The following is a 112,534-nucleotide window of genomic DNA, read 5'->3' as shown; positions in this document are numbered from 1 at the left end:
CATTCGTAACTTTATTAACACATTTTAATGTTTGTAAAAAAATTATATCTTCAAAACACTAGTATTTTCTTTGTGTGATATAAAACGAAAAATCATAAATTATAATTTTAACCACGAATTTGTGCAATATTTTTGTCTATTGTATTCATACAAAATAATTTACCTACAGTCGTAGAATATATTACAAGAGAAAATCAATATTATTAGTCTGCGTTACATCTTACATATGACCTTGCAAGATGTCTAATATAGTACACTTAAGGCTGATAAAGTGTCTTTATTTCTACCAAAAAAACTTTATTTAATTAAATAAAGAAGGTGAGTAGTTTTGTAAACTAGGCAATTGTAAAATATATATTTATAAAAGAAACTTTTAATTATACCTTTTCAATAATACGAAAGTATTTTAAGTGTTTTTTGTAAGTGTGCACTAATTAAAAAAAAGAAAAATATTCAAAATTTGTAATCATACTATTGTTTTATTCACCCAATAAATTATTATCACATTATTTATTTTTATTAGCTTCGATTATAAAGCTATTACAACTTAACAATATTACGATAATTACGTTAAAAAATTAAATTATAAATTTGGTAATTACACGTTATTACATAATTAAAAAGTTGATTTCTTTAGTAGGTAAATAATATAGGTATCTAACATTTGTATGTATATGCGGTTATTTTTGGGACGGCGATATTAATGGATTTGACTGGTGGGATAATTCTAAAATTAAATTTTAAGTAATGAGCTTTTGTTAAATAGTCGACAGCTTCAATAGGACCTCACGCCAAAAAGCACTATTATTATTTTGTTTAAAAACCTAGTATTGTTTATCGTGTTAAATTTGAGTTGATTTGGTTGCCTCATTATATTAACCTATTTAGCCCGATTAATGACTTTTAATATAGAGTTTTTTTATAAGCATCTAACATTTTAAAAGTATTAAAATGTGTTATTGGTATAACTTTTTATAATTTTTTTAAATTTAAATATTTTAAAAATTTACTGAAATAAAAATGAGATTTAATTTTCCCCAAAAATAAAATGATATTCTATATTCTATCTAATAAAAATACTTAAAAATGGTAAAAATTAATCGTTAAAATTTAAGTTATTACTAATATATGAAGTTAAAATTTAAAAAAAATCTGCTCAATTGATACTCTCTCTGTTTTGAATTAAATTTACTTTTTATTTTTTACTCCATTAAAACATTGTCATTATGATGCGTGGAGCAATAAAAGTGATCATTAGGGTTGTGATGTTTAACTTTAAAAACATATTTAAAAAATGTCCAAAAAATCAAAGTATGGCTTTAAAATTATAAAAAACGACATTCTAAAATGTGATAAGAATTGTATCATTAATTATTCATTCGAGATAACCATACATTTTTATAGACTCTTAATAGAAACTATACACGTTTTTATTGCGCGAGCGCGTGAATTGTGATGTCAACAATAATACCTATCTAGTAAGAGCTATTGCTACTACAGTACTACGGAGTTATATTTATAAAAACATCTCTATCTAACACGATTATGATAATAGTTTTGTATAGTATATTGTACAGTATTACTGTGTGTGAGCCTTTACTTGGCAAATCTAATAATAAAAAATATTCTTTGAAATGTAAAAATTCAATACAATTTACCTAAAACGTTTAAATATAGGTATAAAACATTTATTAGGACCTATAATAATTATAAAAACTTTTCGTTAATATAAAAATAAATGTATTTAAAATTAAAACTACAAAAATATACTAAATAAAATATAATAACTTATTCTAGATCATACCAAATGGATTTATAGTTCATTCTGCAATGTGTCAATGTGTGTGACTAAAAAAAAATATATATATATTATATCACTCATAAGCCCACAGTGAATATAATGTAGATTAAAATATAATTCTCAGAATGTGAAATTTTATATCGATGAAAATGATTTGGTATAACCCGATTGAGCACAGTCGAACGAATGCAACGTTGTAAATTTTTGTGAATATTGGTAGAATACTTTTTTTTAGAACAACAAAGACATTTGATAGTTTTCATAGACCTTACAATTCACAATAGTCAACATTAGACAATTACCACTCACGTACACATTTGATAATTCGATTTTTACAAAAAACTCGCAGGCTGAAACAATAACAATAATTCAGTCTAAAAAAGGTAACAGTTATAAAAATATGAGTTTTTTTGTTAGCCAAAAAATTAATCTAACCATGATAGCTTACGTAGTTACGTCGAATACTTAATGAATAAATATTCTAACGATTTACTTAAATATTTATTAAAAATGGGAAATACGTATTTAAGGGTAACACTTTAAAACGTGTAGTTTATTTATAATATATACAATATACATTATACATAATATATTTTTTGTATGACATTAACGAATAATTATATATAATTTTCAAGGACAAAAATGACAATATTACATAAAATAATATATGACAATTGAGAAACACGTATTTAGTACCTAAGTAAAATAATATATTGACACACATTTATTTTATAAATTATAAAAACGGCAATGTTGTACTTATTTTTGTACTAAATCGTATTGAATTTTGATATTTTTTGGATTCCTATTGTTTGATTGTATCAGTCGCCCAATCGGGTAGTTAAAAAGGTTAACTGTGTTCAATCATGTTGACACCAAATGATTATATACATCTATCTATGTAAATTATATACGTTATTAATTTAAACTGAGCGGGTAGGTAGTTTCAAACAAAAATGTTCTTAAGATTTAGGGTAAATGATGAATGATTATAAAGAATAATTAATTCTACAAAGATTGATCGCCGAACGGAACTTAGACATTCATTATTATTATATACAGTATTAATAAATTTTTCATTAATAAAAAAAATGCTATTACGTCGTATCCCTCGTCGGAAATAACTATGGCACAGTTCCTATAATATTTACAACATGAATACACGTTTTAATTTCTCGTCACTACTTTTATAATATTTATTTACGTACAATACTATATATACTATTATGATAAATAAACGGAAGAACGTGGGTTAATAATAATTAAAATTCAAAACACTGTCCATCAGATAAAAAACGTTTATTAATATCTATTGTGATTTAATGTGATATCGTTTATCGGCAATTAATAATATAAGTTTACTTATACATTTATTATTAACGTACTGTCGACGTAAAATGCCAAGTACCTAATAATAATAATTTAAAGTCGTAATAATATAATAACATACGCATTATGCACATCTTTCGTGATTAGACTACAACAATTTATGGCTTAATGATATATTGGTAATATAATATTATGACACATACAACGCAATAATATTATTTATTGTACACGATGAATTTGTTTTAACATTGAATCGATTTAAATTTTATGAAATAAACGCGTAACTTTAGTTTTCAATTATTTTCGTAGACTTGATGAGTAAAACATGTGATGCAATGATTCATCTCTCAATAACTACGTATTTGATTTATTTTAAAGTAATTATAATGATGACTGTTAATTTAAAAATGAATTCTTTTTTACACTTAAAAAAAATATATTATATGTATATTATTCTTGAAAATTTAAAATTAATCCTTTTGCCAGTCTTTATTATATATGTATTGTATGGGAACCTATATTTCTAAGTCCTACTGACTGTGGACTAAAATAAATTGTGTTGTTCCGCTCGGTGGCGGAAGACTATAAATTTCGCAATAGGGTGGTAATGGTTGAAGAGCTGATGATGGTGGTTGTTGTGGAGAGGGATGGCTAGGATTCGGTGAAGGAGAATATGTGGGAGGTATGAAATCGCAGTACCCCACGCGCGCGCGACAGGTGGCGGCCCGGGCGTTTTCTCGTGGGTGGATGAGTGTGAGGGGTCACCGGGACGCACACTCGGAAATATCGATCGGGCGGAAAACACCTACTCCCCATATCCTCGACGCCTGAAAAAAAAACTGTTCCTCTTCGTCGTCCGCAATGTCCGTGGAAGGCGCGGATACCGTCGCCACCACCGTCTAGGAACGCGCCGCCACCACCGACGCCGCCAGCAGTAGTGTGTGTGTGTGTGTGTGTGTTGTCATCGCGCCGCCGAAACCACTGACAGAACGCGACTGTCTACACACCGAGAAGTAAGCACACTGCGTTATTGCACTGCAAACAAGCACGGTCGAACTTACGTCACGTCATGAAGTTGTTTACTTCGTTCGTGCTGTCGATCGCGGTGGCGGTTGCAGTCACGCATATGGCGTACGGATCACCCGCCCCCGGTAAAGCGGACGCGGCCAAAATCCAAAAAAACATGGCCAAAAATAAAGGTGAGTTTTGACGACCACCAGCTGAACCGTCCCACACCCTCTCACCCAGACCCAAACACGCACGCGACCACTTAAACGATTTTCATATCGCGTGTTTTACTTGTAGTAATATCGTAGGAGCCTTGTTGAGTTTCCGTTTCATAATATTATCTTATACCAACACTTAATACATTTTTTTTTGACATTTCAAAACCACAACAAATGTCAACCATCCAGTCCCCTTTTACAAAATTCCTAAACGTGTCACTGCACGACTTGCATACACAATGTGTATATTGTATGTGTATGTTTGCGATAATAAACGAGCACACGTATTTGTTTTTGTTGTGTATAGCCAAGAAGACGCAGGAAGTACTCCAGTTCGGTAACCAGCAGAACAGACAGGCGGACAACAGAAACTACGCTAGAGCCGAAAAGAGACGTGAGTCGCAACAAACAATAATATTACAATAATATGTATACCTACCCCAACAATCGTGCGTCCTACCGCCGGAAGTATCGATTATTAACGTAGCTATGCAATATATAATATAAATGTGAGTATACATATATATGCATTGTTGCTTCCGTTTTATAGAGGCACCTGATGATCACCACGACCCAGAACCAGTGCCCGAAGTGAACAACGCCCTTGAACACTATCCCCAAGCAGCTAGACACGAAAAGATCGCCGACCTCTTTTACAACCCAGGTAATATACAATTCATTCACTTTTATTAGTAATATGAATATTATTATAATTACCATCATTATCTCTGACGAAGTCGTTGATATTACATTAATATCGCATGCATCATATACATAAAACGTAGTGCGTCTAAAATATAATATCGCGTGTTTTAGTCGTAATAAATAGTACAAGCTAAGACCACTGACAGATGTAAAAACGAATAAAATATTTACTGTAATGACGTACTTTTCAAACGCAGATTAATCAAAATATACTAGTGTTATTTCTAATAATAGTATTTAATATATTTTATTATAGTAAGTTGTTACAATTATTTAAATCATCTATTGGTGTGAGAAAACTATTGATGAAAATAGTAAAAGCAGCAATACTCAAAAATAATTAGATTGTGGCACAGACAAAACTAGTAAAATCATCAAATATGTAGACAAATAAAATGGTCATTTGAAATACATCTATAGACTTAAATTTCAGTATACATATTATAGTTTTCATTCAACAAAGTAAAACTCTTAATTATATTATTATACATTTATATATATACATAAAATAATAATATAAGCATATATTATTATACGTCATAATTTATACAGAGCGTATATTGATTTTTGTATAAGCTATCAATTGGAGATGAATTTTTAATGAGAATTATTAACTATTATTTTTTTTCTTTTTCAAGTCACATATATTCATATTTTTTTACGTAAAAATAATTGAATTTTATTGTAATGTATTTCTTTACTTCTTCAGTATTACTTATCTGCTACTAGAACATTATTTTTTTTTTAATTTTTTTTTGTTAACAGGTGTAGGTATAGCCAAATAAGTTAGGTACTTGGCACACAATATAGTATGTTAAAACTTAAAACCGTGTTTTATTCAATTAAAAGCTATTCAGCTTTTAAATTAATATCTTCACAATAGGAATAATTTAAGGAAACGGAAAATATTTTTTCTTTGGATTTTTTAATTTATCCTAGTAAAATAACAAAAATGTCCAATTATCACATTATTTTATGAAATTGTATGACCTTTCTTACGTAATAAATGAAAAATATGATAATTTATTATTTCGAATTTTATAATAGAAACTCGACATGTATTTTAAGGGCAAAACAATTATGTTCAGTAAAAAATTAAATTAAAAAACTAAATTGTATATTTATATTTTAGATGAATTTTTCATTTAATAATAAAAATAATAAGTGACTATTTAATTAATTTTTTTCAAGTATTTAATCACCACTTTGTAAAAGTGTTATAGTCATTCAAGCGTAAAATTATATGGTAAATTAACTAAAGCCAATAATAATAATATTTTTCAGTTGTTTTTTGAGCATTACGAGCTATTTCATATAATCAAATTATAAAATGTATTTTTAAAAATATTAAAAATATAATCAATACTCAACCTTCTATTAATAATGGAGTCAAACAAAATATTCTTATAAGCATGTATACAATTATAATGCTGTTTAGGTTTGATGATGATTATAAATTTCTTGATTTGATCAGTTAATATTGGTTAATAATTTTTATTCAAATAAAAAATAATTTGATACAATTTTACCACTTATATAGCTGCTGTGAAAATGCCAATTAGACATTTTATAAGATTGTTAGTAAAACGTAATAACAAAATAACGCATATTATATTAAAATGCCATGTAAACTAATGTGACAAAATGTAATATCGATAAAGCACATTATCCATAAAATGTGTTTATCGTAAACTTTAGTAGACCACTCGCTGAGCCAATGATGCTCATAAGTAAAACCGTTTTTATCACAATATAATATGCTATATTTTTTTAACAAACTTTTTGACATTTTTATGACTATAATAAAAATGTTCAGATAATCATGAATATGTTGTTTACATCAGCAAACATAAATGAACAATACTTTTTATAAAACTATCGTTTAATTAAAATATATTGAGTTAAAGAAGTGGCAATTTTATACTTATTTAATATTTAATAGTAAATTATAATGCATTTATTATTTTTTGAATTTTCTAAATGTCTATATTAGAGAGCTCACAACTCTAAAATTTTCGTATGCTAATATTATTAATTGATACTTAGTTGTACTAAACACGAATTTAATTAGTTTGTCTAGATAGTTCAAAAGTCATGTATTTAAAAACTTAGTATGATATAGGTCTCTAATTCATTATTTCGAAACTTTTTTGATTATAAGAAAAATTATTCAAAAAAGCACTAAATATCATTGTAGAAGTTGATAAATCTAGTTGATTAATATATGATTTTTTATCACTTTTCAATTTTTTAGTACTTTTTTTTGTAAAAAATAACACATTGAATAAATTTTAAAAACATTTAAAAAAATTTTGTTTATCATGGTTTTAACTTAGATTTATTCAAAATTGCTGAGTGGAGAATTTGGAGTAAAGAAACAAAGGTTTTTAAATTCTGATCACCGAATATGTTCTGTTATTAAAATATACTGGTTAATTTGGTTACTCTGATGCAGGATAAATGGCGTTGTTAATACATTTTATCAACCCCAAAACCTATTAAAGCGAGTTTTCACAGATCTTTCATTTTTTTATTTGTATATATTTTTCTCATAGCATAACGACTACGTACAGTTTTACTTCAGAGTTTTAATTATAAAACATTTATTTACTATAAAGTAGAACTTACGACTAATATATTAAATATTTATAATACGAAATTTACGTTTAATAATTTATATTTAGTTGTTAAAATATATTAGTTTCCAAATATATCAATACGTATATTATAACTTTAAAAGTTATAGAATAAAATGATATTGTAGTCAGTTGACATGCGCACATAGCATAATCGATTCGAACGATGGGAAATAAAAAGATAAGGTCATCATAATATATTTGTTCAGCTGCAAACAAATAATTAAAAAAGTTTTTTATATTTCAATGAATATAATCTGCTCGAATTCAGTACCTAAATTCTATAAAAGGAACTTTATATTCAAAATGAAGAACAAACATTCGCGAAAACTTTTTTATAAACTATAATCTGTATTTATAATGATATTGTTGCTATTGTTTATCAATTATCATCGTATTTTATATTCTGTATAGGTTTGTTTGATATTTTATTTTATTTAATACATTTATATTTTACTTAAAAACCTTAAAATTTACTTGAAAAATATAATTTTATTTTGAATATATATCATAATTTTAATTGAATATTATTGTATTTAATTTGTTTATAAATAAATTTATATGTACGAAATGTTGTATACATATTTAAATCTTATGATCGCAGCATTAAATTCTTTGATGAATAAATTAGTGTTTAATTTATTATGATTTGATTAATATAATATGGATATTCATATCTTTAATTATACGATTGTTATTTTATTCTATATTTAAACTCTACGAATATATAGTTTACTAAATATTATTAAAATTAACTGCCTGGCGAGTACGAAGCATAAAACAAACGCATTTAAGTAATAATCGTGTATTAAATAGCTAACAAATCGTTTAATAAGAGATGAAAGTATTAAGTATGAAATGTTTTATTGACGTAACTTGAGAGTGGATACCATAATAATTACGCACGCTGTAACCAGTAATAATTCAATTTATATTATAATGCAGCATTGATTAAGCTTATGTTAAAATGTTAATAATATTGCAATTAGGAATAATCCAATGTAAATGTATTTAACGTGCCTTGGAATAAAAATCATTTAAAATCAGTTCAGTAATTTATAAATATTCAATTATCACTGATTTATATTTAAAAAAGATACCATATAGTTTTGACATAATATAATTCTTAACTGTTTAATTGTTTAACATATTATAAAAAAGAAATTTTCGACTAAAATGACTTATTAACATATAATTTTTCAGACATGGAATTTAGACACTTATTATTATTATTTATCATAAGTAAATTAAACATAGTGATGTTATGAAATATAGTAAGTAATTAGCTGTAGGAATACGTTAAAACCACACACTAATTATTTGGCATGTGAATAAGAAAATGATCCTTCAAATACAATAACTTATTGGTGTTTGTCATCAAATAAATGTCTTTTGTTTATTGTCATTATATTCATATTTACACTCACTATTATTATTTATTTAAATGATCTAAAAAGAATATTATATTTATAATATTTTATTTATTACAAGATGATAATAAATAATAAACTAATAAAGTTTTGGAATTATCTTGGGTAATTTTAGCTAGTAGATTCGTCGTATTAAAATTGCATACATAATGCGCCGTGTTACAAAAAAATATTATTGAATGGTATATTATATTTTGTACATTACCTAATCACATTATAATAACATTGAAATATATTTCTTTTAATTTTATAAAATATATAGGTACTTATAACTCATATTGTTCTGCTTGTTTCTAATTTGACAAATTTAAAAATATTATTGTAATTTTTGCTTTAGTCTAAAAATAAGTATCATGTACAATTATTATACCACTTAAAGAATATATTAAACATAATTGTTATATTCTTAAGCTACTTTCTCAATAAACATAACAAATCACAATTAAAATAAATTTTATTACTGCCGTTTTCACTCGAGGACGTATACCCAAACAATCTTGATTCAAGTATAAATTTATAGATATTTATGTTTATCTATAACGTGGCTTTATATATTTACAACTTATTAGACACATCATATTATCATAATCTGAAATTGCGGCTATATTATAATTATTGATTACCATGTCGTATAACTCCCTGATGATATCATATAAATTCAAAATATTTTAGTTGAACTTTAGGTTTAAATTATAATGTTCGTATAAGCTTCGATTAAAGTTTTTGTGTTTGAAAAAATATTTAATTAATAATTAACGAAAACTACGACTTGACTTTCACCAATTGGCAAACATATTATGTGAATGATAAAAGTCACTTATTGGGGTGTAAGTCTCCGAGTGTTTAAAACTGTGATACAATACAATTCAACAATATCGCGGTCATATTGTTACTAGTAAACATTTAATAAGAGTACTCATACAGCGCTTAACATTATATTATAATTTAACCTATACATACTCTTGAATATTACGATATATGATGCAACGAAGATGATTTAACAGTTTTGTGTTATGAATTCCATAACTGTATATAAGGGAAGTGAACATAATAATAATTTTACATTTTATAATTAAAATTCAAACAAAGATAATAAATTATTATTATACAAATTAACATCATATTATAATATGTTTAGTGTTTACTATATTTGTTGTTTGGTTTAAATGTGAATATAGTATACATCCGATTATAATTCACACAAATAAAAGCAAATGTCTATCACTTATTATCGCTCAATAAAAAATGCATAGCAAATAATATATAATATTCATTTAGAACTTAGAAGAAAATAAATATGAGACTAATTATCGCATTAAAAAAATCATATTATAAGCGAAGATAAGTGTAGTTCATATTCAAAATATTTTGTCCAAAACAAGTATAATGTAATGCAAACACACGCATTGTATACCCAATATGTTTATCCTTCACAATATTAAGGTGTAATTCAAATAATTCAACTGATCTAATAATAAGTTACAACTTAAAAAATGATTTCTGAGAAATAACTATAAATATATAAAAAGACTACATTTTTGGTTTGAGTAAAAGTAATGATTTGAATTAAATAAATGCCAATTTGAAAGGATTTATTTCATCTGACATATTTTGTTTGGGTAATTTTTAATTTAAGTTATTCATTATTGTATAGTTTGGATGATATTATTTGAGTAAGTTTTCTACGGTACACAATATATTAAATTTATATATTTTAATAATTGTATTATTTTTATGTTTTCTGGTTATTTCAATTCAAATACATAAATTAATGTTTTACAATTTCAAAATATATTTCATTTTAATGAAGTGTACTTTATAAAGCTTGCTATATTTATGAGACAAATTGTATTGTTTAAGATTCCTATGGACTTCAATCGTTAGACGCTGATGACCGTTATAAAAGGAACGCTTACCATTTCGGCACCCCGGTTAAGAGAAGGTAAGAAGCAGAATATATAGCAATAGCTTAATAACACAGTTGAATTATGCATTGAACGTCGTCATCAAATATTTATGAGGCATTCAATATAATAGGAATGAGAGAGGATTCATGAAAATTGTATTAGACCCAATTGTTATACAACACATTATTTATACCAGAGAGTATAAGGATTTTCCTAAAAAACACGTCCATTTTTTCAATTGAAATTTTTGATTATATTAATGGTTTATAGTAATTTTGATGTAAGTACATATATAATATTTTGGTTAAAAGTGGTTCTAGAGCATACGGTTCGTATTTGGACAGCGGACGTGCCAAACGCGACTTGCCTTTTGATCCTGAAGAATTGCTGGCGTTAATGTCCATCCTGGAAGCAAATAAGGCTCGAGACAAACCCAGGTATGTAATAAATAATTATTGATAACAATTTATTCAAATTTATTATTATGTGTATTTATATCGCATATTTTATGATTAATATTATTATTAATGAAAACGAATATCAATTTACAATATTATTTTAATGATCGTCATTTTAATTTAATGTTATTTAAATTTAAACGTTATTATTTCCATTAGATTTGAAAATAAAATATAATTTCAAGTTTTGCATGTACCTATTTTAATATTATTCTCATTAAACATCATAGTTTTTTTCATTATTAAAATTAATGTATTGTGTTTTTAAAAATTGTACAAAATTGATAAGCTGATGACACAATATATATATATATATATATATATGTATAATAAATCATTATTTTGTTAATGTTCAATGAATCAGAGTTGTACGTTTTAGTTGTGTACATCATAATTGTATAATTGTATTTTATCAATACAATAAAAAGTATGAACTTATATATGTCGGACTTATGAATTGCCGAGGACAGGCCCCAGGTGGTCATATTATTCAACTACAATAGAAAACTGCAACATTATTAAGGGACGTCCTTCTTTGACAAAGTTGCCTAGATATGTTTAAAAAGATTTACATTATAATAAATTATGTAGAAAATATAACATATTATATAGTTAACTGCACACGGTTATTGTGAATTGCATGATACATACACTGCAAGTAGTGCAAGTGTTTCATGGCCATATCCTGCAGAAATTCTCAATTTTTTTTTTCAACAACAATATATATTCCATAACGTTTTATGTTCACAGACCTTGTACAAGGCAACTATAGAACTCTACAGTGATATTATAAGTATAACAATGCCCAATAAAAGAATATAACGTGTTTTAATAATGAATAATAGAAAATTAAAATTAAAATTAATTAAGTTACATTCTCCATTCTTTATAAATTACAAAAATGTTTATTAAAAAAAAAAGAATTTATTTGTCTGGAAGTCTATTAAAATTTCTTAACAACATATATTATTATTTTTAAGCCAAAATCAGGGAAAAAAATAGTGTAAATTGTATTTTTTAATCACTAAATATAATTTTCATAATAAAACATTGGCTTATCAATAATAATCATCGATTTACTAATATATAAATATAATGTATATTTTTAGACATGCCGTACCAAGTTATGTTCAAAATTATGGTCAAAATTATGGACACGAATCAATTCCATACGAAGAAAATGAAATACCAGAAGAAGATGACGAAGATGATATCCAAGGTGAGTGTGTTTAATCACTTAAAATATCACAACATTTTATAATGTTTTTATCCTGTAATGTAATGAATGTATTAAACGTTCGTTCAAAAAGTCATACATATTGTATAATTTACACGTACTTTTACTTTCAATGCGTCATTACGATTTTCTCCTTAAATGGGATACCGAGGTTACACGTTACCAATGTTTTTGCTTGAATTATTAGCAGCAACCATTAATTGTCCTATTTCTTTTTCTATAGATTAATATCTCATCACATAATTCGCCTAGTTCAGTGGTCGGCAACCGGCGGCACGCGCGTCTATTGTATATGGCCCGCTTTAAATTCTACGACAACGAAGTTTAATTAGAATATTAAAAATTTTTATTTTTGTCTGGCCCGTGAACTCTTAATAATTTATGAATATGGCTCGGAAGTCCAAAAAGGTTGCCGACCACTGGCTTAGTTCATTAATATTATTATAGTATGCATAATAATTTATTATTATAATAATAATATGTTATTATTGTCTGTGTCATTTCTTAGGTTTCATACTATCCATTATTATAAATAATTTTCTATACTTATAAGTATAACAATAATATTTCATACAATTTATTGTATTGTTATGTTATAGAAGTCTGGGAGGAGCGCCCTGTTGTACTTGCCCCGTCGCCGAAAGATTTCTACATAAATAACGAGTTTCAGCGCAAGCAGAGATCTCAACACGGATCCAAAGTATGATAAAAACAACAGAATAGAATCATCACATCTGTGTAGAATAATTATTTTCAGGGTCTAAACCACTATCAAGAGGAACCGCAGTACTATAGATTGTCAGATTTCTACCGCTATTACAACTACTAAACACAATAATATATATATTATAACAATAATAATTATAATATACGAGTACGGCGATGCTGTTTCACTCATCTAGTGGCATTTATATACTTTACCATCATCTTTAATTTATAATAAACTTAACGTTAATATAATATTATGTGTTGTACTACTGAATCTACGAAAATTAAGATATTATAATTATTATATTATACTATTTACCTATATTATATTATATTTATTAAAATTAATATATTATATCAATGCATTAATATCAAGATATAATGATGCGGTTGTAAGTTATATAGAAAAATGTTTAATTGTTTTCAATTTTAAATCTTTTAAAATTAAATTATACGATTTTAGAGTGTATTAGTATTAAATGTGCGCGTGTCACTATATATACATATTTGATATTATACAAATAATTATACATAAGACTTGAATTACGAACTGTGTCCACACATTTATACACATAATCCTTGCTTATGTGGTGGATAATTTCATTCAATGGTCCATATAATCGATTCTACTGAAATTATCAATTTCCTAGGAATTGTGTGCAAGGTGCATTACTTGAGATTCAACCACAGGTTGGCTGCAGTAGCGTAATTAGGATTTGATTAAAGAAGAAATGGCAAAATAATATAACGTGTGCATTTTTAAAATTACATGCCACGAAAAAAAATGATAACTTGCTTGTATTATTATCTTTTAAAAATAAAAACTTAAAATAATTTGTCTCCTTATATCTTTATACCTCTTTACAATCCCTTCTCTCTCTATTAACAAAATAATCAGCTTATCACATAATTAATTTGAATATACATTTTTGTTTTTCAATTAAAATTACTCTATAATTAATATTTTTAAGCATTACATTTATTATTTAGTTATATATAATGATACATAATTATAACATAAATTTAATAATATTCTCAATCTATCATTATATATACTTAATAAAAATTGCACTTTTGGTATAGTGTCAGCAACAAATGCTAATTCAAAATTATGTATATGTACAACATAAAAAATAAACGATTGTGCACTCTCCTTCGTGATTGCTCTATCATGTAATATGATGAAATTTCCGTGTAACAGTGCAGGTTATAATATGTAAGGATTAAAGAAATGAAAATAAAAATTAAGGATATGCTGATTTCATTTTATTTATACAATTTTATCCAGATAAAATATTATACATAAAAAAAAAGTATTAAAATATTTACTTTTATTCTATGAAAGTACTATTCCTATAGCAGAAAAAAAAATAATAATACAAATATTCAGTTATGAGTGAAGTAAGGATTAGCAAACGGAGCCAGAAAGGGGTAGAGTCCTCTTGAATATAATATGTTTTCACTACTATTTACAACGTTACTTTAATCTGAATAATAGACATATACTATGCTGTCTAACGAGTGAATGCACCGATTTTGCACATACTCATGCAACATCGTCGTACAATTATGAACTTCTCTCAATGGTTTGGTGTCATGAAAGGATGCAAAGAAGAACCTATTTTCGTTATGTCATTCGCAAAAATGTGATAGTCTAGTTTTAAAAATTGCAAGACACTCCTTCCTTCACAAAAATCAAAAATAGATACACATAGAGACCCAGCAATAGGTCTTATCAGCCCCCTAGATAACAAAAAAACCCAAGTAAAAACCTAACCACTCAAAAACTAAAATATATGGTTTCCTAAAATTGATTTTATAATCCACAGAACCACGGCCGGTAATGGTGATGATTAATGACCGTTGTGTTTAAATATACTCATAGATTCTTCTACTGCCTCCGGCAATAATAACAACAACATTACTGCGCACAATGCGTCTCGATTTTTCAGCGGTAGTTATTTTATGTGGGTATTATATATGTATAGTATAATATTATACATTTAGCGAAACGAGTTAAATTTAGCGTAGAGCATTTATATCAACTTACGACAACTGATGCACCGCTGCCACCGTCATCGTCATATGTATGTATATTGTACAATATATTATTGGGTGATTATTTTATTCCGAATTCGGTAATATATCAGGAAGGATAAAGAATTTTCAATTTAAAAAATGGATACTTATTACAATAGACAAATTTTAAACATTAAATTCTTAAATATTTAGATATATATATATATAAAAATATATATTTTTTCAAATAAATTTTGAGATAATTATATTGCTTGGCTTACGGTAAAATAATCATTTTATGTATAGTATATTATGATTATTATACATACGTCAAGCGACTTGGTTGGTGTAAAAATAAACGTTTTTAATGCACCGTCACTAAAGCGATAAGCGACTAATGATTATAATTTTATAATACTGTATTATTAATACGTACAATATTATGTGCCACTATTCGTATGAGTTATGACGAGGCTCGTCAGCGATTATTATATTTCCGCTGTTGGATCACCAAGTGGCGTCTGTTGCCTACCATCGTATTTTGGAAACGTTTTTTGGACAGCATAGCGGTAATAAAGATGTATGTTATGCCGTGATAAGGTGTGTAGGCGACGCCACTGATTCATTAAAATATATCGTAGTAAACTTTCGAGTTTCGACGGTAATAAAATTAATATTATAATTATTATATCAATATGTTGTCGCCTGCGATCAATCTCTCCGTAATTTTAGTAACGAGATTTTTTAACCCCACGACGATTAAGATCAGGACGATTAGGTGAATCCTGTCAATTATTGATCAATCATTTTTTCAGTCTTGATATTGAGAATTATCCAGGTAATAACTTAATAACTTTAAAAATATATTGTTTAAATCATTTGTACAAAGTACGTCTATAATAGTATAAGCGCATAGGCGTCTAAAAAAAATCTACTACGCCATGATAATAATATGTACTTATGATATTTTTGACCACTATACCTAAATCATGTAACTATCTAATATAATAGTCAAATATTTGAAAATCAACAATATTAACATTATATTTTGTAAGTTGAATTTTTCATGAATAAAATGGTTGTGGGAAGATACCCATTATTAACACTCTTATAAATATAAATGTAGAAGATTATTGTAATAATTTAATTTATATAAAGTTATGTCAAGAAGTATTAAAAATTCCAAATTAAATATGGTTTATTTGTAGCTTGTCGGTAGCAATATTTTATTAATATCTATAACTTATAAAAAACAACTATTGTTCACAAGTACAGAAATATAAGAAAATAAAATCATTAAAATCAATGACCTAGGAGATACCTAATGTATAAAAACTATAAAAATTTGAATTTTCAATGTAAAAATAAATATTATAATACAACGATGCTCATGCTAAACATTTGAACAATATTTTTAGCAATATATAATTATAATTTTTAAGCTAAAATCGTAATCTAATTTTAAATGAAATATTATTCATGGTTAATTATTTTGTCTTAAGAGGACGTCACACTCGCATGTATAGTAAATTTGTGTTTAGCGAATTCAATTTTATGCTGTTAGCTTTAATATTAGAGTAAATTTACCTATTATCAAATTTAAAAGGTAATAATATCATCTTGGGAATCTCGTAGGTTTTTATTGATATTTTAATTTTTAAGCGAGTTACGAGCATTTTAAAGTTTTAATATTTTTCATGACTATAACTCACTTAAAAGTATTAAGATATTAATAAGATCATATTACCTTTAAGTTTGATAATAGGTAAATTGACTAATATTAAAGCTAACAGCATAAAATTGAATCCGTTGAACGCAAATTTGCTATGTCTTACGTTCGTAAGACAGAGACAATACATGCGGGTATGACGTCCTCTTAATAATTGAATATTTCAGACAAAATTCAGATTTTTCTTAAAAAAAAAAAAAACAGTATATAATACGCAAGTTGATGTAATATGAAAACCAATGACTTTGATAGACGATAATACACAACCATATTATTTCTGCTCATCGTTAGACAAACTTAATAATATTTTTTCGACTTTTATCCGTCTAAAAAGCCTAGATGATAGGTTTACTAATATTATATATAGGTAAATGTATATTATTGATGATAAATACACATTTTTACCAAAAATGTGAAACGCTCTGCTTTGTATTTTACGTACAATTTTTTTCATTTTTATTTTTATTTTTTTTCTTCAGATTTCTTCTAATTAATAAACTGTTATATACTCGGTCATATTGCTTAATAAGAGCTAATTAAATTTACATAAAAATATAAGTATATTTTGTAAATAAATCAAATTATTTCGCATATACAATAAATTGTTTTCGTGTTTATAATAACATTCACAAGTATAACATTTTGTATAGTAAGAAATAACAATCTTGTTTTTGTATTAGTCATAAGTCTGACTCATAATAGTCATAACTTTTCTCGTACCTTTAACAGTATAACCTATATATTAATTTAATTTTATATTTTTAGGTTTATTACAGATTATTATTATTATTATTAGAATCATTTGGCATGCTATATAGTTGGAAGTTTCAAATTTTAATTGTAAGAGCTAAGATGAACTGGAATAGTACAATATTTTGGCAAAAATATTGAACTTGCAACAAAATGTCCTCTCTTTATGTTTACTATACATAAAATATAATTTCTTTATTTTGTTTGTTCTTTATACTCCCAAACAGTTTGAAGTTATAAATACTATTCTCAACTATCTTCGCTTTTGATAAAACATAGCATTTCTGTTTAGTAACGGTATATCTACTAAGAATAGGACTATACATATTAATTTCTAAGTCAAATTTAAAAAAAGTATAATATGCACAATTATATAGAAAAACAACTAAAAACACAATATATTTTTAATTGTTTTTTTAGTTCATAGCAAAAATATATTATAATATTCAATGTGCAATGCGTGAATCAGCGCGAGTGTAATGTTATACCTAATTAACGCGATTTTAATTGCCATAGAAAGAGGATGAAAAACAGTACACATCACGGGCGGTAGTTTTTAAATCATTGAATACCAACTATATACGATGGTCGTGCGTTAGAAACACACCATGACGAAGGTCGGGAATATAATTATTAAAGGAACATTTTTTTTTTACTGTTGTGTCGAGAAAAAATGTAAAAAAACAAAAAATATACTTTTGTCATTCGTCGCTGCTACTGTCGACTACGACGACGACAGCCGCATCGTAAATCACAATTAACTACTTGGCATAATAATATAATATGTTATTACATATCATCATTATTATTATTATTATTATTATTATTAAACGTGTGTTCAAGACGTTCAAGTTTTCGAATTGTATTTCCCTCTTCAGTAATTACTGCATAAGTTACGCCGAGGACATAACACCTGGACCATAGTCAGATGATAATATTATTAACACATTTGATACCTATATAATACCTAATAAAAATGATACGTGGAGTACTACTACAGGTGACATGACGTGTTGTAGTATTTTACTTATGCATTATCATATTAATTACTTTCAATTATTTACTATAATAACTCTGATGAACTAATATATTTTCGTTTTTCTGTTTTTTCATAATATTATGCTGCAGTATTAGTAATATAACTATAGTAAGTATATAATAATTAGTTCATTAATCGCTGTATGTGTCCTTAGAACGTTTATTATAAATAAAAAAACTGTATTATACTTTTATCATAGTTCGTTATATTTGTATGTAATTTTTTTCGTAAACACAAGTTTTATTACTAAAATCAACAACATTAAACCGTCTGAAGTAACTGTAAACTATCGAGTTAGTTACTAATCAGCAATATAATATGATTTCAAGGGCAATTTGAATTGAAAATGTATTATTTGCTGAATGATAGTACATTATTTTGTATCTACCAAAAATGTGTTTCATAATTTTCAATTTTTATGTTAAAATATTTTCCCATATTTGCTTCTTATTATATGATATATTTTTAGTAATTTCTAATAAATGTTCAGGCATTTCATTGTTTTAAATGTTCTAATTTTTTTTTCTAAGTTCTAAATACCGGCATAAAATGTGTATATAATGGTCTATTTAAAAATAAATTATGACTATTAATGACAGGTTAGGTATAATATTATTATACAATTTATACATAATATATCTGTATTATGGTGGATAGTACGCGGAATACGTGTTCGCTCGTATGAACAGTAAAAATATTGTATCATTCGTAAAAGTCAGATAATAAATACGCCGTACTCATGTGTAAAAATAAATAATTCTATGAAAAGAATGTCAACACAAAATTAAATTGTTGTTAATTTACTATTATTGACTTTTGGCATTATAGATAATGTTATTTTAGTCGATTCCGCTAATAATGCGTTCATAGTTTTCTATCATTTATATTTCATGTATTCTTGTATAGTTATATGATTTTTCAAGGTTTTAATTTTCAATTTTTTGACGATTTAGGAAAATTTTTAACAATATTGTCCGTCATTTTGAGGTCGCAAATGCATTTTTTTAAGACATTGTTATGTATATAATGTAAACTTTATTTTTATGTTTTAAAATCCGCTCCCTAATGATAACAATAAAAATATGACCCGCGTCTAGTTTATTACTATTTAGTATTTCCTATATCTAACTTTAGTATCACGGTGTAGTAGTTGTGGCTCGCAAACCAGACAAACCGGTGTAGTTACAGTGTGAGTGCAGTGTGCGTGCGTGCGCGCGCGATCGGCCGCGAAAGGTGCACACGGTGTGCGCGCGCGCGCGTCGAGTTCGGCTCGGCGCAAACAGTCGGCCGGTCGTCGTGGGACGGTGGTCGTTGCGTTGTGCAACCGGTTCGTGTCGTCGTCGCTCTTCGTTTTCTATCCATCATTTGTCGTCCGATTGTTATAAATATATACTGTCGCCGTCGACGGACTTAACAGGTACCGTCTCGTCCATCTCGGAAGAAGTCTTTTCGGTTGAAACTTTTGTTCCTGCGATATGGACTACCACTACGACGTAATGAACTGCAGGACGCCCAAGGAACAGTTTGCCGAAGGGGTAAGTGTACCTTTAAAATGTATACACTCCCGACCGCGATGTACAACGGATATAGGATTAGCGGCTTACTGAAGCGATTAATTATTATTATAAATCCACCGTGGCAACTACGCTACCGCGGTACGATAACTCGACTAAAAATTGTATAGTTGATGACTCGATGTCCTCTATCTATTTATGTAGTAGTAAACACAGGTAGGTACTTATTATGATTGTTATTATCGTGACTACAGCGCACTTGTCTTGTCCTAGGTACTATAATTTTATTCTACTTGCTGTACACGCGATATTAATGAGAAGGGCCTTTCGAATTCAGGAATTCCTTACGCGTATATTTTATAGATACTTACGACTTTTATTATTATGTTACTAGCACGAGCAATTTATAAAAGAAAACTCGTTATAATATATGGTATATGGTATATGGTCCTGCGATTTATTTTTGTTACGTTTAAGAACAAATAGTTGCTTTTTTAACGATCTTTCACGTGAGTCGACATTATTATATTGTACAATTTGTTAAGCAGTTCTTCACGTCCGGTATTGAACTCTACTCGAGTGGTGGTCAGTGAACTGAACGACCGGTAACGCACGGAGTTCGTACGTATTATATATACCTACATAACAATAATAGTATATAATCCGCTGGACACGCTGTCCGAATCACCGAACACATCGTCTCTCCTCGTCTTAATATACACCTTATAACAAAACCGACACGCATATGGTGCATCGTTGATACGTTTTGTCGGTTTTGCGGGCTCTTTCCTATGTATATTTACGTAGGAAACCGTAAAATAAAATAGTAGTTTAACGACACCGTTAGGTATACGTATTATTATTGTTATTGTAATAGCGTTGCATCGGCGGTAAATGGTTCGAGTGGTGTAGTTATATTCATCACGACACCCGGTAATGGTTGGTAAGTGAAAAAAAAAGTTTTTGTCCATATAGTCTTAACCGCCGTGGCGTGTTTACCCGCGTGATGTAAACACTTTCAGAGTTTCCGAGGATCCTCGTTCCCCCAATAGGTTATTTATGTATATATATACCTATATGTGGGGGTATAAATATGTACCTATATACGGCTATAACATAACCGTCGACCGAACGTGTTTATTATAATATTAGTATAGTTATACAGCAGCCTGTGCACGTTAAAACGTGGTCTGTCCGTGTTGGGTGTAACGTGACGTTTTACAGCGCGTCTATAAAATAGTGCAGTCTTGGTCAACCGTGATTTCCGCTTTTTCATTTAACTAATATAGAAAAGCAATATAACACGTTGAGTACATATGTATTCATGCGTCGAGGCTCATCTTCAACTATAATGTGTATAGATCTAATATACAATTAATATATAAAAAAAAATAATTTAACATTTAATTATAAAACCCTATAAACAGTTAAAAAATCTAAAAAAATCTTACAAAAATGTTCGTTTCATAAAAAAACCTGATATCTATAGTAATTTAGGCACTGCAGGCAGCTATCAGTCGGGATTCTTTTAGAATTAGACGGGGGCACATGCCCACTTACCACCCCACCAAAAATTACGTCACTGAACCAAAGTCACGTAAGCGTGTGTGCGATATAATAGTAGTTATAATAATAAAATATAACATTGTAAACGATACGATAATGACGATTCGTAGGGGTCCCCGGTTTATATAGCCACGCACGCCTTCGAAGTGGCGCGTGGGTACCGCTGACGTGTGTTTGATAATAGTAATATTATACCGCATTTAATATATATTATTTTATATACCTACCTACAAGTTACAACTATACAACAGCTGTTTACGATAAAAAAATATATTAATATTACAACAACGTATTTTTATATAAATTGTCGATACATTTACAAGGGCGAGCGATGTATAGCGTGCAATGTGTTTGACTTTTGTCGCTTTTATTTCTTCCGCGCAAAGTTCGCGTTCACGTGAGAAGTATAACACTTGCGGCGACACGCCCGTTTTACGATTTCGCCAAATTCGTTATCAAGTTCTATTTATTATACCTTTCTTTTTATAATAATATAATGAAATAAACGACGTTGACGCGCGCGATGTACCAGTGCGGAATATCGCACCTCGATAAGACCGACCTCGGCGCAAAGCGAAAATTCGCGAACACGAACGGGACATTAAAACTAAACGAAACGACCGGCACCGTATCCGTTTCCACGAGAATTTTGTGTGACGGTGATATTATACTATCAGAGGGGTATCTATACGAACTATATATGTATAAATAGTATATCCACCACCCCCGATTAGTGCCCCGACTGTAGCGGTAGGTTCCAGGTAGTGTTTGGATACCTTGATGAAAAAACAAGACGGAAGAACTACCTATAAATAGCGCGTGTCTTGAGCGATTTTCGTACTCTTTTCCGACGTCCGACTTTCGCGCGTGCCGTGTTACGTGTTCGCTGCTGCAGCTGTTGCGCTATCCCAAAAATATGACAGATGAGGTAAGATTTCTTTTATAGTTTATACCTACGCTTGTTTTCTTTATTTGCAGCGGCGTGGTAAATTTGAAATTTTTCATAGACTAGACCATAATATAATATACCCATGCTCTGTAGCACCAAGACCCTATAAAGACATTCACAAATATCATATTTGCAATTACTTCTCGTAGTTATTACTAAACTACAATAATTAACACTAAATTATTACCCATTGGCCAAAATCAACCTACATTTAATAAATTTAATTGTCCTCTTCACTACGCCACTGTTAACTTGTAAATATATATGTGGCGTTGCGGGTTCTTATCGCCGTCAGATTTCGTTCTGAAATATAAGTATTGCAAGCGCGACTGGACCTAAATGTTATCTATCTGTCTGTAGACAACGATAATATAAATTATAATTATATATCAATATAATATGATATTATCGAATCGCTTTCTGTTATTAACCAAGGTTTAGCAGGGGATGCTTGAATATAATATAGGTACCTATTTATAACGTATTTAGTTGTGCTTATGTCAGGTAAATCTGTATCAGAAGTAAGTACGCGTGACCATTACTACCTCTGTACTATTTATTATGAAACACGTACGTACATGGTATATAATGTAATGGGATTTTTCGGGTTAAGGCCGGACGCGCACTCGTGTGTGTGTGTGTGTTGTGGTGGGAGGGGTGGACACGCGCGATCTCCTGACGCCGCCACTGACCAGACCGTCTGTCGGACCGTATCGGCATTGCACCTCGCACATTACAATGTATAAAGTTATCATCAAAATACACGCGTCGTCAGTGTGGTGGGCGTCTGACCTTGAACGGATGAGTTGTACTTCATACCTGTGTGTGAGTGTGTGTATGCTGAGAAATCGAAACGAATTCATGAGTCGGTTGACGATCTCCGTGGTCGTTACGTGACGTGTTGCAAACATATACGTGTAAACGTATGTAGACGTATTATATACGATGATACCTACATGTTCAGCCGAGAAATCCGCACAATTTTGGTGTGATGCTGTGTCGTTGGTAATTTTTTTTTTATTAACCACGTTTGCGTTACTACGAATAGTATAAATATACTGTTAACTTGTATATTATAATATCATGTGTACCCGGTGGATTTGACAATATTGTTCATTTAAATTGTTGTTTTAAGTGTAAAATCATAAATTTACGGCCTACCGACTATGTAGTTACCACGTGATCAGAAACGTGGCGTCATAATTTGGCGCCCGGAGCAAAATTAAAAATATTTGCCCCCTCCATTAACAAGCCTAACTTTTTGGCGCCCCCTTAAAATTTGTGCCCGGGGTACAGGCCATTTTGGTCCTCCGTACGGCACGACTTTGCACGTAATAACTGAATTTATAGGAAAATATTTATTAATATATTCTTATATTAAGTGATTCATCAAGCGTGTTAATCCCCTATTTCATTTAATAGTGGATTCAATCAAGTTCTCGGAATTTTAAAATATATCCAAACACCGTATATTCAAATTTTTGAATCTTAACTACTTATAGGTAAGTATCTTTATAACCAGTTAAAGAGTGAGTGTCTTTTGATGATACAAACATCTATTTTTCAAATGACAATACCCTTTTTTTATTCTAAATTATTAATGTTGATAAATTATTATTTATTACTGACATTATCAAATTGTCGCAGCCCCATAATCTTTAAAATCCATAATCATAGACTTATTATCCTTAATACACAAAGTGAAACAACTTAAAAATTACTCGTTTAAAATTTGATTTTAATTCGTCGACATTTTCAAAAAAAAAAAAAAATATATAATTAAGTTTCACATTTAAAAAACTGAAATTTGTATCAACAGGTTATATTTATTACTCAGCATACTCACTTCTTAAGAAGTAAAGACAATTTCAAAAATTTGAAAATACGGTCTTAATAAGTATATTTTAAAAATTCGAAAGATCAAATTTTTAATTACTATCTACATAATTGAAGAAAAAAATGCTTTCTTTAATGGTTTCCGCTCGGAAGTCCGCTATATATAATATATATATTATTATGTGTATACTGTCGCAGTGCTCACCGTCTGTGACGTCATATATTATGTATTAGGTATGTATACATAATTATAATGCATATGTTGTATTATAATATTTGCAAAGGAATGTCAAAAAAACTGGCATTCGATGTAACATAACTACTGTGTATAATAACGTGTTTCGCGGAGTTCGTTATTCAAGAAGTGCGCATGATTATTATGAGCGATCGTGGTGTTCATTTATCTTTACACGCATTTAGTGTCTTTTACGCTCTTCTATATCAAGTGTTTACGTGCACTTAAAATATGATGGATGATATTAAAAGGATTAATAAATTAAACCGAAAGTGGCTAACGAAATCTATTTTTATTTATCGTCGGGTTGGATTTGGTACTTATTTTTTTTAAAGTTTCATCGGGATATTGGATATACTTAAGCTACTTATACCTTCATATATACACTACGTATTTGATCGTTATTACTGTATCTGATTGTCTAAGTACTATTATAATAGTACTTATTGTACAATATTTGTATATTGTAATATTGTGTAATAACATGAAATCGTTTGACACCTATTTGATCTACCTAGGTGTAATTGTAGTAATAATATTATACTTAAAATATGCAGCATGAATTTCCTTAGTGCTGATCCATAAATTTGGTTACTTGATTTAATTTAATAAATAAAATATTGGTTACCTATTTTTATTTTATTTTATTTAAAAAAAATAAAATTTACTATATCGTCTATATTATTATACATACGTCATATATTTAAAAAAATATATGTACATCATATTTGTATATGTATTGAATTTCACAATGTTTTATTTTTTAATTAAAGTGTTGAGTAAATATACATTCTATTATCACACAAATGTAATTAGTAAATCACCACAGGATACTTCAACAAATAGTTACCTATATAATATAATTTAAATATTTTATTATAATACTTTATTAATAAAAGTAATTGGTTCAAAAGGTTTTTTTTTATTATAAATCACTTATTGATTCCTTTGAAACGATTATTTGTTGTAGTGTTCTATATAATATAAGCTATCTGTAACAGAGTAGGTTCAGACGTGTATATATTGTATAGGAACCCGTTTCACGATTATTATAGTAAACTTGTACTAAAAATGTCTCTAAGCGTTTACTACATACGCAGTAGAAAATTAACTGATTATTTCTCATTCGTCTAGTCTAATCGTTGGAATCAAAGAAATATCCAATGTGTATAATAATATAAATATATAATATATTGTTTTTACTTTAATTTTATATTTTATTTACAAGTCCATATTTAAATTTTAGATTCTCGGGTAGATCTTGATATTACTATAAATTTAGTAACTAAAAAAGATTTTCGTTTTCGAATCCTTAAGAATTTAAAATAATTATTAGTGCCTATAGAAATATGTCGTGCAATTAAAATTTTTTATTATAAATTACAAATAAATATACATTATTCTGACTTTTTTTGTTGGTATATAATTGTTATTTTTCATTAAATACTTATATGTTCCACTATATTTTTTTTTCTCATTTTAATGTCTTAATTTGCTTTACATAAACCCATAAAAATATGAGATAGTACCTATTCGTATTTGCAGATTTGACTTTTTAACCTTAAATTTTAATTTTTTTAATTTCAAATTCACTATACTCTCAAAAATATTAGTTAAAAAAGGATTTATATAGTACCCAATTGTTTGATTATTTTTGATTCAATTATTATAATATACCCTGCATCAGTACGAAACATTTTATTGATGTAATTATTTTGTTACATGACTATGAGATAATATATAAAAATGGTTTCGCGGAAAAAACATTTAAGTTAAACAACCATATTTATACACAATTAATAAGACAATATTTGCTATGTCATAGTGTTCTTATTTTTTTTTTCATATCATCAATACAAAAAAAATTATTATTGTTTTAAAATCCATGATTTTTAAAACTTAAATAACTTTTTATATTAATATTTAATAATACAAAAAAAAACTATTACACAACAAATGTCAAATATTGTCTTCTATATCGAATTAATAAATGTTAATATAAATAAATTATAAAATATCCTTAAAAATATTTAAGATAAAGGCTAGTGATCATATTGTCTCCACCCAAAATCGTTTTCGTATGCAATTATTTGCTATAAAATTTAAATTAAACACATCCATTATAGTGACCTACTCAATAACGAGGTTTATCCGAAATCTTCTAATTATAACAGTAGGCAGAAAAAATGCCACAGAAAAAAAACAAAAAATAAACTCACCCCGGAAATGAATGTCTGCAAGTGCCATATAATTATTCTGTTTAATATTTTTTTTTTATTAAAGGTACTTACTGTAATATTATAATAATATAAATATAATAATCGTGATACCTAGGTACGTGATTTTGTCACTCGTCGGTCACTTTTCGATAGTTCATAAAATAATAAAATAATCAATTATCATCTACAACAACTTCTATAATCTCATTTCAATAAACAAATAATATTTCATTTAACACAAATGAAATGTAAAGCTCATATAATTTAATTATTTTTTTTTTTGGTGGATTTTTTTTCGTGGGTTTTTTCCTGTGTGAATTTCTCTGAGAGTCTTTTTCCTTTTTTCACAGTAGGGTAATTTTCTCGATTTTTCGTATCGAGTAGTGTTTTAACATGTGTATTACAGATGATGTAAAGTTTATAAAGACATTTTACATTTTAAATAGTATAGGTACAATCCTTAAAGCTTATTAACTTACAATATAATGCTGTAAATGATTTATATAATTTTATAATGTAGCCTGTAGAAATGAGGTGGGCTTATAAAATATATAAATCTATTTCATGATAAATCATTGGTCAAAACATTTGTTTTATAAGGCTTATTATAAAATATTATCTGCTTACAGACTGTGCATATTAGTTGCTTTCTTAAAGTCATACAACAGAGGACAAGTTAAAATATTTAAATACATAATATGAGTTATAACTTATTTCTAAATTACCACCAGTTGGATTCTCTGATAAGTGGGAACATAATATAAATACCTCTCTGAAAACAATGGACAATGAGTCATGTGTATTTGCGTAGACTCGCGTCTCGAGCGAACACAATCTAATGGGTGTGTGTATAGTATAAAATTTATAATTTATAGAGTTCACCGTTTTCTCCGAAAACCTTTATTGTTTTCACTCCTATGCCTCAATATAAATAATATACCTACTTTAGGTATAATAAATTATAAATTTTTTCCTCTAGGTAATGGTTTATTTCTCGCCAATGAACAAATGTATAATACTATAATGTGTGCTAAAGTGTAAGGTTAGGTTGACTACAACGTCAAAACGGAAGTAGCTTGATTTAAATTTTAAACAAATTTCATTAATATGTAATTGCGCTAATATTGTTCCTTTATTATATTTCTGAAAGACTAAAGACTAATTTTCTACACTTCGTCGGCCCGAAAAAGAAAAGACAAATTTTTACGAAATAGTTTCTTTAATGCTTGCAGGTTAGGTTAGGTTTTATAAAGTACTACTTTTCACTTCATTAATGAAATAAAAATATTTTGTTTTAAAGAAGATAATAAAATATATATATATACTATATAGTATTGAAAAACCATATTTTTGTTTAAATTACTAATATATATATTTTATAATAAAAATTTATAATAATTGTAAAATATAAATCAAATAGGAACGTCAAACATTGATATTAAACTAGTCAGCTGTCCATTAATATTCATATAATATTAAAACTGTAAGCATATAATAATCGCTGACACAGTGAAAACACTACTCAGTAAAATTATAATTCTGCGAATTTTAAGCATTGGACGATGACGTGCTTGAAATAAATTCCGTTTTCAAAATGAGGCGTATTTATAGAGACAACCAACTAGAGAGTCGCTGCGTAATATCTGCAGTACCTCGACGGACCACCGTTGGACTGGACGTGTAGTTTCAATTATAAAAAAAGAAAAATTATATTATGCATAAACGTAATAATACGTTTATGTCAATAATAATATATGTTTTCATCTTTATTAACGATTATGGTAGTAATTCGAATTTCATGATATTTTCAAATAAATTTTCGAATAGCTGCATTTTTGTACAAATAACTCTTGAAAATTAAAAAAGAAATCTATTTTTCGTTAGAAAAATTGACTGAAATATTATAATAAATTATTTATATTATACGATAAACCAATTATAAAAAAACCTAATATTTCAATTGTAATATGAATTTGATGACACATTGTATACAAAAATCGATTTTGATTTTGGAGACTGCAATTAGTCTTTAATTTAAAGATATTTTATCCATATTTCTATATTCTATTAGTTATTTTTCAAAAAGTTCTATGATAGGCTGAACTAATTTTTTTCAAAATAATTGTATTTATTATATTTTTTCATACAAAATTATCAACTGTTAATAACTTATAAGTCAATACTTTATACCGACTTATTGTAGAACGTTATTTGAAGAATAATTAATAATAATATATATTATGGAAATAAGTTTCAAGTCCTTACAAACCATTTTTATTTTAAGTAGAAACAAATAAATAAAATCATTATGATGGATTATAAATCTAAATTTAGATGTATACTGCTTAACTAATATACATTGAATGAATTGTACAAATGAATTTGTATAAGTACAATATTATTATATATTTTATATTCGTATTTTCACGAACGTGGTGGATCGCCATTAGAGTAAAAGGTTGTCCTTGCACCAAACCTGAACAAAATTGTTCTCACTCTCTTTCTCTCCATCTATCTCTCTTTTTCATTTCTCTCACGCGCTCATTCACTATATACTACAAATACGTATACCTATATCCACCGAAGAGATCGAACCATGCCCATATACGGTCGTCGGTGTCCAACCGAATGCGGTGACGTCATTTCTGTATCACGTGCCAAAGTGTCACCGCTGGTACTTATTATACCATATTAGGATACTGCCGAAATCTTCAATTAGATCATTTTACATTTTCAAAACTTGCATTTTGTTTTCTATTTGACTGACCTGTGGCTATATAAAATTTTTCAACTGAGTCCTGCTTTTTTTTATTAAAATTGTTAAGTAAATGTCTTTTTGAGGATCTTAGTATTCTAAATAATACTTACGAGTAATTGTAATTAAATGTCTGTGATAAAAGATTTGGCATCTATCTTAAATTGTATTTAGGTATTAAGGAATACTTTCTTTAGATATAAAATTAAATTTAAAATAAATGTTTTAAAGTCAAAAATCATTTTAAATTCATAACGAATTCGATGGAGTGATTATACTTGATGATTCAATATATACATAGTACCACGTTTTTTTTTACATGTTCTGTTTTGTTTTCGTTTCAGGGAGCTATAGCTGAAGAGGTGTATGAAGGAAGACCATGTCTGGAATGCCATGACAACTGCGCAGGATTCGCGCCACACCCATGGAGGTAAAAAAAATATATATATTACATAAATACGGCCAGGTCCGTGTGTAAAATGCTACGTACATGATAGATGGTGTATATAAATGTTGGATACATATATTGGGTTCCATCGAATGGTAAATTAAATCAAAAGGACACGAAAGTGAGATACAGAAATATATAGTATAGATGAGGGGCAGGCCGATTGGCGATTACCCTTATTGTTTTAAATTATTTAATCATTAATGATGAATTCCAAAATAAATTAGTCAGATTGAAACTGGGAGATGATAATTATTACCCATAATGTTAAAGAATATCAGGTTCACATATTGATTGGAAGTTAAGAAAAAAAAACTGAATTATTACTATTAAAGTAAATTGTTAATGTAACATAACATGTATTAAAAATTTAACCTATATTATAGTGTTGTTAACAGTCTTATTATTATAAGTTTTTGAGGTTACTAATATCCAGTGACTATGTGAGTCTAACTGTTGGTTTAGTTTTCTATATTATATCTATTTTATAATTTTATTTTAATGTTTGAATAAAGTTATATTGTTATACTTTCAAAATAGACTACAATAACTACAATAGTAAATATTATACTACTTAACTTTCTAATTTATTATCTGTTATTCAAGTGATTTTCTGAATAGAAAAAATCATCGAGAACTAAAAAAAAAAAACACAATTATATCAATGTATATGTACAGATAATAGATTCCGTTTAATAGCTTTAGTTTTCTATAATAGCTTCACACATTTTTACATTCGCAGTGTACAATCATTGATATATTGAAAGTGGTAATAATTTTATCTTTTCATTGACATTTTTAATTTTATTATTATTGTTTTATCATATAAAATTAATATAAATTTAACAAAAAATCACCGATAAACCTATTACAATGAATTATTATTTAATTATTTTAATATTTTATCGCTGTAATAATCTACTGCATTAATTCCATGATAACATTATATTATAAAAACACATACATCGATTATTATGTCAACTTTGGAAGGTAAGAAATTATATTCAGTTATTTTTTTAATCCGTTTTGATAATATAGCGAATTACACATTTTTATCGATATCTGGCCAATGACCGTATGGCTGAATACACTTAGTGTAAATTTTTTTGAAGTTCATTAAAATAATAATTTTTTTTATGTAATAAATTTTGATTGTAGAATGATAGTGTTATATAATATGTAGTTTAATTCACATTTTTAAATATTACAAAAAGTTTATAATTATATTAGATACCTATAGTAAATCTACACTTAGAGATTACCAATTTTTTGTTCTAAAAATAATTTAAAACTTTATCAGTCATTTAGTTTTTTGAAAGTCATACATGATTTGATGAGTTGCCGTGACCAAGTTTAGGCATTATGAGTGCTGACTGTTTGGTTTGTTTTGAATTTATGATTTATCACACATAATAATAAGCATAATGTCATGTAAGTAATATTATAATTAGTATGACGGTGAAGTTAACAATTTCGGTATTCACATCTTGCACGTTTCGGTTATTTTGTTTATGAACTCTATAAAAGGATGTAAACTCAACTTCTATTTACGATAAATAATTTACCTATCATTCACGCAAACATTAGACGGCGGAACGTTTTGATTTTCTTGTTTAGTCAAGACTTTTAATTACCATCAATATGAATCGTTTAAAATATTTTGTTGTATTCTATCAAATAAATAAGACAAAGAATTAATTTACAAAATCACCATCAGTTTATAATCTATACAGCATTATTCGGTTATTAATATATTTGCAAATAGTTATTAAAACTTTAATCGGACAGGCCTAATTGAACCACGACCACGGGTAATAGCAATGACGTTGAACGAGCGTCAATCAATGAACACGAGACTGACTGTAAATCATGTTTTCGATCATGTTTTCTTTCATAAAAAAAACTACTATGAAGTATTATAGTGATAATAAATAATAATTACATATTGTGTCAAATTATATACTAAATTGTGATTAGGTGGGAGACACCTTGACTAGTGGAGTGTTTGAAGCATGGTAACGAGAAGGGGAATGATGATTGAAATATTATGATTTGTTACGAAGAGTTTCGTCTTGAAGTTTTAAATTAATTACTTTTTTGATATTTTTATTGGTAATATTCAATTTTTATTTTGCATAATGTAAATTTGATAATTTTATTATTATATATATATTTATATACAATTAAAAGTCAAGGCGGGTTGGTAGTGTAAAATAATATTGCACGATTATGATACATTAATATATTATTATACATTTATACATTGTACAAATAAACCACAGAGATACCTATCTATTTAAAGTATTGTATACAATATAATTTATAAGCTATTACCTAAGTGATATTTTCCTTGTCGTTATATTATTATACCGTTTAGTATATTATTACCATACAACATGCGTATACCTTTGTTTAAACATATTATAGCTGAAAATATTAAGAGGTTGTGAATTGCGGGGAGATTTTTATTTTAACGCCTCTTTTAATACACCAGACTTGTATGCATAATAATCTTGACGCTATATGTCCAGTAATTGTCCACATTCTTGTTGTCTCTGTCTTAGTGTCTTATTAGATACACATATCATTTTAAATTTACATTCAATATTTCCAATTTGGTTTTGTCGTTAATAATATAAGAGTAAAATAATAAATGTAACATGTAACATTGTAAAAATCTCAAAGACGATAATATTATCTGTGCAATCTGTTCAGTTCTTTTTCATATTTAAATTTTTAGAGTGAGTTAAATTTTTTTTTACAATTTGAGAGTATTAAATACTGTTACAATTAGACAAAAATAATTTTATCTTTTACTTAACCTCTTTATTGAATTAATCAGCTAATTATCATTAATTATAATATACTGTATAGTGTATACATTTGCTATATAATTATGGCCTAATTATTTCTGTAACGTCTCGAACGGGTTGTTTCCGCGGTTTGGCTGCAGTCACCTGGTACCGAGGCAGCATATCTTAAGCATATTTAATATAGCCATGAAAGAAGTTTTAACCTGACGTGTGGATTTGGTGGGTGTAATCAACCAAAATCGACGTATATGGTATAATAAAATTATGTAATGAAATAATGAATTATGATTATGGCGTTTCAGTCGAACGCCTAAATAGCGAACCGACAACGTCTGTCTTGTCCAAGTACGCGTATACCTACATAATATAATAACTTCGAATAACGTACAGTGGATTTTGCATGCATTCAAAAATAAAATTGCGTTGGCCTAAAAATATATCTTGCCCGAGTGTTTGTATTAAAATAAAATTTAAATATTACAGAAATTTCAGAAATAGTAACACGAATCGTTGGCAGGTACGCAGCGTCTCTCTGTTTATAATAATACAATAATATGTATAATTTAACGCTATACGATGTATTATTATTATTACTGTCGTGTGCGGTGTGACGTACCTACCTCCGGCAAAATATTATTATTGCTACCATCGTTCAGTGTGTTGGCCATCGGCCACGTGGCGCGCAAACGGCCCGGAGCGAATTCGCGCGCGTGGATTGCACCGGAAGCGCACCGCCCCCACCCCGGTTTGACCGGTGGTATACGCGCACTTCCGGTCGCATCCGGTCTCGTAAATAACCGTTTACGGAACTGTTTTCGCCGCCCAGCGATTACCCGTATGAACACACGCATAGCCACACATGCACAATATGCGCGTATATACCTAACAAGATGTAGAAAACCTGTGCCGACGACAACGACGGCGGCAACGCAAGCTGTTTTATTTTATATTTCATGTTGGTCGCGTTTGCAGTTGGCACTCGGCGTCGACGGCGAGCGCGTACAAAAATAAACGACGGTGGCCGGCCGAGCCGAGCTGACGCGGTAAATACTAAATAATATCATATTATAGTCCGGTGCCGCCGTTACACGTATGTCCGAAGTTATATATTATTATTACAAGTTAGGTATAACGTACATACTTACACAATAATATAAATTATGGGACTTTATGTTGTATTACTTGAGGTCGCGATGTTCTAATAGTGATAGTGCGCCGCGACGTGATTTTAACAACTCTACTGCAAGACTTGATTATATTGTGATATTGTTACAAAAACTTCGTCATCGCTGACGCCACCGTGTATATAATTGTCGTATTTCGTTTTCATCGTCACCACTGTGTAATGTGACAATATGAGTTGTATACATCTCGGTGTGTCGGCTACATAATGTTATAATATTAGCCAGCCAACAGGTAAGACGACCGATCAGTATCCCTCCTTCCGGTTACGACCACCACAAATCTCTCATTCGTTCGTTTTCCACGAATGCAATTCGTCGAACGTTTTCAGACAATATTATTTCCATTCATAATATTTAAATTAAGTTCATACCTTCTTACCTTAGGGTCTATTTGATCCTATATGCGACGTGAAAGACTGCAGTTTTGAGTGTTTTGACCGTTTTAATAAATGCAGCGGTTATGAAAAAAATAATAAATGCATTTAAGATTTGTTCTATATTCAGTAATTAGTATTGGCTTTATTGTTGGTTATTTTTTTAACTTCAAAACTCATCAGTTAGTAATTATACTCAACATGCAAAGATTAACAGGTTTGATAAACATTGATTTGCCATTAGTAGGTAAAATTATTGTAGTACGATTTCGGGTGAAGTTTCTACTAGGTCAGTTCGAGACGATCACAAAAAGTTAAGTTCACAAGATTTTATTATAGTTAATTTTTTGTATATACGCACTTATTTACAAATTCAATAATATAGTTTCACACCAATATAAAATTACTTATAGTTGTTTTTCTGTTTCGTATTAATGTGACCAACCTAGGCAAAGATAATATAGTCGTAAAGATGCTTTTTTTATAATCACATGAAGTATTGCATACCTATACCTAATACCGGGCTTTTATTCATTGGTGCAATTAGATATGAAGTGAAGAAGCGGCTGAATTTGATGTGTAATAATTAAGGATCCGTTTTTCAAATGGTAAAAATTCTAATTTTTAACTGGGCTTAAATTTGCTATTTGTTTACTTATAACTTGTTACTTGTATATATGTTTTGGTTACAATAAATAAATAAATAAATAATTATTATTATCTATGTAGAACTGAGATAATATTGATTATATATTTACAAATTTACAATAGTACTCGATGCGAGGGAGTATTAATATTATCTATATAAACACGGTGGACACTGGACAGATTCTACATAGTTATATAGATATCAATCGGTATAAGCTACAGTAGGCATGTTCTTGTCATTCTACGGCCTCGACGAAACAAGTCGATGATATATTAATATCTCTATCATTTAATGGATACCTGAAAGACGGTATACGGCATAGGCCGGCCATGCATATGTGATGTGGATATATTGTGAGTTAAGACCTATGTACACTATATATTAATAATAATAGTAATATTATATAATTGGATCGGATATTGAACCAATCCCTACATATTATAGCGTTTCGAATTTTTATGCGAATTTTATGACCTGAGAATGGATGAAATGGCTATAAAATATTATACAACCTCGAATATATATTATATATATAACACTATAATTATTTTATTATAATATAATATTACGATGAAAAAATAAAATGCATCACGTATGGACATTATACTATATAGTACTCATGAATTATACAAAATGAAAAAACAGCGATGAACTTTATATGCCTACTACAGTACATCTATAAAATATTCTACATGTGTGAGTGGCGTAACTAAGAAAAACGGCTTAATCCTCTTCCTTCTAATAATAAAATAAATAACTGAAATAGTTGATTAAAAGTCTATTAAAATATTTTTTGTTGTTTTCATGTTACAGGTAATACATTTATGTATTACTTATTAATGTTAAAAAAAAACTTTTAAAAAAGTAATGATGGATGTATATTATTGCATTTTGGGTATACAATTTCTAGGATTAGCTATCTTCCATACTTCCTGCTGCCCCAAACACAAAAATAAATGCATCCTTATAAAACCAATGGATTTTTCATATCGTCTTAAAATAAAGCCTAAAATTTGTAATGGTATGTATAGGACTATAGGAGAGTGGAACCCTAACATTTATTTTAAGTTAACACGGAACTAACCTTATTCGAAATTTTAACCTTAGATAAGTTTATGGTTCTAACGTCCAGATAACATAAAAATATTGCCAATATAAAAAATTTGAATAATAACTCATCAGTGGTTAATGGCGTATCCAAATATCGATTATGTGGTACCTCTATTTTTAGAAATAATTGTATGAATTGTCCCTAACACAAATGATTCGCTTGGATGTGGGTTATCCTTCCAACAAATCACATTAATAAACTTCTTGAATTTTCTTTCTTAATAGTTAATAATATTCGTTAATATTTGTTTGTGTTTAATTAAATGCTCAAATTTGACAAATTTATTGTTATAGATATGTACATTTTTAAATTCATAAAAATAAACAATGTCTAACTTCCATCGTCGTCTCGTGATGCCACACAATTTAGTTTGTAATATTATAATGTGCGACTTTGTATACGGTTGAAATCGTAAACAACGAATTAAAAATTTAAATACGTCCTGGCGGTATTGGGTTTACTAATTATATTAACCAAATATACGTATAATTTACAACAGATATTTCTTAATTTAGATTTGTGTTTGTGCTATTATTTTATTTCACGGTTTATTTTATATACGTGACGATGAGTGATGTAGGCCATAAATGTACGCGGTTCATACGATATCGAATAAAGACAACGAAGACAAAACAAAGCGTGTGTCCGAGTGTTAAAAGAATAATAAAAAATCTTTGCGATCCGTCCTTCAGGAGCGTAGCATTGATCGAATGTGGTTCATCGAGGTTTTGTATTATATACAGAGAAAACCGAGAAACCAAGAGAAACCGGTACATCGCGTTTTTATCGTACACAACCGAGTTATTTCAAGAAAATGTCGAAAGTTAAATGTAATTACAACGGTAGACCTTATACTGCATCATAATGACTTTAATATTATGATATATTAATATGGCATATACTTACACAGAACTTATACCGTAGGTTTGGCGAGTGTAATTCGTACAATAATATTATACCTATTGTTTCGTCTCAAAGTGACCATCGAAAAAAGTCCTTATACCTATGTCCTATATGTGTAGATATATAAACGTACATCAACTTTACAGTCGACTAATAATTGTATTTCACATTCTAATTTCGGAAGTCATATCAATACGCTTAGTATCTAATAATACCATATAATATACGAGTATTATATAGTTATACATTTATAATATACACAAACGAGAGTCGCGAAACCGACAAAGTGTGATGTTCTAGAATGTTGAAAATCAACTATATAATATCATAAATATTATAATATACCTACATTAATTTTATATTGGTTGATTTTATTATCACTGTACAGTCTAATTATTTCGATCACTTTATGATTTTGAAAATATTTATGTTTTTATTAATTAAGCTTGAAATACTTGTAACTTGCTGGACCTATATGGGCATTTGATTTTTATACTTCAAAATTTTCAAAAATATACCTACTAAAAATTCAGAATTTGAAATTAAAAATTTGCGATTTGCTATAAAAAAGTAAAATATTAATAAAGAATAACATTAAAAATATGTATTTTTTAAAAATATTTTTAAATAAATATATCGTTTTTGTTTTTCAAAAACTTTATATTTGAATGATTCACTAAAACAACAATTTACTGAAAAAATTATATATTATTATATAGTGATAAAATAATCAGCCTGTACCATACTGTAAACCAAAGATAATAAAAAAAGGATGGGACATCGCAGCTACATATTTTATAATTGCATTTAAAAAAAAAATGTGAAGTGCATCATGTCATTTTATCACAGCAGCCATAAACCATAGTGAAATTATACTAGTTTCTACAATTTTGGCCAAAAGCCTTACTTACATAATGTTAATTTATATTATGAATATGTTCTATATACATTTTTTTTATTATTTATATTATGGTAGTGCGACTATTGTATATTGTGAGTTTTGCGTTTATACCTATAATATAACGGTTAACGTGTGAAAATACGAACAACTGTTGGACTTTACATTTTTTTTAAATATCTATACTTTATTCATTATAAAAACAAACCGATATAAAATAATACTAATAATAATACAAATGATTAACAATGGAAGTGATTAAAAATGTACATACATATTATATGGGTATACACACCACGCGTAGTCCGAGTACACACATCATGTACCTGCAATATTTATTATTTTATAATAAAGTATAAAAATATAATTATATGATTTTTTATTAAAATAAGAGTCTACGCGTGTTGTCGAGGAAGGAAAGGGAAATAACGTATATATATAATATATTAATAATCGTATTATATTATGTATTATGACCGGGTGACGACGACGGTGCACGGTGTAGCAATACGACAACATTGTTATGATAATATAATATTAAATTTATAATATGTTATCATCGTTGTCGTTGTCGGTACCGCTGTGCACCGGAAATCGGTTGCCCCAGCGGTGATGTAGGGTCGCCGGCTTTGCGGACGCCGATTTAAAAGTCGAACGCATCGTTGCTGGGCTTCCTGTAGCCTGTGTTTCCGCTGTCGGACCGGCTAACCACTGCGTTGAAACCTGTTTCTGGGTCGGCGGTGTATTCGACCAGCCTCATGGCGCCATCGGGTTCCAGAACACTGTACGCTCCCTTGACCACATCACCCTCACGCGCTTCCCATTGGCTCTTCACATCGTACGTTTCCGGATCATGAACTGCGTAATCGAATTTGTACGCTTTGGGTGCCTGTCATATAAAACACACGAGTGTCGTCCGTTATTTGAGTTATCTTTTCGATATTATAAAAATGTTGTTATTCTTATAACTATTACAGCATATGTAATTATTTATCACATTTAACGAATATGGCGACGGACTAAATTGCGTTTATCGCAGGACTCGATCAAACGTTGGTGGACAAATCGAACAAAAACATTACGCTAAACTCGTACCGCTATCATAGTATAGTAAAATAACAAGAATGGCCGATGGTGTGTGAGTGCTTACTGGACCGTTGAAGATAGTGATAACGACGATAACAATGAAAGAAATGAGCGAGATCGCGCGTACAATATACCGTATTGTATTCAAGACGGTTACGGCCAGTACACGATTATAAAATATTATTATTACTGCCGCAATAGCTATTCGCTGGCGTAGGTTTATAATGTGACGACGACGTTGCTTAACCATAGCACTTTACCAGCTGTTCCGGTCCGTTACAAACACTGCGTACTTATTTATACGTTATCGTGTATGACATTGTTGTTATATTTTAAGTTATTTACCCGACTGGGTGATAGTGTAATGTAATTTTTAGTCGATTTAACCGAAAACGAGCTGTAGTATAGGTCGTTGCCGCGTGTAACCGATACATGGCGGGGGTACCTTAACAATACAGTGGAATGTCGTGTGAGAAAATTATATTATGTCGTATTGAACAAACGAAATCGGTTATCGCGAGTGAAAAATTACAAACTAAGTATAGTCGTTATTGGCAGAAAAAACATTGATATTAACTAAAACGTTTAGCGTGCTTACAGCCTTTGTCATGCATTACAAATCTATAACTGTCGATATTTATTAGTAGTTTTAGTGGTAAATGCCTACAGAGCTCCAGGCCACCAAATTAGGATAACCACCCCCCATATGTAGATGTTTGGCGAAGAATATAATTATAATATAACCTATTCACATCACAAATAGATGATAATATACTGTTATAATTATTTAATTTTAGTGGGAAAGAAGGAGTATATGGTTCAAGATTTTAAACACTTAAAATAAGGCATATACCTCATCTCAAATAAAAAATTAAGTTTCACAGGTATTTAAAAATTATGATGTCCTTAAAAATGAGTTATGATAAGAAGGTATGACAATTTTTTGTGGGCATTAAGAAGTATGGATTCAAGTTCCATTTTCAAATTTGGTCACAGCTAATTTAAACTAATTGACAATAATAATGTAACAAGTGGACGGGATCGCGTTTCAAATAATTAAAATAAATGTACAAGATCGTCTACTCACGTAATTTTCGGCAGATTCTGAGCTCTGGGATCGGGGTCCTCCTTCGACGAAAATTGGTATGGCCATGGTGCATGCTGTCATCACGCTCAGTGCAGCTAATATCTAAAAAACACACACGCACGCCGCAAATATACGACGACGGTTTCAGTATATTAACACGACTCTTGAAACAAATAGCGGAAGATGACGAGATACCATAACAATATTATACATAGTTATCTGAATTCAGGACTTGGTACACTAAGGTTTTTTTAAAAAAAAAATCGTTTAAATATGTTAACAAAAAAAGGAGAAATATTCCATTGAATAATATTATAAATAGTATGAAATAATGAAAGCTGTAAAAATATGTAAAATATGAGTTTTTTTACGTTTTTCTTTTTAAATTAAGAACATCAGAGATAATAGAAGATATATTTCTTTGTTGACATTCAAAGAAGTATTTGTTTTTATGTAAACACTTTTTAAACAAATTTTCAAAATGTAGAAAAATTAAATATCACACATCGAAAAAATATAAATGTTTGATGATTTTATACAAATATTTATTTTTTTATGAACTATTTAGAATATTCTAAATAAAAGTTATAACATGTGCAACAAGGCAAACGAATTTTACAGAAAAAAACACTTGAATCCGAAATCCAGAATCTTGAAATTTTTGAAACCACTAGTATAAAATCATACTCTTTGTGTGTAGTAGTAACTACCAATAAAAATATTATCGATTTTATTGAGTACCAAGCACTGATATAACAAATCATGATAAAAGTTTACTCACTTGACACGATCTCATGGTGTAGATGTGTTGATAGTGAACGACGATGGGTTTCACAGTTATACGATGTAGTCGCAATGAAACGTGTAATAAAATATTTTGTTATAATATATGCGATATATTAATATTATTATATTTTATTGTTTTGAATAATAGTCGTTGAGACCCGAACTATCGAACACTGATAACATACAAGTCTCGGCCTGGGATTTTATACATTTTTCAAACGTCCCCCACGTCGTAGGTCTCTACCACCACCTCCGCAGCTGGTTATTTCCCGAGACACGTTTTCCCGAATTGGACACGCGACACTGACGACGTAATACACTACCGTTGGGGAAATGGGGAGACGGCGACAGGGCACTCGAATGCCAAGGTCGGCGTGTAAACGGTTTTCACATCGTCACAGCGTTTTCTTGGCGGAGATGTGGGTCAACGCGCCGTGGTTGCAGTTACGCCAGAAAAAAATACTTAATATTATACAGCTGAAGAGTTTGCATAATTGGATGCGCTAATCTCCAGAAACTGCTATATTGATTTCAATACAATTTATATCAATTGATTTCTTGAAGATCGGGTAGGTAGTGTTTTAAGCTTATTATTTCTACCCTTAAGGGTTGGTATGGAGTGGCTCACACGTAATTTTAGTTTTTTCACGAAAATCGAATAATTTTTTGTTTACATTATGTGTATGGTTGCAAAGAGTTACAGAAATAAAATTGTAAAAAAAATTGGTATAGATTATCCTACCCACTATGCATTGTTATAGGTTTTTTTTTTTTTAATAAATTAAATAATATTATTATTTAATAGTATTGTTTATTATTCAAATGCAAAACAAAATGCAATCTTTATATTTGTAGTTTTAATATTTAAAAATATTCATCCGATTTTGACAAAAGTTTCAAATATTGTTCTTGGAAATATCAAAAAAGCCTAGAGAATAATTTAAACCTCGTTTCAAAATATACCGAGTGCTTTACATATTCTATTACAAGTTAGGTTAGGTTAGGATTGCACATCTTAGTCGAATTAGTTGACAAAGTGAGATAGATACATCGAGACCGATTAGCTAGTGAATTGAGGAACATTAAAACCTAGAAACAATGATATATTTCAGAATATTATATTATATTAGTTCATTTTGGGTAAAATAATACTCAGATGTATAAATGTTAAAAAACTGAAAATGTGAACCAAAAACATAATATCTATAGGTATAAGGTATCTACTACCTAATCTGTATAATATGTGTTATACCTACACATCTATGATCGATAATCATTATTTAATAAAAAACACTACGTTATCATGAATACAATTTAAAATTTAGAAACTTAAATAAAATTAAACAATTATTTAATTTAAAAACATTGTTATGGTTTGTGCGTTCTCAGTGGACCAATAGAAACACGTATATTAATATTTGCTGGGATATTTTATTTTCAGATATTTTTTATCTATTATTTATTCATGTTTACTATATTTTATCACCAGATATTTTTTCACGAATCTCATGAATGGTTTTCTTATCGACTCAGATAGACGCTACACCTTCATCTGCAGTGCAAAGATATTTGTTCAGATGCATGCATCCCATTTCCTACACAAATAAACACTGCGTAAATGGTTCGCAGACAACGTTATATTAAACATTACTCCATCCAATGAATATATTTTTTAATGGATGAAGTAAAATTATATTCTCGAGTGTTAAAAATCATATATGTATATCGTTTAATGTAAAAAACAATTTTAGCGGAGTTTAGTTGATTTGATTTATTCAATAGTTTTATTTGTTTTATTCACAGCATGTTGTTGTTATCAATTATTTTTTCAAATGTTTCTTAAAAATTAAAGCTTTTCCTTTGAAAAACATATATTAACCATAGTAAATTCAACAATACTTTTACAGTATATTTTTATTCGTATTATCTAATTATTGTAATTTTGGTGTCAATAAAGACATTATAATCTGGACTTTTTATGAATCTAAATGGTGTAAACACTAAATAATATAAGGTTAGCTACTTAAATGTAAACAATGTTTACAATAATTTATTTTTATCATATATTATCATCGTTGATAAATTCATTAAAAACTTGCTTATAAGTAACATTTTTGCAAAATCTTTAAAAATTAATGCAAACCAAATAATACAATATCGATAATAACCAACTGAACTATTAACTTAATGTATACATTCTTGAAATTATATTGTTATAATATTTTACATCATTTATTTTAGATATAACACTACAGTTATGCAACTTTGACGGTTCTCAAACTATATGGATATTTAATATGATCGATCTTATAATTTTTCTCAACGACCGTTGTAAAAAAAGAAAGTAAATTGGTGACTTATTTGGTACCTATATTATTATATTTTTGCCTACTAGTACTGTAACAATGGGGTGGGGGAGGCATTTCCTCATACTCGCCAACTATAAATCTGGTTCTGTGCGGCATCGATATAATATTCTCTATACGCAAGCGCGGATCCGTGTATAGTTTTCATTGTGGCGAGAAATATGTTGCTGTCCGCTGTTGTTGTATTATATATGTGTATAGTCAATCGTTTGTTACGCGATTTAAATTTTTTTTATTGTGTTTATTAAATTTTTCTTTTCCGCGCTGAAAATTGTTTCATGCGATAATGTTGTAAAAAGACTCACATTCCATTGTATACGCGTCAGTACACCTTTATTATTCCGATAAAAGGTTTTTAATACACTTTACCAACGCATTCGTTTTTGGTTATTGTTATAGATTCGGCGCCGATTATAATTCTATGTCCATAATTAAAATTCACTCCTCAATGATAATGTTCTGCACGTTTGATCATAGTACGACACACGTCATATACATAATTGAACGCGCAATCAACTTTCTTTGTAGGCAATCGTTTTTTGAAAGTCATTAATTACTGCTTTTAAATTAAACTGCCAACATTTCCATACCAAACAGTCACTACTTTTGATCTATTATATTTGTGCCATTAGTAATAATCCACGTTACACGTATATTCACACGTGAACACTTTGATTCGAATGGATAGAAATATATTGCTTTTAAAATATTTAATATACGCTTTATCCACGCTCATAGTTTATCATTGACGAATTATGTACAAAAACAATATTTTAAATAGACATTTAAATTTTTATAAGTATGATATCAGTTTATTCATAGTTTATACATCAGAAGTATAATATTATAACAATAAAATTTGGATAGGTATATAATGGTGAAAGTGCTTAAGGGGCAAGTCACACGGTTGTCTTGAATGAATGTTCAGAACAAAGATAAAATTTCCAAAAGCGTCTCGCCCGTTTTAAAAAATAAATAAATAAGAATAAACTATTTTTCTATGATAGATTGCTCCATTTTAGTTTAGACCGTCTTTCTGAGTTGTCCAGTAGTGATTGTGATGATAATGTGTTGATGAGGTGTTTTGAAATTACAGAACTTTAATGATTAAAATCTTTTTGTCTTTTGACGATGATTGGTGAAGATGTGAATTAAATCTTATTCACGTGCATAAATGGAGCTTGATATATTATGTACTTAATGGAAAGGGCTCTACTAGTTTTATTACTTACATAAATAAAATATTACTTAAATTTGAAAAACTTAGAATTAACTGACTTTAATATATTATTTCCACGCATAATATATATTTTAGGTTTCAATATTTACGTGTTTTTAAGTCCTACTGTATGTTAAGTGCCTGTTGTAAATATTTATACTAGAGTTTGAAGGAAGGTATTCAAAAATCAATCTATCGGATTAATGTAATGCTCGTATTGAATACATTATTTATAATCCAAATAATAATATTTAGAGTATTTGGAGCAATAGTTGTTGAACTAAAATTGGTAATCAATTCAGGGGCATATTATAATGATAATCTACAGCGTTATATTATCGTGAGTATATTATGTATAAGTGCGCTTCACTCTTATTATAATTTTTAGGGGAAACTTTAAAAACAAATTGCGATCGACATATAAAATCTACAATGTAAGTGTATATGGTCTGATGCTTTCTACATAATTTTATTCGTTCTGGTGTGCGGGAAGGCCAAGAACTGACGTGACGAAAAACGGCGAAAAATCGTACGAATAAAATATATTAAGCGTAGGATACTAGATAACACGGAGCACGATTGCCAGGCCGGCGGACCCGAACGTGCCAATTTTTCAAACTCTTATATTAATATTATTTTTATATTATAGGCATTATGTTTACCATAATATCGTGGAATATTAAATAAAATATTATTTATATTATTTTGAAAAGTATACGGCTAGTCATAGCCAAAGATTCATCTCTGTAGTACCCGATTTAGTAATAAATATAATGTTTATTGATTTCGATGTGATATTTCAAACTTGAAGAGCGATTTGGAATTTATTCGATTTCAAACGACTCGTAGATATACAGTTATTTTATTTTATATATTATATTATTATACCAATTTTAATATATAGCTTAATTAAGTTTTACCATAACACATGTTAATTTTTTGCTTAGTGTATATCTCATACAGTATTTATATACATACAGGATCTTTCAAATTATTTGTGACAAGAATTATAGGGATTTTCTAAAATCGTATGCTATTTCCATCGTTTTTGTTGAACACAATTTAAAAAAACCTATTTAATATATCTGCAAAACATTATTTGAAAACTTAACTTATTCTATATTATGCAATATATGCATGCACAACTAAGCTGCTGTGAACATAAAAAATAAATATTAATAAATTAGTTTCCGATATAATTATTAACTATAAATAAATAGCCTAGGTAGGTACATATTTCGTAGTAGATAAGTATATTAGTATTCTGTATAAATAACTAATATTGTATCTATAATAATGTAGAAAATTATTTACTAAACAAATAACAAATGATGAAAATAAAATCGAATCGCAACGGTACAAATGTATTAATTATGCTTTAAAATATTATAAATGTTTTAATACTAACCTAACCTCGTAATTTGGAATTCTATAAATTAAATTTTAATATGTATTATTAGTGTTAATTTCTACTAATTGGCTATTATATTATATTATAATTTAGACTCATATTATTTAAAAACAAAATTAATTTTACAAAACCTGCACTGCTTTCAATAAATAACAAAAAAAAAAAACAATTAAATGCAAAATATAATTGTATTTTTTTTTTTAATCTTATTATATATACTAACATAAATGTTCATGCATGGTTCTATACTTTAATACATCATTAGTATAAAGTATTAATATACATAAACTACAGAATTAAATTAATAATTTATTCAACTCCTAGCTGAAATGAAACTATTCACATTTTCATTTGATTTCTTGCCGAATATTAAACATTACAGTTCTATACAATTTTATTCATCTTTTTTTCTTTCACAAATTGAACAATTTTTAAAAAGTGTTATTATTTATAATGCAATAATAATGTAGTTATTCTATTTAACATTTTGTCTTCGTTATATTTTGACATGTGTGTTATATAAATCTTAATTTATACATCAGTAGTTATTATATTGTATATTTAATATATTTTTGTCGTCGTAAAAATTAAATTACCTACATACTTAAGTAATAGTGTTTTTCATCACGAATCAAAATGTCATATAATAATAATATATTTGTTGTTCGTGCCATGTTAATAACGTTCCGTTTCTCAATAACCAAAACGCTTGTAAGTTGTATTTCTATCCTAAAATATTTAACGGTTGACTGATTAATGCATGTATATAATAGTGCGTTAACGCATATTATATTCATAATAACTTATACAAGAAGTCCAATAATTATGTTTAGGTATGCTGAACATCGAAAAGTTATTATTTTAGTATAATATATATATAAGCCTACACTTTAATATTACTTACTAGTATTACTATTATACATGGTTAGTATTTTTTTCTTAGATTTAATATATATACTATATAGTATAATGTACAAACTAAGATGTCATAAAAAAGGTCAATTATAAACAATTACAAATACTAATAACATTAGATATATTTACCTAGTTTATTTTCTTTAATAATTCTACATAAATGATAATAAGCTAATATATAATTACATAATATTATAATCATTACACTTATTTTTTGGTATAATAGAACAAAGAAATATCGTACCTATAGTATTCGCAGTATTTAAATATTATATAATAATATTAAAATTTTTCATAATTTTGTAACAATACTTTACAAACGAAATGTAAATTATTTATTAGAAGTTAGTATTTTGATTAAAAATTAATTGTAATGAAATAAAATTGTGTCATTTTTCTTTTTAATAATTACTTCGTTATATTTTATATTAAATTATGCGCGTGTTTCTTTCATTTGGACGCGAATACAATTTTAAAACAAACGCAAAAAAAATCATCGGTATAACTATATATTTTTGAAACACAATATAATTATGTATCTTTAAACTACGTTAATAATGTTTTCAATTATTTTTATATAATCATATTTTTTTTTACTGTTAAATTGTAAACATCCGCTACATTTTTAATTTATTTTTTAATTATTAGTATAGTTTGCCAGTAATAAGGGTAAATTACAAGATGAAAATAATGTTTATCAACTAACCATGTTATTTTTTAAACAACGTTAACGTTGTTTACATTCTTATAAAGGAGGTTTGTAAGTTGCAAGGCGATATGTTTTTTTCAGTCCCTATTGATAGCTATGTTATTTCCTGAAATAAATATTTTGGTTCAAGTTTCTGGTAGGGACTTGAAATAATATCCTATTATAATTGATTATAAGCCATATTCTCTAAAAATTAAAAATAATACAGAACCTAATTTGGCTTTAGGTACTTGACAAATTAATCTATAAAATATCACTGATTTTAATGATTTTTAAATACTTTTTTTTTTAAATTATGATCGTTTTTCCTTCATTGTCGTAATATTAACATATGAACTTAGAATTATTTTGATTAATTTAACGAAGTTTAGATTAATTGGAGCGGAAGTTCTACAATTTACAATACTTTATCTTAAACTATATATTTTACTTACATAGACAATCATAAGAACGACGTGTGATCACAATGTAATATATTGAAAAGGTTGTTGAATTAAGAATACTAACAACTACAAAAAAAAGTCACTGCTAATAACAAATTGAATAGGGTATGTATTAAATAGTCCAGTAATATATTGTTATATATGTTTATAAAATATAGGTCATAGTTAAACAGTTATAAATTATTGTTACAATATTACGTAATTAATTATAATAATATTTCGACAAATTCCGATGACATTGTAGTAACAGTCAACAGGTATATATTAGTTAATTAACCGACCTACTCGACGCTTATTTGTCTTCAACAAATATTAAAAAAAAAAAAAAGAAAAGCAAGCGTAACCTTTTGACTCTGACATTTTAACAGCAGTCAGTAATAATATAGTCCGGAGGGAATTTCATCAAAAGGTCTTTTTTGACGTGAAAAATTAAATCACCGACGCCATTTTCTGAATAACCCGAAATGTCAAAAGGACTAAGAGTAATACTGAAGTATAAATATTGTATATGTATGCAAAACAAAAAGAAAGTCAGTGTTCGCGTATTTCTAATTAAATATTATTCAATCTGTTACACAGTCAATCAAAACTAATATAATGCTATGGCATTTTATCGGTTTGATGATTGTATGGCAGCTTTTATACATATAGAACGTTGGCCGTAATATCGTTTATATTACACGCAGTCTCGTGAAGTATATAATATATATTATATTAGATATGCTTATGTATTGTTATTATTATCGTGATTATGCGCGGTGCTGTTTCAATAAATCACCGTCGTCTTTGAACTGACGAGCTCGCCGGGCGTTGATTAATCATAAAACTAGAATAGTCTTAGGGGTGAGTTAAAAAGAAAGCAGATACTATACCGTTGACCTTTAACTTAATTAATTGGACTGCGCCAATCGGTCACGTTGTTTGCATTGGCAGGGTTGTAAAAATAGTCATTTCGATGCCGAGCCGCTTGCCGGGTGCGCTTGCCGTGCACAGGGCGTGACGTCTTATATCAACACAATATACATTTTTATGTGCATACCTATAATAACACCCTTCGCTTCGATCGATTTTGGTTATATAGGTACACGTTAGTAAATTGACAAGCCACAGCCTGTTGAAATTAAGACCTTTCTATAGACGGTTTCTAAATTCTTAACGAGCCTTTGCGCACCAGCGTTTATGTACCCATAATTTTATATTTCTATAACGCTGCATATATAGAACATTATACATAATGCACGCACATAAATGTGTTTACTCTATCAAACTACTTGTTTTTAATAAAGGTCCGTTTACCTTGTAATATTATAGTATGTAATATAATAATGTTATTATTAAATTTACAAAAGCACTAAAAAGTGGTTTTTTTTTTATACCAAAACTTTCCGTGCATAACAACTGCGCGGTTTTTTTTAAGGTAATAATAAAACATATGTACCTATAGGTCATACGGTCGTCTGTAAAAACAGTATATATACTATACTATTATTGTTTAAAATAACCGTTCGGAGATGGAAATATTGCGAGTGTTGAAATTGAATCTCCGAAATATTTGTCGATTTCCTACGAGAAACCAAATGTAGTATTTAATAATGATGGTAGGTACTGGAATAATCAGTAACACAATATAAATGCTAAAAACTTATAATAAAATATAGAGAATAGTTATTTACTAATCAGCATCTCCAACGTATCTATATTTATAATATTTATATCTTTATAAAATATATATATTTATGATATTTTTAATTTAGTTAAAAACTTTAAAAGACTTTTGAATATCTCGATTTACATTAAAACATTTTAACATGGTGGTTAATATCCGATCTAATTTTTTTCTAAAACTAAAATATTTGATAACTGATGGAGTGCCACCAAAGTCGGTGGCAGAGCCTAGTAATATAAGTTGGATTTAATAATAAATGTTATAGGCGTATTTTTGCTTGAAGAATAATATTTTATCACTATTAAATAATAAATTGTCAAAGTGAAAAAACAAATTTAAAAATCTATTTCTCAAATTCTCAATATGTTTTATCATCATTCATTTAAATATGATTTCGAAAATATCTTCTAGTTATAATCTTTAGCCGTTTATTAGTTTTTGTTTCTTCTGCAAGGACTTATTAAAAATGTTGCTATCATAAAAGACTATTTTATATTTTATGTCCACTGGGCCACTCAAATACCAATATTAATAGTAATAATAATTTTATTTCACCAATTATGACAATGATTAAACAGCTATAAGTAATTATTATTATTATTCGTATTACCATTTAAGTAAAGTATAACAATTACAAATCACCCAACACACACATACACCCATCCACGAGTGCATTGTTGTTACAAGGGTGTTATAATAAAGTATATTTCGGTAAACTACGCCGTTTTGCATATCCGTGTCATACGAGTTGTGTACTCAATATTATATTATACATAAAAAACACGGCGTCATAAAACGTGAATGTCCAGTGAAAACAAAAATATAAAAAAAATTTTAAATTTGACCTTAACCGAAGGTCAGGTTACCTAACGCTCGCTAGTACACAGACAGGCGACTTCGAATGAATAATATAAATACACACACACACAAACATATACACATACATGTATACATACATACGACAGGTAATAGTGCAGGTAATATATATTCAGGTATACGTATTATAATATTATGTACACTATACTCGATGTATGTATAATAAAACTGTTTTCTTTAGAGGGTACGAAAACCCTGTGGCAGGGGAAATTCGGGTGAGTATAAATATTATTAAAACGTGGAAGGGGGAAAGGGTTGTGCAGATAAATCCACGAGCAATTTAACGGCTTCTGACAGGCATGTAAAGCGTGCGTTTATGCGCGCGGGGTCCCGCACCGTCGAACTGTGATAAATTTGATCCGGCTGTTTTTCCGCCGCTTTTCTGGCGCAACGCGACGCAAATTGCGCCACGCAATTTTTAATCATGTATACTGCAGGCATTCGGTATCGCGCGGCGAGTCGCTCGGCCGGATTGAGCAAACCGGAACAAATTTGGCACTCGTGAGCAGAAAAAAAAATAACGCACACCTAATACATACTGTCCGCTCTTTCACTCACTCTCTATCACCGCCCTTTTCCTCCTTCTCACTTTATTTCACTCACTCTGCCGTCTGTTCTCTCTTCGTCTATATAATTTTATCATTCCCGCCTAATTGCATGTGACTTATATATGAAATATTCTGTACACATATATATTTATAAAAATAATATATATTTGCGCGTAAATGCCTCATGTCTTTCTTTTCCGCCGGAGACCTGCAGCAACACACGCCCCAAGCTTTTCGCTATTATTATTTATTTCAGTCACGCGCAGTTGACCGTGCTTTTTGTGAGAAAACATAGATATTATAATATGTATGATTTATAATTATTTTTTCTATGTTGCGCTGTCGTACGGTTATTTTTTTTATATCGTCATATACAATTTTCGTTTTCCAAAATAATATTTTCATGTTAAGCGTAATTGTGTACTATTATAATATGTAATATTATAAAGCTCAAAATATTGTTTACAAAGTATGAGACACAAAAGATATCATATTATGACTGTAATTGATTTCTAATATTATAGAATTTTCAAATTTTGATGACGATATATTACCTAAAGAAATCCTTATGTACAATTTAGACGTCTCAATATTAACTAAAGTTAGTAAGAAGGCTTTTATTGATGTTTTAACTCCAAAGCAAGTTGTAAAGATTTTTAAATTATATAATTTTACATACTTATACCTACAAATCGCTATAAAAATTAAATAGGTATTAATTAAATAGCATACCAAATTCCTTTTAGATGATATTTTAAACTTCAATTTCGATAAAAATCTAATTTATTATAATATTAAAATTAATTCGAATTATCTAATAGATATTTCTGAATTCAAATTTGGCATATTGTTGCTGTACAGTTTTAATACTGAAACAATACATTTGTGGGTGTGTTTGAAGTCATTTTAAGAAACACTGCATAAGCACTTAACATTAAGATTGACCGTATAAGGTATTTGTATACAAATTGTGTAATTATTGCGTTTATAAGATTTTACATAGGGAAACTGATTACAAATAATAAATATTTTTAACATACGGTTTGTAGATAATATTAAATTGTTTTCTTAACTTTCATAATAATACGATAATAAGAAACAATAAACATTAAAAAAAATAAATTGTACACATTTTCATAATGTAAAACATACGAATCTAACATTTAAAATTTATAAAATATATGTCACTTATTGTGACAAAATATGATTATGGTAAAAAATTTTCAATTTCAATTACTTTCACTTATTCAACAAAATCGTTTTAAGTGTCAACTACCAACGATTTTGTATACCTAATACCTATACTATAATATAAATATTTATTATATTATTATACATTTTGTAGATTTTTAAGTATGAAGGAGAAATTTATGTGTCAATTAATTGTAAATTTTATATATATTATCTTTATAGTATTATTACTGGTAATAAATTGAATTAATTAATTAATCCTATCAAAAAAAAAAAAAAATATTCAAATATGATGTTGTAATAAGTTCATACATATAGCTAGATAACATAATGTTATAGTTGTGAATAATTATTATTTTGATGAAGTTCGTTTTTGAATTACGTAGGTAAATATTATTGCCATTCATCATAAACTGATAAATGCAAAATATGATTCGACTACTTGCTAAAATTGGTTAATAATTTTAGTGTGCAGATTTAGATTATTTTTTATCGTAGTCCGTAGTTGAGCTAAATTGTAAACCCATGGCGTACCAAATAGCTATATTACCCGGCATTGATCGTGTATATAATTTTACCGATATGGCTGTATGGGTTTTAACATAAAAAATATATTTTTAGCACCATCAATCGGACGTGGTTTAATCTACTCTTTAAACTTTCCTGGTATCTAATAATCTGTGAAATTTCAGTCAAAATCTGCTGAGTATAATGCTTGAGTTTATAAACCTTGCAACCATACACATTGTCTTACATATATATTATATAGATTATTATAAATACTATATAGTGTCGGTGTACATGTCTTATCAATATAACAATTTATTATCTGCTGACGCGTATCGTCGTTCCTCGTTTTAAAAGGGTTTTGTGTAAGAAATGAAGATCTAGATGTGACGAGTGCAGGCCAATTTTATTCAGATACAATAAACTTTTATAGTTTTATAGTTTTATGACTTTTCTGACCACTTGTTTGATTCACTTGTTGAATTTTTGATTTCATAGTAACTATTTTTAATTTTATGATTTTAAGTTCCTTTTGAAATTGTTTGTTTGATAATTCTTGGTAGATCGTGGTTTAATGTCCACCCAGATTATACATTTTTACTTTTGATGTTTTAAAATTATGCAATCACAAAAATATCATTTTGAAAATATTATTTACGATACATTAGAAATGTTTAATAGGTGTAATTAAAAAAAAAAAACATGTTAACATTAACACTCGGGTAATAAAAATGTCGTTCTTTTACCCAAATAGATATTTACTATTATTCGGCTTTCAACACACAGTAAAAGTTATACATTATTTAACTATCGTTAAAACTGAATGTATACAATATTTTATTGATTAATATTTTAAAAAGTTATTCGTAAAGTTTCGACTTTTTTATAAGTTATTGGAAAGTGAAATAGTAAATAGTTTAAAAATGAAAAAAAAAAAACAACGAAAAATTTAAAAAATATTTTCTTGTGTATCGTATTGTGGTTAGGTAAACATAAGTATATTTTATTATAAATAAATTATTTAATTAGTTATTGAAAACATAAATTAAAATATAATTTTTTTAAATTATCTACTTTAAACGATGCTTGAAATTAATTTTAAATTTAAGATATACCGAGATTTTTTGAATATAATTAAATTGTATTATTAGTTCATAGTTCAACTATAATTATTATAGTTACTATAGCTTTCGTTATATAATAATAATTCAAAAACTTAACTTTAATTAGTGAGAAAGCTCTTGAAATATAATAACTTAGTTTTAATATATTTAAATGTATATACTGATAGGCACGTATTAACATAAATAAATATGCATTATACATTAACCAATTTATAATTAATCATAAAATAGGTAATTATTATATTTTACTAAGTATATTATTATGGTATTTAAAATTAAAATTAATTTTGTAACATTACACTAATCAATAGATAATATTTATAATTATATATATAGATTTTATTTGAACTGATTAACTTATAAACTGCTCAGTAGATTAATTTAATTTAGCATCATTGAACCTATACATTTCACTATTTCAGAATAAATAAAAAACGATATAAAAATTATATTATTATTTATTTTATTACGGTCACAATTTTCAGACAATAATCATATTTAATATTAAAATAACAGTAGGTAAAAACCTACTGTTATCTATTGATTATTATATCTACTACTGCTGTTGATGTATATTAGATAACACGATTTTATCAATTTTATTTAAACATTGAGAATTATATTTTTAAACTTCCATGCTAATATAATTAGCATTATATTAGATGCACATACTCAAATTTTCTTTTATACAAAACTATCATTTCTTTATTAATATATTATTATGTTTATACATTTTATACCAATAGTTGTGTAATTGTTGCGATACCGTTGATGACTAATTTCTCAAAAAAATAAAAAATAAAAACTATGTACTCATATTTTGTTGTCACTCGGTCATAAATTAAAAAGTAGAAACACGAAGGAAAACTTAATAGAATATTTAGTGCAAAGATAAGTATATATTATTACTTCAAATAAAATACTTACATTTACCTAATAACTATTTCAATATTGCATTAAGAATGACAAAGATTTAGGTGTACTGTAGTTTTGTCAAATAGGTAATATAAAATTGTTGAAATAAAATTCTTATATAAGCTAATAACAATAAAAATATTCAATCTCAACTGAAATATCTGTAGGTATATATTTTTATATTTTTCTGGTATAAATTCCTAAAACAAAATATTAAATATAACTTGCCAATTATAAAATTGCTACATATTCAATAAAATTATTCTTTACTATAAAAATTTTGTTATTATTTATAATAATAGTTTGAATAAAATGTTAAAAGTATACTCGCTAATAAAAATTATAATGTTAAGATTTTTTTAATTCAATGTCTTAACGTGTATTTTGATATATAATTAAAATGAATGCAATTGAAAATTATTTCAAGTGCGTCACACAAGGAATATATACATATTTTAAATCTTATTGTGAGTTGTGACATAAACGACTTGTTGTTAATATTTATCTTATTATTATCGAACCGTGGGAAAAAAGTATGAAAAATATTGAGAAACATGACACGAATTCAATAAAATGAAAAAAATGACATTCAGATTAAATGATTGATTTTTCAAAAAGAAAGGGTCGAGGTGTTGCAGAGTATATTACGCCGTATATATTATTATTATTTTTTATTTTTTATTTTATGGATCTCAGTTATATTGCGCCATTATTACAATACATGATAGATTGACTGTAAAAAGGAAATGCATTAGTTTTCACTCTGATGCAGGATGGGGAAATATTTGTTTTCAAAACGTTTTGCAAAGCGCCCCCGGTGGTTTTGACAGGGCGCTCCGCACACTGCTGCTCCCACGTGACGGGGTATAAAAGCCGTCCGCGCAATTGATGCCCGACAACAGTCGCGACTTTTCTCAACTTTTACAGTGATACGTTTATTCGTAAATTTTACCCCCCAAGTAATTGTACACGTACGTGCACATTATATATACATGTGCATAGGACGCTATAAACCACAGAAGGTGACGACAAAATCTCGTTCGTGTAAAAAAAATTGAATCAAATTGGCGGTCGGTATGTACTACACTTACAGTCGGCACGAGACCACTAAAATTGTATTTTTTGTTAGGTTTTCGAATAATATGATCAATATGGTAATATTATTATTCTGTATTAAATGCATTTATTTTCTATGCTTATTGAAGGTATATCTAGGTGATTTATAATTAAAAGAATACATATAAAATATAACTAATGCATCGCCTATTATAATAATATTGTGATTGCATTTATTAAAATATAATAATTACGATAACGAGATTATTTTCCTTCAAAAAATAAAAAAATATTTTCTGTTTTCTTTCACACATTTTTTTCAACTAGAATTATGTCTATTTTGCTCTAAATGTTAAGATAATAACATATTAACTTTTTAAATATTTAAATTATTTATTTAATTTGTTAGACATGAAATGATGACGCAAATTAATTAATTTGTATTCATAGGTATAAGGGTTTATATTACTTTGAATATTAATAATTTTTAATTTTAATTAATTTTAGATTTTATGTTAAGCTATGCATAACAATAATATTTAATAATACTCTAGTCTAATAAATGATAGTTATCTTTTTAAATTAATAATAGAGTGATAATTTCTTATTTTGATAATGGAGGAAAATGTTCAAGATTAATTTATTTATTTTTGATAATAAACTGTAAAGGAATTCGGTATCTCATTTTTCGAAAAAAATGATTTGTCATAGTTAAAATTTTAATTTTGTACATAATATTATATTCGTAGGCAATTCGGGTAGTTGGTAGATTTGTTTTTGTCGTTTGATTTAAATAACAAGATATACTAACAATAGGCATTATAATAGTATATTATAATCACATAATGTCAAAGAGTGTAACACAAATAACTGACAAAATATAGAATTAACTGAGTATGTAATAATACTATTTTTATAATTAATATATCATTAGTATTATAATGATTAAAAATTATTCATTTTGTTTTAACATTAAATACACATATTATACAGTAGGTAATACTTTGGTAGGTATTTATAATATTAAAATTTGTCGCAATAAAAAATAAAGGTCAGTTGAAAATCTTTGTGGAAAGTTCTTAAAAGTGGACAATCCAGTATTATTTGTTTTATGTTGGTCAATAATTTGTTCTTATAATTCTTGACAACGCGTGGAATGCTCTTGAGATAATTAACTCGCTACTAAATGTGTTTCGCGGGTCGAAAACACATAATAACATACATTATATAGTTCGTCGCTAAAACCTCATCAATCTTTTCGTTTCATAAACATTTTTTAGATCACAAACTATCTCTGAACACTAATTCCTATTAAACGTAAGCATTATAATATAATATGATCATAAGTAACCTTAGTATAAACGATTTAATTAAAACGCATCTTTGTATGTTGTTGTGATTTATGTTTAATTTAAAATTGGCACGAGACTTTTTTTACATATACATTTTAATAATATATTCCGACATACATTTACAGTTGCTTATGTATATACATTGCAATCTATGTATACATACATAGAGTTTTGAGTGTATATCCGTATAGGTGTTCTAATATAAGTTTAAAAACACGAGTCAGAAAACTATTCTTAAGTTTAAGTAAATCTTAGAAAAATGATGCTAACATATTCTTTTACTCTCCGTGAATTTATTTTTGAACCGTCGAGTGCCGTTAAGATTATACTTTATAAACAAATTAATACTCATGCTAATTCGATTTTAGCCAAATTAAAAACGCAATTTTCTCAATTCGCAACCATGATGGACGCAATACTATAAATTCTGCAAGTTTGTACTAGATGAACTATACCTATAGATGAGTTTCGACATTAGTATATGTAGAAATAAGTATATTATTGTTTAAAAAAATATACCTATTCAGCCACACCATATATATTATATACTTTTTGTCGAGTTGATATTTCACATATTACATATATATTTTTTTTGTGCACCTAGTACTTATCGTGTAAGTTTATTAAAATATAATATGTTCTACTTTCTTAAATTAAAAAATAAATAAAAATGCTACTGTAATCATTATACCCAAAACAAAACAAATAAATAAGCTACTAAACATGCTTACTTTCACAGTCTTTACGAAATTGTATTTAACACCAATGATTATTAAATGATTATTATCTATTCTATTTTTATATCTGTTTTAATTAGTATTCGCACTGAAAAGATTTCTTTGAACATTTCCTATACATACATTGCTGTACTTGATGCATCCAAAAACATATTTTTATATTTTATATTGTCAATTTAGTTTGAAATGAGTTTATATTCTATAAAGTTTTTTGATTCTTGCTCGATTTATTTTGGACAGAAATATTTGGTGCTCAATATTATCATCATATTATCGACTAAAAAATCAATGCCACAGTACAATTTTTATGAAATCTAAGTGAGTCATCTATATAATTAAGTGTAGGTAATTAGGTAAACATAAATTTGTTCATAAATGTATTTTAAAACTACATGTTGTGCTGGTTTTATTTTATATAATTAATATAATACTATTTTCATAATCAAAACAATATTAAGGGAGGTCTTATTGCAATAAATTAAGACCCTGGAGATATTTAGCTTATTGTTGACTTCAACTATGGGTGATTGCGCTATATTTATGAATTACATTTTTTTTAAATTAATTAAATTTACAAATGTTTTTAAAGAACTATATATATCTACATTTTTTACAATAACATGAACATGTACATTTTTTAGTGTAGGAAATGTAATGGTTTTAACAAAATAATAAATCTTTACTCTTACTGTTTTAGAAAGGGAAAGTATATATTAAAGATGTAAATTTATAATACTCTGTAGGCGTGTAGATATAATTTTTCCACAAGTATAAGTCGTATAGTGTGTAGTCCCTATGGTACTAACTATACTATAAGTACTACGAATGGAACCATTTTTCTTTTTACTATTATTATTTGTTTTAATATTTTTTTTTATTTTTTTTTTTTACTACTTTAGCCTATAACGATATTAAAGGCGGTGTCAGAGTACACGATGATAGCAAACAATTCCATTAGTTCGGTATGCCATTTGGGGATCAAGGCGGCTAGTCATTGGCGATAGGTAGTGATAAATAACCACATAACTCACTACGTAGTCTTAAGTCAGCCGTTTCTCGCTTTCTATATAAATATTATACCGCTGTTGCGTAAAAAACAAAATAAAACATACCGTTTTAATTTCAATGAATTCGTATGAACCACAAACCAACCAATAAAACATTTCGAACACATCAATTACTCATCCGGAAGATGAGTTCAGACGCATTTTTTCTAACTTTATCTTTTTATTTTTTAATATAATTATTATATATATGTTTATAAACACCGTTGTGTTACGATAATATCCGATCACAGTAAACGTGTTAACTAATAATATATTAATATCTAAATTTAAACTATCCTTTCATCGGTAAAATTATTATTTGTTTACTTATATATTACAAAATAAATAGATAATTAAGTATACCTAGGTGATTCTATATTATACTATAATGTTAATTTAATTAAACATTTTATTGTTGATATAAATTGTTGTCTAGCCTATTTATATATTATTTTTTAATACGTATTATTACATGCAAGTTTGTTCGCGTCATCCGTTATTCGTGTAGAAATTGTATTATCGTAATACTTTTTAATCTATTATGTCGTATACACTTATATTTAAAAATAAGTGTAAACATTTTTTTTTCTAATATGTTGAAAGCCATAGGTGCAGTCGTTATGATATTCATATTATGTATGGGGTGGAGGGCGGATTTTCTGAATTCATCGCACTTTATTTTCATTAAACATGACGTAAACAAAACAGTTCGTTTTATTTTTTATCATATTAGCCACCCTCGCACTAAAAAAAAAAAAAAATGATGTTGTCATTCAGTTTTATGTATTGTATATTATTTATCTATATTCGTTTATGGATTTCATATATATCATTTCTCATAATATGATATAAAAAGGCCACGGCTACCGACATGAGTAAAATTATATCGCCGTGGAAGCCTGCAGTCAATCAAATATTGAAATATTGTAACTACTATACAGTTTATATCATGCACTTAGATTTTAGGTTTTTTGAAATGAACATATTTGAAAATAAAATAATATACTTCCAAATTCCTCATTGAGATTAAAATATTTTATATAATCCTGTTTATATTATATATTATACACAGGGCTTTTTGTGAACGTTGTATACCTACCCGTTTTATCAGTAGTAAATATTTTAATGATTTCATCACTTTTAATGGACATAGACACTAAGTATCTACATTACAATTCCATTATTCATTAAGATAATAATTTATTGGTGCCTTGATTGTATTGATTTATTTTTTTTAAGTATGGGTGGTATTATAATACTATATCGGTAATGTACTAATTTATTAAACACGTCATTGCGTCACGTTTTGTGTGGTAAATAAGCTCATACTGCTCATACAACTAAACTTGTGGTTAAGCGAATAGGAAGTTAGTCAAGGTGATTTGTAGTAATATTTACATTAGTTGTCGGAAAGTACTTTTCTAAACATCCTGTCAATACGTTTTTGCATCGAGCGTTCTGTAAAATTCTTCATTATATTAATATATCAGATAATATTATTACTAAAGAAAAGTGGAAACTATTACATATTCAGAAAATCTAATCTACTAAATTAATATTCCTATATCCTTCTCAAACCGATGTATGTTGTATAAATGAGTGATTTCTAGAAGTATAAGATATACATGGCACCTATACAGGATGATTCACCAAACATAATGCTCATTCCTTTATTTCTTCAATAATGCAGCAATTCAAAATCCAATTTTTGGAATTTTTCAAATTCTTGAGATTTTTTTGTCTTACTTGAGGATTGTTCTGTGGGGATATTAACTTTTGTTTTATTACGAAAAGTAACATTCTCTACTTTAAATTATTTAGCTAATACCTTTTCTGAACATTTTGACGCAAAATAATAAACAGTTAGATTAGGTTAGGAACCTAGGTTCTTGTTTGAAAAACAGAAATTTGTATTTTGTATCTCCATATCACTTCTTAAGTAGACTTAGTTAAGTAAGCTTAAGTAATTAAAAAAAATCTCAAAAAATCAGAATTTATTTATTCATTATTAAAGGAAAAAATAAGGGCGATTAGGTTAGGAAAATCACTCCGTATATAGTGATATTTATCGATGAGTCTGCTTAACATAATATTATACATTTCGCACATCACACACATTCGCACATTTCCGTTTGAACACCTACTTTTTTTCTACAAATCGATAATCAATTATCTGATTTGACACACGATATACAGATACGACGATCTTAATATTATATTTTATAGATGTGTTTACAAACTACGAGAATTGACCACACCCTTTAGTTTTTACCTCATGCGCTATTACGGTTACATAGATATTAGATTATTATTTAATATTTATACCTAGTAGTATATTCATATCTGTATTTAAATGACTTGAAAATGTCTTTGGTACTCGAAATTTTAAATGATAACATTTTAATAAAATCAACAAAAAAGTAATTATTAATATAGTACTTAAGAATAATAGTAAACAAACTATACAATCATAATATACATTATATGTCATCATCTATACAATATGGAAATCGTAAATAATGTAATTACTAGTTAACGAGAAATAATAATGTTATAGCCTGTGGAGTATATTTGTATACGAAACATCATATAATAATTACAAAAATACAATAATGATTGTTGAAAATCTTGATATTGTGCCGAGTGGAGGGGATTAGTCGATCGGGACTTAGGAGGACACTACACCCGTATTCATTGTCTCCGTCTTACAATTGTGCAACATGGCAAATCTATGCTCAGCAATTCAGGTTTAAGCTTCATTAGCTTTAATATAAGAGTAAATTGATCTATAATGAAAATAAATTGTAAGAACTTCATCTGTGTTCGTATGTTGGTTTTTTGCAATAATTCAATTTTTCATTTACTAGCGTAAATAAAATGGCGCAGTTAAATAATCTTAACTTGTTTAAAAATAAAGCTATTGTATAAAACCAAAATACTAACACAGATAAAATTCTTACCAAAACAACTTTTATAATAATAGGTCAAATCACTTTACTATGAAAGCTAACGAAGCTAAACATGAACTGCTGAGGGTGGATTTTCAATGTTACCTACTTGAAATACGGAGGCAACAAATGCTGCAGGTTAGCGTTTTCTATAACAGAATACGATAATTTTAATATGAACGTAGTATAGAATTGTTTTAAGATTTAAATTTTCGAGATCATAATATAAAATTGATATATTATATTATTATTATGTAAAACATATTAACATAATATTGAAGATTGAACGGGGTAGCGTTTGACTACGAACTTTTCAAGGAAAAGCGCCCTTGTTTTCATGGTCATTCGGGCAGTGGACAGCAATCTACCGTAAGCACTTAAGCTGTGGTGTATTGGGATTTTGATTTGTTTCCTAGAACTAAATTAAAAATAATTTCTAAAGGGTAGCGTTAAAATGTATTCCTTATATTCGATCTATTATAGTATTTTTATATTATATATTTATCTGTTATAGAATAACCTATCGTCGACAATAACTTTATCGCTAACTCGCAAACTACCGCGACATGTCGTTTATTTTAGTAGTCATTACTGTAGTTCAGTCTAAGCAATCGTCTATTAAAAATTCGTGTAATAATTATTTACAGACTGTTTGTATATGCTATAATATTATGAATCACGTTGTAGATTCCGTAAACATTTATACTAATATTTTTATTTTTGATTATTTATTTATCTGTACACCTAACCCGGTAGTGTGATGAGTAAAATAGCATATTTGTACACAAATAATTACAATTGCAAGTGACAACTTTATAACTTAATTATAATATGTATAATATCATTTAGCGTGTGGGCATGAAAATACACCATCCAGTGGTGATCCAGTGATAAGTACTCCAACGTTACATATTAATGAATAATTACTTATGAATTATAAGAATAGATAACACAATAACAATTTTTTTTTAAATTAATATTGTATACAGCTATTATATGTATGGAATTTCTATGAAGTGTACTAGAAGACATATTTTAACTGAGAGTATATAATGGTTTTGGAGATGTATGACTCGTTTACTTTATTTTAGCGACTAGTCTTACACCCAGTTGTAAAGAAATGCAGAGAATGTATTAAATTGTTTGTAATTTTGTGTATTAGTTTTTGATAGCAGTTTTTTAGGTTTATATGATTATAAGTATTCATATTTTAATTTAATTTAATGTTTTAGTAAAAAAGTTTGAAAAAATAATTGTTTAAAAAAAAAAAATCGAAAATAGCCATTTCGTAGTCTATTAACGTTTCAACAACGTTTTTATGTTCATTTATCTCATGATATTAATATTTTTTCTAGTTTCGAGAAAAATGGTAAATTATTTCATTTACATTAAGCGACCTCGTATAATAATACAAAAATCTTCTCAAAACTAAAAAAATATTAAAAATCACGATGCTGATGAAAATAAAATGTTGAAACGTCAAAATTTTCAGATGAATAAACTTCAAAATGGCTATCTTCAATTATTTTGAAAATTAAATTTTTTTTTTTAACTTTTTTACCAAAACATTAAATTAAATTAAAACCTAACTATGATGTCCCCATTGTTTCAGGAAATATCACAATGAATAAATCCTCACGAGACACTGTATAAGTTAATTATATGTAGTAAGTCACATTTAATGGATTTTGATTTTAAATTTAGTTTTGAGAATTTCCCGATATTTAACGGAAATATAATATCTATATGATTGATATCTATAATTAATAATATTTTGTTCTGTGGTATAATAATATTAAAGAAACGCGATAATGACGTTACTGTCTAAAGGTGGTACATTATAATTTATTTACCTAATCGCTAGTGACGGGTATAATAATATAATATTAATATACTACAGTTATTAAGTACTATTAATATACTATTAAGTGTCTCGTTTCGATAGAGAGGGAAGTACAGTGAAAGAGTGTTCGAGAGAGATAGACACCCGAAGACGAAACGTTATCATCTGCACGTAGTGTGTGTGTGTGTGTGTGTGTGTGTGTGTGTGTGACGTGTACACAGTTTTATCATTATTATTACTATTATTGTAAATGATATACGAACGATGTTCAGTGTGACAACGACAATAAACGTTGCGCGTGTGTTGGAGACGTCTCGTGATGGCTAGCTGAGCAGTCAATTGCGGACGACTGCAGTATGTGTACGCGTGAAAACCTCTTGATTTTTCCATTCGCCACAATAATAACGTTTCTGTACCAGTTTATTCTGTAGATATTTTTTTCTTTTTTTTTTATAACATAATGTAATGTAAACGCAATCGTTTGATATAATTCGTTGTTTTTTGTAGTGTTTGACCATTGTTTAACGGTGTCAATATAGATACGACTGAAGCAGGAGAATCGACGACCGTGATTTCGAGAGTACGCGCGTATAGTAATTAGTAATATCATTTTAATCGTGGTCGAGTTTTATAATTTCATCAATTTAAAATACTAAAGGTTGTTCAATTTACCTTACCCTACTAGACACAGTTGTTTGACAATAATATCATTGTTGAGTAAGCAAATGTCTTTAATAATTTTAATTTTGTCACACTTGCTTTTTTTCAAACGAATAACCATTTAACTTTTTTATAGAGCTCGCTGATGTGTATTTTTGTGTAATATTTTTAAAAATAGAAAGAAATAGATCCACTGCCATAATATAACATTTTGTGCGGCCCGCGGGCAAATAAATTTCGCTGTTGTCGGGTTATATTTCTATATATATGTAAATGATATAATATTGCCTGTATGTATACGTCCTATACAATATAATTATTACAGTAAAAGTGTATAGTACCAATAACGTATGTCGTACTGTGTTATTCAAATCGTATTTGGCGGCCACTTGCGACAGTTTTTGATTAGCGTGCGGAGTGTGGGCGCGTGATGTGTGGCGTTCAATCGCATTACGATTATTGTTATACGTCTTATTATTCAGTCGATTGGTCGAGTTTTTTTTTTGCCGTGAAAAACTAAAAACACTAAAAACCGTTCTATTGAGTCGCGCGCGTATAGTGAGTGTGTTGCAATGCCACCGGTCGCGACGTGATAACTCGATAAACTGCAGTATTGCCTGTATACGTCGAGCGCCGACGATATTTCGAAATTTTTAATTTTTTTTTTATTCTATACATTGTCATGGATCTCCTCTAAATCGTAGTAAATAATATCGTTTTCAATATGTTGCCACGATCGGCGGACTTATATTTTTACTCCGCAAGAGCCCATTTACTTATTTATATTATGTCTGACACTGCAGGCCGTGTACTCCGGTGGTCGTTATAATTATAATAATAATTATTATTATTACTATTATTCGACCGCGTGATACACGTCATGATGTGTCGTTGTATTAAAGCAATAATAACATTATTAGCGATAATACGATGTAGTTATGTATTAATTTAATTTATATATATATATAATGTTATTTTGATAAAATAATAATAATTTGTCAGGGTAAATAAACGCAGGTCCAGACCTTGACCGGATTACACGCTTGTTTTTTTTTTGTACACAGCCGTGGCTCGAGAAAGGATTTTCATGTTTTTTCCCGAATATTGAGTAGGTATTTTCCAACCGGCACCATGTTGCTGTATATCGTTACGATCGTATATAATAATATTGTATGTATATAAAAGGCGAATTCATTTCACATTTTCCAACGGCGGTTAACGCTCCCATGTGGTAACAATAAGTCGCGTAAATCGAATAATTCCAGTTTTTCTCGTCATTTCATTAAAAAAAAAAAAAAAACATGTGATAGCTTTACTCGAAACTAGAACAAAACCACTGCAATGTTTAAAAGATATCCATTTTACATTGTAACTGTAAGACTTTATTAGAATACATTACTATTTGAATACCTAATAAATAATAACGTATATTACTCCTTATAAATATAAACGATATTATATACTTTATTTTGTTTTTTTAATACTATGTATGTCTTGGATTTCATTCAAATATATTGCCTACACAATCTCGAGACATTCGAGATATTTTAGCTGCTTATCGACTATTTAACAATTGTATACAATAAAGCAAATTTGTATTCCAACTTTGTGTAATTATCTTTATAATATTGATAATATTAAAGTGAATTGATCTATTATCAAACTCAAAGATAAGAATATTATTTGTATCTGTAAGTTATTTTTTTTTACAATTTTTTGATTTTTAAGCGAGTTATGATAGTTTTCAAACTTTAATATTTGACATTCTCATTACTCATAAGCTAATAAGTTCTGAAAATAAATACGAGTTCTACTGAACGCAAATTAACACATGCTCTCTCAATAGCTTTATTGTCGTCGAAACTTTATTAGAGTATTATATCATAAACATATACTTTAGCACTTAGTATCACCCACCTGTTTAATGTTTAATCAATGACGTTTGGCATTATAAAACTAGGTTTTGACGTGGTGTAGGCTAAATGCTGATGTGTAGTACGATAATTATTACAAAATGTCCCGACTGGATATTTTCATAAACATAAATTAAATCGTGCACTATTATTACTCTTGTATCGCTGTTATATCACTGAATCGTGTTTGAATATTTAATGATTACCTATATTAAAAAAATATATATATATATTCAATATACCGTACGCATATGTATTAATTATATATTTATATATATGTAAACAGCCGAGTCGCGATAACTCAAATATCAATAATTCAAAAAACTTCAAAACGCGAATTTTTTTAGTACCTCGAAGTGTATACATATAAGTTGTGTTTGATACCAATTTAAAGTCAAAAAATACTTAAGTTGAAATTATTCTTATTCTCCTTGATATTCGAGCTATGGATATTCAGCTGTTATAAACAACTATTATTCAAGTCATTATCGAGTGCAATGTGTATATTATTGTTTTAACGATAAGCATATTATATTCATGGGTGGGTGTCACATATACTGTTATTATATAATATTATATTTGTATTTACGAAAGATTACAATGAGTATTTATTGGTTTCTAAAGTCTAAACTGTAACATGTATGTATATACACCGGTTGTATAACCGGTCAATATTACATTTGTCAATATGTCTGTATAATAAATGGAAATTATTCGAATAACAACGTAGGTACTTGCAACTAATGTCATCGTAAAACATGATTAAAAATGAATTTTTTCAACCGAAAAAAAATTGGGATGATCCGATAAGTTTTGAAATCGTATAAAATGAGTAAAAAAAAAATGCATGTACTAGTATTTATATACATATTAAAAATGATTATGGTCGAATATTTCATCAATTTTTTATTTTTACACAAGAACACGTAAGCAATCTAAATAAGAATCGTGTTACTATTTTTACAAACGATGGTAGTGGTGAAAATAACGAATAAATTATTAAACATACCTATCATAAAAAAAAAAAACTAAACACTCAAGTCGTCGCGTTTGCTCGAGAAGTTTAGTGTATCGTGTTTTACAGTAGCGATGATTTGATTATTAATATTCGTCGTTTATCATCATTTCATACGAGTGCGGGCGCAACTACATCAAATCGGACAAGTGTTTAGACTGTTTAGAGTATTTGATATACAGTACACACACACATACATACACACGCGATAATTTAATGTTGTGTTTTGATGATTTGCGACAAGCAATCAATTAATAATCTGAGATGAGAGTCTGCCGCCGCCGAATGCAACAACGATAAATTTGTCTGTGCAGTGACGTCGCCACCTCCGTTTAATAATATTATTATCATCATCGTCACCGCACCGTATAGTCATGATTATACGAGTATATCCTAATCGTGTCGGCGACGACACATTCATAAAACAATAATAATAATATCATGAGATCGTGTCTCACACAAGAGCCGTTGATTTTTTTTTTCGAATCTCCGCAGCGGAAACGGTTGGACTGCATTGAAAGACGATCTATGCTTTTTCGACAATTTCCCGTACAACAGACAAATGTTATTTTGTTTATTCTCTTATATTCTATGTGTATAATAACAGGAAATCGTTTCATCGTTGTGTCTTTTTGTTGCGTTTCCACAATAATTATCGTCTTCATAGCGACGGCACGACGATACGCTAACTGGTTTGCAATTATTTGTAATTTTCAGTGTAATACAAGTACAATAATATAATATAATAATGAATAATATTAGACGTGTTTTTGTCTCACGACCGTATAGGTAAACACTGTGATTTATCAAGCATGATCACTTTCTTTTTCTTCTTCAATAGCGCAGTTACTTAAAATCTGATTTTAAAATCATACTTAGGAGTGTCATGTGGAGATATTAACTTTTGTTTTTCAAAAATCACGCTCCCTCTTTAAACAATATATTATGTAGCTGATATTTTTTCTGAAAATTTTGATGTCTCAAAATCTAAGTTCAAATGAGAGGTTTTTGAGTTATTTAACTTTGTGCACTAAAAATAATAGGTCAACGATAATGAATATGGTGACTATAGACACTATGGTAATTTGAAAATTTTAGTAATTTATATGATTCTATTTATGTCTAACATTAAATATATTTAATATTTTTGTAAAACCATTTTTGAAGACTATTAAAAGGTAATCCCTTAGTATAAAAATTTTAATAACTGGAAAATACTCGTTCGAATTTTGAATTAGCTATATTATATACAATTTTTAAAAATAATTATCCACTGAACTTAGAATATTTAGTGTTGTACCAATTCATATATAATGTTAAATATGGTTTCTAAAAAATGCATAAATGTGTATTTATAAGTTTATGACACATAAATGCGGCAATTAACTATTGATATATTGTATATATAGCTCGGTTTTTAACATCAATTGTAGTTTTACTTTGTCATTTAGGCGTATATTGAATTTAGTCCAGTACAACATGACAGTATAAAATTATAATATTTCATTTTGAAGTTAATTTTGAATTTTGTAAAATAGAAACCGAGAAATCAGCACGCTCGTAAAATGTGCTTTCTTAAGTAATTCCTTCTTTAGGAAAACGTATTGTTTTTTATTTCGTCTGAAAACGTTCGGAAACGCATTATTTGTATTGTTCATCCCAAATTATAACGATATGCCTATTTATACTTTTGTCGAGTATTATCTCGAGACATTGTATTGCCGACACCTTGAGTAACGGCAGTGGCGTGGTTGTGCTGCGTTTTGAGTTAGATAATTTCCCGCAGGACCGGTGCCGAAGGATATGCTAGACCTAAAAGCTCACTGTTGTCCACTTTACAGCGGACTGGATTCGCCGCTAATCCCTTGGCCGGGGCTCAAGTTCGCGTGCGTCCGAATACTTGAACTTTACGGCAAAGTCTTTGGGCAGGAAGAGCTTTGCGAACTTATTATTAGGTAATTCGGTTGGAACCCATATTATACATACATAATGTATCATGTTTATGAGTATGCGGCTGATCCGTACTCATACACAATATGTCGTAGGCCATCTGAAAAATTGGTATTTTTGCGTAAGAGCCGTGGCCTTTGTGACTAGGTTGACCATTTAGAGTTTTAAGTATTTTATGTTTATTTTCAAAAAGCCTATATAGATATATTATTTTAGGTCACCATATAAGTACATACAACATTATTAAGCTTTAAAATCGGCCGACTTTCGGGAAAAAAATATAAACAACTCAAAACGGTGTACTTGTCACAAAAGGTCTTGTTTTTTTACTCGCAAAAAGTTAAATTTCTCAAACGGCCTACGATATAGTGTAATATACCATTATATATGAATCATTCGGTAAAAAAAAAAAACAGCATGTACGTTTAATGGACCGTTAACTCACACGAACGACGTACCCGGTTTACCGGAATTTTTTTATTTTCTAAATTTAAATTTTTTTATCACATTTTAGAAAGACATGTGGTAGCTGTAAATGCACAAAAGACTCGCATGATGTGCTGCACGAGGAGTGGGTTAATGTACGCGACCGGCTTGGTTTCAAGCCCGTGCAAGACCCGGACAAGAGAGTGTCGAAGGAGAGGTCTTACAGCCAAGGGTACTCATGGGTTCCTCCTGGGTTGCCTAGTCACAAGGTACATAATATTATATTACAATTTTATTAGAGTTATTATTTTCTGTGTATGTGACTGTATATTAAAATATTATTATCTGTATTCATTCACTAACTGTTGTTAATTTAATTGTTATATTATATTACAGGTAGAGAAATACTTTAACAGTTTACCATCTAACAAAGTTCCTAAACTGGGCACATCTGGCGAGAAGTACAGAGATAAGCAGGTAGTCGTACAACTACCGAAACAAGACTTAGCCCTGACTTATTGTAAACACGTGGAACAGAGGCATCATCAGAGCTACGAAGACTTCATAAATGCTAGAAATGAGATAGCGTTAGATATCGGATATGCTAGAGAATGTACTTATCATGTGGTTAGTTGTTTTATGATTTATTGAAAAAAAAATGTTAACTACTTTGTAATAATGTATTAAATGTTTATAAATTTTGAGTAGTCATAAGTCTTTGAATTGTATCTCTCGACTCTTGGGTGTGGCATTATCTAGTATAGTTTTTATAAATTATGGTTTACTTAAATTGTATGTTTTTATATTTTATTCAAAGAATACCAAATAAGCTCCAACGTTAAAATTATCATTGCAGTCTTAAATATTATTGTAAACACTATTTTCATGATAAATTATGGAATAAAATACTGCAAAATTTATTTGTATTGCCTAGGGACCATTAACTAATTTTGTGAACAATTGCTACCCGTTCTTTAATATATTAATAGATAACTAGGTATATAAAGTATTCATAGTGATTTACTATAACTTTCATCTCCTTATCCTAATATATGTTTTAAAAATATTATTTTAAATTTTGAACAATTTATTTTTAAAATTATGATAGTTGTTTGCCATTCACAAAATACATAAATCAAATAAGATATTTTAAATTATAGATTAGGTCATATAATATTTATAATTTAGCAATAAAAACAATAATATTATTTCAAAATTAAATTTTTTATAATATTATTATCCTCATATTAACTTTATCTTAAATTTGTAACTATTTATATTATACATTACAGAAATTAAATTGTGATTTATAAGAATACCGTATTATGTTTAGGAATGTCCAAAATGCAAGAAAAATGTTGAACCAGGTGAAATAGGAGTATTCGCGTCTAAATTTGGCGATACAGTTTTATGGCATCCGACGTGTTTCACTTGTACTGAATGCCAAGAGCTACTTGTCGATTTAACTTACTGTCTATATGAAGATCATTTGTATTGTGAACGTCATTATGCACAACAATTCAAACCAAGATGTTCGGCTTGCGATGAGGTAAGAATTATAATCTTATACCAGTTATAAATATTATATTATAGTGAAACAACAACAAAATTATAATTGTTAGCGTTAAAGTATGAAGTGGTGTGATTTTGTGAAATATTTACCTACTTTATATACTAATCAAATAAAGATAAACATTAGGTGATAACTATTCCTCGTGATTGTTCAGTTATCTTCTGTACATTGGAGGTAAGATAAAATAAGATTTCTGCGGCATTTAAACTAGCTGATGTAGTGATGTCGTGTTTATTATCGATGATGATTAAATTGATAAATAATAACATCAATGATATGCAGTCAGATAGTTCTTCAATATTTTTGCACCGATACGCGTGTATATTATATTGGTGTAATCACTGTAATCATAACTAACGTATACAAATATCACCTCTATTAACGTCCAAAATACTATTATATTAAAGAATGGTACATTTTGTAATTCAAAATGTTACCAAATCTTGTAATAATAAATAAAATTACTTAATTTTTAAATTTATTGTAAATAAAAATATAATTTTTATATAATAAAAATTATTATACATTGTTTATTTGTTTATGTTTATTCATACTAAAATTATCAAATTTTTTTTTGAATTTTTGAAATGATTACAATATTATATATATATATATATATACAATAAACATGTGTGGTGTTGTTATCGTGCATACTGCATAATATACGTATACTTTCATGATTTGTTTGTAATAATTTAATAAAAATTCGGTTTTGTAAAAAACCGTGGATTACTGAGGTTACTGTAATTAGATAGTTTTTGTAAGTAGGTATTAATAAATATTTTGTACGTATACATACATATTATAATATAGTAAAATAATTTTACTTTGTACTTTTGTAGAATGTTTATTTCAATATTTAATTATACATACATACATACTAAGTAGTAAGTTATAATCATTTACAATAACCGTATAGGTAATTAGATATTTTTTCATTAATATATTTGAGCCTTTTTTATATATAAATCGATAAATATTAGACACAAAGTATATCATAATATTTTAAAAGGAACTATAATATCTACACATTCTACACCGATTATAACAATATAATTTGAAGAATTACATTTTATTTTAAACAAATTTCGATGGTTTATAAAATTAAAGATGTACTTTACTTAGCCGGGGTTGGAGTTAACATGTTTTCAATCACTTGGGTTGAAGCAACAATAACTATAAAAAGAATAATTTAATGATTATTAGAATGGGTAGTTATTCAAGGTCAAATAGTTACATTTAAATAACATTTAAGCCCCTAGTGTCCTAGTTGACCGTCAATGGTCCTTGGACTTGGGCCATCAGGTCAGCGGACCAGCTCAATAAGTATAATAACTGCATACCTATTGGTCAATTTGGGATTGTATCCACGTTTAATACCCAGCTTCCTCCCTTGAACCAACCATTAAAGATTAAGCTTGTGTGCAACATATTATTACTGATAGACAATTGTACTTGATAATTGGTAAATCGAATAATTGAATATTTAAATAAGAAAGGAAAAAATAATATGTTCCTACGCGAACTTCGGCGCCATCTGCTGTTGATTTTTTAGAGGTCTGTTTCAGCGTATGTTGCTCGCCAATAGGTTGTGCTCGATGATTCACGGCTTGCTAACCACTTCTACCCACTATATATTATATGTGTTATATAATAATAATATTGCCTATGTTTAAGTTATTAAAATACTTAACAGTAAGTTAACATAACAATATTGACAGAAGTCCAAAAATGTTATATATAGTCGTAATTGCACCATTTCCCTTAAATCAACCTACGAAAATAATTCAATGTATATTGTATAGGTACTTAGCGTACTATACAGAGTGTCACGTGAGGATTTACCAATTCCGAAATTATTAAAAATATTTCCTGAAATAATGGAGATATCATAATTCTGGTTTTTTAATAATCTTCACAGGGATAAGAACTACAAATATTTCATGTCTTAATTTATTTTTATGTTTTGGTAAAAAAGTAAAATTTTTTTATTTAATTATTTAATTATTTCAAAAAATTTAAAGATAGTCATTACAGTAGAGTTTATTTTTCTGAAAATATTTATGTTTCAACATTTTAATTTCATTAATATCCTGATTTTGAATATTTTTTCTAGTTTCTAAAAAACTGCGAATTATTTTATACGATATTGGTATCATTGTATCAAACATGTGGCTCTGCGTGTTCGTACGGCTGGCGAACGCTTTCAGTGTTTTTTTCGAATCTAGAAAAATATTATATATCAAGAGATTAATGAAATTAAAATGTTGAGATGTCAATATTTTAAAAAAAATGAACTCTACTGTAATGACTATCTTTAAATTTTTTGAAATAAATAATGAAATAAAAAAAATTTACTTTTTTACCAAAACATTAAAATAAATTAAGACATGAAATATTTTTTGTTCTTGTCCTTGGGAATTTTATTAAAAACCCAGAGTTATGATATATCCATTATTTCAGGAGATATTGCAATGGACAAATCCATACGGGACACCGTATATATATATATATATTTACCTGTAATTACCTATAATGATTGTCAGGTGTCAGACATTTTCAATATTGGTGGTACTATGGCCAAATTAAAAAATGTGTATTTAAATCACTTATGAATTGCGACATGGCTATTTTAAATTCTTTTTTAGTTTTTTTAAACTAATGATATTCATTAGTAGTTTATTCGACACACATTGTGTATATTTCAAATATCATTGTATACTTCCGTGCACAAAATTTAAGTGTTAACGAGTTTTGTAAAAATAAATTAAAATTTTTAATAAGCCATCATCTGGATTCTACAAAAAAAAAATAATAATAACAAATAAATTATAAACTTACCTGTTTATTAAAAAAGGTGTCATTAAATTTATAAACAAAGATGAACGATGAGATTATTGATATATTATGATCGTTCTTCGATTAATTAAAAAAACTTATAATATAACAATAACTTATAATTTAATAATTTATTTAACTAAAACAATGTTTTTCTTCCATTTGATGTATTTTTGTAAAAAAAAAATATATTTTCCAAAAACTGTTAATTTAAATTTTTAAAGTTATGAACTATTTGTTTGTTAAACAGAATAAATTATTATTGCAATTTATTAAAAGGTAGTTCAATTTTTTTTAAAGTTAGTATTATCTGGTCTCATTAAAAATCTCTAAACCATATGCTTAATCATAAGATTAACTAACATTGAAATCATGTTATTCATATACTCCGAGATTTACGCGAAATATGAACATATCGATAATGATAAGACAGTGTTTTACGACTGTTGTTTCACGGAACCTAAGGTTCAGTGAGCTAAAGCCAAAGGTTCTGTGAAACATTTAATATAAAAGAAATTAGTAAATAACATTTTTTATTTGAACTACCATTCGATAATGAATTAAAGCTGTTCCTCTTTAGTTGGAACCGAAAAAATTAAGGTTCCGCAAATTGTTCAAGTTCCTAAAAAGGTCCCATTACAAAAAAATGTTGGGAAACACTGTGATAAAGTACATGTATAGATTTGTATTGGCTAACAAATCGCCGTCAATTGCAGCGACATATAGTCTGTAATAACCGTCTTATTAATACTCGCGTCGCGTTACTTTCGCCTGACATTTTGTAAACCCGATTCAAATTATCCGGAACGTATACGTTCTTGTTTCGTATTTGTGTGACGGACGTAAGGTTCGGTGACAAAAATTCGTAGTAAGTGAGAGGGCCAGAGAGAGAGAGAAATAAAATGTACATCGATTGTGGATAAGCTTTGTATCAATTAACCGTATACAGTATGCTATTTGTAGACATTATTAAGATTTTTTCGAAAGCGTTAAAAAATAATTAATTTCGGACATTATAGAATTACCGTCATTCAATTGCTACTTTATAGTTTTAACCAATAATTTAAGATAAATTGTCATATTGTCAATGACGGCTAGATGTTTATAAACAAATATTGTATTTCAATAATTTAACACACTGACTGCGCTGAACTCGATTTAGATAAATTTTGAAAACACTATTAAAGTATATTGAATGAGGTAGCTAATTATATAATATTTCATTTTATATTATGTCAAAGTATCTAGTTAATCATCTCTATGCTAAATATTTTATTTTATAATCATAGATTTAGCTTACAAATATAATAATAATGTATTTCTATTAGATAAAATAATTTTTATTTAATTATATACACATAGGTATAATAAAAAATTGACATACCCACGTGGGTAGTTGCCGTTGGGTCACTGTTTATAAAAATATATGCTTAGTATAATGAATACTTTTGTGCCGTATATATTACACAATATAATCATAATTTTAATTATTTTGGACTTGAAAAATTATTATTTATTATTTGATTAATAATTAAAAATTTGTTTTTTTTACGTCCTCGGAAGTATATTCAATTACGATATTCTAATGAATGAATTGATTTTCAGGGTTTTACAAACTGGTTTATTGTTAAATTTTTTTTTATACATATATAACCAGACTTTGTTATAATTAATAGTTTATTTTATAGATATTCAAGCCTACAATAAGCTCAGGTTTTATACTTTTTTTTTTATATCTATATACTAAATACATACATTGATTAATATATTGTTTGTTACAGCAAATTTTGGTAGTATCATTGATCATAGAATATAAATAATATTATTCTATTATTAATCAATAATAGTTAGTAGTTAGTATTATAATATAATCTCAAGTCATAAGCATGAGTTATACAATGTTTTAACAAAAATAATTTAAATTAATTAAAATCACATAATATGCTCTAAAATCCAATGTCTGGAAAGAACAGCTTGTAAACGCCCGTCAATATTATTTTCAATATTGAAAAATAAATACTTAATATAATATTATATTTTATAGTTATAAATTTATATTTTTTTTAAATATAATCCTTTTGGATTTCATATTAATTACGAGTAAGTACTAATGAGTGAGTTTGTTCTCGAGTACATTAGAGAGTTAATTTTTAAATTTTAGCCTAAGAGTGTTAGAAAAGAAACAACGGTGAGGGCTGGCTAAAAAGTCTCTCAACATTTTTTTTTATTATTGTTACTTGTTGTTCCTCATAAATACTTAGTTCCCTCATTTTCCAGTGTTGATTGGAACAAAAAAAAATAATTAATTCATACCTAAAATCTACATAGGTACTTCTTAATTTCCCCAAAGTCAATTCACCGACTTAGATTTAGGTACGGGTACTTAGGAGTCAACTTGTAGGTGCACAGTCATTTCAGTTTTAAAATTGCACGCAAAAAGTCGGTAAAAGTCAATCTACGTAAGTAAACTAGTTGTAGTTTTTAAAATAACTTAACTATTATATTATATACTCGTAGTTGTATATTCATTATGCAATAATCATAATGAAAAGGGAATGACGTGGGACCACCGCCGTCACTAGTAAAATACTTTGAATAATTATTAATTAATAATAAAATATTAAAATCACTTATTTATATATATATATATATATATATATTATATATTAAAAAACCTTAATAAACACCAATGAAACTTTCTCTTGAAAAAAACAAATTGCACTACAGTGTGGTAGTCGTCATTTATTTTAATAATATGTCAATAAGTAGACGAGTGCGTGATGTACTAACGAAACAAAACGAACCATCATTGCACGATATGTTTGTTTATTAATTAACACAATCGTGCGTACACACATACACGATAATATTGTCGTGCAGTCTATAGGTGTAATTAAGGGGGGACTTAGCCTCCAGGTTTTTTTAAACGTATTCTAGCATATTAAAATTAATTTCGAAAACAGCTTACTTGTCTCTATTTCATTTATAAAATTAGCCCCCCTCCCCCAGAATTAGAGCTCTATTTGCGCCTTTGGTGCAACTGAACTTCTGGACTCATTGCCAAGACATAATACTGTACGTGTTACGTGACATTTGAACGCCAAAATGTACAGATTAGAGGTAATTCACGTCTCGGCACGACAGTGTATAAATCACATTTTAATCCAAGTCACGGGGCGCCAGACGATCAGGCGGGACCACATATGCGATTGCTGTGGCCCCAGCGGCGACGGCGTGGCGTTGGCCTTGGTCAGGCCGAGACACTGTAAATAAAACTTGCACACGGCGTAAACATATAATTGTAACGAAATTTTATCGTGTCCAAAAACCAAAATGTCATCACATAATTATAAATTGTCTTTCGGCCCTATAACAAAACATTTTTCTCGATTAATTCCGCATATCTGTACTACTACGTTACTCGAATAATAATATATAACATAATTATTCACTTTTTTTTTATAAATATATAAATATTTACTTTAATATGCGTACGATGTCTTACATGAAAATTTACTTATCTATAATAAAAGTAATAATAAAATTGAAATCTTGGCTTCATACATAATTTACAACAGTAAATGTTAATAATTACAGAACATGATACAAGGGGTATATAATTTATGATTTTATTAGCTGATATAAATTGTATAGAATTTTCATAACAAATCTGATTACCATATGAATTATGAATTTATGTGGCGTATGAATTGGAATTTTATTATTTGATAATGACATTGTCAGGTTCAAAAAATTATCCGCAATAAATTGCACGGTTTCCGGTTATGAAGAATCAAGTCAATTATTTTCCCTTTTCGATTATTTTAGAAAAAAAAATCACGCGTATTTTATAATATGCCTATTAAAAAAATATAAACGGTTGTTGTATTATTTCTTGCATTTTAAAAAAGGACGCCAAATCCGCATCTATTATCTCCATCGACTCCATCTTATAATCGCACAACAGCAGAACAAATTTTGTGTTGTTAGCTTCAATATTGAGAGTAAAGAAATTGATTAAATTAATAAACCCATTGGTTCTACTGAACACAATTTGTTATGCAATGAACTATGCAAGAAGGCGAAAACACATCCGCTGCGAGCCTGTGGCGTCCTCTTAAATTAACTGTTTAATAATAAATGAAAAGTCCATTACTGCTTATTATAATACTACAGAAATAAGACGTTTCTATCCATGTTTTTTAAAAAGTGGTGATTTTTAACCTATAGTTTTTACCCGCGCACCGTCTAATCTATCCCGACCGCATAATAATATACAAATAGTCGATGTAATTTATTTACTTGGGATTTTTCTGTCTTAAGTATTTTATTCACGCAAGATCATTACTATCGTAATAAAATAATTGGCTATAATATGCGAATTGGCCATGTGCTCCAGACCGTTGCCAATCTCTGTTTCTGAATTTATACGCCAAGGGGAGATTTGCAAAGTCGAGCGTGCATACGTTATCCTCGTCATCAAAATATAGTATAATAATATAAACGCGCAGGAATTTAATAGAACGAAATGCAAACGGATATTTAAAGACTCGCCGTTATACGTCTAGATCAATGCCTTTGGCACCCTTGATCATAGACCATTAGTGTTCCAAGTGCACGCCTGCGCAATCATTTGTTGGATTCGTGACCACTGCTGCAGAGATATGCTCCAATTAGCGGCGGGCTGTGAGTATTATTGTTTATTGTACAATGTGCAGAGGATAAACAGTGTAATAATTACAATATGCCGAAATGCATACCGAAAGGCGTAAACGTGCATACATTTTTAATTACATGTGTGTGTAATATACATAGGTATTACATGAATACGAGAATACAATCAAAATGTATCGTTGAATATTATGGTATCCAATATATTAAGAGCCAAATCCCACTGTTCCACGTTAATGCGCATTAAATAATGCATACAATTTATGGTACCTTTTATTTTTTCGACTTTGAATTATATAACATGTAACTATTTTGATTAGTTGTTTAACATTAAGTACCTAGCTAGTAGCTACAATATTAAACATACAATTTTAATAATAACATGTAGTACGATATAATATAATAATAATAATAATATAGTAAAATAATTTATTTTGTATAATAATATTTGAATGATTGAGGGCTGGAATTGAGATATTTTATTAGTCTAATTAGAAGATGTTTTTTCCTCGACAAAATCAATATTTTAATCGTGGGTAGGCAAATATAAAGTCATCTAAAGATCTGTTATTGGTTCTATAATGTCTGTAAATTATAGCTTTTATTAACATCTTATTTCTAAATCGCCTTTCGCTGATTTTGGGTAGATATACGTATTTTGGGCGGGGAATATATTTCAGATTAAACCAACAAAACCTGTTTTGTATACGATCGATTCATAATACTTCTTAAAATTAAGAGAACCAGATTATCAATAGTGATATAGATTTTAACAATAAGCGAATCAGTAGAATATATTATATGATTGTAAGTCCGTAACATTAAGTTTGATTATCATTGGCTAGTTTACGACATATTGCGTTTATGTGGTCTTTTCCAGTCGCGTTTAAGTTTACCATAGACGGTATTTTTATTTCGTTGCACAGTCATTTCGTTTCACGGGTCTGCAGATAATCAACGCTCTCTGTCTGTTGTACCATGAAAATTACATGGCATTGACAATTACTTATACACTCTTCCGATACCTATACGGACATATGGTGCATACGTCTTAAAATATTCAAATATCATTTTATAATAATTATAGGTATGTACTACTCAATATTATTTCCATATGATATTGCCATCGTTCACTGTTGTGACGTCTTAGCTGCGGAAAATATTAAATAGTATACCTATGCAATATATTTTAAATTTATTATAGAGTAAAAAATAGTATACTTAATATGGAACCATGTATACATAACGAGCTACATGATGTATATCTATTGTGTAAGTGCCATTCACGTACATAGCTCTACGGACTAGAATAACGAGTATTAGGTATACGTTTGTTTTCACTATTATCTTTCTATGATGTCTAAAATTATTATCTTATGTTTGACTAAAATAAAGAAGTACGAATTCGTTTAATGCGTGTACCTATCTATATATTTCAACGATATTATATATTTTATAAGGTTACTTTAGTAATTAATATATAATTGGAAAATCCAAAATTATAACTATTTGTTTATTAGTCCTTCACAACACGACATGGTTACATCGTTACAATATAATGATATTTCTTTCACGGTGTCTACACATTATTGTGATAAGTTCGTAGTATACGCATTGTATAGTAATAAGTCGAATAATAGGTGACAATATTATTAGACTTATTTGACTATTTTATGCAATTTAAATTATCACGCCTTGATAAAGTATATAATAATATGGTGTAATTTTAAGAGACCAACATTGAGTTTAAATCGTACTCAAGGATAAAATAATAATATCCATTTGGACATTAAAACGCGTAATATACAATTTAAAATTAATATGATAATACACACCACACATAAAGGTATTGTAACCTATAAACATTGCTAATAGAATTATATTCTTAGTAATTAAGACATTATTATTGGGCTTAAAAATTATGAGTTCAATAGTACTTTTTTTTTGAAAATATTTGAATCATATATACTTGGTTTAAGTTTAACATAGGCTATTCGTTGTAATATGTAAATTGTTTTTATACGTTTGAGTAAAATAAAAAAAAAAGTAACGGCCATTATTGATACTAATATATTATTTTACTTAGATATTTGGATAAGTTTTACCTTTTTCATCGTTTAATTGACCAAGCGTTAATATTGTTATCGTCAGTATACGTAATAAATTTTAAAAATAGAAAATTAAAATAATTTGTTTTCTCGATGATCTATTCGCTGAATTTATGAAAGGAAAACAGTGAAAAATATCAACCATTTCGTCACCACAAGTGCACACGGCACCACGCATAATATTTTGCCAAACATTGTCTCACCGACTCAATGTAGGGGGAGGAAGATCGGTTATTTTTAGTTTATGTTTCCAGTATCATTTGGTCCGACCGCATTAATAAAACTGTGTGTGCCAAAGAATGGGTCCAAAAATAAACCATAATAAACCGAAAAAAAAATTTGAATTTTACTATTATAACAAGACACAAAATAATATATTATTTATTACGAAAATTGTTTAACAACAATAATTAGTTACGGTAAATACTTAATAATTTATAGAAGTGGTGTGTAGAGCATAATATAATGAAAATAAGAAAACGATTGTATTAAAAATTGCTGACAACAAGTAAATATATCGAAACGCACATAATGTCCGTTAACTATAAAAGATTTAATTTCGTTCCGCCGAATCAATCACAACTTAATATTATATACGGTATTTGTTTAATGTGTTACCGTAAAAAAAAAACTTTTGCAACAAAACGTATTATTATTCAAATTGTTAGAATGATACTTTCTGTCTATTCCATAAGCGCTCAATGTTGAATGAGTTGACATAAATAATATGTGTAAACTGTAAAGGTTTTCGTTAAAGACTGTCAAAACAACTACTTATAGTATTATATAATAGTTAAATAGCAATTCGATCATAAACAAGTATAATATAAAATTATGTAATATTTAAGCGCCGCGTAAACAAATAATTTCATAGCTACAAGAATTGCTTTTTTAATGTTACATAAGAGATATAGGTACCTTTTATGGTGGCATATATAGGTAAAATACTAAAATATAATATTAATATTATTCTCATGGGGAATTTTGTTTCGGGATCAAACCGGCCGTCTGTTATTGTTTACAAAACTACTTGTTCCGATAATGTTATTTTGATAAATCTTCGTGTCGTAAAACTTTTGAATCGAGTAAGTTTTTCAACCTGTCAAATGTTCATTTTATAACGAAAAATATGACGTCCGTGTGTTCATTGAAGAATGAGATTATTTGCATCGCATTTATTATATTCGAAACTGCGTTGTAAATTCAAACTTTGACTAAAAAAAACCGCACACTTTAAACGATAAGTGTACAATATTCCCATATGCAAATAAATACGTAAATTCAATGAAGTTTGCTTTTATAATAATTAGGTATTTGTAAATAAACATAGCGTTATGTGGAGAACACCTTTAAGTTACGCGTATTTTAACACTCCGTGTAGTGCGCATTAAAAAAGTCCAAAGTAGATGTCTTTATTATGAACAAAATATTTTCGGTTTGTTACGTATTATGTTACACGAGCATAAACCTATATAAGTATAACCATTTTGAAATATAGTTGGCTCAACGAGATTAAAATTTGTGGAATCTATGCCTATAGCTAAAGCATTAACTCTCATTTTTATTATTCTTTAAATATAAGTGATATTTTTGGCCGATTCCCAAAATATGTCAAATACTCATATCCCCTTATATTTAATGTAGTTATATATATATATATATATATATATATATATATATATATATATATATACACACACACACACACACATATATTTTCGTATTTTAGGTATGTATCGATTGTGTTACACGAATTTTGGTTTATATTTTTAAACTTAATGAACGGTTGCTTTACATTTTTTAAAATTCCAAAATTATAAAAATACGTTTAGATTGTTTTTAGTATAACGCAATACATCATACTTATACTAGTGAACAACTATTGTTTATAAATCCAGTATTAGGTTAAAATATTAAAAATAATAAAACATTACGTGTAAGAAACTATATTTTTGTAAAAGTTAAAATGGCTTTAAAATGTTTAATAAGTTTACTGACATTATATAGATATTGGTATATATAATATCAACAGCGGTCAGCGAACCATACTATATTTCTGTTTACATGGTATTTTAAAAATAAAAACGTTGTATAAACACTTCATGAAGTATTGTTTAAATATTTAGATTAATCTCATAGTATTATAGTTTACTAATATTTTACTTATAAATATAAATCATATAGATTATTTGTTTTTAATATTTGTGGTTTTTATCGTTATATATATATAAGTGGTATCTAGTGAATTTAATATTTATCGCCAGCTAATAACCATGTGTGCGAAATTGGTCATCTGTGAATTTATCAAAATAAAAATAATCTTATGATCTATTATTATATTACCTATAATGAATTTTTACTATTATTGACGCATTTTATTGGTGTAGCGTCCTTTTAGTGTTAAACGTCGATCATTGTTACCTCATAATATTCCTATCATTCGTTCAAATTTATTATAAATAGATACTCCTGTATAATTAAGCTTAAAATGAAATCGATAGAGTAGTAACATCGTTGTGTCTTACACGGCGTAAATCGCAACGGAGACAGAAAGTAACAGTAAACTCGAAGATAATACCTGTCTATCATAGCCTATAACAGATAGGTACGCAAGAATGAAATGATCACTAATCTCGCACTGGATAAACGACCAAATGCGTGCAACTGACGTATTTTTTCTTGAAGGCTTTCGTGTACACTGCTTATACGATTTATACAGAGTGGTTGATTCATCAAACATGCTCACCCTCATTTTTTATTTAATAATTATTTTATTTAAATCACCGTGATTTTTGAAAGTTTATATGTTCCTAATTCAAAATTCAATTGAATGGTTTCTCAGTTAGGTATTAAGATGTATTAAGAATAATGATATCCCGTCGATTTATCTAAAAAAAATCATCCTTCATTTGAAGAATAATAGCCTTTAAAATAGATTATAAAAAAAATTACTTTTTTCAAATTACCATAGTACCCCATGTCTTCCAAAGCTAAACTTTCAAAGTTAAATAACTTAAAAATTACTTAACTTTGATTTTGATAAGTCAACAATTTTAGAAAAAAAATATTTACTAAATAATTGTCTCTAAATAACACTCCTTAAGTAATATGAAACGTTTCTGAAATTTTAAAATATAGTATGTATTTAAGTATATTTAAAAATTCTATAAATCAAATTTTAAATTAATTTATCGTATTATTAAATTAAAAATGGTGGTCAGCATCCACTTGATAAATCAAATTGTATATTATATTATAGTATTATATCTAGGCATACGAACACTGAGAGGTCGAATAAATTATATTGAAATATTAAGTCATTAGCAACAACGTCATCGAAGTAAAATTAAAATAAAAAAACTTTACCTAGAATAATTGCATGACATACGTCTGATGGTGTATGCTGTATGGTATTGGTATATATAATATTTTAATGATAATATACTATGATATTGACTTAACAGCTGGTATCGTGTGCATACCAGGACGTGAACGTGTGCACGGTTGATGTCGTGAATGTAAAAAAATTCACGTGGGTAAGCCGTAGTATTTAAAGCGACCATATTGCCCTGACTGGCACGTTTCCAAAGGGCTGTATACTCGTACATAATTATCACTTATTGACAATATATTATTGTGTATAGTGTAGTTCGCAATGTATACTTGGTTGTTTTTAAACAATGCACTATTATATACAGTGTTGTATTTTCCCTAACATACCAGCAATACCCTAGGAAAATGGTACGATGTTTTATTATTAAATTTCATTAACTGATATTATAATTTGAAAAAATTGAATTGGGCATTATGTTCTTAAAAATACAACTATATTTTTATATTTACCAAGATTTTTCCTTATGTACGATAAAATTATCATCGTGTACCATATACAGTAGAATCTCGATTATCCGTCCTCCGATTAACCGTCAAGTAGATTATTATCTACTTATGCGTTGCAGTAGATAATAATATATATAACCTGAAATTTTCCGGCAATATATACTAGATATGCGATAGATACATATGTATATATATATTTATTTTATGGGTGAGATAAAAACAGTTAATTGTGACAGTGATCGCATTTTGTTTTTGAAAAGTCAGTTAGTTATATATTACACGTGTGTTCGTTCGCTCGACCGTTCGCGTTTTTAATCTCTTTGTGTGCAAATATTTTAAGTATATCATAATTACTAAAAAAAAATAATAAATAATATGTATGTATGTTTAAAAAAAAATTTGTTGCTCGCTTAACCGTCTTTTCGGTTATCCGTCAAAGCTCTGGTCCCAAGACTGACGGTTAATCGAGGTGCTACTGTACATACTTTTATATATTATCTATCTATCTCTATCTCTATATATATATATACATTACATACTAATATAATAATGTCTTTTGATAATTGTTGAGCTTTATTATGATGTACAAATAACACCTATCACAATTTGCAACATAACATTGTACTTTTTTAATGAGTTTTTTGAAATATTAAATGTGTATGGAGTTATGTTAACATGAATGTTTAAAAATGATATAGATGATATAATACGATATTATAAACATGTATAATATAAAGATTGTGGTAAACAGCAGTAGTACCGAAGTAGGCGAATAATAATAATAAATATATTATATTATTGTCCTCGTTCATTCTTGTAAACAATATATTTTTTTATTATTATATTAATTACATTATTATTCTTTACCAACGCGGCATTCATTACAATTAGGTAGTAATTATTGATAATTAAACCGTTGTTGCAATTGGTGCTTCTTGACGGCTCGTTAAAACACAATCGTCAATTCGACACATTAATATAACGACATGCACATTAGTTGCATATAATGTAACGTTTGTAAAACGACATTATAATAATATCGTATAATATGATGTGCGTAATAATAATAATACGATTATTACTCGGTCGCACCCACGTCAAATCACCTGTTAGCTGTTAGAGAGTTAATCCACCGCATGTATATCAATTTATTTCTTTTTCACTGCGCTTTATAATAAAATTACATTTCGTTATCTCTCGCATAATGTGATACGCCTTTAAATTTGTATATAAATCGGACAAAGGCAAAATCGAATATTATAATAATATATAACGCACTACGAATTTGGTACTGTAGACAGCAAATTATATGCTTGTATGATATGAATATGATTTTATAATAAATTATAATAATGCTTAAAACGTGCGATTTTTATTGACAGCGGCGATAAATTATAAAGAAATTGGTGTGTATAATATACACCCGCATTATAAAAATGCGTACTTTGTAGTGGGTAGTAGTTTTATTAAAAAGCATCAAATTATCATTTATATTATACGTTTCAAAGAATAGCAAAGACGAAATCCAAATGTATGCGTATTACTGTCGTTTTATGTCATATGTTTAATTTCAAAAATTGATACCTTAGTACTTCTGTCTTAAAATTGATATTGTTTTGGATTGCGTTTACTGTGTAAGGTAATAACACTCGGTTTGAAAAAAAAAATATTTGTGTCAACAGATTTATAGACTCTAGTATTTCGATACACCTACGCGTTGAAATGAACTACACATTGAGGTTTATGAAAGCAATTTACATTTTCATTTCAAAGAATTTGTGACCGGTTAAAAATGATTTAATGATGGTTCGAAAAAAACATATAGGCACTTATTAGACATAAAAACCTATGACTAGATTCTGAACATTTAACAATGATAAACATACACGTATAGATCGAAATAACAGACGCTTTTAAATTTAAATAGTCGTCGTCGACTGCGCTGTGGTCCAAAACCATTACCATTACAATCGATAATCTACAGGCGGTATATAATAATAATAATAATATCGTGTATTAGCGATCTGTCAAATAATTCAAGGTTGCGTTCAAGTTCACAAAAACTCTATATACTATACAGGGCGATTCGCCAAGTAGCTCACCCTTATTGTTATTATTATTTTTTTGAATAATGCAGTTATTCAAAATCTGATTTAATATATACTTAAATATACTTAATACTATACATTTGAATCTTTGAAAATTGTTTGTACTACTTAAGGAGTGTTCTGCGGAATCACAAACTTCTATTTTTCAAATTACAATTTTCTTTGTCTACTGTGATTTATTTTTACAGATAATTTGAATGGAAATTTTACGTATCAAAATCAAAATTTGAACGAATAGTTTTTGAGTATTATTTAAATTTGTATACTAAAGTTTATAGGTCCATGATAATGGGTTTGAAAGATTTAGTGGCTATGATAATTTAAATATTTTAATAATTTATAAAAATGTTCATTTATAGTATACTAAATACTATAGATTCGATACCTATTATTTATATATATTTTATATTTTTATAAGACTATTTTTAAAAACTTGTATCTTATAATTCAAACATTTTAATAACTGAAAAACAACTCGTTCAATTTTAAATTAGATTCATACATTTTTTTAAAATAATCCACTAAATAATTTTTTGTAAAAAGTGGATTGTCATTTTAAAAACAGAAGTTTGTTTTGGCATAGGACACAAAAATAAATTATTAATTAAAAAACGGAGGCAATTATACTGGGTGAATCAGTCTGTATTATGTGGTTGTGATCTTCGGACAATGTATAATATTATGTAGGTACACAGCGATTGTTGCGAATATCATCACATTTGTACCCAATCAACGTATATGTATATATATATTATTATTTATCAATCATTGTTTTCGATCGACAATCTCATATTTGGAGTCAATAGTATGGCGTGTGTATCATTATATATTGTCTTGTTATATCCTTACTTGTACGTGTATAATCATCCAAATGGCATACATTACCTACATATTATCGTCATCTGTATATTTAATATCACAGTAACCATATAACATTATAATCTCGTTAGCCCCGATGCGCTGATGTGTATATTCGCGTTTTAAGTGTAACGGGAAGTTGCGTTGTTCATTATAATATTGTATGGTAATTTTATTTCTACAAAAATCTATAATATGTTGAAAATATTGTTTTGGGAATGAATATTCAACGCGTGATCGCAGAAATAAAATTATTGCTTTATACTATACCAATGATGTAGTCTCTACAGCGTACATAATATTATTGTAATACATATCACCAATGACGTACCTACAGTTCGACTAAGCCTAGGGAGAATAAATTATTTGCATATAACTATTTTTGATACGGAGGGTTGGTATTTAACTTTTTTAATTTGTTTTTAACATTAATATTAATTTTTATTTTATTTTAGAGTTTAGAGTAAGTTTGCTACACCCACATTTGAATGAATTGATCAACTATGAGTTAAAAACATAGCTATAGTCATTTTAAAATTTAATATTTTACATACGCATAATTTACTTAAAAATGTATTTATCGCAGTCAACATAATTTTAAAAACAAAAATGTAATCTATTAGTTAGATGATGTATATAAATGTATTTTAATCTTAAAATTAAGAAAGCTAAATGTAAACTTCTGAGCGAACGCGTTCTTCTATGTTAAACGCACTGAGCAAGACGGAACCAACAACTTTGGGGTGTGACGTCCTTTTAATGCTAATTTGACAATTTTATTGTTTTAAATACAATAATTATAATTATATATAGCCATAATTATTATAGATACCTAAAAAAAACCAAGGTCCAATTTTCAGTTTCAATTGTGTTGCAGGCCACCTATATCAATCCCTACATCACCAATAAATACATAAATGCGCATTAATCAGTATAAATATTATATAGTTCCTGTAGAGTCTCTACTATTGAGTATTAACTTTTAGGAATTGAAAATTTACTCGGTCAGAGCACAGAGGTTCGTTGTTACGTATATGTATTAGGTAATATACATCTCAGTAATTTAAAATTTAATGTAAAAAGTATATATGTCGACCTTAGAGAATAACACATACCTAAGTATATATATTTAATTATTATATTTAGATCGTGCTTACCTAACTTGATAATTATTTGTTGTAGCAAATAACAATATTTTGTTTAAACATTTTAAACCTATTTAGCTATAAATGTTGTTTTAGACAATTTATTGAAATTTACATTAATACTTAAGATATATTTATAACACGTAAAATCATATAGGATATTATTACTGATACGTGGATCTTGTCCTGACACTCAAGTGATGGTGGTTTCTATGTTCGGCCGTGAATAGGTTTCGAGGACGTGGGTGTCGACGGATGAAAATTGCAACCGCGGATATTTAAATACCCATAACTTTATATTTTATTTTAGGTCTTACGGTGGACGACAGACAGAATGTTGGCAAAAACATAAACGCTTTATTATATATTATAATAGTCTGCTGATGAACGATATACATTTGGCACGTATTTTTTTTTATTCCGCCGAGACGTAAATGTGTTTCTTAGAGGAAAACATTTAGGTTAAAAACTCACAGAATCCAAAATTAACCGTTAAGCGTATAACCATTTTACGGATAATTATATTGTATCGTTGCAAACCGATTACCATCTCACATTCTCACAAATTGGTGAAGTTCATCGCACGATAGATCATTATATAATAATACATAATATAGCACCTGTTGTACCCATGTAGGTAATGTGTATATAAATGTATGGCTTTTCTAATATATTTTAAGCAACAGGTTGGCTCAGAAATAATATTTTATTTATACTCACGAATTACAACAATGTCATAAAGCAATTTAATCGATCATTTATTATTAATTTATTATGTACAGACGCATCGTCATCCTTCATATTATGTTTTCATAAATTAATAATCTTAAATATAATGGATTTTATCAAACGTGTCTGGCATTTATAATAATAATCTTTATGTATTTTTAAAACGTGAAGCGATTTCTTTGGACAGTATTGTATCTGAAGTTTCCCGGACCAAACTGCATGATTTTTTTTAGAAGTTAGTACTGTATAGTCAGCGTGCAGAGGAGATATATAATGAGAAAAGTTCTGAAAATGTATTAATTAAATAGTTTTTGGAAATATTTAATTTTATGTGTAGTTACATATAGCAATAAGCGTCATTTGTTGTTTGTAAATACACATATGTTCATAATATACTATGTCTACTGCTGCGAGGTTGTCTGATCTAATCTAACATGGGTTTTCTATTAACAATTTAGCACCCAAATTAATTAAAATTTTCATTTGATAACAATTTGGGTGAAATATTTGCATTGTTCCCGATATCAATAATTATTATGAAAACTTTAGTTGCCCAATAACTTCATTTTATGTAATTCTAAACGCTTAACATTAATGCCCAAAAATTATTGTACCTAACTGCATTTTTTATAATTATTTATATTATGTATACATTTTACAATTATTCAGCTATTTTTTTTACATAACAATAGTGATGGGTATAATTCAGCCAGTATTATATTAATATCTGCACCCGGACAATGATATTTAAGTATTTCTAGTGTTACAATAACATTGAGTTTATTGATTTTTTTTTTAAGGCATGATAAATTTTATAACGTTTATGATATGTTAAAGTGAGACTGTTATAACTTTATAAGTAATCATTTTGACATATTTAGATGTATACTCGTATTACGATTTTAAAATTATAATACTTGAACTTTTATAGTATTTAACTGATTTATGTTACTTAGTTCAAAACAATTAGGTACTAGAATTTATTTAAAAAGCATTTAACGTTTTTTTTTTCAAAAATTTAATATTTATGTATATGTACATAAAAATTATAATTTGAGAATTAAAACTTAAGATATTATTGCTTAGGGTGTATGTTATTATATTGAATACTTTTAGTAATTTTATGGTTAAAATCAATAGTATATAATTATTATACGCATATTTTTAGAATATATTTCTTAGATTTTTATTGAATACATAATATCATCACCACGTAATATAATATTATTAGCGTATATACACATTATGTATTTACTCTAATAATTAATATAAATTTAAATAGCTTGAGACATTTATTTACATTATATATAATTTATTATCATTTGTTATTTATTATTTATTTATTTCATTAAATAATAATTTTGATCATTAAACTTACCAATACCTATTGTTCGTAGTATTCCATGTATTGTGTACCTAAAAGTAAACAAATCATCCGGTTGACAGATTTTTTTTTTTTTTAAATTTATTGATTTCGTTTCCAACGAATTTTCATAAGAATACCACTGTTTTCTTTGTATAACATTATTATGGTACATATCCGGTAGAAAAAACTATTGAAATTGATGTGCAGTGTATAGAAAACAAAATAGACTTAAACTATAATTACGACTTGAATTTAAGTAATATTAATTAATTCCTATTTTATTGTGTACTTTTATTTAATTTGTATTGTTTTTACATCCACAAATTCATCTAAACGTGACACAAAGTATGAATAGGATGAAAGCGAATTCTTTGTATATTTGAACTTAAAGCAATATGACTTTAATACAATTGCTCTTTTTGTGTTTTTAATATATTAATATAAAAATTAATTTACACCAAAATTCATTCAAATGGAATTTGCTAAGAAACTGTGTAAAAGGAACTAATGTAGTGTACAATTTACTATTCATTCTTTAATATTACGAATCTTATATTTGATAAAAATGCAAATTGGTTGTTCGTCGTTCTGTGATAATAACATATACATTAATAATAATATATGTATATAGATATACTGTAAACATATTATTTATTTGTTAGTTGTTAATTGTTATGGTCGTGATTTTATGACTTGTGATTGTTGTCTTGTTATAGTATTAGAGGAGTGTAATATTCTAATTTAACTACAGACTCAATGTAAACAAGCATAAACATCCCTACACACATTTATAATACATTATTTTAACGCCTATATGCTTTTAAGGATAACAATGAAAAAGTACAACAATTGTAGGTATAGAATATAATATGTCGATCGTCACTTCGATTTTTTGTAAACATACAATTTGAATGTTTGGTTAATATTTTTAAAAGAAAATTACACATCAGACATTTATGGAATTAAAGACATTGTGTATTTTCATACATAATCTAAAATGTATTATCCTATTTAAAAGAATAATTACACTTTTGAATATATCAAACGTTTTTGTACGATAATGAAAAATATAAATTAGATTTTTCGAATTTAAATACTCGTATCTTGTGATATATTAATATGAATATTAATACAAATACTAAAGTATCAGTAATCTGTATAGATAATTTCTAAATGAACGAACACAAGTTCTACTCTCGTCATGTAGTTTGGGTATATATTATACTTAATATTTTTTAAGTACATAATATTTTCTTAAAATTTTAATTAGGCTCTGAAGTACCTACCTATTCTAACTCTCTGCTTAGTATTATAGCGTCTATCATTAAATTTATGGTCATATCAATAGATTAATAATTAATTTTAATAAAAATATAATAATAATTTATTCTATAATACTATTTATACATGTTGATATCGATAATTTTTTTGACGATTTTGATTAATTTCATATTTTATGATGCATTAATTTCCATACTTCTTATCACAATGTCATCTTTCTGATACATTTATGTTTTAACTATAAATGCTAAATAGACGATTTTCTGTGATATTCTACGAGGGATACACATCATCTAGTAAGATTAATGTCATAAACCACACTTCCTGTCCGAAGTTTTCATTAGGATTTTATTTAAAAATAGATTTTCGGGTGGAAACATTCTCCCACCGTAGAGGACAGTGCACTGCACACGCCGTCCCAACCGAAACGCTATATTCGCAGTCTGAACGTGTGATTGCTACAGCCTAGACGTATTGGGAAACTCGCATTTTCTTTTAATCTTAGTCTTTTCATTTATTTGCTAGTTCGTCTCATTTTAAACGTTTTCGTTTAATTGTTTACTTCGATTTAAAAATTATAATTCGAAAACTTCATTAACATGGCAGACGTAGAATATCAGTTCACAACCACCGAAAGAAAAGTCAGGAAAAGCAAAAAAACTACTTCGTCAAATAAGAGAAGAGAGAGCAATGATCAGGGCGAAGTTACCATCACAGAATTGGATAAAGAAAACGTGTATCCATCAGAAAATGGTCACGATGACAAGAGGTATTTTCCAATAGCACTTTAATTTAATGAAAAAAAAAAAAACAAACAATAATTTTAATTTATCTCATCATTTAATTTCATTTATTTCAAGAAACGTAACTGTAAAATATGTATGATTTTATTACATTTTCGTAAAAATGTTCAATGGTTATTAATTTTTTTGCGTTGCATTTTAATATCATTTTTTTAAGTGTTAACGGAAAATACCTCTTGTCTGATAAATATACTATTGGTAAGAAAATGCATTGATATATTATTGTTATTATAACATTATAATTCGTTATTATACAAACGTATGATATTATATAACAGTATTTAATTATAATCTAATTAGGTTTAATAATATTGTGATAAAGAAATTTATTTGTGGTTTTGAAAATGCTCTCTTACCGGTTATAATATAATTATAATTACAACTAAATGGTAATATTTATACAACAAAAATCTGACCAAGAGTTGTCATGTAATTTGTAACAAAATATAGTACATTGAGTGTAATTAATAATAGTTAATTTATATGTTATTGCTAACACTGCTTACCATGTAACACATTGAATAATATAACTATTTATTCCATAAATGTATGACTTACACACCCTTTTTTGCAAAAATCATTTTCTTCGAAACCAGTTTAATTTTATATAATAATGAAACATGCATAATAAAATTAGTTTCTTATGCGTTTGATAAAAAAAAAATGAATTTTGCTACCTTATCGAGTTTTTTTCTTATTCAATTGATTTAAAAGCGTTGGTTGATTTATTTTTAAATGATTTATATTATTAATGTGGGTAATAATATTATACTATACTATTGTGTTTTAAAAGTTTTTTTTTTAATTTGATAAATATTCACCCAAATGTCACGTCACAATATACGTAGTCTTTTTCAAATATCATGAATAATAACTATATGATGCCCAAGTATAAACTTTACTATTCAAATTAATTAGGCAATGTTTGTAATTATAAAATTACAGTTTATAACAGTTATTTTAATTTTAACACGAATAATTCAAAATTTTCTATTAATAGTAGGAATTAATTATTTATAATATACCTATCTACAAACAGAAACATAAAAATTATTTATCACTCAAATATTTGAGAAAAATTTATTTTCACGAAAAAAAAATGATTTTTATTATTTTAAATTGTTGTAATAAAACTTCATTTTTGATTAATTAAAATATTATTATAGTGTAACTGAAATTTGTTTTAAAATTGTTTTGACTATTACTATGCTGTTTTATTTTTGTGTATATACATACAAATATTTTAATGATATTTCATCAATAGCTTTAAAATATTAATATTTTTAGACGTTCTTCTATTGATTTATTAGATGTACTGGTACAGGTGTACCTACGCATACTGATTTTTTTTATTTCTTTATTATTTGAATTATTACGTTTATACGATTAGCACTTTTATGACAATATTACACAATTTGATTAAAATATTAATTTTTCGTTTTACTGGTTTTAAAACATTTAATTACATACCAACAAAATATTATCTGTATTAAATAGTATTATTGTTTTATTGAAAAAGTCAATCTATTTAACAAATATTTATTCAATTTTAAAAGTATGTTTATTTATTTTCTAGGTTAGAAAATAGCATTTAGTACCTTAATAAGATTAATCTATTATAGGTCAGTACTATTTTCGTAATAAATTAATATGTGACAACTATTTTAATTTCAAACATAGCACTCCAATTTTTAAAACAAGCAGTATATAATTAATATAATTACCGTTGGCTCGTAGTAGTCGTAATTTTTTTATGTCAAGTTGTAAACACGCTCAAGTTAGACAGATTTACAAACGACTTCAAATGACATAAACAATATTATTATTGGTTACTTTTTATGGGAACTTCTATTGCGGTTAATTATAACTACACGCATACCATTTACCTATCTAGTAATTAATAAAATACCATCTGTGTATAGTTATGAAAAGAATAACAATTAATCGATTTTTATATGATACAAATAAAAAATATAATGGAATAAAATGTTTAATTAAAATTATTTTTATAAATTATTAATTAATTTTAGTGTAAAAAATAAAGCATTCAGAATTTAAATATATACTTCGATACGAATAAAATATTGAGATTCTCACCAATCACATTTTATGTTTATGAGTTCGATGTTTATATATTAAACTATTAAAGGGTTATTCACTTCTATATAAGACGGTAGAAAAGCCGGTGGAAAGTAGATATATTTTTTCACATTTTTCTCTTCATTTATTATATACGCTCTCTGTTTAAATATAAAATGGTTTCGGTCCATAAATTTCATATTCGAAATAGACCGAGATGCATTAAACGGTGAATAGGAATTAGCTATTAATATTCGGCATGATCGTAAAAAATAAAGTATAAATGCTTAACACAATACAACAGAATTGTTCGTTTAAAAGAATTAAAACCAGAACAACGCCTGAGATATATAGAAAATATTCTATATATTTGTTGCTATTCCTGATTATTTTTAAAAATATTTTTATACTAACCATATATTTAAAACTTTATTTCTGACATGTTCCACTAAAGTTCGAATAATCATGGTTAAATACGGATTAGCAACACATTGCGCCTTTTCCAGTAATAACTTTTCTGCATTTACTCTTCCTTGCGTAAAATGCATTTAATAATTTAAAATAATATTATAATGCATGGTGTACCTATACTGTAAATATTATGCATTTACTCCTAGTGTTGCATTAAAGTTATCATGAATAAAAATTAAATTTTTTTCATCCTGAGGATTGATGAGTCTATAGTAGGTAGGGTTTTTAGTTCTGAATGTAACAAAGAATGAATATTTGTATAAGAAAGTATAATATTTATTGTTGAAAAAATAATTTGTGGGGTAGTAAAATAATTTAAAATGTTTTATGTGGTTCCTCTATAAAATAAAAATTGTACGCAAATAAGATAGTTACGGGTAAAGTAATTAAAAAAAAAATTAAAGTGATTTTCAAGAAAAACGTTAAAAATATCGAATTTTTAGGTAAAATCTTAATTATTTGTAAATTAAAAGATATTCAGTGTAGATATTTGAAATAAATTTAAATACTAAATTTATCAATTAATAATCAGTGCGTTAATATTTAAATAATTTGTAATAAAAATTAATAGATTTAATATATGACACTATTCCACGGTTTATTATCTTTCTGAACTAAAAAAAAAAAAAGAAACGCTATCAAAATATTAATCAATTATTTTTGATTGTGCCTTATGATATTATTTTTGATATTGCGAATATAGAAATCTGTAGTTAATTAAACTTTCATAAAAATTGTTTTGCGACTAAATATATATTTTAAACTATTGTACCATGGACAGTCAATGTAACACTACTGTGTTATTATAGTTAAAATAGTAAAAAAATCCGAGCGTTTAATTGATTTTATAAACGTCTTTTAAAGTGATGATGTTGGTTTATTAATTTATATGTAGTTGAATCAACATTTATTTTCAATAAAATTAAATAAAATAAGTTTTACATACTACATTTATAGTATATACACGTTTTATTGTAAATCCAACACTAGATATATATATGTATTGTATATGTGTATGAAAACCTCATAACAAAAAAAAATAATGATACCTATTCATTACATGGATCTATTTTGAATTTGTAGTATACTAACTATCTAACCAATATTAATATCGGTGAAATATATCTTAACAACCAATTATAATGATGCTAAAGTGTTTTCATTAATATATTATTCAATTATTGTTCAAACAAAATGTGGGAAAGTATGTTATTCATAACATCTAGTGTAATGATATAGAACACTCGGTATTGAATCATTGAGGCGGTCAGAATGTTTTTTAGATTTAGGTTTATGGTATCTATATCATATTTAGCTTATGACAACATAGGTTATTTTGACAATTTATAAGAAAATAAGAATTGATTCTTTGAACTCTACGACCTCGATGATATTGTCGCATTTGAATTTAAAGGTCATACGATACGACCAATGTACGAGTAATACTACGATCGCGTGAAAAGACTACATTTTATGCGGGCGTGGTGCCGCTTATACCTATTTGTTGGTTTGATTATTTTTTTTTAGCAAATTGTTCAACTCTTGACATTTTCTAAAAAGCTCTAAAAAAAGAATTGAAAGTGCGACGACTTCATTAACTTGAATTCAGAGTTAACGAAAGTATTGGGTGAAATTGATCATACCAATAAATGAAACAACATAATACCCCTCGTGAGGGTTACACACTGCACTTAAAGTCTAAAAGACCTCTCAGGTCTCTAAGCCCAACCACAGTTTTTGTTGAAAATAAACATGATGGATGTTCAGTAATTTAGTAAGGCTCAAACAATCATTCTTAAAATATTATTTTAAATGCTTCGACAAATTACATTACATTTAATCTCCAAAAAAATATTATTAATCATACACACATTTTTTAGATCTACTAAACATTACTAATTCAATGAATAATAAACCGGCGATTAATGTATATGTTAAGCATTGTGCTGATATATATATATTAGACTGTTGAATCATTGTGTGTTTGTTAAAATATATTTTACTATATTATTCTTTTCTAAAAAATTCTCTTTTGAAATTAGTGGTTCTTATAACATATTATTATACGTTTGTATAATTATTGATCTATGTGGTATTTTTATTTTAATAAAAAAAATGTATGCGAATTTGCATAGTTGAATTAAATAATCTTTTAAAAATTTATAACTCGATGATACATTGTTTTTCGTAAATTATATAGTTTTTTTTTTTTTTAGTTAATTTTCAGCGGAGAATACACCAAGGCTATGAACAAGGACTGGCATTCCGGTCATTTCTGTTGCTGGCAATGTGATGAATCGTTAACAGGGCAGAGATATGTGCTCAGAGACGATCATCCATATTGCATCAAATGCTACGAATCTGTATTCGCCAACCCGTGTGACGAATGCGACAAGACCATCGGGATCGACTCTAAAGTATGTCCGTCGACTTCTTTGATTCATAAGTCGAGCATTCAACTCTACATAACATACCTATGTAACAATATCATATATTATGGTTTTTTTCTCAGGATTTGTCGTACAAGGATAAACATTGGCACGAAGCTTGTTTCTTGTGCAGCAAATGTCGCGTCTCGTTGGTGGACAAACAATTTGGATCAAAAGTAGAAAAAATCTATTGCGGAAACTGCTACGACACTCAATTTGCTGCTAGATGCGATGGTTGTGGAGATATATTCCGTGCAGGTAATTTATGTTACTAAAATAAGGTTAATTCTATTACAAGTAATCGCGTTGGTACTGGGTTATTATAGACATAAAAACAAATCAACAAATTGTATTTAACTGGTGCATAATAATAAAATTAAAATTAATTTTAAAAAAACAACGCACGGGGTTAAGTAAATCTAGGGTTCAAAATTATTAGTAAATTATATATAATATATAAATGTGTGTTTCCAACATTTTTATATAAAATATTTAGTCAGCGTTTAAGCTTTTTTGCACATAGGATGGTTATTGTGTTTAGTTGTATTTTTGTATCAATTATAATTATCTACTACGATTTCTTGGCGTATGATGTGATAAAAGCGCATACCCTTAAGATATTTTCGTATAGTCATGTTTCTCGAGACATCCCTTATACTGTCTATATTATATATGAGGGGACATGATTCATTAAACATTTTATTCAACTCACCTCGCCCCTTTAATTTTTGAATAACACAAAATATATTGATCGGGTTGGTCAATAACCATTAGTCTATTAAATATTTTCTAAAATATAGTTGACCATTTTTCGCAGAAATCGTGTCGTTCAAGCTTTCTTATACTACGTAACCTTATAGAATCTTATATTGCCTGTTGTGTTCGTCTAACGCGACTTTCGTTGTCATAGTTATTAATATCATGTATGTTGTAGATTATTGTTATTTTTTTTCATATAAAAATATCATCAGACGATGTATTTTACTATTATTACTATTCATTAGCAATCTCTTATGTTGTACTATTATGTTGTTTCATTGATATTGGTTCATATTTTTGTTATTTCATTATTGCATACATATAATACATATTCGTTCAGATGTGTTTATTGTTTTAGTCGTTTTAGAACACATTCACTTAGACACGTTTCTTATTCGATTTTCGACGATGAATGCAAATTCACAAATATATTATGCTTATAGATCAATATTGTACTTTCGATTATTATTTTGTTATACTCTTATTTTAAAGTCTTAAACCGCATAATGCTGAAACTTGACATGTTTTACAGTATATATGTTTTATATAAACCGTTTCTTTTTTTTATTTTAGATGTAAAGTGACATTTGACAATGTACTGTTACACGTTTTAAAAAATTAAAATATTGTTCAGAAGAAAATTTTCTCTACGGAAGTGCATCAAATTTGTATTTATGTTGTACTACTATCAGGACTTCAAACAATACCCCCTTAGACTGAATTAAATTAAAAAGTTATTATATGCTCTCTTTTTTGACGTCCTACACGACGGTGATGCGCCAACATACATTCGTAAATCTATCGGCTGTAAATCGTTAAAAAAAACATGCACGTGGGAGCTGTGCTTGTCAACGTTCTTCGATCCGCGTCTGTTGCGAGAGTGAAAAAATACACGTCGACGCACGGCACTGTGCGTTGATTAAAAAAAAAAACACCATTCTTATATTGTATATGCACTGTAATGGTGCAGGTGACATCATCGTCCAATATTGCTGCATCATTAACGTTTTATGTATTTTCTTCTCGATAAGTCGCGTGTGTCCAAGGTCGAAATGATAAGTCCACGCGGTTTGACGTCCGCCGTAGGTACATAATATTTATTATACGTATTGTTGTGATCACGGGTGACATTCCGGCACATCGTACTTAAAACGACTTGATTATTTCAGTGAAATGTACTGTTTCCGTTAATCCAACGGGTTAGGTTTCTAATATAGTAAAATTCCACAACATAAGCAGAATTTAGAGATAGCGACATATGCAGGAACATGATATGCTATAACATATGTATAAGTTACTATTAAAAACACATAAAATATCAGATATAAAGGCTAATAAGATTCTTATTTTGTATCAATTCAAAAATATTGATCAGGTATACTATTTCTTATTAGTTTGTCATGCAGATAATTATATTCAATTATAATAACTATTTTATTATCGTAACACTATATTATATATAAACATACATCTTAAAAAAATATTCGATTTTGATAAACCGAAACTAAGTTCGTGCGTGAGCTACCCTATAGCGGTCTACAAGGGTTGAAAAAAGAAATTGAACATCCTCCTATGAGTCTTAAAAAATATATTTTGTAATTGAAAACTTATTGTTTTTAAGTCTATAGAGTATAAAAAAATAAAAAAAAAACATTAATTTTTATAAATGTATGGGTTATTTTACCCATATGGTCGCGTATATTAAACTATTGTAAATTATTCGTTAGTTCAATAATTTACAAGCTGGACATGACATTACCTCGAAAATGTCCTCATTTTCATGTTTGGTGGTGGACATTTATCTTATAAATATTAACCTATAGGTACCACATAGATGATTTTGCGTAGTGGAATTTTGCTATAATGTTCGTTGGATAGAATGACACAGTACAATATACGGGTATCACTTCCTACGGGTTGACGTATTGTTGTAATATACCATGATGGATGGTAACTAATTTCTGGTCATATTATAGGTAGAACCGCCTCTAATAATGTCGACCACGGTTCCTGGTTCCGACGTATACGAATTTTTATCCTTTATGAGTTTTTGATCGCTCCCTCTCTCCACCCCGCAACAGAAAACGATATCTGATGATGGCAATACCGATATTATAATAACACAATAATAATAATATCATTATCTTCATGCGATGGTTGGAGGTGTACCTGTATCAATATAATATTATATTTACACCGTGGGCAGGTCGGAAAGGTCACCCGGTGTCCCGGTGGCGGTGGGGCGCGCGCGCTCGAGGGGGGAGAGATAGGTACATCAAGTATATTATTACGTCCGGACTAGGTTCCCGTCATCGTTTGTCACGCGCTTTTGGTTCAGTACCAGTGCAAACATGTCCGTGGACGTAATGACCAGCAAGTTCGGTAACATCACGCTGAAGACCAGCACGCCCAAAAAGGATCCGGGCGACGACGATGTGGCTATTCTGTCGTCATTTTTACCGGAATACCTCATGAGTCCCGCGTCCATAACGAAAAACAAGGCGTTCGAATGTTCGTTGAAACGAGACTGCAGACTGGGAGATCCCAAAGCCACCCCTCCAGGTAGAACCACTATATAAATACCTACTCGTTCGACTATTAAACTGCAAGCAGCCGCCACTCCATCATATAATTTATAGTCGGACAAAAACTGATCTTGACGACCTTTGATGTCACGACTCGTAGCTTTTTGATCTTTTTTTTTTAAATACAATTATTATTATTCTCGTTGATTTAAATTCTTTTTTCGCTAAATCAGAATGCAGCTTGAGAAATCTGCAGTGTTAGACAATTTATAACAGGATTTATTGAAATACAATTCTTAATCCCTGCTACAAATTTTTTAATTATTTTTTTTTTTTGGCCATCAATTTCGTGCTACCTATATAATGCATGATTAATCAGTGTATTTTTTACTACGACTAATTTTACTAAAATTAAATTTATTTTTGTATCTTATTATAATATGACGTATGAAAATCGCCATATATGGTGGTTATAATAGTCTTAACCATCTGTTTGCCGTACATGATTGGGCACCTAATATTATATTAGTAATAACATTTCACAATGTATGTATATAATGAAATTTATATTAAGTACATTTTTGCTTAAAATTTACGATTCTCTTCACTAAAATAAATACTATTATGTTCATTGATACTTTTTGAGAGATATCCAAACTTAAATATGTATTTTTTTCAAATGCATAAGACAATATATACATTTTGTAGTGCCTATGTGTTCATTTTAATACATATTTTCTTTTTATATTAAAAAATACTGAGAGATGGTGTAGTGATATACTACAGTTTTATAGAGTACTAAAGGATCAAAGGTTACTCATAATTTGTAATACACTAAGTTCACTTCTCAAACTTAAATTTCTTAAAAATGCAAACTATTTTTTTGACAATACAGATTTTAGAAATAAAATTTTGCGTTGGACTATAAAATTAATACTATTGGTTTCTATTTCAAAATGTATTACATTGCATTCCGGAAAACTTTAGTTGTTGCTGTAACTATTTTTTTTACAATTTTGTTCAAAATTGTATCATATTCAGTATCGTTAGGTAGTAGGTACTAACTTAAAATTAAGTTTTTATGGCCATGTTTATGTATAGGTAGTTTCATAATCTACCATAAAATTACCGTTAAGAAATTATATTTTTATGGGTAAAAAAATATCGAATGGCTGAAATCTTTAATGTGCCATTAAATATTTGAAACTTATAATGTTATTAGTATAGGTATATTTTTGTTTGTATTTAATAGGTAGTATTTTTAATAATTATTAAATTAAAAACCAACTGAAAAAATTCGTTTTATTTTTTCACTATAAATATGTATTTCTAAACAATACTAATATTTCGTGTATAAACAAAATTACACCATTGGCAATTGTCGTGTATTTATTTACCAAAGTATTATTATGGTTATTTTACTACCTATTTTTTAATCTATAATAGTTAATATTTTGCTATTAGATACTTAGAATGTATATTACATTTTGTATTATCAAAAAACACTTTCTTTGAAAACAAAATGCCTAACCGATCGTTTTTTGGAGATAAAACTTCTTTCAAATTAATTTTAGGACATTAATCGCCCATATAGGAGTGGCGATTTTCAGTTGTAATCGACTGAATTTCCTTTTAGATGCCGATCGTAAAACCTTGGTGTGCAGATTTTCAATATCTCGAATCAACGGCGAGTCTATGGTCCCGTGGGCGTAATTTGCGTCCTTACCATTGTCTCCGTTCGTATACCTACGTTACATATATCCGTTGAAAAAACGTAACAATCGCAGCGACCATCATTATCGTACATAATATCCGGGGGACAATAAATACACTTAACCGATCATTCTGTTTGTTTATACTTCGTTAAGCTTGCCAGACCGTATAGGATATATTTTTTTCAATGGCCTTGATCCGCATTTTAACATAACTCTAAGGTCGAGTCTGCGAAATTAGATCCCGTGGATGTTGCTAAAAGGAAATAACTGGTACTAAATGGTGACGATAACTGCAGATATAGATATTAAATTATTAACTATTATTATATTGATCGTTTTATACTGAATTTTGTTATTCTTATTATTATTACGATTTTATCACCCTCATCGAAAAGGCTCGAAAATTAATAAGAAAAAAAAACACTAGCCCATATATGCATACCGTTGTGACCTTTCGTAAACCGTAACGATTATTATTAAGATTGTATACGCCCCGACGCGACACTCAGTCGTTTTGGACTGCAAATAACCGACATGGAAATTATAGTCTCGGCCAAGATGGTAAAATATTGAATAAGAGTGCAACGTTCACAACTGTTTACTGCTGTTGAGATGAGTAACATCTACAATAGCGATTTAATTGATTCACCCGTTCGTGGGTTTGAATATTATTTAGTTGATAATAACGGTCTGTAGGCGAATATGGAAAGTGAGAGCGAAAGAGAAAGAAAGATAAAGAGTGCTGTACGAGAGAAAGATTAAAGGTGATGTGGATGTTTTAACAATTTTATTCGATGGGCAAATCAACTATAAATTATGCATTATGCGTATTGTTACGTGTAGTGTGGAATCCGGAGAATTTTTAAGGGGGGATTATTTTTGTTGGTCACAAATTTTAGTAATTTTAAATATATTATTATTATTATTTATTAAAATTCTGTACATTTAAATTTCACAAATTGCTTTTATTTGATACTGAAAGCATTTGTAAAAATCAAATAAAAGCATAAAAGAATTATATATTTTTACATTATATTATTTAATTTAAAAATATAATTTGTTTTTACAAACTAGAAAATATACATTATTTTTTTTAAAAATATTTATTAAATCAATCTATACATGAAGATATTTTTCTTGTACATAAACCGATTGCTTTTCAATGAACTACTGATTTCGATTTCGCCTTCGATACTTATTTTCATAGAATATCCCAATGTGTCTTGGCCCAAATTTGATAAATATAGTAAATATACATTTTTGAAACTTTGATAAAAATTAATTATATTTTATTTAATATGATTGGATATGTTTTAGGTATTTTGAATATATGAGTAAAAGGTTGATAATAATAATAAAATCTTAACGATTATTGTACATTTAATAAATATATATCTTGTTAACTATTGTATTTATCGGTTTCCGGGGGAAGGAGGGTGAATGAAATTATTACTAGACGGATATTTACCCCCCGAATTTAACATTGTATATACGTGTGCCGGTTCAAGACAGTGTACAGAATAATAAGACGTGTTCATCGGAAAGTATAACTGGTGAAAAAAAATATATATCTGACCGTGGGACGACAATCGTTTATTCCGTACATTTCACTCCGCGGCACCGTGGGAGCGAAGGACCCGCGGAAGGAAAAATTTCGAGAGCGCGAATCGGAATTGTTTCCACGTCCTATCGGTTTAAGCGTCATCGTTGCGTGGGCATTCGCGAACAGCGGTGCTGCAAATACGATTATAAGTAATGTAGTGGGCGATTCTTGTTAAACACTATCATAAGGATTGATTTTTTTCGCTAGTTGTCGAATATTTCATACAATATACAAATTAAGTAGCTACAATAAACATTATCTATCCATGTGAAGGAGGAGGAAAGATCAATGATATGTTATAATAACCTAGACAATAGTTATGTATATATACCAAAGTTGAAGCAGAGCATAATATAGACAGTGAATATATTTTTTTTTAATAAACGAATAACATTGATTAAAAATTTGTTTCGTGATAAATAATAAAATCAATTTTTTTTAGGATTTGAGTATTTTTTTTTGAAAAGATAAATACCAAATTAATCAGACATTTTTATATCAAGTATCAATTATAATATGTAAAAAAATAAATAAACATTTTTTATTAGCGTATTACTAAGGGTGTTGTACTAACCTAACCTTATATTTGTTTTAATATAAATATATGGACATTGTTTCTGAAAACTAATTATACCAGATTTTACAGCAAACTACAAAAGATCTAATTAAAAACTCCTTCATATAATTTTTAAATATTGAGCTAACCAATGTGCACTTATAGATTTAAACTATAAAAACTACACTTATAAATGTATTATAATTTTTAATGCTCTGAAAACTTAATTTTTAGATCACATTAAGATAGCATACTTTCTGTATTTAAGTTTTTGTAAATATTAAATAAAATAACGTAAACCACAAAAAAAATTTAGGCATAATAAAAAATTTTAAATAATATTTTATTTTTGATTATAATAAATTTATATTTTTTTTTTATTTTAATACTCTCTTTCTCAATTGATTTTTCATTTATATTTGAAACTAAAATAATTAAACGCAATCAAGAAACGGATTTACTTGCATTTGCAACACACACAGCATTCCATTAAAATTTTGTCAGAACAATGAGACCGAAATTATACTAAAAATGATACAATATTCTGATTTTATAAATGAGACATATTTAATTAAATATTATTACAATATATACCTAGTACCAATATTATGTTATATAAGTTATAATAATATACCATCGACGTCTTGTGATGTTTCACTTTTATTCATATGCATTTATTTTTTTCTATCCTCAGGAACAAAAAAGATGGAGTACAAGACCAGACAATGGCACGAGAAATGTTTCAGCTGCGTTGTATGCAAGTCGGCCATCGGCACTAAGAGCTTTATACCCAGAGACCAGGAAGTTTACTGCGCTACTTGCTACGAGGAAAAGTTTTCGACTCGATGCGTTAAGTGTGACAAGGTACTGTGTGATACAATAATATTTAGTTATATTGAAACAAAGACATTTTTGTACTACAAAAACACTAACCCTATAACTCATTTTTTCCAGTCGCTCGATATTATACTAAAATATATTATACTGTAAAATCTATTTATTCATACGTATTTTGGTTCTATATCACAAAAACCTTCACACAATAATGCATTATATTCTAACATTTGTTGAATACGTATAAATTAAATGTAAAAGTACATTTTTTTCTTTTCATTATGGTTAATTCAGAAAAAAATGTATATATAACTACGTACGGAGGCGATGACTTGGTGAATTACTCCGCAAATAAAGCTTGGAAATTCACTGGTCTTGCTTATGACTTAATGAATTCTTGCGTTTTTTAACTTTTATTTTTTTCCCTTTTGTATACCACCAGATACACTGTATTTTATTGGTAAAACTTGATTGGCTATATCTAGCTATATATAAGTAGGTGTATATTTATACCTTTAAAAATCAACGATTGTCTACAAAAAAAAAGATAGGTTGTTAAATTAATATTGACTCGATTGACTTATTTTATTTCATAAAAAAAAAATTAAATAGGTATACTTTTATACTTTTGTTTAAAAACAAACATTTAAAGCCACCACAAGATCTACTTATATGTTAAAAAAAAACCAGCATGCAAGTGGATTTAATTCAATTTTATTTTCGTCTGTCATCGGTTTAATAGTTCCTTCTGAAACATATACTGATTACTATATTAGTTTCTAATGTTTCTATTGAAATAACGTGTACACAGTTTATTATATTATAATAATAAAGTTGGTGGATGACCGTGGAATTTTAAAATTGAATTAAAATTCCTTTTTTTAAAACCTTTTAAAATAGTGTGTATTGTAGTCTTCACTATAATAATTAATAACACAATATATACCCAAATATTATTATAATTACCTACTCCGATGTTATTTATGTGCTACAGATTATTACTAGCGGTGGCGTGACATATAAAAACGAACCTTGGCACAGGGAATGCTTCACGTGTAGCCACTGTAGCACATCGTTGGCTGGACAGCGTTTCACGTCCAGAGACGAAAAACCATACTGTGGAGATTGTTTCGGAGAGTTGTTCGCCAAAAGATGCACTTCATGTGTAAAACCAATTACAGGTACGTACTTATTGAAACTCGTGTCACGTATTTTGGGATGGTCCTAAGTAATGTAAGAGAAAAATTATATAAATATTTTTGACTCAGGAATCCTCTCTTTTTTTCTCACAAGAAACGATTTAAATAAAATTAATAAGTAATGATATTCCTATACCTCAAAAGAGTAGAAACAATACCAAAATAGTATATGTACAAGCAAAGATAGATAAAACACTTCTACATAATATTAAGTGGATGATAATAAATTTTCTACAGCCATGCAAAGATTTAAAACGAAGATATGGTCCACTTTGTTTGTATAAACAATTTAATGTAGATTAAGATATAAAGAAATTATGTTAAAATAAAATAAAAATATTATCGATCAATAATAAATTACACGAAGGTGTTTTTAAACCATCTGGGTAATCATTGTAGGGGCAAAGCTGATTGTTAAAAAAAAAATAGAGTTCAAGCTCCCGTTGATGGCGTAATTGCCTATTTGTGCCTATAATTTACACTTATCATAGTAATATAATATTGTATTACACCTGCTTAATAGACCGCAGCTTGCAATACTTAACGAAATAAACGATATAATATTTTATAAAATGTATAATATTAGTATGCGTCTCATGCGTGTTTTGCCCTACAGGAATCGGTGGCACTAGATTCATCTCGTTCGAAGACCGACACTGGCACAACGATTGCTTTATCTGCGCCTCCTGCAAGACCTCGCTGGTTGGCAGGGGCTTTATCACCGACGCCGAAGACATCATTTGCCCGGAATGCGCCAAGCAAAAGCTCATGTAAACACGGCCGCACCTAATCAACACGACCACCGCCACCACCGCACTCCATCATCGTTTGACTATACGTTATGTTTACCAACGCCGTCTTAACGTTACTATATTATATTATAATATAATGATGCAATACACATAAGAAAGAAATAAATTGTCGAAAAACAAAATCTATCGTATTTACGGCTTACGCGAGGCACTCATATTATAACCCATCACCACATTTATCGATGACGACACAGAGACAGAAATATTCGTTTGTCCGTTTAATATTTTTATATCCAACCTCCGGCACCGGATCCGTGTTATTTATTTATTTGTTTATTTATTCATACGTTTTTAATGTATTGACACGTGTGCCTTAACGTTTCTAAAGTATATCGTATCACTATATAGAAATGTATTAGATATTGATAAATATATATATATATATTGATGTAAGCGTAAACCCACATAATATTAATAGATAGATTTATATTTATTTATACATACAACTAACAAAACAATTATTACGAGTATCCGTAAATAACGTAAATACTTAAAATTGTTAAAAAAAAAAAAAATAATAATAATAATAATAATAATAAAAAATTATGTAGTTCACTAACCCCCCAGCGTTTGAATATTATAACTATAGCTATATATTTATATAAATTATATATTTATTTAAATGTAATTTTGATTAAGTTATACCAGCATTTAAGTTACATAACCACCCTTGTTAATTTATTACTCAAAAGTATTATGATTTTTTTTGTGATTAACTAGTCAGGTCTTGTTAAAATGTTAATATAAATATTATAGATATATATTATACTATAATAACCTTATATTTTTCTCCCTTTAGGTACATACTGTACATTTATAACCTTATCTATACCGTCCCTATCCCTAAAGTCCTTCAATAGATACAATGTTGCCTATTTTATCTTACAAGTTAGAGTACAAGGCACTTGCAGTGAATTATCCCTTAATGTACGTTTTTATTTTCAATATAAAAATCAAGCACAGTGCTGTGAAACGTCTTACCTTATACATTTTAATCATTAATAAAATAAGGTGGGCTAGTAAGTTTATACCTTACACGTATACATATATATATATATACATATAGTATTATATTATACAATGTGTAATCAACTTAATTAACCAAAACTCGGCTAACCGAATTCTCGAAATCTGTTTCGACACATACTCTTAACTTACATAACATTTACTACCTATTTTAATACTATACAATAATTATTATTTGTACACGATAATATTTCTGTTAAATATATCGTTTTGTAGTCTATTTATTTTAGTAGTTAAAATTGTATTGGTGTTATATTGTCGAATATTTTTACCGTAGTAATTTTTATAATAATGCAAAAACTATAACTATAGAAGTTATTACAGTTGAATCATTTGGTGCTATGATAATAATAATGATAACAGTAATTATAATATTATTGCTAATTGCGCACTAATCACATTGTTTTTTAAAACAATTTAGTGTAGACTTAAGATATATATTTTTTTTTTAAATGTATACATTTGAAAATTTTTAAAATCACATTTTATGAAAATATATTACCTATGTTATTTATTGTTGACTCACACAAATCTATTTTTTTTCTTACGCGATATTTTCAAGTCAGCGTTTCATTTATAAAGATTGTACTTTTTGTTTGAATCAATATTATGTATACTATATTTATTTTGACATGGGCACAAAAAACATTTAACATTTTCAAATTATAAATTGTTTAAAACATTTTGTCTAAAATAAAATGCTCTGGTTTTCTGATTGGAATAAATATTTTTTTCGGTTTAAAAATCACTTTAAACATAAATAATATTGAATTAATATTATATTTTATATAACTGTATTATTAAAAATTATTTTATGTTTGGACATTTGAATAATCTAATTAACTTTAAAATTAATTATTGTATTTAATTTATACTATCAATGCATATTAGTAGATATAGTAATAATAAATAAATAACAGTAATATTTGTCCAGATGTATCAGTACTAATGTGTATGATAATATTATATTAAATATTGAAACATGTTTTGATAAATTTAACTTTGCTAAAATAATAAATAACTATTCTGGAATAATGAATTTAAAATAACTGACAAGTGACCAACATATAATCTCTTTAATTGTGTGTGTTTCAGTTATATGATAAAGAATAATAGTAATATTTTACATGTAATGACTTACATGAATTATAAATGAAATAAAAATTCATTTTTTTAAAGATATTTTAATATATTTTCATTTTCAATATGCTTTTCTTAATCACGAATTTTGCTTAAAACTAAAGATTAATTAACTTTTAATGTCTTCTATAATATTTTCGCCGACAAAAAAAAAATTGAAATGTTAAATGTGTACAATATTATTAACAGGTTGAAAAGGTTATTGAAAAAGTCCAAAATATGATTTACTATAATACATTTTAAAATATAAGTATTTATTGTAATAAACACATTTTACAAATCACATACGTAATCATAATAATATTGTAGTATTGCATTGTTGTAATATTGTAGTATACGAAGGACATAAACATGTTTTATTGGTAAAATTTAACTAGGTATCTCTAAAATGTTTAAATATATCTAATCCAGAAACATTTTTTGAATGCGACGACTAATAACGCATAATTTCAGACACTGAAATAAAATGTATATTTTGGAGATTACTGAATTAAACATAATGTATGAATAGTCCAACTTCATGGTATATCATTCATTTTAGTAAGGTTAATTTTAGTTATGAATGAACTAAATATTTTCTTATTAAATATGAAACACATAAATGTCTTCTATTGAAAATACCTACAACCTACCTTAACACTTGACAAATATCCTGGAAGAAAATTATCTCAATATTTTAGTGTAGGGTTCATAAATAAAAAACTACAAACTTGTATTATCATAAATAATAACAAATAAATAATCAGCGACAAATTGTCATAAGAGACAATTTTACTAATTATAATTATAAAAAAATATTTTTTTAATAAATTTTAATTTTATAATATGTATATTTGTCAATTTTTTTTTTTAGTTATAATTATGCTTAGTAGTTAGTATCGATTATACTATTATAGTTAAAACTATAGTATATTTGAGCTGGTGATGCCCGTCCAAATACGATATAAAAATAAATATGAAACGGTTTTGAGTAATCGTTGAGCTTTGTGACATTTCTCACCGTTCTTATTTTTGTTTTCTATTTTTAAATAATCGTTGTTAATCACGTAACTTCGTCAACCGCCGCAAACTGGTTAGCGTGGTTAATTTGTAATTATTTACTGTTTATTTAAATCTGCTGTGATATTTTTTAAATATAAGTATCAATAATATTGCTTGTACCTACACCTGATTAATTTATTTTTCATGTATTTTCACACTAATAATAATATTATTAATTCTACTTTGAATGCCCGAATTCGTTGTCTTTATTTCACATTCATACTAGGAATTCATGTTTAGCTTCCTTAGTTTTAATATTATAATTAATTGGTTTATTATCAAATTTAATAGTAAGAATATAATGTGTACTTGTACGTGGATATTTTAAAATTTTTAATATCCGATCATAACTTGCATGAACATTAAAATATTTTATAAAAAAAAAAAAACCAAATAATATTCACTGACAATATTTTTACCATTAAGTTTTTAAGAGGAACAATTTGCCCTAATATTAAAATTAACGAAGCTAAACTTTATCATGTAAGTGTTAAGGCGTAATGTAACGCACTTATAAGATGAAGAAGACAAAACAATTTTAATTTAATTATCTTTTAATTATTGTACTTTAACTTGAGTATTCAAATAAACACTCTTTTTACTTTTAAAATTTAGGTTTGTTTAAAAAAAAACGGATTTGATAAATTTAAGACTTAACTACAAGTTTACTTTCAAATTCTTTTTTTGATTTAAGTCCATTTAATCTTAATTAAAAATAAACTATCAATTTTTTCTTACAAATGAAATGTCACAGGTAATACAGTGAATCGCGATAGAAAACGATCAGTTTTAATAATTGTTT

At 27.8% G+C, this 112,534-nt stretch overlaps 3 protein-coding genes across 6 annotated transcripts; 2 read left to right on the top strand and 1 right to left on the bottom strand.

Annotated features, from left to right (window-relative positions):
- Window positions 1–4,084: 4,084 nt before the first annotated feature.
- LOC113548233 lies at window positions 4,085–13,691 on the top strand. The gene is made up of 8 exons (XM_026949008.1): window positions 4,085–4,329; window positions 4,664–4,750; window positions 4,907–5,020; window positions 10,988–11,069; window positions 11,346–11,471; window positions 12,602–12,711; window positions 13,329–13,429; window positions 13,472–13,691. Exons 1-8 carry the CDS (start codon window positions 4,200–4,202, stop codon window positions 13,556–13,558), a joined length of 837 nt encoding a protein of 278 aa, XP_026804809.1. The 5' UTR covers window positions 4,085–4,199; the 3' UTR covers window positions 13,559–13,691.
- Window positions 13,692–20,256: 6,565 nt separating this feature from the next.
- Window positions 20,257–109,037, top strand: LOC113550421 (four and a half LIM domains protein 2). 4 transcript variants are annotated; one of them, XM_026952233.1, is made up of 10 exons: window positions 20,257–20,509; window positions 30,393–30,478; window positions 70,312–70,492; window positions 70,620–70,850; window positions 71,557–71,772; window positions 98,310–98,510; window positions 98,606–98,780; window positions 106,375–106,544; window positions 107,509–107,695; window positions 108,330–109,037. In XM_026952233.1, the coding sequence occupies exons 1-10, from the start codon at window positions 20,450–20,452 to the stop codon at window positions 108,485–108,487; spliced, it is 1,665 nt and encodes a 554-aa protein (XP_026808034.1). In that variant the 5' UTR covers window positions 20,257–20,449; the 3' UTR covers window positions 108,488–109,037. The 4 variants fall into 4 exon arrangements, with proteins under 4 accessions (XP_026808034.1, XP_026808033.1, XP_026808032.1 ...); XM_026952232.1 differs by lacking the exons at window positions 20,257–20,509; window positions 30,393–30,478 and adding exons at window positions 34,422–34,725; window positions 69,634–69,802; XM_026952231.1 differs by lacking the exons at window positions 20,257–20,509; window positions 30,393–30,478 and adding exons at window positions 64,661–64,839; window positions 69,634–69,802.
- Window positions 38,594–41,397, bottom strand: LOC113550422 (cuticle protein 19-like). The gene is made up of 3 exons (XM_026952236.1): window positions 41,383–41,397; window positions 40,602–40,703; window positions 38,594–39,317 (listed from the first exon to the last, which is right to left on the bottom strand). Exons 1-3 carry the CDS (start codon window positions 41,395–41,397, stop codon window positions 39,072–39,074), a joined length of 363 nt encoding a protein of 120 aa, XP_026808037.1. The 3' UTR covers window positions 38,594–39,071.
- Window positions 109,038–112,534: the final 3,497 nt, after the last annotated feature.

This window comes from Rhopalosiphum maidis, chromosome 4 (genome assembly GCF_003676215.2).
Source record: "Rhopalosiphum maidis isolate BTI-1 chromosome 4, ASM367621v3, whole genome shotgun sequence".
Taxonomy (NCBI): Eukaryota; Metazoa; Arthropoda; class Insecta; order Hemiptera; family Aphididae; genus Rhopalosiphum; species Rhopalosiphum maidis.
This window is presented reverse-complemented; position numbering and strand designations above follow the sequence as displayed.

Coding starts and splice junctions, on each gene's coding strand:
- LOC113548233 (XM_026949008.1), top strand. CDS start 4,200: ATGAAGTTGTTTACTTCGTTCGTGCTGTCGATCGCGGTGGCGGTTGCA. Junction 12,712..13,328: donor TGACGAAGATGATATCCAAG/GTGAGTGTGTTT, acceptor GTTATGTTATAG/AAGTCTGGGAGGAGCGCCCT. Junction 13,430..13,471: donor GATCTCAACACGGATCCAAA/GTATGATAAAAA, acceptor ACATCTGTGTAG/AATAATTATTTTCAGGGTCT.
- LOC113550422 (XM_026952236.1), bottom strand. Junction 39,318..40,601: donor CAGAATCTGCCGAAAATTAC/GTGAGTAGACGA, acceptor TTTATATGACAG/GCACCCAAAGCGTACAAATT.
- LOC113550421 (XM_026952232.1), top strand. CDS start 69,651: ATGCTAGACCTAAAAGCTCACTGTTGTCCACTTTACAGCGGACTGGAT. Junction 71,773..98,309: donor GATGTTCGGCTTGCGATGAG/GTAAGAATTATA, acceptor TTTTTTTTTTAG/TTAATTTTCAGCGGAGAATA. Junction 98,511..98,605: donor CCATCGGGATCGACTCTAAA/GTATGTCCGTCG, acceptor TTTTTTTCTCAG/GATTTGTCGTACAAGGATAA.